Genomic DNA, 144,179 nt, shown 5'->3' on the forward strand with positions numbered 1-144,179 from the left:
GAACATTAACCCTTGAAAAGGGTAAAGTAATGAACATTTGCATTTAAGAAAATCTTTTAAATTTAAATCTAAAACCAAAATCTAACCACATTCACAGCTTCTTTTTCTCTCCTCTCCTCTCTCTCTCCCTCTGCACCCCTTCCCTTTTCTTCCCTCAGTCAGTGTGAATTTGAGGTAAAAAATCAGCAGTGTGAATTTGAGGTAAAAAATCAGAGTCTTCAATAACTTAATAGTGTACCATGACCCTATAGAGTGCTGTAGCATTGGGATTGGTGGCCATGTTGGACTTTAAGCAAAGAGAAGAAATGGAGCTACTTCCGTTTCTTAAGGATTCCATTTTTTCATTTTTCAATTTATTCTAATTTTATAACAACCTTCAATATTTTCTTAATTTTACTTTCCGGTAGACTCCCTTAACTTTATTTTCCAACTCTTGTTAACTTTATTTCTGCCATCATATTTTCACTTTCCAGTATCTATTTGTATTCTCCAAAAGTTCCACTTTAAGATAGCCTTCTGTTCCTGTTTCATGTAATCAGTATTTTCTCTTCTTTGTTTGAAGAAATTAATATAGAAGATATTTTAAATTATTATTATTCTGTTCCCAATACATTGACTATTTTCTGCAAGTTTTTATCCACTTGTTTCTTTTCATCTCTTTCACATTAGATACTCTTTATATCTTAGAATGAGGCATAAAAATGCTGATTTGCAACTATGTGTGCCTAGGTCAGACTTAATTTATTTATATTAGGGTGATATTTACTGGTAGGCTTAACGTTAGAGTACAGTTTCTCATCTTTGGCACTACTGACATTTTGGGTCAGATAATTATGTGGGGAGGAAGTGAGAGAGGTGAAGGATGTGTTGTCCTGTGCATTGTAAGATGTTTAGTAGCAGCCCTGCCCCCTATCCAGTAGGTACCAGCAGCACACCTCTCCACTACATCTCCCAGATGTTTACAATCAAAAATTTCTCCAGACATTGCCAGTGACCCCTGGGGGCAAAATTATCCCTAGTTAATAACCACTGCATTAAGGTGATGAGAGTTTTGAGAGTTTCTTGGAGAGAAATTCTCCAGTTTTCTGCTTTCACAACGAGTTTTACAAACCTGGTTACCAGCATTCAGAAGCCAAACAGTGTAATGGTACTGGGCATGTCACGATTCAGTAGAGAACTCTTATCTATACTGAATGGTATATTCTGTGGTAGGCAGAATAATGGTCTCTGAAAAATGTCCACATCCTAATCCTAGGAATCTGTGCATATGTTCTGCTACATGGTAGAGGCGGAACTAAGAATGCAGGTATAATTAAGGTTGGTAATCAGCTGACCTTCAAACAAGGAGATTATCCTGGACCATAGAGCTGGATATAAATACAAAAGGGTAAGGCAGTAGAGTCAATGTCAGAATAATGTAATGTAAGAAAGACTTGACTGGCCATTGCCGGCTTTGAAGATGGAAAGGAGCCATGAGTCAAAAACACAGGCAGCCTCTAGAAGCTGGAAAAGATGAGAAAACAGATTCTCCCCTAGAGTGTCCAGAAAGGAATTCAACGTGTCTCTTTGTATCTTAGAATGTTAATCCTGCTGACTTCAACCCAGTGATTCCCATTTTGGACTTCCGACCTCCACAACTATAAGATAATAAGTTTGTGTCCTTTTAAGCCACTAAGCTTCCAGCAATTTGTTATAGCAGCCATAGGAAAATAATACAACCTCATTACTTTACTATTCAACCTCAGCTTTGCTCAGCATGTTAAATAACGCAATCAACACTCATCCTCATATCTTCTTCCAAATTTATGGACACCTCTTTTCTGCTACCTCTCTCATTCTCTTCATGCTGTTTTCTTTACTATCATTTTGGTAGACTTTTAGAATGAATAGAAATAATCACCCATGTTCACCTACCATGTTTAACTGGTTTTATTTTTAGCTGACATTTTATTGGCGCCCTCACTGTGTACTAGATTTTTGGATAAAGCCTCATGTGAATTTTATTATTTGAATTTTATAATTACCCTAGGGGTTATGTACTACTACTTTCATTCACATTTTGTAAATAAAACAGATGCCTGATTCAGGTGACAAAGCTAATATGGAACAGAATTGGGATGGAACCCAAGTCTTTCTGACTTCCAAGCCTATATTCCTAAGCAATTATGCAATCTTGCTAATTTCCACAAATTACACTCTAGAGCATGGGTCAAATCCAGCTTGTCACTTGTTAATAAAATTTTATTGGAACACAGCTATGTCCATTTATCGAATATTGTTTACATCTGCTTTTGTGCTACAATGTTAGAGAGGAATAGCTAAAACAGAGACAATTTGGCCCATCAACACTAAAATACTTACTCTCTGATCCTTTACGAAAAATTCTGCTGATCCCTGCTATAGAAAATAACCTTCTTACTAAGTTTTGAGGTCATGGTGTCCTTGGGTACCTAAAACTTTTGTCACTACATCAAAGGCATTCTTTTTCTTGTTTCCTCAACATTTTGTTATCCTGCAGATAGCAATCTTTGGTCATAGTTAAAGAGGAAAGTTTCTAAACCAATCTCCTTTGTGAGGTCTTTCCCATACTCAGTCATACTTTCTCTCTTTTCTGTGCTCCTACCTCAGTTATTCTCTCTCTCTCTCTCTCTCTCTCAGGACTGCACCGGCAGCATATGGAAGTTCCCAGGCTAGGGGATCACATGGGAGCTGCAGCTGCCAGCCTATGACACAGCCACAGCAACAACGGATCCAAGCCTCATCTGTGACCACACAGCAGCTTGTGGCAACACTGGATCCTTAACCTACTGAGCGAGGTCAGGAATCAAACCTGCATCCTCACGGATACTGTGTTGGGTTCCTAACCCACTGAGCCACAATGGGAACTCCAGTTATTCTAATTATAGTACTCATGCAGTTCAATTCATATAACAGTTATCAGTTGTGATTACCCTGGGATCTAGCAAGTGTTGCCCCTGAGTAGATACTTACTCAGTGAGCATTTATTAAATACTTTCTAAGTTTCTGTGCTAGACACTGAAGACACAAAGATAAATATGTCATCTTGAAATTAATATATAGTTTACTTAATTAGGTACCAAAATAGAAAAGAAGCTAAACATGGAGGCTGAGCCTAGGTCCCTGTAACAACTATAGCAGGATCACCTGAAGTATTGGGGTAACATCCCAGACCTACTGAATCAGAATCTCAGGAGGTGAGGTCCAATAATCTGTGTTCTTAATCAACACTTCAGATTATATTTAACAGGAAAGCTGGAGAATCTCCATCAGTAGATAGGAAAGACTGTTTTTAAATGCATAAATATCATGAGGGTAAGAAAAAAATCTCACATGATCTCCCTTAATACAAATAAATTTCTGTCAAAATGTGATCTTGTGTTGCTCACTTCCTCCATCCAAAAGATTAGAAGACACACTTAGGTGGCAACTTGGACACTGATCCCATCTCTTACTAAATTTTCCTTTTTTCACCATTATAATCCTGTACCTAGCACAGTTTGTGGCACACAGTCGTTTTCAAGAATTTGTGTTCAACTGATGAATATCCAAAGTAAAACCTCTCCAGGTTGTCCTAGTATGTAGAAATAGGCGTTTTTCCAATTTTAGACTGGAATGGTATGAAGATCATTTGAGTACAAGGAAGATAACACACCCAGGCAAAAGTCTGGTCAACCCACATCTTGTTTTCCTCCCTCTAGAAAGGGTTCCTTCAAACTCTCAGGGCTACTGCCCTTGTGGGGAATATCGACATCCTCCCTGCCACTTCAAAGCTGAGCTAGACCAAGTGGACTAGTGGAAAGGTAAGGTATTATGGATTCTTCTTCATTGTAATCTCCTTCTAGAGGCTTTAGTCTGCAAAGCCCTGGAGTACATTTAAAAATGGATTACCTGCCCCCTGAGGATGGTAGACACTCAAGTTATCTACAATGAGAGGTTTATAACAATGGACTCTTGCTGTACCTGACACAGATCTACCCCTCCCACTGGAACTCTGAATTATTTTGCTGGAGGCTACAACATTCTGAGCAGTTTGTTGGGAGTTGACGGGAGGTGGGGATAACTTACCTGGTACAAGCTTAGCAGAGCTGAGCCGCTGCAGCTTGTTGGGCTAGCCTTTGATGCAGACTGGTTGGACGGGTTCTGGATCTACAGAAGAACCGGTCTGACTGGCCTGCTGTGCCAACATATTCTGGTTTGATTCCATGTTCCACAGACGGTAGAAACCTGCCCAGCCAGTTAAATGAAAGGCATATTAGGTTATCCATTGCAAACCTTATATAGCTTAGATGCAGCAGAATTCTTCCACACAGCAGTGGTGTCTAGCAATCTAGCGTGGTCCAGAGAGGTGTCTCCCACTGATTTACTGCGTACGTTCATAGCTGTAGGGAAAGTCAACAGTGAAACACCTGCTGCTTTTGACCAAGAGCAGAAGTTTTCTAAGTAAATTGAAGGGTAAGTTAATGTATTTTTTTACCTTTCTCAATTTTCTAAGCACTTTCAGAAGGTTAATTAAGAAATGATGTTTAAGATATCTATTTTTAACACGGTAGTACCTGCATTCTATCTTTTATATAAAGCTGGTTAGATATTGTCTTATAATATTTGTACATATGTTCATTGATTTTAGATAAAGGTTATTTGGTATATAATACACTTCTGCTATAATTCTTTGTAAAATGGGCATGGCTGTAGTCATTAAGAAAAGTGGGTTGAATAATTTTGCTAAATATATTTTACCTATTAATATAATGATTCATCTTAAGCCATCTACTTCTTTGATAACATACTATTATATTTTACAGGCTGTTGCTATACGGTAACGTTTTATATGACAAATCTAATTGTGGATAAAATAATAATGGCCTTTTTAAGGCATAAAAAATAGTGCTGGCCTGCCTGGTGATCGTTAAGTACTTTAGAAGAACAATTCACAGCAAGAAATGAGGAGTGTGAAAAACAAAGATTGTGGAATCTGGTAACTGATTAACTATTGGAGCTCAAAAGCACTTGCTGAGCTGAATAGAAAGGAATGAAGACAGGTTTTGTCATGCCTATTAGGTCTGAAAACCTTTTTAGGTTAAAGAATATTTGGGTCTTCCTTTAATTTATATTTTAAAATAATTCTTTTCTCTCTCTCTTTCATTGATCCAAATAATTTATTTTAGTAATCTGTCTCATTTAAAATGAAAATTATCAAGCCCTTTAGATTTGTTTTGGCATACCAAATTACCCCCTTAGTTATTAATATTAGATTGAATTGAGTGCACACATCCTCCGGGCATTCAACTTAACGTATCAGCTGACATATGAAATTTATCTGGAAATTAACTTTTTAAAACAGATTTATACTAAATATTTTCAAGGACTATCTCCAGGCCATCACATGACTTTCCTTGAACTGAGCAATACTAATGCATCCTTTTCATAGTCCTTATAGAGCCCTCACTTTGTCATTATGTTCAAACTTAAAGGCTATATGAGTTTCCTTAGAATGCTAATAAAGAATTTTTTTAAAGTGAGGATGAATGTTCAGATGTGATTTCATTTTTTGCAGGGAAACCTTTTGCATGCTGTTAAGTCCTACCCCAAGGCAATTCTGCATAAAACTTCTGATAATCAGCTAAATTTCTAAAAAGCTATGTAATATTGAATCTGCAAAAATAATGTGCTGATTCAGCATAAACTGTATTCTGACAATTTTTGGAGAATATAGATAAAAAATTTTAGTTGGTTGAGTTTTTCTCTTTTCAATTAATTTTCAGGCCAAATGTAGATATATGTCAACAGAGTACACTTTTACTGTTTATAGTAAATATATATAGTAATTTAAGATTTTTAAACCTTGCTTAAAATACTGTTTAAATATAAACTTAATTTGGGATTCCAATTTATTCATTAAGGATTTTTTTATGCTTATGGTTTTAAGGAAAGCTATTTAGGAACTAGATATATATATCCATATAAAATTTGTGGGTAAAATTTCAAGTCTAACTACATTTTGGAGAGGGATTCTACAGCTTTCACTTAATAGGATTTTCAGTTTCAAATATATGAATGTCCTATTAAATACTTTCATGTATTTTCCATAAATTAATTCCTTTAAAATACTGATACATTGTGATGTTTTGATTGAAATTAAGAATATATGGATTAATCAATCAAATTAGAAGTCTATGATTGCCTGTGTGTGTATTTTACATAGCCCTGTATTATCTGAGGGCCCAGGTCAAAAAATGATCTAGTCATTTAAAAATCTTTTTATTCCCTAAGTCTAGTTTAGGATGCATTCCTTTGTCTTTATTCCTGGCCACAAAGTTTCATACAATGACTCTTTTTGTCATCCATGCTAGTTTTCTTAACAACTACATAACCTCTTCCCTTCCTGAATATATTCATGTATTTCCTACCAAAAGCACTTAGAATCATGACATTTTGGGCTACAAGGACTCTTTACGAATAATTAATGAATTCAACTTATTCTTTAGTTGAATAAAAAGCCCCCAAATGTCGCTAACTCACTACTATTCAAGCTAAGGGTAGAGATGAGACCAGAACATCCCGGGTTCCTAATACCAGCCCGGACTAATATTTTTTTCACTACTCCATGCAGACTCTTCTGAATACTACTTGCAATTTATTCTGTTTACTAAAGGACTTGTAAAAAGGTAAAATTATGCTATATAAGGTATGTTAAGGAGTATTTGCTTAACCAAGAAATTACTTGCTTTTATATTTTAATCTATATAATTACTGCCCCCAAACCTTTTTTGGAATCAAGTGGCTGAATTTATGGGGATGCCATTGGTAATGGATATGACCGCCTCTTTGCTACCTTCTTCTCTTAATGCTCTCACAAAATTTTGTATCAAATTGCTAAGAGTACCACACATTCCTTCAAATTTGCTCAGATTATTTGTAGGCAAATAAGTTATCTTCTGATTTATTATTGCTTTAAACTGTCTCAACAGTTTATTTTCTTAGTATGTATATAAGCATGTATATACTTTTGTATTGTTTTAATCACTCTTATGTGGCTATAGTTTAGGATTTGACCTAAGAAATTAGTACTTCTAAACTTTGGTTAGAACTGACAGGAAAATTTCAGTAAGTTTATGAAGTCCAGAATTGCAGGATTCAAAATCCATCTTAGGGGAGATATACCTGTTATTTAAAAGGTGAGATCTTAATACAGTGCTTTGCACACAAGTGCTCAAAAGTGCTTTAAATGTTTTTAACTTGAGGAATTTCAAGGAAATAGGACCACAGAAAGCTTGAAAACCAAAGGCTCAAAATTTTCAGTTCTGATTCTTAAGCTAAAAGTTAATTTTCCTAAACCCCTTATCTTTTCACAGATAAACTCTTACCTGAGGGATGCTTCTAAATTTGGTAAATTTAGTTCATTCCAAGTGAACTCTAGAAAATAATTACCTCCATTTGTTTCTCATCTTTACAATCAAGAGAAAAGGTAGTATATTGAAAAATGTATGGATTTTTGAGACAAACTGAGATAGGTTTGAATACTGATTTTGCTGCAAACTAGTTTACCCTTGGGAATTATTTAACCCTGAGTTCTCTTTTCTCCATCTGTAAATTAAGAAAACTATTACCATTCTCTAAGAGTTCTTGGAAGGATCAAACAAGATATTGTATACAAAATACCTAGCAGTCTCTAGAACATAGTAGGTATAGCACATCAATATTCTTTACACCTCTTTAATATAATATATAACAAATTTTTTGTGTTTGTTTTTTGCTTTTTAGGGCCCCACTTGCAGCATATGGAAGTTCCCAGGCTAGGGGTCAAATTGGAGCGTTAGCTGCTGGCCTATACCTCAGCCACAGCAACGTAGGATCCAAGCTGCATCTGTGACCTACACCACAGCTCATAGCAATGCTGGATCTATAACCCACTGAATGGGGCCAGGGATCAAACCCACATCTTCATGGATACTAGACGGATTTGTTTCCACTGGGGCACGACAGGAACTCCCTAAAATATATTTTTTAAATGGTTCTATAGAAATAGCTAATTTGGATAACATAAGACTAAAAACCAAACTTGCTATGCATCAAAAACTAACTAGGAAATAGAGAACAGTATAGCTCATTGTGTTAAAGACATAGCCTTAAAAGTAATCAGAAAACATTATCTTAGAAATTATGTATTACTGACAAAGTGAAAATAAAATTTACATGGCAATTTTTATTTCAAAGTTCTATCTTAAGTCTACTCCCTTGAAGGTTCTGTGCCTATCTTTTCCACAATGATTAGAGCGAGGAACATTTCCTTCCAACATGAAAATATTTTAGATCTAATAAATTTCTGAATGAATCTTGAAATATTAAGAAATACAAGATCAATAACTTTCTGTAGCTCATAGTACAATATTTATGGACATGGAGCAATATTATAGACTTCTGCAATGAGGCCTTCTATAAAAAATTTACATTTAACATAAACAGATCTTCTCAACTTATGATGTCTCTATAAACCCACTGTAAATTGAAAATATCTTAAGTTGAAAATGCATTTAATAACCTAACCTACTGCACATGATAGCTTAGTCCAGGCTACCTTAAATATGCTCAGAACACTTATATTAGGCTACATTTGTGCAAAATCATCTAACACAAAGCCTAGTTTATAATAAAGTGCTGAATATCTTATATAACTTATTGAATACGGAAGGGTGGTATGGGTACAGAATGGTTTAAGTGTACCAGTGTTTACCCTCGTGATCATGACTGGGAGCTGTAGCTGCCCAGCATCATGAGAGAGCATCATACTGCATATTGCTAGCCCAAGAAAAGATCAAAATTCAGAACCTGAGTCATAGTTCCCACTGAATGCATATAGCTTCCACACCATCATAAAGTCAAAAAATCCTTGATATCAAACCATCTTAAGTTGAAGGCCATCTGCACAGGTCTATATTTGGAGGTCTCAATGGAAAGTAAATGAAATACAGTCTGAGATGGACGGACCAATCACATTTCTCAAAATATTAACACTGCAATCAATTTCAATCATACAATACCATCTATGTAACATTTTAGTGAGCTGCTGCATTCTGCTATAGTCACTGTCCAAGTGGTTGTTTAACAAAATTTAAAACAAATATATGCTGCTCAGGAACAAGGATACTATTTTTTAACTAAAATATAGAACTAACTACTACAGCCTGACAATAGGCCAGGAATCTGTACCCTGGACCTGGAACCTGGCTACAACGGAAGCCGGTTACAGGCCATCCAGCAAGAAAAGTTGTTCAATCCATTCCAGCACAACAATACCACAGTTTTACTTGTTAAGAGGAATGACATGTTATTCTAGTTCCACCAGTAAATGTAAACACTTATACTGTAAATTAAAATCTCAGTGGTCCTTTGGTACCTCAACAAATCATATGTTAATACTAATGTTAAGGTTAAGTAAGTAATATTAAACCAAATTTGCTCAAAGGAAGAGCACAGTGACTCTGAAATAAAATTGGGGTATATTTTTAATCTGACTTCTCAGACTATGGTTTGTTACCTGAGTTTATTAGAACAAGTGATTAATGGTGCCATGATATAATTCAGTCCCTCTTGAGTCAGTCAGTTTGAATTTATTTCATAGTCACATATTATATCCAGCAGTATTATTTCTGTAATTACATAGCAGTTTTCTCAAAGTGTAGGCAGTGAACCATCTGACTCACCTGGGGGATGCCTATTAAAAATGCAGATTGCTTAACTCTGTTCTAAATACAACACTTACAATCTCTGTTGGGTATATTCTATAAATATACATATTTTAATATTTTCTATATTATTTTAATGTTGAATAATGATGGAGAAGCAGCAAGAAAAGATTATCTTGTGTATAAGAGACTGGGTAAGGAAGGGTGTATGAGTTTCTTCAAAACCAACCATTATCACTATCAGAAAAATATCCTTAAATGCACTTTTCAACCAATCTTGGGTCAGAATTAACATCCTTACAAATTAATCTGACTGTCCCATCCATGTATGCAAACTTTCAAAAGTTAAATTTTCCATTCATAACTTAAAAATAGTGAAATGGAAATCTTACATTTAACCTTTTTCTCTGAGTTTGGGTTCTCCATGGAAAGTAGAACCTGAGTCCTCCAGTTTATGCACAAATTTCTTTACCAGGGAACAGGAATGGGGGATTAGGAAGAGGAAATGGGAAGGGAGGGAAAGCCAATACAAGAGTGCATCCAGTTTATGACCTAGCACAGGCAAAGGGGCTTTGGGTTCAATCCCAATATCTTCCTTTTTTTTTTCTTCTAAGGGCTACACCTGCAGTATATGGAAGTTCCAAGGCTAGGGGTCAAAACAGAGCTGTAGCTGCTGGCCTAAGCCATAGCCACAGCCATATGGGATCCGAGCCGTGTCTGTGACCTACATCATAGCTCATGGTAATGCCGGATCCTTAACCCACTGAGTGAGGCCAGGGATTGAACCTGCATCCTCATGGATACTAGTCAGGTTCGTTACCACTGAACCATGAAGGAAACTCCCCAGTACCTTCTTAGGAGTCATGAAGCTACCTCAGAATTGCCGGCCAGAAAACATGAGATAGGAAAATTTATGCACCAGTTCTGACTTCCATCAATTAAGGGTTGCCTCATGCATTGTTAATTTCCTCCCACTTTCAGGTTATACTTCCATTTCCAAAGACTTCAGAGAAGTCCCCAAGGCCAAAAGTCAGGTAAGGGCTGTCAGGTTTCACCTGACAAGAATTAAGTTGCTCCTATAATGATCAGAACAAGCAGGACCCAAGAGATGACTAGTACGTCACCATTACAGAACAAATATAAACTGCTTTTTCCTTAATTTAACATTATACTTTTAACTAATACACTATACAACAAAAATGGATTATTTGAGCAATTTCAAATGGAAAGTGAGGAACTTTAGCCTATTTTTGTCTGATATATTTGATCCATTCCCACAAAACCTGAGATGCATGGAAACTTAATCTTCTGTGAGAAAGGTATTTTCTAATAAACTTCATTTCATTTCCTGAATTTGGTTGCCAATTTTTAAAGAGCCAAACAGCAGCAAAATGAAAAATTAGTATGTACCCTGTAAATATTATGTCCAGCACTTACCCAAAGACTTTATTGTTTAAGTTTTCATTGGTAAAACCAGAAAAAAACAGATTTGACTACAATGGACCCTCAAATAACACTTCTCATTATAGTGAAACACAGATTTTTGAATACTACAAGTTTGTCTTGGACTATATCCAATAGGGTCTGGTTACAAGAGCTAATTCATTATAACCTATAATGTGATCCTGGAACATGGCTACGAAGATGTTAGATGGAGGCTCTAGTCAAATGGATTAAAAATAGAAAACTGAATAGCCAGTTATGTGTTTTAATTAAATATATACTATATTTGTTTGCATATGATAGAAACTTAGCTTGGAGAAAATGGCAAAGTACAAAGAAAAGAAATCTGATATAAAAAATCATATCCTCTTTTCATTTATCTTGAACTATGTTAGAATAGAATAATTATCTGAGTTTTAAAAAATTCTTCCTTAGAAGGTGGTTAAATTAGCTTTTGAACTGAAAAGGGAAAACTGGACTGAAGAGGACATACAAATAAGAAAAAGTGGGGACACACACTGCTGACAGTACTGTTTTCAAAAGGAGTTATCAAACACACTCAGGGGTTCACTAAATTAGCTCAGATCATAATCAACTTGATACCAATATTCCCTTTCTTGGATTGAAGCTGAATAGATCATAAATCTCTATTAAATAAATGATTTCTTACAACCATCAATTTCTGAAATAAATATATAAATTAGTTTCTCTCTTCTACACAATTTTGTAGTTGGGCTAGGTAATTATTAAAATCCCTTAGAATATAATGGAAATAACAATATAATACTACCTGACTATTTAACTGCCTGACTTATTTGAACTTAACTGAATCAAATAAGATATGTAAAAGAACTTCACAAATTATAATTTAATCCCTTCTATAATTATAAATCTCTCACAATTTGCATAGCAATTCAAGAATTTCACTACAATATACATCAGCAATTCAAAAGATCCCCCTGATTAGCTATACAGCTCTTAAATCTATTAACAATAGCTTCTTATACTACTTAAAAACATATAATAATTCAATCCTTAACATTCCTGTGATATACCCACAGGTATATATTATTATCTTCATATCACTGGTAAACAACTGAGGCACAGAGAAGGTCAATTATTTGATTAATAGGATTATAGTTATTCAAAAAATTAGGCTGAGCTGCTGCTGATTTCCAATTATCAACCTATACAAATACTTTACTATATACTTATAATTTCTAGAACTCACAATGATTCCCCACAGCAGAACCTCTTCACATGTCTTCTGCCTAGAAAGTCTTTGACCACTCTGTCCCAATAGGCAAGCTGCTTCCAACTTACATGAAATCTTCTTTAAAAAATTTCACATATATTATCTCATTTTTAAAACAAACCCTTTGGACACAGTAAGTATGAGTATTCTCATTTTCCATTTGGGGAAATAAGACTTGTCTAGGAAACATGCAGAAAATCAGAGATAGGCCCAGAGGATAGACCCTGTTCATCTCTTAGCTCAGGACTTCCACAGAAACATAGGCTGGGAATATGGCAATATGCCATCACTGGCTTTAGAAAGAGACCACAATTTTTTGGAGCACTTCTTGCTCAGGTCCCTTCTGAGAGTACAACATAATTCAATGTTCTTTAATCTATTTAGTTTTAAACTTACTTTATGAAAGAATCTGTATCTCAGGGCTGGGAAAGCTAGTATAAACACTTTCACTAATTCCATAACAAGTCAATTTATATTCATCTCTCAAATGTCCACATCTATTATAAGCTAAGTAAAAGAACATGTGTGCCATAAAGAAATAAATTATTGCAAAAAAGTAAAAAATAAAAAACCCCTGAGATTAATCCATATAGCAGTACTTCACTCCAACTCTGACCAAGAGAGCCCAGTTTATTTTCCTCTTCTCAATGAGACAAATTAAATTGCTATCAAATTCAAAAGTCCTTTTAGTAACCTCAAATAAGGTAAAGCTTTCTGAAGTAAACAGAAAAATGTAATGAGACTGGAGCTCCCGTTGTACCCAGTGGGTTAAGAGTCCAACTGCAAGGGGCCCAGTGGGTTAAAGGATGCAATGTTGCTGCAGGTGCGGCTCAGATTCAGTCTCTGGCCCAGGATTCCATAATCTATGAGTGCAGCCATAAAAAGAAAATATAATGGGACTGCAAATTAGCCTTTAATAATTTTTTAATAATTTTTCACAAACTTTATTTGGTTATTTTTTCAAAAACATTTTCTAAATTTAAAAAATAGAAAAGCACAGAATATACTACATATAGATTTTATTATTCAAAAATTGCATGGTATACTGAAAAGATCATAGATAAAGAAATTATGTCCAGAAGACTGGGTTTGGAGTCTTGGGTCAGATTACTTACTAGTTTGTACATATAGTGCTAGTCATACCACCTAATTTCTCAACCTCTGTGAAAAGATAAAAACTGCACCTATTCTACTTTTGTGACAGTTATTTTTAAGTTCAAAAGAGGAGATATGTAGGAAAAGTAATTTGTATTTATCATTAATTTTTCTTGAATCCATTTTCTATGAGTAATAAACAAACCACTTCTCAACTAAGGAAATTTCAAAGTACTATCAATAAATCAAAAAGTGAAATTATTTTATGACTTACATAATCTGTATCATAATATTCTTTAAAAAGAGTTTAGATGGGTCTGTACATTGTTGAAAAGGAAATACTCTTGACCACAAAAGGTCATTTAAATATTCCCTTTTTTTATTAGTTTATATTTCTAATTCCCCAAAGCTTCTGACCATTTGATTTATTATTCAAACCAGGACATTTCTTCGAGTAAATGGGAGCCCTGTTAATAGTTAAGCCAAAAGAATAGACATTAACTAGAATTGCTGCTGGTAAGCCAGGGCATATGGTCACTTTACACAAGAGGTATACTAGATTTGGGATCAGGAATTCTATTTGTACAAAACAGTTCTCAAAATCAAATTGTCCCAAAGGGTGAGAAGTGAATTGAAAATAATTTAATTTCACTATTCATTTCTAATACTTCTAATTATAAAAAGTAAACCTGAGAAGTATAGGCTAAAACTGAAAGTCTCTAAGAAGTGAATTTTGAACATGAAACATTTTTGAAAAGGTAACTATCAAAGTTTCCTTAAATTTAGACTAACATATCAATTAGGCAAAAAGCCAATATTTTAAGCAAAGTCTATTTTTCTCAAAAATAGTTAGAATGGGGAAGAAGTCAGCCAGTGTGTTTGAGGACATATCTGTAATTTGCAAGGCATGAGTACATTAAAGATCATAACTATTTGGCAGCAGTGAATAAATTCATCAATTCATAGATGGAAAAACTACCATTTAAGATGTGAATCATTATTTTTTTAAGGTGGACAAAGCAAAGAATATTAAACATGTTTGCTCTTGTGAACCAATCAAGGAATGCTTTAATTGGTAGACTCCAAGTATCAGTGACTTGTTCCTACAGTTAACTCTTCATAATATTTTCTATTTACATTACTGTAAATAACTATTGATCCCACAGGTTACATCATGGTAGCATCATACAATGTACACAGAATAATGCTGTATGGAACTATATTTCCTGGGATAAAAAGATAAAGATGAGTTTTTCAAGATTCCCAAAATAAAATTCACTTTTCTACTCTACAGTCTTAGTGATCACTTTTTTTTTTGTCTTTTTGTCTTTTTAGGGACACACCAATATGGAGGTTCCCAGGCTAGGGGTCTGATGGGAGCTGTTGCTGGCAGCCTATACCACAGCCACAGCAATGCCAGATCCGAGCCTTGTCTGTGACCTACACCACAGCTCAGGGCAACACCAGATGCTTAACCCACTGAGTGAGGCCAGGATCGAACCTGCAACCTCATGGTTCCTAGTCGGATTCGTTTCCGCTGCTCCACAAGGGGAACTCCAGTGATCACTCTTAAATTCTTTTATCATCTCTGTAGCAGTTAAGCTCTTAGAAACTTTGCCCAATGCTGGTGTGAAATGAAGTAACTAAGTATTTAAAAACACAAACTAGTAGTTTACAAAGGGAAATAAAGAAGGTATATGTAGCCACAATAACAATCAAAATAAGTGAAGCTTCTTTATCTAGGTTGGAAGTTGAGGCTAATTTTTCTAATTGGAAAGCAAAGTATATAATCTTTTATGACAATTATAAGCACTTTAATGATGATCTAAGACTGTCAAAATAAAAACTGTGATACTGACTCCTCCATGAATGTTAAATATATCTTTTAAAGCAATTAGAAAACTGCTCAACCTAACTGGAATCTTGGCACCATCGACTCAAATCATAAAACATTTTGGCACTTGGGGCAAGATCCCTAATTGATGTATACCCTTACCCCCAAACAACAGTTGGTAATTACTGTAAACAACTTTTTAAAATTTAAATCAAGTGTTCATTTAGGTTGACACAAATTTTGACAGTTAACATAATTTTTTATGTTAATGCTTCTCTTCCTTCTTATCCCTCTTATTTATCTTATTTCTTATCTTACTATTTTTATCTCATTATCTCTTTTGTTCTGCTCTTAAAATAGTTATGTCTGTAGGTATACAGCTCAACCTAGTTTATTAGTATTGTGTGTTCATATTAGAAGCACTGGACATTATTATGTAAATAATCATAATGAGTTCAACCACTAAATTTTTTGCCTAGGGATATAGGCCTGAATGTTGGGAAAGGAGGGGAATAGCAATGGCATTGTCTGCAGAGTGGGAAAGAGATGGGAAATACCCAGCACAAATAGCAGAAATAGCTTTAGACTAAGAATCAAGTATCTATGTCCTAGTCCCAGCTCCATCCTGGTTCTTCAGGTAAATCACGTAATCTCATTATTTATGCTAGACCTATCCTATCTAATATTTTAGCTACTAGCCACATGTGGCTTAGAACACTTGAAATGCAGCTAATTCAAATTGAGTTGTCCTGTTAAGGTAAAACATACATCAGATTCTGAAGACTCAGAACAAAGAAAAAATAATGTCAAAGTTCTCATTAATTAATTTGAATATGGATTACACACTGAAATTTCAATATTTTAGATAAACTAGGTGAAATAAAATAAGTTAATTACATTTTCTCTTCACCTTTTTTAATGTAGCTATTAGAAAATTTTAAATTATACATGTGTCTCTATTGGGCAATGCTGTGCTAAGACTCTGGTAAGAACTAGGAATACTGAGAAGAACAAAGAAAGAACAGTCTGTTATTACAGCCTAGTTGGATAATATAAAAGATATAAAAGTAATTACAATATAGTAATATTAAATGCAGTGACAAAGATACATATAGAGTAGTATGGGAGAAAGAGGTGGGCTATTTATGGAAGGGGGTAGGAAGGAGAGGGACGAAAAGAAACACTAGGGTAGTGTCCCAGAAGCTGCACTATCTAAGTCTTAACAGATAAACAGAAAGGTGAACTATAAATGATATGTGTGGTAATTTCAAAAGAAGATTGTATACGCCAAGACAAAGAAATAGGAAAGAGAAGGAAGGAGGAATATAAGCAGTCTCCTGTTTTAGAGGGAAAGGGTGAAGTGGGGGTAGAGGTGTAAAGTTAAGAAGGTCTTCTGTGACATTTTAAAGGATGGAATTTTAATCTTTAGACAATGGAGAGCCACTGAAGGGTTTTAAGCAAGAGAGTGTAAAAATGAGAAATAATGCTTGGTAGCTGTGTGGAAACTGCATTATGATGTACAACTGGAAGGAAGGAGGCTCTAGCATAGGTAAGAAATACCAGGGTCCAAACCAGGGCAAAAAGAGTGAGGATGGAAAGGAAAATACTAATTCAGAACTCTATTTAAGAGATAACATCAATGAATACAGTGATTGACCTGTCTCAGCTCCATGGAAAGAGGTTTACTATCATTCTAAAGCAAGGGGAAGACCCTGGAATGTCTTGAGCAGGGGAGTGTCATGTTGAGTTAGGTTTAAAGAATCATTCTGACTGCTACTGGGAAATACACTGTAAAGGGAAAACAGTGTTAGCAGACTGTTGATTTAAAAGTGGGGGGAGGCTATTGCTGAAGAAGAGGTTTGAGATGATAGTGGCTTGGCCCACAGTGGATGAGAAGCAATTGCATTCAGGTTGCATTTTTCTCTGCAAAATGTTATTGCCTAATTCAGAGTTGAGAAAGGAAAAGGGAAGTTCAGGGAGATCACACCTGTTGAGTTCAACTGTCCTGTTTAACCAGGACATGAGGATGTCTGCTGAGAATGAGAATACTGTATAGAAGCTTGATGAAAACAGTGAAGGTTTGGAAGACAGCAAAGTAAACCATGTTTCCTGGGGATTAATTGATGCCCTATAGGATGTCTGAAACCTAACTAAGTAATGTTAGTGATATACATCTAAGCTGTTATGATTTTTCCCTTCACAACCCTAGCAACCCACCTGCAGGAGTTAAACAGACTGTAGACTCAATAGAGTTTCAGTTGCAAAATAGTTTGTGTTAGAAGACTTTAAAACCTACATAGAATTCTACAATTCTAAGAATCATAGAGTTCTTACTGCAAGTGCACAATTGTTCTTACTGCAGCTAAATGTACATATGTAAAAGTTACCATTTTAACCATTCCACCACACGATTTTTATTTTGCAATTATTACTTTTTTTTTTTTTTTTTTTTTTAGTGGCTGCACCCACAGCATGTGGAAGTTAAGACAGGCAGGGGCTGAAGCCAAGCCAAGCACTGCACTGGGCCAGGGATCGAACCTACACCTCCACAGCAACCAGAGCCACTGCAGTCAGATTCTTAACCCCTGCACCACAGCAGGAATCTCACCAATTTTTTAATCAAGCATCCTAGCCAGGGCCCTCCAATGGGTTATACCTAGCTAGGACATTAAAATCCCAGCCCTCAAGGGGGCAGTGCTGGGTCCTGAGGTGGCTGGAAGCCTCTGTATAGAACCAGTCTCATCTTTTTATCACAATATGTAATACAGGTACTCATTTTCCAAGTTTTGAAAAAGTTTTGGAAGTATTATTCTAAGCCACAGAATTTGAGAAACGCAGTATTACAAAAAGTTCAAAATATCTGCTTCTCTGTTAAAGGCATTTTCTCATAGATAGTTGGGATTTCATAATTTATCCCACCATGTGGGTCTTAAGGCTCCTTACTGAGAATATGCCCACTATTAAAGGGACTATCATAAAAATCCCATCAAGAGAATCGAAGAATTTTGGAAGTTCCCATCATGGTTCAGTGGTAACGAACCCGACTAGGATCCACAAGAATGCAGGTTTAATCCCCCAACTCTCTCAGTGGGTTAAGGATCTCGTGTTGCCTTGAGCTGTGGTGTAGGTCACAGACTCCGCTCAGATCCTACATTGCTGTCGCTGTGGTTCCACCCCTAGCCTGGGAACTTCCATATGCCACAAGTGCTGCCCTAAAAAGTCCAAAAAAAAAAAAAAAAGAGAATCTAAGAATTTTGAATGGATTCAAAGATATTCTCTACTTAAGGGCTATCCAATTCATCTATTTATACACAGAGACTGTTTTCTGGCAAGCACTGGGTTGGTCTCTAAGACAAAAAAGTGAGTAAGACATGGCTTTGACCTCAAAAAACTTGAGTCTAGTGGGGAGACAATTAAATAATAAAAACTGTAGTAAGTGTCAAATGGGCAAGTATATAGTGCCATAAGTAGATCTAATCAAACGAAAGACTATTAAAAACAAAATTCGCAAGTGAATGACAGTTAAAGATACCGAAGTTCCTATAACATTACTAGGATGGTACAGTAACATCCTGTTAGATCTACTGGCAATGAGTATGTTGCAATAGTCATCCTTTAGGACCAGGATGAATGGGGAAACTACCTTTACACTTTACATCCTCTTAGGTCTTATTACAGAAAAGTATTGTACTGGCTTAAAAGACATTGTGATTCTAGTCTATTCTGTTTATTTTCTCCAACTTCATTTACACAATTTCTAACGCTAAAAACGCTTCTTCTAGAAACCAGGATAAATAGGAAGATACACCAACAACTTGAATGTTGATAAACAGCCACAGAAAACGTTGATTTAGAAAAATTACCTAATGGCCTGTTGGTCCAAAAAATAATGCGTCACTTCCGATTCCGTCTCATTTCAGGTTCGTCAGAAACCTTTTTAACCTGAGCAAAATATACATCGTTTTGCTATATGGCCTCACCACCTAGTCCCGTCGGGTCACATCACTAAACGATAGGAAACAGCGACAATGCAGAAAGCTACGTCAGACTAATCCGTGTCCATTCCTTTCCTCAGATAATTTTTACTTTCCCTCTGGTACAGGCCACTCATACGTGCTTTCCCAGAAATGGGCTTAAGTCAGACACACATTGAAGACTTCTAAGAACTTGAAGCTCCGCTGACAGAACAGCGTGAGCTTTCCCCGTGATGTCTCAAAAACGCTGCGGCAGCCGCCAGCTCTGGTAGCCTCTTCCCACCGCTCAGGAGAGACACTCGGCTCTCCAGTCACCGCCCACCCCGGTGACTCTCCACCGACCCCGCTCCTCTGCAGGCAGCGTGAGGGGCACCGCCTCTTTCTGCGGCGGGAGGAAGGGGCGTGACGTCGCGGGAACTCCGCGTGACGTCGCGCGGGCTCCGGGCGGGGCAAGCCGGGCGGGCGCCCCTCGGGCCCTCCCCCAGCCCTGGAAAGCGCGGGCTGCCCCGAGGGGGCGGCTTTGCCGCCGGGGGACTGGCAGAGTAGAGGGAAAGAGGAGAAAAGCGAACGGCCGTTTCTTCACAGCCCCAGAGGGTGCCTGCTTCCCTGCTGAAACGTTCCAGGATCTCGAGGCAATCTTGCAACCCGTGAGTAGAAGGAATCCCTCTCCCCTGACCCAGAATGCTAGGTCCTAGCGGCTACTTCCGGCCCGGAGCTGCAGGCAGACCGAAGGCGTTCTGCCCCGAGGTGGCAGTGGCTGTACGGCTCTGGGACTGAATGAGGAGTCGGCCGGGGCTGCCTAAACTCGGAGGAAGTTGCACTGAAGCGAGAACAAGTTAGTGCTCCTCGTAGTCCTTGGTTCTCCGCGCGAACTGAGAGCGCGTCTCCTGGAGCTGAGCCCGCCCCGCGCATGCGCCGATCTGCGTCGGGGGGTCGCGGCGCGCGCTTCCGGCGTCAATCCTGCGGTTTGCCTGTGTAGTGTTGCGGTGAGGGCGGCCCGCCAATCCTGCCGCGAGGAAAGAGAGGCTGATGGCTGAGGGTGCTGGGATGCGGGCCTCTGGACCTCTGCTCTCCTCGTAAGACGACGATTCAAAGTCCCTATTCAGTTTGTTCAGGGCCTTTGTGTGACCTGGGGCGCGGCGCTTGCCTTACTTGTGTAAGAGTACGTGTGGTGTCACAGGAAAGCAATCTTCCATTGAGCACCTTCAGTGTGGTGGTTTATAGTTTGCAGTGCCACGGGATGTATAGAAATGGATTAAATTATTTCAGACCTTTTAGCACAGATGCGACTTGAAAGGCAAGGTGCGCACTTCTGAGAAATTAAAGCGCAACGTCGTGCAGCAAATAACGGTTCAGTTTCAAAAGAGATGCCATCAAAAAGTGCTAGGCATGCAGGCTAGGGTTGGAGAGGGTTTTGTCAGCCAGAATTTACAAGTTTAGTATTGGTAAATTGTTAGGTGGGGTGGGCGGAAAGAACCTTTTTACTACCTCTGAAGATAAACACATTTCTTAAAGGACACTTATTTTACACTATTGGTTTTACACTATTTAATATTATACAATTTTACATCGTTCATTGAAGTAACTAAAACTTTTTGAACTTTTTGCTTAATAGAAATAATTGGCTGGGTTTTTTTTGTTTTTTTTTTTTTGGCTCCTTAGAGGTATTTTGGAGTTAATTGGAATTTGAGTTCCAGCTGTGATGGAGCACGTCCTAGCAGTGTGACCTTGGATGAGTTACTTCATCTCTTACAAAAAAATGTATCGGAAAATGTAGCTTAACTTAAGGCAAATAACTGAAATTGGGGTTTTTCTTACCATAATCATCTTTTATCCTCACTTGCACGCCCCAATCCCACCTCCAGCATTCTAAAGTAATTGATCCTAGGTGAATAAGGAAAACCTGAGAACAACTCACTGGGCTTGAAGTCATCCTGACTTCAAATTATGCAAAGATAAATTCACGTTTCAATCTGTCATTTCAGGTATTTAAACTGGCTGAAGACAACTTCAGATGTATATAATGTATCAGAAAAGATCTGAAAAACACTAGGCAATAGAAGTGTGGAGCATATTAAGCAAGATGAACATCTCAGGAAACAGTTGTGGAAGCCCTGGTTCTGCAGATGTATCTAATGACTTTAAGGATCTTTGGACAAAACTAAAGGAGTATCATGATAAAGAAGTACAAGGTACATTTTTTTCTGAAATAGCAGTATTCTGCTGAGACTGTAATAGTAATAACTAATTTGTATGATGTTTTAAAGATCTCATTTTTAAAGGACCTTTACAGTTGCAATTTTTGTGATTCATTTTTTATTTTTAAATTACTGCTTTTTAACTATAGATAACCATCATAGGATGTAGCTCCTGCACAACTTGTAATTACTAGTGGTAGTATGTGTGGTGTAGTGGAAGGGGCATAGGAATTGACTGAAGCTCTTGAATTATGATTTCATTTATCTATTTGCTTTGTGATCTCAGCTAAGTTACATCACTTATAAACTTAATTTCCTTCTTCTGCAAAATTATTTGCGGGAATGTTTATAGTATCTAAATCATTCGACAAACCTTCGGAATTTGTATCTCAGTGCTTGAGTTGGCCACCAAGCCCTGAGATCCTAAAGTAAATGGCAGTTTGCCTTCAGAGAGTGTTCAGTCTAATAGACATAGAGTCATATGAACAGATAATTACAGTGTAATGAAACAAGAGCTAAAAGGTTTATATGAAATGCAATGAGCATACAGGGGATTGAGCTGTTGCAGTTTGGATGGTATATTGATATTTTATGTGGTTGTGTTAAAATGTACTATTAAAAGCTAAACCATTAAAACTAAACTCAGGGTTTTATATTAAGCCTTAATATATCTATTGAATTTTGTGACTTTAGTGTAATTCATTTTTTTCCATGTGTGGGAAATGTTACATTAGTTTCTTCTTTACCTATTGCAACCATGTGTGGGAAATGTTACATTAGTTTCTTCTTCACCTATTGCAACTATAGATTTAATTCTATGTGCTTAATAGTTTTAATTTATACCGGAGAGCTATTAAAACATGATCCACCTGAATCTAAAGTATGGATGTGGGCCTGTGTTGAAACTGCCCCATGGTAAATTTAGTTTCTGGAAGAACTTCGTAATGGACTCATCCTTAATTAATGGGTTCTGAAATATGAACCCAGAAGTATTCCTTGCAAGCCTCAGTGTACTTAGAGACACTTGTTCAGGAAATGTTTTTGGGGGGACACTTACTATGTGCCAGAACTTTTGAATAATATGTGAATCATATATAGTCCTACTTTTAAGGGGTTTTGTAGTGTACCATGTAATCTGGAAGTAAAGAAGAACCAGGATGTGTGTTTAGGGGCAGGGGAGAGTTGCCGTTTAATTGTCAGATCAAGCTTTACAATTGGATTAAGTCTAATTATCTAGGTACAGAAGATGGTGGGAGAAGAGAAGGGGATGTTCTGAGTAGAAAATAGCATATGCAGATTTGTAGGTAATAGTTTGATTTTATTCAAGGCACTATAGGAAGTTTGTTTTAGCTATCAGAAGGAATACGTTGAGGAGTTCCTGTCGTGGCGCAGTGGAAATGAATCTGACTAGGAACCATGAGATTTCAGGTTCAGTCCCTGGCCTCGCTCAGTGGGTTAAGGATCCGGCATTGCCTTGACCTGTAGTGTAGGTCACAGACGTGGCTCAGATCTGGTGTTGCTGTGGCTGTGGTGTAGGCCGGCAGCTGTCGCTCCAATTAGACCCCTAGCCTGGGAATCTCCCTATGCCATGGGTGCAGCCCTAAAAAGACAAAAAAAAAAAAAAAGGGGGAATGCATTGAAAGATGGGAGTTTATTGGGGAAGTAGACAAGAGGCGATGCTAGAGAAGTATGTAAAACAGTATGTACTATGCTAAATCTAAAACTTTCATCTCTGTGCCTTTTTGATTGCTAGTGCATGGGGGAGTAGTGCTGTGTTGAGAAAGAGACTATGGAATGAAATGGTTAAGTCCCTGAATTCTAGATCTGGACTACCAGTATTCAAAAGCCATATCTTCTACTTGAATAGAGGTGGTGGCCTTATCCAAGTTTTTTACCCTTATAATGCCTCAGATTCCTTACCTATAAATAAGGATACTATATGGAACCGTAAAAGACCCAGAGTTGCCAAAACAATCCTGAGGAAAGAGAACAAAGCAGGAGGCATAACCTTCCCAGAATTCAGACAATACTACAAAGCTACATTAATCAAAACAGTTTGGGGAGTTCCCATTGTGGCTCAGCAGTAGCAAACCAAACTGGCATCCATGAGGATGAGGGTTTGATCCTTGCCCTCACTCAGTTGGTTGAGGATTGGGCATTGCCATGGGCTGTGGTGTGGGTGGCAGACTCAGCCTGGATCTGGCATTGCTGTGGCTGTGGTGTAGGCCGGCAGCAACAGCTCCAATTTGACCTGGGATATGGCCTGGGAACTTCCATATGACACATGTGCAGCCCTAAAAAGGAAAAAAAAACCAAAAAAACAAGATGGAATTGGCAGAAAAACAGACAACATGGATCAATGGGATAGGCTAGAGAGCCCAGAAATAAACCTGCACAGCTGTGGTCAGTTAATCTTCAGCCAAGAAGACAACAAAATGCAATGGAAAAGACAATCTCCTCAGCAAGTGGTATTGGGCAAGTGGGACAGCTACGTGCAAATCAATGAAGTTAGAATACACCTTCACATCATGCATAAAAATAAACTCAGAATGGCTAAAATACTTAAATACAAGACATGACACCAAAGACTCCTACAAAAGAACATAGGCAAAACATTCACTGATATAAATTGTACTAGTGTTTTCTTAAAATAAGGATACCGATAATAGCTACCTCATATGATATTAAATAACTTAATGTAAATAAAGCATTTGGAAAAGTGTTAAGTACATAGTAAGCAATATATGTGTTAGCTGTTGCAGTCATTATGAAGCAGCAACCATTATGTATTATCAATGCCTGCTGTGAACCATCCCAGCTAGAGACTGTGAGATACTACAAAAAAGTTGTATTAGGTTTCACATACTGATTACTTTTAATTGGCTCCTTTATGTTTTTTTAAAATGCTTATTTCTAGGTGGAAACAGAAAAGAATGACCAAAATAATAAGCATGAGAAAATTGAAATGGTTGGGAAATGTAGAAAATCCTCACTTTCCATTTCTTTGGTGAGGGGGGAGGAGTGGGGATACTTGTTTAAAAAATTGTCGAGATGTGCATTACATAAAATTTATCATCTTAAAAATTTTAAAATACATAGTTCAATGGTATTTAATAATATTGTGCAACCATCACCACCATCTCTATAACTCTTTTTATCTTGTAAAACTGAAACTCTATACCCATTAAACTCCCTATTCACTCTTTCCACTAGCCCCTGGCAACCACTGTTCTACTTTCTGTCTCTATGATTTTGACTATTCCCAGTGGAATCATACAGTATTTGTCTTTTTATGACTGGCTCATTTCACTTAGCAAAAATGTCCTCATGTTTCCTCCATGTTGTAGTATATTGCAGAATTTCCCTCCTTTTTAAAGGCTGAATAATACTGAGTTGTAAATATATATATGTAATGTAATATATATGTATATATATGTTGTGATCAACATGCATACTGTTTTGTATGTGACTTAATTTGCTGTTATTTCATTACTTAAACCAAACTGCTTGTTTTTGACATGACACATGATCGTCATTTTGGAATTTTTATGCGTACCCATTTAAAACTGGGCCAGTTTTATTTTTTAGGCTCTTAAATTAACAGAGTATATGGCAGATTTCCTCTTTGTGCTCGCTCATTGGCATTTCAGGGTCTTCAGGAGACCTCTATTTTATGATGAGGAAGCATCAAGAAAATAAATAACATATTGTTGATAAGAACTACTTGCCACTCATCAGATTATAGAACATGTAAGATTCTATAAAGTTAATTTTTTAAAATTATATACTCCTCATGGCCATATTCTAGTAGCCATCACACTCCTGGGAGCATTGGATTGTATATACTGAAAACCTTTAAGGGAGGAATACAGCAGTCCTTTATTCCTGATGTATTTGATTAATATCTTTGTGCTTTTTTTTCCCTTATTTTTTTAAGGCTGCACCTGCAGCATGTGGAAATTCCTAGGCTAGTGGTCAAATTGGAGCTACAGCTGTCGGCCTACACCACAGCCACAGCAACTCGGAATATGAGCCACATCAGCGACGTACACCACAGCTAACAGCAATGCCAGATCCTTAACCCACTGAGCGAGGTCAAGGATTGAACCACATCCTCGTGGATCCTAGTCGGGTTCATTAGCCGCTGAGCCACAGAGGGAACCTCCTCTTTGTGCTTTTTGAATGGTAGGTATTGGATATATGTTTGAGCTGAGGAGAGAAGATAACTTCTGGTACATTATAATACATTAATCAGTCTACTTTTACGAATTTTAAAGTCACTTATAGATTCTTAAAAGTATTAAATGAGCACTATTTTTAAAAATTAGTGTATTTAAAAACATTTTGATTGGGGTCAGACATATTTGCTGTAAGTTAAGACTTGACAGTCCCTTGTCAGTGTGTTCCACATAGTTCCATGTAAAATTAGATCCTCTGACTCCATGATAACATCAAAGACATGCCTGAAGGGTACTTAAGTTTTTTTTAAAGTAGGGTATCTACTTGGAGAAACCAGTATAAGAGGCTATTTGAAAAACATCAGACATGGACTTGTCTAGACTTTGCAGGTGTTGAAGTATGTATAGGAATTGAAATTGACTCATTACTTTTAAACCTTCGTGTCAGGTTAAAAAAAATACAAAAGAAATGTTATGAAGGTAGTACTTTAGTTACATAATTTTTACTTAGGTGTAAGAATTTAGATGCATCAGAATTCATTTGGATACAATTTTGTTGCTTTTTATTATGAAAAAGAGTAAGTAATAAGGAGTTTAGAACATTTTTCAGAATGCCACCACTTTAAAAAATGGTTCCTTGTCTATGCCACATTCTGCCATCAACATCTTGTTTAATAATATTTTTTGTATCTGATAAATATGGAAGTCAGTTTCATAGAGAACTAGACAGATTTTTCAGTGCAGAATTGGAGCACCATTGAAGAAATGGAAAGTATGGAGGCCTAGTATGACAGGATACATATTTCTTGATTCAGTTTTAGATTACTCCTTTTATTTTCTTAGTTGTTTCATCAAAAATTCCAAAAAGATAACATTCAGATTAAGGCTACATGAATTAGCAATAAAAGGAATTGCATGTAATTTTGGTCTATAATGTTTATGTCCTCATTATTAAGAATCTCTAGTCATTGGGGAAATGAAAATCAAAACCACAAGGAGGTATCACCTCACACTTGTCAGAACGACTATAATCAAAAAGAATACAAATAACAAATGTAGGTGAAGATGCGGAGAAAAGGGAACCATCGTAAACTGTTGGTGGGAATATAAATCAGTGCTCTGGAAAACAGTATGGAGTTTTCTCAAAAAACTAAAAATAGAACTACTCTGTGATTGGGCAATTCCACTCCTGGGTATGTATCCAAAAAAAAACCCCACTAATTTAAAAAGATACATGCACCTCAGTGTTCATAGCAGCATTATTTATAATTGCCAAGATATGGAAGCAACCTAAGTGTCCATCAACAGATAAATGGATAAAGAAGATATGTACACACACAATGGAATACTACTCAGCCATTAAAAAGAATGAAAATTTTGCCATTTGTATCAGCATGAATGGACTTGAAGGGTTTTATGCTAGGTGAGATATGTCAGACAAAGAACTACTGTGTATCATGTGGAATCTAGAAAATACAACAACAACAAAAAAAACTAGTGAATATAACAAAAAAGAAGCAGACTCACAGGTATAGAGAACAAAGTAGCGGTTACCAGTGGGGTGAGGGAAGTAGAGGACAATAGAGGGATAGGGGATAGAGGAACATTATGTATGAAATAAGCTATAAGGGTGTGTTATACAACACAGAATATAGCTAATATTTTATAGTAACTATAAATAGAGTATAACCTTTAAAAATTGACTCACTATATTGTACACCTGTAACATAACATCGTACATCAGCTATGCATCAGGTAAAAAAATACTGGAATTCCCTGGTAGTCTAGCAGTTAAGGATCTGGCATTGTCACTGCTGTGACTCAGGTCACTGCTATGGCATGATTCGATCCCTGGGCCAAGAACTTCCACATGCAACTGGTGTGGCCAAAAAAAAGAATACTATCATTAACTCTCAGGTATTATTTTCCATTTGCATGAATATAAATTCAATAAAATCCAGCAAAAATTAATTTACCCATTTTTTTAAAAATGGCTGCACTCATGGTGTATGAAAGTTCCTGTGCCAGGGATTGAATCCAAGCTGCAGCTTCAATCTATGGTGCAGCTGTGGCAAAAGCCAGATCTTCTAACCCACTTCTCCAGGCTGAGCATCGAACCCATCCACAGCAACCTGAGCCACCACAGTCAGATTCTTAACCCATTGCACTGCAGTGGGAACTCCAGTTTACCCATTTGGAGATAATTAAATCTTAAGAGTAAACTAAGCACACCTTAAGTATGGCTGGACCTTATAAAGACAAGTGGCTTTACTTTGGACTTGAAGTAATTGATTAGACAATTATAGAAATACTAGTAGTAGAGGTTTTGGTAGTTTAATTATTTGAGCTATATACAAAAAGTCACTATTTGTCAAGAAAAGTTTTATTAGGCTTACAGTTTGATTCAAAACCATAAATAACTTGGTTTAAAATACATACATATGTGGTTTGTTCTAGATAGTGAACTAAAATGAGTAAAAATTAAAGCAGAGATTTTATTTTGTTTATAACAAATTGAATTCTTGCCTTATTTCTGAATTCTTAAATTTGTTTCTTGTGTTATGTTACTACACATAGGGACCCTTACTTCATTCCATCCAAAATTCACCTACATGTGTATGTAGGGTTAATTGTAGTGCATTGCTTTTGGACTTTTGAGTGCTGTTTCCTCATTAGGTGTCTCAAGTTGCCAGTGTTACAATCCCAAATACTTTTTTGAACAGACTACCTGTTCATACAGGAGCTACATTGTTGTATAGCTTCATTCCTTCCGATGGGTGTGGAGCAGGATTAAAGCACACTTTATAGGGGTTCTAATTGTAGATGCCTAATTGACTTGATGAATAGCAAATGCTAAAATTTAAACACACACACGCATACCCATACACACATAAACCTGTTTGAGGACTGATCTGCATGACAGAACAAATGCCTCACAGGTGTTGAATGCTTATAAGATAAAAGAGTAGTCTTCCCATATTTCCCAAGAATTTTCTTTTGAAGTTTATAAGGATTTTCTATCTCATTGTTTCATTTCTTTTAAAATGGTTCATGATAATACTCCATTTCATCTTGGGTGCACTTTTCACTTCTTAAACAGGCCTGAGTTTTAGAAGTCGGCCAAAATTAAAAACAGGAAGATCTGTCAGCAGGTAAATTTTCACACACTTTGGAAAGGGTAGAAGAGGGTGAAAAACTGCTGACTCTAGGCTTTGGTCTAGCATGGTCACATGTTCTTTTCTTAATTTGACAAGAATGTTTTGATGCTTTACCAAGCAAGTGCTTTTAAGGTCTTGTGAGTTTGTCCTCATTACCTGAAAAAAAGAGGAAGCTTCTCCAGCTAGGAACTTGACAGATGGAAAAGATTTTTTAAAAAATCAAAAGATCACATCGGTTTTTATTTTTATGTTATTATTTATTTTTATGGCTGCACCTGCAGCATATGGAAGTTCCTGGGCTAGGGTCTATTCAGAGATGCAGCTGAGACCTACGCCATAACCATGGCAACACTGGATCTGAACCGTGCCACAGTTTGCAGCAACGCCTGATCCTTAACTCAATGAGCAGGCCAGGGAACATCCTCATGGAGACTACATCAGGTCCTTAAGCCACTGAGAACAATAGGAACTCCCAGATTTTATTTTTAACACTAAAATATTTTCCTTTATTATGTTTTATATTTTAACAGTTTTCTAACTCTTATATTTTTCCATAAATTTTTTTTAGCTTTTTATTTGAGCATATTGCAGATTTACAGTGTATTATACCAGTTTACCCCACTGGTAACTTCTTGTATAACTGTAGTACAATATTACATCCAAGAAATCGACATTGATACAATCTACCAATCTTATGTAGATTCTACTAATTTTACGTGCCCTCATTTGTGTGTGTATATTTGTATATTTAGTTCAGTCATATGAAAGACTACCAAGGATCCCTGATAAGTCCCTAGCAAGCTCCCTCCTACCTCAGTCCCTCCAATTTCTAGACACCCATATTTTGTTCTCTGTCACTATAATTTTGTCTTTTTAAGAATATTTTGTAAGTGGAATCACATCGGATGTGCTTTTTGGATTGGCTTTTTTTTTTTTTTTTTTTAACTCGGCATGATTCCCTTGCAGTCTATCCAGGTTGTTGCATGTTTCAAAACTTCATTCCTTTGTATTGCTGAGTAGTATGTGTGATACACAGATGTACCACAGTATTTTTTGTTTGTTTGTTTTTAATAGTGCATTCATTGAAGGACGTTTGAGTCATTTCTACTGTTTTTGGCTGTTATGAATAAAGCTACTGTGAACATTTGATGACAGGTTTATTCATAAACTTTTATATATTCAAATTGTAGGCCATAGAAGTGAAGGTAAAAAAATGTATCATTTTTGAAATGATAACCCTTTCAAATGTTGGAATTTGAAATGTCCAAATTTAGAAGTGTTGATTAGCAATGAGATCCTGCCCTGTAGCACTGGGAACTATGTCTGGTCAGTTATGATGGAGCAAGATAATGTGACAAAAAAGAATGTATACATGTATGTGTAACTGGGTCACCATGCTGTACAATTGACAGAACACTATAAACCAACTATAATAGAAAAAAATAAAAATCATTATATAAAAAAAAATTAGAAGTGTTGGACATTTTCTAGAAGTGAAATTCGAGGTATTGGGCAAAAGTATAATAAAAAAAACTCCCCAGGGCTTTTATTTTTCCATAATATCTGAATTTCCTGGCAATAAACCCTTACACTTAGGCAGTAAGAAAAGGTGACTTCCCCATCATTATCTATATGACTTTTAATCTCATCCCTAGTCAGCACCATGGAGGGGGAGATAAAGGGGGAATGTATAGGTGTGATTTCTAAAACTCTTATTTATCTAAATGTTATTGTTCAAAAGAGTATCCTAAATTAAGCAGATAATGAAAAATCCTGTCCTTATCATTTCTTTTTGGACACACCTACAGCATGGAGAAGTTCCTGGGCCAGGGATTGAACCAGTGCCAGAGACGTAACCTGAGCCACAGCAGTGACAATGCCAAGTCCTTTGCCTTCTGATCCACCAGGGAACTCCAAAAAATCCTGTTCTTAGAAATGACACATTTATTAATGTTTTTATACACATTATATTTCTATTTCATAATACACATCTATTTCTAAATGTATAACTTATTAGAATCCATAGACAAATGGTAAGTCTTCAATTCTTTTCTATTTCATAATACACATCTATTTCTAAATGTATAACTTAGTAGAATCCATAGACAAATGGTAAGTCTTCAATTTTTCAGAATGTAGTTAACTAATAACCATTTTTTGGAGATTATGCCCCAAGTAAAGTATATTCTTGAATAGATAATTTTTCCACTTTCTAGGCACTGTTTTAAAAAATGAATAAGAGTTCCCTGATGGCCCAGTGGCTTAAGGATCTGATGTTGTCACTTCTGTGGCTCTGGCCTGGGAACTTTTGCATGCCATGGGCATGGCCCAAAAAATGGAGGGATGGATAAAGTATCCACAATTGGAGAAATTATAGAATAGTAAAATGATTGGTTTAGGAATCAGAAAAAGTAAACACAGAAGTTTTTTCCCCCTTTTAATAATCTCATTGTAGGCAATAGCATAGAGAAAATAGAAAATGAAACAGTTTAGTGTTGCTAAATAGACTTAATTTTTTACTTAATGATTTTAATAGCTGTGTATTATTCTGCCAGGTGGTTGCATCATATTATCCCTATTTTAAGCATTTTATATTTCAATAAATTGTTCAGTATTCCCGGTGACTATGAGTTTCTCTATAGTTTGGGTTATATTCCTAGGTTAGAATCCAAGAAGTGTGATATTGATGAAAAAGATTCCCATTACGTATTGCTAAATTGCTTTCCAAAAGAATTGTACTAATTTATAATATATCCTGCAAAGCATGGCAGTGTACTTTTACAGTACTTTTATCAACATTGGGTATTATAATTTTATAATTTTGTTAAGTGATTTTGGGGGTTTGGATTTATATAGCTAGTGGTGTTGGATTTGTTTTCATGTTTGTGTAATGGCTGTTTTTCTCCTCTTAGTTATTGTTTTTGAGAACGAGGAATGTCGATCTATTTTGTCCATACCCTTGCTTATAGTGTCAGTGCCCATCAGCCTGCTTTCCTCACAATAATTATTCAGTTCCCATATGCAGTAGTTTTGTATTGTGTCAGACTCAAAATTAAAAATACATGTAACATATGTAAAACATACCTTGATCTAAAAAAAAATACCTAGTGCCTTTTACTAAGGACTTCTGTGTAGGCAGTTGTGTTCCTAGTCCAGGACTTCCTGACACAATCTATTTTAATCCTAAGAAATTTGAGACTACATAAGCACTGTTGTTGTTAGCGAATACATAGTCTATGCCAAAAAATAAACCTTCGTTTATAGTGAACTTCTAATTATATGCTTGCCCGTGCTATTAGAAAGGAAGTAACTCACTTTAGGTGGAGAAAATTTCATTCTGTTTGGCCATCATACAATAGACTAAGAGCAGTAATGCTGCAGGTATTCTTTTGTGACCTAAGGGTACAAGTAAGGAAAATATACTCTCTTCAAACTAATGGGACCTGGCTTGTTGTTCAGAGGCCAGACTTAAGTGACTTAATAGTGCAGCATTAAACTCCTAAAGAAACTTAGATTAACTGCTTTAGAAATGGTAAATTGTATAAATAAAATACTGGGTTTTGTTTTTTCTTTTTCAGGTTTACAAGTAAAAGTAACCAAACTGAAAAAGGAACGAATTTTGTAAGTATCGGTATATGTAACACTGATGTCTTTATAAAGTAATTGATATTGATGTCCTATTTGACCTCAGTGTTTTCTTTATAAGGGAATTAGCTTTATTTAATGTGGACCTTGTATAGTTGACAGCAAGTTATTCAAAATTCTAAAGGAAAAAGAATAATAATTTTGAATATAGCCTTAATTTTTGTATATATTTGTATTTTAATATAATTTCAATATATGTATAATCCAGTGTTGTCGCAGCCGTGGCTCAGATTTGATCCCTGGCCTGGAAACTTCCATATGCTTTGAGTGTGGCCAAAAAAATAATAATAATCTGAAAATGGAAATGGTGAAGTTTTCTCTTATAACTAGAAAGTCATGTTTGGAAGATGACTTAAAGAAATATGAAATCATAAATTTCTAAAACAGGAAGTTCCCATTGTGGTACAGTGGAAACAAATCCAACTAGTATTCATTAGGATGCAGGTTTGACCCCTGGCCTTACTCAGTGGGTTAAAGATCCAGCGTTGCCGCGAGCCGTGGTGTAGGTCACAGACGTGGCTTGGATTGCATCCTGTGTTGCTGTGGCTGTGGCATAGGCTGGTAACTGCAGCTCTAATTCAGCCCCTAGCCTGGGAACTTCCATATGCTGTGGTTGGCCCTAAAAAGAAGAAAAAAAAATTTTTTCAAAAAATGTTTTCTTGGAATAATTTTATGATTTTTTTTTTTTTTTTTGGCCACACCTGTGGCATGAGACATTCCCAGGCCAAGGATCAACCCCAAACCACAGCAGTGACAATGCCAAATCCTTAACTGCCAGGCCACCAGGGAACTCTTGATTCTAGTGTTCTGGCTCATCCTTTTGTTAGTCTTGAATCACTGCAATATGGCAAGCTGGCTGTCATCATTCCAGTTATCACTTGCATAACTTCTTTGTGTCCCTTTTTACTAATTACCAAAGTTTGCCAGAAGCAGCCCCCAGCAGGCTTTCTCTAATTCATTGATAGTGCTTGTTTCTAAACAATAACTGGCAAAGGGAATTGAATTAATGTGATTGGCTTAGACTAATAAAGATTCTGACGCTACTTTATATGTATTCTAGGATTGAGTGAATGAGTAAATATATTGTTGATATGAGAGCCAGATTTCTCACTGTCAGGAGAAAAGAGGTTTAAATAAGAAAAATGAGAAGGCTAGAATGAACCCTATGGTGCTAGGTAGAAATTATATATATTATATATAAAACTATATAGGTATATATTTACACAGAGTTGTCTATATGAATTCATGGTTTTTAATATATAGATGGGTAAATATAGAAAATAATATGTGTTAATGTGTGTGAGGGCATCCATGTATTTCTTTGACTTGGTCCATTGAGAGAGCCTAGAAATGATTTCCGGTAGTAATGAATATACCTGAAGCCTAGGTCTTGATTTCTTTCTTTCTTTTTTTTTTTGGTCTATTCTTCTTTTAGGGCCGCACTGGCAACATATGGACGTTCCCAGCTAGGGGTCAAATCAGAGCTGTAGCCGCCAGCCTACGCCAGAGCCACAGAGCCACAGCAACACAGGATCTGAGCCACATCTGCGACCTACACTACAGCACACAGCAACGCCAGATCCTTAACCGACTGAGCGAGGCCAGGGATCAAACCCGAGTCCTCATGGATATTAGTTGGGTTTGTTAACCACTAAGCCACAACGGGGACTCCTAGATCTTGATTTCTAAAGAAAATTCTCCAGTAAAAAGAATCAAGCAAGGTTTTTTGGAGAATTGGCTGATTCCAGGGCTTGGGAGTATGCAGAGTACATAATGAGCTAAAATGTCATGTGGTGCCATAAAATAGGGAAATGCGCAAAAAGTAATGGGGCATTTCAGAAAAATATAGAAGAGAACTTGGGAAAAAAACCCTAATGGCAAAATCTGGGACAATCCGAATGATGAAATTATGATAGTAATGTATTATTCTATCCATAGAATAAACAGACAGTTCTTTCTTAGTAGAATTTCAGTTACAAAATGTATAAAAAAAAGTTAGAGAATCACCATTTGGCAAACATCACAGCGGTAACTTTGAAGGCAAGAATCATCAATGAAGGCTAAAAGCAGTAAAAGTATGATGAAGAATAGTAGTTGTAAAATTTGCAAATTATACAACTGTCTTCCCATAAGATACTTATTAATTACAAGGGGAAAAATATAATAATATTACGGCAGAGAAACAGGCAGACTTCATCTCAAATGATCAAAGTTAACGTCACTAGTAATCAGATATGTCAACCTCATGTACCTTCTGATATCTTGCTCTAAGAAGAGTATAATGTCACATCTGTCAGCTTCTTACAAAAATGCACAGCCCAGATTTCATCATGGGGAAACATCAAAACCAAGCTGAAGAAGAGTCAACCAAAGAGCTGGCCATTTCTTTTCAAAGGTATCAAGGTTGTGAAAGACAAAGATGGAGAGATCATCCCAGATTCAAGGAGATAAGACATTAAATGCAATATAGGGTCCTAGATTGGATCCAGGACTGAAAAATGATATTAAGAGGGACAGTTAGCCAAATTTGAATAAGGTCTATAGATTAATTGATGGTATTACATCAATGTTTATTTCTTTTAAATGTTTTTAATATTTCTTTATTATTTTTTATGAATCTGAGCCACAGCTGTGGCAGTGCTGGATCTTTTAACCCACTGTACCAGGCCAGGGATCGAACTCAAGCTTTCTCAGCATTCTAAGCTGCTACGGTTAGGATTTTTTTTTTTTTTTTTGGTCTTCTTGCCTTTTCTAGGGCTGCTCCCACGGCATATGGAGGTTTCCAGGCTAGGGGTCCAATCAGAGCTGTAGCCTATGGCCTACATCAGAGCCACAGCAATGCAGGATCTGAGCCGTATCTGCACCACAGCTCACGGCAACACCGGATCCTTAACCCACTGAGCAAGGGCAGGGATCGAACCTACAACCTCATGGTTCCTAGTCAGATTCGTTAACCACTGTGCCACGATGGGAACTCCTCTTTTTTTTTTTTAAATAGCTGCATCTGCAGCATATGGAAGTTCTCAAGCCAAGGATTGAGTCCAAGCCCCAGCTGGTGCCCTATGCCACAGTTGGACCAATGCTGGATGCTTTTTAACTTGCTGCACTTGGCCAGAGATCAAACCTACACCTCCACAGCAACCTAAGCTGCTGCAGTCAGATTCTTAACCCATACACCACAGCAGGAGCTCAGTGTTAATTTCTTGATTTTAATAATTGTATTGTGGTTTTGCAAGATATTAACATTTTAAGAAGTTGGATGATAGCTATACAGTTACTCTTTGTTCTATATTCATAAATAATTTTAAGTCTAAGTTGAAACATTTTTTTAAAAGAATTAGGGAGTTCTCGCTGTGGTGCATTGGGATTGGTGGTGTCTTGGCAGTGCTGGGATGAAGGTATGATCCCCATCTTGTCACAGTGGGTTAAGGATCCAGCATTGCCACAGCTGAGGCTTAGTTCACAACTGCAGCTTGGATCTGATCCCTGGCCCAGAAAATCCATATGTCGCAGGTTGGCAAGAAAGAAAAATAAATAAATAAATAAATTAGGATTCATTTCCTGAATCTGGAAAGAAGATCAGTTTATCTCCAAGCAGCTGCTGGCTATTGAAGAAAATCAATATTCCTTTGTTTCTGTGGGCAATAGGGGCTTCAAACCCTTCCCTAGCCTTTTAATCTACTTTAGTTAATTTTGGTGGATTATTTTGTTTATTTATATGAAAAGTTACAGAAGAAAAGTTGATGTATAAATTTCACGTATGATAAAATATTCAAAAAATAAATATATTGAAATTGCATTGGTTGGATGAAAATGGATTAACCACATTCTTGGCTTAGTAAATAAAATTTCTTTTTCTATCCACTTGAAATCAAAAGAGAAAATATCTTTGTTTTACATAGCAATAAGGCTTTTCTGTAGTGGTGATTTACTTTATTTAATGGTCTGGGATTAAAAGTTATGAAATACACTCATTCTCTTGTTTCCACCTTTATTTTTGTTTATAGCCCAGCTAGTGGTGGTTGCTACAAGCATTATTAAGAGTGTATACTATCAGTGACTTTGGTGATTTAACACATAACACACTAAATAGCTAATTACTGTTTATTGGAGTTATTCTACAGGACTCTTCTTCTGTATATAATAGTACTGTATAGGAATTATTTTTCCATCTGATCTTTTCTAATACCGCAAGTGTAATATTTTGGAGTTGATCAGTAGTTAGACAGTGAGCTCTTTATATTGTACCTTGGTTCAGTGTTGGAAGTTAATGGCCTTGTAGATGCTAGATTAACAACCATTGATTAGAATGACATCCTTTAGGGTCAAAATGTTGGTCACTTTTGAGAAACATTGTGTTTGCTCTTTGATTATGCATTTTAAACTATGTTCTCTAAATGTATGTGAAGGAATTTTTATTAAAAATGGATTCTTCTTGTAGACCTACTAATTTTATTTTATAAAATATTACTATTTTAAGTGATAGGTTATAGCTATAAAATATTTTCCTTTAGCTAGAATCAGAATCATTTCCCTGCAGATTGAATGATTAGATACAATTAGAAATAATCTAGATTTGCTTATAATAAATGTACTTTTTATAACAGATTTTTTGTACAAAATATATTTCTCCACACCTCTGACCAAACAGCCTATTGAATATTGCTTTCTCAAAAATCACTTACAACATTTCTGAATCTTAAAGAATAGAAACACAGCTGGGTTATTCAGTAGGTGATAATAATGCTTTACTTCACTGTGTAGTTCACAGAGTCATTTGTTCCTCTTAGTAGCCTTTTAATATATATTATAATTACTCTGTACCTGCTTGCCTTAGGTAGCTTGGGGTTATACATTTTAGAAGCATAGGTAAGTAAATTCCCTGACTAAGCCCTGAGTAAAGAGATGCTTTATTTTATAGTAGGATAGGTCATTGCATTTTGGGACCAGAACTTGGAATTGCCTATATTACCATAAACCCCTTTTCCAGTATATTTTACAATAGATAGGGTATAGTAACAGAATGTCTAGTCTCCATATTGTTAGAATACATTTATTTGTAAGATGTTTCATTCCTTAGGGATTGAATCAATTACTATATTTGTCTATCTCTTTCAGACCTGTGTTTTGATGATCCTTGTCTCTGCATGTGGCTAATGCTTCTCTTGAAACAAATTTATGTACAAAATTATACATTTTGTAATGTTGTAAATGTTGACTGTTGAATACTCCTAAAATAGGATCAGTGAAAACCTGCTGCTGCTTTTGAATTAAATATTTACTTTGTTTTTGGCCATGCCTTGGGCATGTGGAAGTTCCCAATCCAGGGATCAAACCTTAGCCACAACAATGACAATGCTAGATCCTTAACCACCAGGCCACCAAGGAATTCCACCACCCCCCTTTTTATTTCAAAGAGGAAAGCAAAGTGTTTCTTAGAAAAGCAGGATACATGCAGATAGACATAGATAAGCTCAGAGAGACAAGCCTCCAAAATTTTGTATATCTATACATGCTACCAGACCAATATTTATTGTATCACAGGATGCTACTTTTATTTATTTATTTATTTATTTATTTTGGCTTTTGTCTTTTTTGTTGTTGTTGTTGCTATTTCTTGGGCCGCTCCCGCGGCATATGGAGGTTCCCAGGCTAGGGGTCGAATCGGAGCTGTAGCCACCGGCCTACGCCAGAGCCACAGCAACGCGGGATCCGAGCCGCGTCTGCAACCTACACCACAGCTCACGGCAACGCCGGATCGTTAACCCACTGAGCAAGGGTAGGGACCGAACCCGCAACCTCATGGTTCCTAGTTGGATTCGTTAACCACTGCGCCACGACGGGAACTCCGGATGCTACTTTTAGATGTATTCGTTTTTCATTCAGTATCAAATATTCAACCAGTGTTTAACAAGTATGCTCATATTGCGTATCTGACATTTTGAATTAGTTGTTTTGCATATCTGTTTGTTGCCAGTGATGTTACATTCTACGTTTTAGCAATTTTGACAATAATTTGAACATATCCTTTTTGTGGTAAGCTGATTTGTCACCTTTATTTGATTTGATATTCAAGACCCTTCAGTGGGTTTTGGGAAGGTGTTTGAACCATGGTGTTATCCTATATTTTTAGCTTCCAAATCACACAGAAAATCCCTATTCAATTTCTAACAGGTTTTCATAGAATTAAATTATACACATACCTTATATGTGATTTTTTTTTAAATATAATGATGGAGGGGTAAAATATGACACAACCTTGGGAAATAACCAGGTAATATACTAGAAGAAAAATTTAGATGTCTGTTTTTTTCCTGACTAAAATCATAATGGTAAATACTTATAAATAGAACTTAAAATGTGCCAGCACTGTTCTGCATGCTATATATTTGTTAGTACTTAGTCCTTATATATGCCTTATGAGGCAGATTCTAATATATTATCCACATTTTTTGAGGCACAGAGTTTAGGTTACTGTACCAACTCACACAGCCGGTACCTTACAGCTGAGATTCAAACCTAGGCATCAGGATATGCAGTTTGTGTATTTCTGCCTCACAGTAAGCCCTGACTTAAAAGTAATACCAAGTGAGCAACACAAAAAGTAGTAAAATAGAAAGTATAAATCCCTCATAGTTGGAGTAGAGATGATATGAGTAGTGTTATTTGTTATTTACATTAACAAATACAGACAAAATAATTTTAGAAACCATAAATGTACATTTTTTTTTCTTTTTTTTCTCTTTTTTTTTTTGTCTTTTTTGTTGTTGTTGCTATTTCTTGGGCCACTCCCGCGGCATATGGAGGTTCCCAGGCTAGGGGTCGAATCAGAGCTGTAGCCACCGGCCAACGTCAGAGCCACAGCAACGCGGGATCCGAGCCGTGTCTGCAACCTACACCACAGCTCACGGCAACGCCGGATCATTAACCCACTGAGCAAGGGCAGGGTCCGAACCCGCAACCTCATGGCTCCTAGTCGGATTCGTTAACCACTGCGCCACGACGGGAACTCCCTTTTTATTTTATTTTCTTTTTTTCTTGTCTTTTTTTTTGTTGTTGTTGTTAATGTACATTTTAGACCATGTTGGGCCAGTGGTGGCATCAGAATTCACTCCTTCATCTGTGTGCCAGTGTCGTATAATGAATGCCTGGTGCTTAGAATGGTATTTCCGTGGGGCATAAACATACTGCAGAGCAAATTCTAGTGTAATTTGAATTCTGATTAACAAGATATTCAGACCTCACCTTTTAAGTTGTTTTGATACAACACATTCATAATATGTAAGTGGTGAGATCATATTTTGAAGTTCTTCATGACAGAATAATTTTGTTAGAGTATTTCTCCCTAAAAAGAAAAACCTTGTTTCTTGACTTTTAGAGATGCACAGAGACTGGAAGAATTCTTCACCAAAAATCAACAGCTGAGAGAGCAACAAAAAGTCCTTCATGAAACCATTAAAGTTTTAGAAGATCGGTGAGTCTGGTTTTCAGGTCTTCTTGAGTAAGAGGTGATTTCCCTCTAAATAGAGTTTATATTGGTTTTCAGTTATAATTGGTTCTGAGACTTAAGGTGATCTTTTTTTTTAACCTTATGTCAACTTTGGATAAATACGAAATTAAGGATATACTCTTGCAAGTTTGTTTTTTCATTAATTATAGCAGTCACATCTATTTACCCTTTAAATGATGTTTCCTTATCTGATGTGTGATGTAGGACAAGCTTAAGAGTAGCAATGTTCTAATACATTTGATGTTTTAATTACATTTTTACTTCTAAGTAGATGGAAACTGCTTCAAATTCTATTCCTGTCTTTTTTTCTTTCTCCTGCCATCCTTCTTTCTTCCTTGCATATTTCTCCACTTTCAGGCATTTCCGGGATTCTTTTTACTGAGCATTCCCAAGGTAATTACTTCACCTCCACATACAGACTTTTTTCTTTCCCACTCCTGTGAGTTTGACGCTACATTAGAAAAGGCTTTGAGATTTTGCTGTATTCCCTTGTCTGAACTATAAGGCTATTCAAGATCATGAACTACTTATAAGAAACAATGCTTCTTGCTTTCTTTATAGTTAATATTTTTCCTTTATGACCATTTATATATATGTGCAGAAGGGCTAGTGGTTTGAATTTGCCACTGTGCCTTTAATATTCTGCATGTATGCAAACTGAAGTTGAAGACTCTTTTTCTTCCACAACCACTATCTCAGTGGATGTACATTTACGGGATTAGGCAGCCTATTGTTGGAATTATAGTTATGAATTTGAATTCTAGTTTCATACTGTATCCTTAAGTTCAGCAATAAATAGTTGAGCTCTTACTGTGTTTTCGGTGTTGCTCTAGAGGCTGGGAATAATACTATCCCTAGGATGCCATGGAGCTGATATTTAATTTTCAGAGGTTGGGAGTGGGCCTACAAATAAGATCTTTTCATATTGTAAGTGCTGAAAGTGAAATAACATTGAATGATGTAACTGAATGACCACAAGCATTGGGAAATGATGGGCTACTGGTGGATATCAGGGATGACCTTTCTGAGGAGGTACCATTCAAACCAAGAACTGAATGATGCAGCAAAAGCCAGTCACTTGAAGAACTAGAGGTGAGAACAAAGAAATGCAAAAGCCTAGGGTGGAAATAAATTTTGAAATATTTGAAGAATAAGACATCCACTGTGGTTCTAATTCAATGAGTAAGAGGATGAATGATAATATTAGAAAGGTGGGAACCTACTAGGTTTTGTAGGGACCTAAGTTTGGATTTTAATTGCAGTGGGAAGCCATTGGAGGGTTTAAGCAGGGGAATGCCAAAGTGATAGAAGGAAGCGCTAATAGCATGTATTAAATCCAAATGGAGATGCTGAGTAAGTAGTTGTATGTGTGAGTCTGAAACTAACTGGAGAGATTAGAGCTAGAGAAGCAAATTTGAAAATCATCAACTGCATATAAATGGCATTTAAAAAACATTCTCAAAAATATAGGGAAAGAATGGAAGAGGGCTCAGGGTTGAATCCTTGGGCATATTAAGGTTTAATGAGAATTAAGGACCCAGCCAACAAAGAAGATTGAGGAAGAAATTATCAGAGTAGGAGAAAAGCCAAAAACATATGGCATGATACTAACAGTACCTTCTTCACAGGGATATTTTGAAGATTAAATGAGATAATGGAAGTAAAAGTGCATAATGGGAGTTTAAAAAGACTTAAACTGTCCCTCCTAATTTGTGACTTCATAGTCATTTCCTGTCTTTAGCACTCCAGTCTGTACACACAGCCGGACTAGTCTCTCTCCAGCTGAGATATCTGGAAGCTAAAAAGCCATCTATCTATCCCTCTTATTCTTCCCCAGACCAGGATCAGTTACTCTCTCTTTAGTGTGGTGACGGATTTCCTTCTGTTTTCTCTGGATATGCAGTAGAGGATTGGGGGAAGAGGGTGGAGACCATATCCTTTCAACTCTCCAGGGTTTGAAGCACTTCCTTCTCTTACTTCATCATATTTTTCCTCTCATCTTCACTGCTTCAACACTTTGTACACACAATCAAGTTCTTCTTTCCTTGTAATAATGATAGTAATGGCAAGAAATGAGAAATTCTTTTTTTTCTGTTAAGTGATTCCTAAGTATAGAAAATGTTAAGGTTGGTATTAGTAACTAAATGTGTTAGTCTGAGTTCTCTGAGAAAGAAACATCAAGATGACATTAGACTCAAGAGCTTGAGGAGGGGAGGGGGAGGCAACACCTCTAAGGTAAATGAGGAAGGAGAGCTGGAGGAGGCGGGAGAGCTATGAGATCTCCAGGTATCTAACCCTTTTGAAAAAGGGGAAAATGGAAGGTCTTAGACTGCATTGCAGTTTTAAGAAAGCTTTGTCAAGGCTAATTGGGGGTTCTGGAGCCTTAGTATCCCTGTTCTATTCATTCATTGGCTGGCTTTTGACTGGTATGCCTGGTATATTCACCTGTGTGAATAGGTGGAGGATTTCAGAGCACAACAGCTGGAGCCAGTGATTTTACTGCCTCAATAGAAGATACTTTTTCAAGGTTGCCACACCCAAAGACTGATTGTATGATTGTACTTATTTCTAGCACTCTGAAAGTTTAGTTGATCATTAACAAGTTTAGGACTCAAAGTTAATACACTGAAAAAAATCGCAAGGTAAAGTTTACATTATGTTTTACATGAATTGATTAGCTTAATACGGTTGGCTGGCCATTTCATCCCCAAGAGACAGTGTTCTTCATCTTAGCTCTTGAAGACCCTCCTTTCTAGTATCTGCAGAACATTTCTTCACTTTATGATTTAAAGTTTTGGCTGTTCTGTTATTCTTTACATCCTATGCTTCTTAAGTGAGTTTTTCTTCTCCAGGCTCATCCTGAGAAGAAATGTCAGTGAATGAGTGCCCCTACCCTTCCCATGGAAGTATTTTCTAAATTGCTCTCTTTTATTCAGTTAATATATTTAATTGTTAAAATTATCCTTTTTTTATTCTGCAGTTTTTTAAAACTAGATTCTTTTCTATTTATCATCTGTGGTCACTTATTTCATGTCAGTGCCACACTTCCCTGCTGTTTCCCAGCCTAAGTGTTCTCTTGCCCTTTATTCAGTTTTTCATTGATTACAGAGAAAAACTGGAAGATTATGACTAGATACAGAAATATTTTTCGGAATTTTTTCTGTATTTCCTCTTCTTGAAAATAGATTTTTTACGAAATGGACCTTTGTGGATATTGGCTGAAAAATTATGAATTATTGTATTAACACATATGAATTGATAATTTCCATTAAGAGTATTTCAGATTAATTTTAAAAAATTTTTTAAATGTTCCCCATTGTAGGCTTACAGATTCCATTTAATTGCATCCATGAATATTAGATGTCCACCTTTACATTTTTAAGTATGTGGCCTATAATTCATTACATGGTTTTAATTTGGGGGGTAAGGTAAGGAGTGTAGCTCATTTCTTTTTTTTTTTTACTCGCACTTTTTACACACTTCATACACACCCTTTTTCTCTCCTTCATATCTGAAATTTCCTTCTGAGATTAAGATTTGTCCCTCATTGTATGAAGCTTCATTTAATAAAATGAAAAATGATCTAGATCAGAACATTATTTTTTTTAATGTAGGATCTGATAGGCTTGAGGACTCACACTTTATACCCAGGCATCTAGCACTTAATCTTCACTTTAACACTGTGAAGTAGATGGTAAATCCATTTTACAAATGAGGAAACTGCTGGCAAAGAGTTAAGAAACCTTCCCAAGATCACATAGTTAAATGGATAATTAAGTTAAATTTGACCCCTCAAACACCCCAGTTTCTACTCTTTGATGATGCCTCGTCTGTGTGTTGTCTTAATTTTATAAAATGTTGTGTGAATGAATTACAACTTAACTGATTATATCAAAGTATTTATGCTTGATCTAAAGTTACTAAAAAACGTTCTGAAGTGCTCTGAAATATTAAATCTTCAACATTGCCTATTATCTAGTCTTGTTTTCTTGGAAGTTTTTTTTTTTGGTTTAGTTATTTTTCCTTTAAATACTACCTTTAAATGTCAAAGTAGGTAGCAAATGGTAAAGTTCTGCCTTAAAATTTTAATTTTATGTCATATGTGAGAATAATAATTGAGAGCAAGGTTTAAAGATCTATAAAAAATAATGTTGTGCCGAGACCTTTTAAAAGCAACATATATTTTGTTAAAATTTCTAAGTGGTAATCCTGAAACTTGCTGTTTACTCTTCACAAGATGAAACATTCTTATTTCTTATGCTAATATTGTGAAAACATCAAGAGATGTTTAGAGGAAAGGAATTATCCTTTAAAGGTTAATTATATAATAAAAAATTATAATTTTATGTGGCTTGTTTATGTTTTACTACTACTGTTATTACATTTACACACTTTGCTCCAAAGAACCAAAATATTTTCACTTAATCTAAGAGACAGTCGTTGTCCTGAAGAAAGAGATAGAAGGCATTTTTTTAAAAGTCTGAATAAAGCAGTTAATCCATAGTTGTCTGATAGATTTTAGCTTCTTTAAAAGTATATTTGGCAGTGATAGGAAAGTTGTTTCAGCTGTTGTTAAAAGGGGTAATTAGTACTCCTAATCAGAGAATTTATGGTTCTCTGTTTTTCAGTACTGGACCAAATGTCTTTTGTCTAGCTAACTCTTTCTCAGAGATTTGAATTTAATGTATATCTTCAGGAGATGTTCCCTGACTTCCTAGATTAGGTTTCCTTCTGCTGTGTGCTTTCATAGTATCCTCTGTTTCCACTTTAATGATGTGAATCATACTTTATTGTAATTACTTTATTAGCTGTCTTTCTAGTAGACTGTAAACTCTCTAAAAGAAGTGACAGGGAGTTCCCATTGTGGCTCAGTGGAAACAAACCTGACTAGCATCCATGAGGACGTGCATTTGATCCTTGACCCCACTCAGTGGGTTAAGGAGCTGGCATTGCCACGAGCTGTGGTATAGGTTGAAGGTGAGGCTCGGATTTGGCGTTGCTGTGGCTGTGGCATAGGCTGGCAGTTGCAGCTCCGATTTGACCCCTAGCCTGGAAACTACCATAAGCTACACTTGGGGTCCTAAAAAATAAGCAAACAAATAAATAAAAGAAGCAACAGTGTCTTCTCCATTGTTGTATTTTAGTACCTGCAGTACTCCTTGTAGGTGTGTAATGAAAACCTTTTGAATGAAAATTAGTAAATGTGGGGCAATCTTTTTAGGGTATGGCAAGCAATTGAGCACACTTACCAGCATGTTAATATGGTAAGTTTTAATTGCAAAATGAAAGCTTTTATTTCTTCATCTCTGTGAAAAAGCTGGAATATAACTCAAAATGCATGATACTTTCTGCTCTTGCAAGTGGAATTACTCTTCTTTCCCTTTTACCTGTTTATAGCTACTGAAATTGCATTTTCCTATGAAACTGAGACTGTTTTTTCTTTCTTTGACAGCAGCAGTGGAAGATGGGCTGGAGGAAAGTAGTAGAACCCTGTTGATGGAAATAGGAGCTAGCATATTTTCTCATATCCATTTAAATTTAAGCTAGGATCAGTGAGCAATCAAGAGTTGACTTTTTTAAACAGATAGTGTTATCAAGAGTGCAGTTAACTGGAGAAAATTAGAGTAAATGAGCTAAGAATATCACTTCATTTTATAATTGTCTATACCAGTAGCATTTTTAAACTTAAGAAACTAAGGATTTCAAGAGGTTCTTTTCCATGATATCTTATGGTATTTTAATATATCAGAGTTGATTTCTCGAAAACAAGTTGTTCAGTTTTTAATAACAGACTGGTAGAGTGACATTTAAATAGTTCATTAGAATTGCTTAATGCCATTTAACTCCTTCAGTATTTTTCAGTGACCTTTCAATGTCTCTTTTGGTTTCATCTATAGCTTAAAAGTTCTGTGTATAAATTTTTTACTACAGTCAGGTCCACTATTTGAATGTTTATTGTGTGGTCCCCAAGCTGTTAATTTGAATAGATCTTAAAAGAGAAATGTAAATATGAAATGTCAAATATTTTATACAAATAGTTATACGTTATTTCTTGTTATAACAGTTTAACAGTGTCTTGTTTTGGAATAGTTTAGAAACAACTTTATTCTTACTTCCTTTGGGATTTTAAAGACATAAAAAGACTTTACTACTACCTTTAGAAATGTTTGAAAATCTGAAAATATGAAGTATTGTAGCAGAAAGATAAGATTTATGTCCTTAGCACCTTAATTTTCAAAAATTTTATGCAAAGTTTACTAGAATTTATTTCTTTTAAAATGCTGTGATGAAAAGGAATATAATGTACTATTTAGCAAGTAAATACATGTACATTATCAAGTTGTATAGTTATCATAAAATAATAGTTTCCTGTTCCACTCTTGCCTACCCCTGCCTGTCCCAGTTTTTAATTCTTCAAAGGTCTAAATGATGTTATTTTCGCTTTTACACTTGATTTATCAACTTGAGACAATATCTGTTTACCTCTTGCTATGAAGAAGAGGATACTATTTTTCCCTCCCTTATCTATTTTTGAAGTTATTTTAGTTCTTCTATTTTACTTTTGAACCTTAATACATATATTTATGCAGATATTCATGTTTACATAAGTAAATCTATTTTTGCCCACGCCCATGGCATGTGGAAGTTCCCAGTCCAAGGATCAAACCTGAGCCACAGCAGTGACAACAGCAGCTCCTTAACCCACTGAGCCACAGAGGAATTCCATTAGAGAGAGATGTCTAAGCAGCCTCCCTGAACTCACCTCTGTGTTACAGGAGGATATTGATGCTTTGACCTTTACCTTCATCACTCCTCCTCTCTTGCTACTTCTGCCTTGTGTCAGCTGAACTATTGACAAAGTTCGTAATAACTATATTATTTTCTATTACCAGACTTCAGTCTCCTGTAATTTGTTTATACGTTAGTCGATGTAGAAGTTGGAAAATAGTGAACAGTGTTTATTTATTGACTATTCACTCCTGAGCCAGGATTCATTTCCATCTCTGCAGATCCACTTGCATGACCTCTGCGCCACTCAAGGACAGTGTTCCTAATGTCCAGGTCAAATTGATTCTTTTCTCCTCTGTCCCAAAGTAGTTACTCAAATCACCCTATAATTATATTATGACAAAGACAAGTTTGCTTTGTTTTTCCTAGAATTTCTCATTACCTTTTTCTCTTATCAAGATAAGAAAAATGTTTTCATCATTGTGTCATTAATATTATTTAAGGCCTGTTATTCCTGTTCATTGATTATGATCTTTTTCTTTTTTTTTTTTCTTTTTACAGGCACACCTGAGTCATATGGAAGTTCTCAGGCTAGGGTACTTAACCCACTGAGCCACACTGGGAACTCCTGTTGTTCTTTTTCTTAAAGACATACTTCTTGGACTGAAAAAATTTTCAGTACTAATTTGGACCATTTACTTTCTAGGTTATCCTACAACTGCAGTTTTGGAATTTCTCTTCACTGGATCCCTACATTAATTCCATTATTTCTTTCAATTCATGTTAGTAAACAAATATTTATGGAGCTCATGTCTTCTGCCAGGCACTGTTTTAGACCTTGAAGATATACTGGTGTACATGGTTGGAAAAATTGGGGCCTGTTTTTCCATTTATTGATTGATTGATTGATTGATTGTCTTTTTGCTATTTCTTGGGCTGCTCCCGCGGCATATGGAGGTTCCCAGGCTAGGGGTCGAATCAGAGCTATAGCCACCGGCCTACGCCAGAGCCACAGCAACACGGGATCCGAGCCGCGTCTGCAACCTACACCACAGCTCACGGCAACACTGGATCGTTAACCCACTAAGCAAGGGCAGGGACCGAACCCGCAACCTCATGGTTCCTAGTCGGATTCGTTAACCACTGCGCCACGACAGGAACTCCTCCTTTTATTTTTAATGTTCATTTTTTTAATAGCTCACCCTCTAACTGCTTAAAAATGCACAGGAAGTAACTTTTCAGAGAGTCTTTGTATGTCTGAAAAATGTTATTTTACTCTTGCCTTTATATGATATTTTGACTAGATACAGAATTCTAGGTTCAGAATAATTTTCCTGTAAAACTTTGAAGACATTTTCTCATTGTCTGTGAGCATCTGAAGCTACTAACATTCTAGCGTTCATTCCTTTTAGGTAATGGATTTTTTTCCCCCTTTCTGTAATGTAAGATCTTTTTATCCTTGTTCTGAAATTTCATCATCAGGTGTGTGTATATGTACATGAGTCTTTCCTTCACTGTGCTAGGCCCTTAGCCTATTAACCCGAAGACTAGTATCTGTTAGGTCTGGCAGTTTTACCTATTATCGCCTCTCTCCACTTTTATAGGTTCTTTCTTTCTAGAGCACTTCTTGGTCACAAACTGATCCTTTATAATCTTTTGTCTTGTTTCTGTTACTGTTTTTTTCTTCACGTTCTGGGATGTTTCTTTTCCAACCCTGTTATTGAAGCTGTTTTGATAATCACATACTTAGTATCTGAGAACATTTTATTGTTTGTTGATATACATGTGTGTATGTGTACCCTTATTTTATGTCAGCATTACTGGTCATTTTTTCAGCGATAAGAGATCTTTTCATGTTATTATTACAGAATTCACTGTCTGTAGTAATACTTTTTAATCTTAATGTCTGTTTTGTCTGATGTTAATTAATATAGATGCTCCAGCCTCTTGTTTTTCATTTGCATGGTACTTTTCCCACCCTTTTGCTTTCAACCTGTTTTTATCTTCAAATTGAAAGTTATTACTATTGTAGGCAGAATATAGTTGGATCTTTTTTTTTGTCTTATCTGACAATTTCTGCCTTTTTCTCCATCACCCATCCCTACTCTGTTAATATCTGTATTTCCCTCTTCCCTTCACCACTCAACAAATAATTAGTAAAAACTATTTTGTAACCTTTTTTTACATAATAGTACACTGAATTTCTAGTAACATTGGAGTCTTTTTTTAATGCTGAAAAGAGCATTACTTTTTTTTAAACTTTGTGTTCTTTGACCTGTAGTATTCGTTCAACTAAAGAAGTTGTTGAACAATCATGTGTTATATGCTATGCTGAGAAAAACAGATACAAGCTTGCTTAGTATATAGTTCTGCCTGTTGGTACTGGACTGGATTTATATTTTGTCTATAATAGATTAAAATAAGATCAGTGTCTTCAGTAAGTAAGTTCCCTTGGATAGAGTTTAAAATTGGCAGACTTTTATAGAACTTCACTCAAAATTGCAGTCTGTAGACAATGATGTAGCATAATTTCAGCCTATTTGAGGATATGTCAAGGCATAATAACTAGTTAATTTTCTTTATATTTGCCAAGCCAATTCTTTAGGTATTAATAAAGTATAAAAATCTTAAAATTCAAAGATAAGGAGTATCTTTTAGTAGTTGAAAAATATTTTAATTTCAGATGGATGAGAAGATTTAAGTTCTACTCTGAAAATATTTTGCTTTTGTTTCATAGATTAAGAGCAGGATTATGTGATCGCTGTGCAGTAACTGAAGAACATATGCGGAAGAAACAGCAAGAGTTTGAAAATATCCGGCAGCAGAATCTTAAACTTATCACAGAGCTTAGTGAGTTTCCTTTCTTTCTTTATTAAAATTTAAAGCATAGTGTGCTATTATTAAAACCTACTGTTAAATTGGTTATAATCAGATAAATTGTTTACATACATTTTTCTTTATTTAGGCAAAAAGTCACATCCTTTTCTTCCTTTTTATAGATTTAATCTTATGCTTATTTTAATAAGAAATAGAGTACAGAAAGGTTGTACAAATACTGTCCAGGTGGGCCTTAAAGTCTCACCAACTATAAGACAAAAGAGAGAAAAGATAAAAGAAGCAGATTTCCTTTGGATATGTCCATATTTGCCTCTAGTTTTATGTTTATTTCATGTAATTTGACTATTTATATTTGGTATAAGTTAAATACAAAGCAGATGATTTAGTGTTCTACCAAAAAAAGTGTTTACTTTTTTAGATTGTTACTAATATTTTTGGACATATTATTACAAGTATGCCATTTTCAGTTCAGTCTTCTTCCCATTTGATGTAGAATTTTCTTACATTTATCCTCTTTTCAAAACTAATTCCATTTAATTGTATTTTTTTCTATTATATTGCTGTCCTCTGGTTACTCGTGCAAGAATATATGAACATATGCTCATTATTTTAAAAAGAGATAGAAAGAACATAGTCTTATTCTGCTCCCAGAGGTAACTACTATTAGCAATCTAATAAATACCTTTCCAGGTCCAGGTTTATCTGTCTGTCTGCCTATGGCCCTCATTTTACCCCCTCTCCTCTTTTCTCTTTTAAATTTTAATGAGATCATGTCATAATGACTTCTTATTCAGACATGTGTTATTTTATTTTAGACTATGTAAGTCTTTACATGTTTACATATTTAGATCTATAGTTTATATGTATGAATGAATGCATGTGTTTAGGAATATAAGAATATAATCAATGAATAGAAAACTGTTACCCTTCAGTAGACACAGTTGATATCCATAATTATATGCACTTGAAGTAATCTCTAATAATGTCTATACATCTAATTGTCATGTTTCTAGCAATTTTAACCAAGCCAAAAAATAGCCAAAAACTCAACAAACAAAAAACCCAGGTGTTAAGGAGTAAGACAGCATTTTTTTCAGGGCTGCGTTCTGTAGATGTCATTTATTTACCCATTTTCATTGATGAACAGCTCAATTTTTTGTTTGAGTGTTTGAGAATGTCCATCCCTATGTCCTCTTTAGTTTTGGACAAAAATATATTAATTGACAGTATCTAATTCAGAGGGTAAAGAATGCTACCTTTTTAAAATTAGCATTCTCTTCACTACTATTGAGGCCAAGTATCTTTTCACATAATCTTCAGTTTGCATTTCTTTCGGTGAATGGTTTGAATATCCTTTGTCTAATTTTCAGATAGATAAAACACTTCATGAGTTCATGTTGAAAGTTCAAATTCACGATTGTAGAGCTTTTTGTAACCTCTTCTCTAATAACATCAATATCTCCTTTCTTCTACACTAAGAATTGTTATTCTCAATAATTTGGGATGATAGAATTAAAATATCCCCTGACTACTTTCTTTGTCAATCTCATGTTACAAGCACAGTAGTCTCAAAATAATTCCTCTAACAATACCCCCAATGAAATTACTGAAAAGGTCAATAAAACTAATTTTACATTAAAATGAGCAACAGGAAAATCATCAAGGTCAAATCCTGAACAGAGTTATAATATGAATAAAAATACTAAAGTCTTCATGTTTATGAATTTTTGGTGTTTCTATATATTGTTGCTACTTTCTTCTTGTCCTACCTTTTCTTTCTTTTTTGTTTTTATTTTTCCCTGTTAATATGTTTTGAGGATATTGTTTCTCTTCTTATTTCATTTTTATTTTATCTTTTATGGCTTTTTTTTTAAACTCAATATTTTTTTTGGCCACATATGTGGCATGTGGAAGTTCCCCAGCCAGGTATCAAACCTGCACCACCCTAGTAACCTGAGCTGCATCAGTGTCAATGCTGGATACTTAACCTCTAGGCAACCAGGAAACTCCAACTCTATTTCTGTTCTTTCTGAACAACCTTGAAGTTTTAACATGCTTCCTAAAATATAAATTATTTCTGAATAATACAACTTTAAAACACTTTCACTTCGATCATCTCCATCTTTGCTTACATGCTGTTTATGCCCAGTATTTCATTTTTGGTTTGTTTTGGGTTTTTGTTGTTGTGTTTGGTAGCTCTGCAATTTAGAAACTTTTAAAAAATTTACCCTATTCAGAGTTCCCATTGTGGATCAGCGGATTAAGAACCTAACTAGTAGCCATGAGAATGTGGGTTCAATCCTGGCCCTGCTCAGTGGGCTAAGGATCCGGTGTTGCTGTGAGCTGCAGTGTAGGTCACATATGTGGCTTAGATCTGGTGTTGCAGTGGCATAGTCTGGCATCTGCATCTCCAATTGGACCCCTAGCCTGGGAACTTCCATTGGCTGTAAAAAATTACCTTGTTCAGTTTTTAAAAGATTTACCTACGTGTTTATCAGTGTCTTTGCTTCTTATTGCTTTCTGCATCTCACTTTGTATCTGGGATTATTATCTTTTCTGATATTCATTCTTTAGAATTTCCTTTAGAGGGTTATTTGTTGGTTCTAAACTGTCAGGTTTTTTGTTTGTTTTTGTCTTTTTAGGGCCGCACCCACGGCATATGGAGGCTCCCAGGCTAGGTGTCTAATCAGAGCTGCAGCCGCCGGCCTATGCCAGAGCCACAGCAACGCCAGATCCAAGCCGTGTCTGCGATCTACACCACAGCACACGGCAACATCAGATCCTTAGCCCACTGAGCAAGGCCAGGAATCAAACCCACAGCTTCATGGTTCCTAGTTGGATTCGTTTCCACTGCACCACAATAGGAACTCCTAAACTGTCGGTTTTTTATCCTCAATGTTTTTAACTCTTATTTTTGTAAGGCTATTTTACAGGGTAACAGTTATTTTTTTTCTGGCTACTATTAAGATTTTTTTCTTGATATTTTATAGTTTTAGTACAATTTCAGTAGGTTTTAAGGAAAAAAATCTGCTTAGTATGCATTATAGGATCTATTGAATCCCATCTTTAATCATATCTTTAAAACCATCAGCTACTAGGTCTTCAAATATTATGTCTTCTTCCTTCTCCCTAATTGAGAGTTATGATGAGACCTTGGAATTTGATCTTTTGTGTCTATTTTAACATCTCTTTTCTATTTTTCATGCCCTATTTCTTTCTGCTGCATTCTGGGTAATTTCTCTTATTATACATTTCAGTTATTATTCTTTAGTTCTGTTACACTAAGTTATTTTATTTCAGTAACCAAATTATTCATTCTAAAAAATTCTATTTGGTTCTTTTTCTTTCAGGGGACAGTGGTGGTGTACCTGTGGCTTATGGAAGTTCCCAGGCCAGGGAGTGAATCCAGGCCGCAACTGCAACCTACAAACCACAGCTGTGGCAATGCCAGATCCTTGACCCACTGTGCCACAGTGGGAACTCCCTATTTGGTTTTTTTTCAAATCCACATAGTCTTTTTTTTTTTCAGTGAAAATTTTCTTTTTTTGTCTTTTAGAGGTTCCCAGGCTAAGGGTCAAATCAGAGCTGAAGCTGCTGGCCTAAACCACAACCACACCAGCCCAGGATTGGAGCCACATCTGCCACCCACACCACAGCTCATGCAATGCTGGATCCTTAACCCACATCTGCCACCCACACCACAGCTCATGCAATGCAAGGCCAAGGATCGAACCTGCATCCTCATAGATGCTAGTCAGATTCATTTCTGCTGAGCCATGATGGGAACTCCCTGAAATTTTTTTAAAATATAGAAAACTAAGGAGAATAGTAAAAAATCCTCATAACAGTTGCTCATGTTTTGCTGTATTTTCTTCATTTCTTTTCAAACTGAAATATTTTAATGTGAATTACATGCATCAGGACATTTCTCCTCTAAATACTTAGATCATTTATACCTAACCACAGTAACCACCCCTTACCTACTAAAGATTACCAATAATTTTGTCTAATATTTCCTAATAGCCAATCCATATTCCTGTTTTTAATGTCCCTTTTAAGGTAGTTTGTAACAGTTTTGTTGAAGACTTGCCAAACCCAAACCATACATTGCATTTGTCTTCTTTCAATATGGAATAGCTCCGTTCCTATTTTTTTCTTTTATGACATTGACTTCTTGAAGAAGTAGAGTCATTTTCCTAAAATTATATCACTTTCTGGGTTTTTCTTATCATTTTCTTGTTTCTTCATTTACTGTAAAATAAAAATTGGATCTGAAGGCTTGATTATGTCCAGAACAAACATTTTTGACAGCAGTACTTCATAGGTAAAACTGTCTGCTTTATATTGCATCACATCAGGATATAGATATTGTAATATTATTCCATTCTTAGGGATTGATGGCCAAATTTCTCCATTATAGAATTGTATTTTCCCGTAGTACCACCAAGTATTCTGATTTGGGAGGATGGATGTATGATACTGTGAAATCTTGCAAAAATACAGTTCTACCTCAGTCTTTAGTGGTTTTAGTATCCATTGGGGATTTTGCCCAAATCAGTTGTTTAATTAGAGATTACAAAAAATAATAATCCATTTCTGTTATTCTTTCTACATTTATCAGTTGGCATTCTTCTATAAACAAGAATTCTCCCCCCATCAACTGGAGCTGTTGCTTACCTTGGAATATAGTTCCTACTAGAAAAGCATGATACATCTTAATTTTTCCCTTTAACTACCTATTTTCAGAGTAAGATCCTATATAATGTTTACCTATAGTGGTGACAGATGAGCTTTTGTGTGTTGAGTATGCTGTGTTTCATTTTGCTTTTAATAGGATTGAGGCTCTCTCTTTTTTGAGCATAATAGACACATGGAATTTTGTATATTCAGTATGTGTCAAATCAGTTATGTTCATTACTCTTACTGATGCTCAAATTATCTCAATCTTGCGTGCCTACTAATTTTTTGTAATCATTTCTATCATGTTAGTTTTGGGTCTTCAATCTTTTAAATCCTTAAACATTTTATTACTATATGAGATAATTCTGTTACCTGAACTACTTGGGACTCTGTGTTTGAGTTATTTTTTTGATGACTGTAGTGTTACGTGAATTGGGATCACTTTGGCTCCATTCCGGTAGCTCAAGCTTAAACTGGAAATTTCAAGTTCAGTCCCTCCACCAGTGCTGTTACCAACATCTGCTTGCTTATACTTCTTGGGTTTTAGCTCACAATTTTGTTTTGTTTTTTCTGTTGTGGTGGTGGTATGGGAGTCCCTTGGATTTCTCTTCCTGTATCCAGCTCATTCATCCTCTCAGTTCCTTTCCTGATTTTCTCAGTAGCCCAAAGTAACTTTTTTTCCTCCTTGGAATTTCACTTAGTATTTTATCTGTCCTGCTTTAATGCCCTTGTACTTTGAGTTGTAAAAAATATGTGTATATAATTTTTTTTCTCTCATTAGACTATACTTTCCTTTAGGTCACTGTCATATCTTAAAGTTTTTTTAAGATCCTCCATAGGAGGTAGTTTAGTAATCTCACATATTATAGATAGTCAGTAAATCTTTATTTACTCACTGTAAGAAAATATGTTTAGATTGTAAATCACTAAATTATTAATGAATTTTTGAATATGATTAACTTTCTTTCTGATAGGTTAATTTTGCTTACTCTAATTTGATCTCTTTGATATATTAGTCCTAATAAAATACATGCTTAACCAGTGACATAATATCACAATGTTGATAAAAAATTTTGTGCTGGCAGCAGTAGAAATTATAGCCCAAAATTGAGTTTCTGCTTTGTAAATAAGGATAAATAGGAAAATTTAATCAAGGTATATACAAATAAGCAAATACTGTGTCAATGGATATATTTAAATTACTGATACCATAATTATTTATGAAATGTAGAGTATGATTAAGGAAGAAAATTTCCTTGTGTGTTTGTTATAAAAATTATACTGATATTCAGTGTCATATTTTATGATCAGATTTATTTCAAGATAAATGACTCACTAAATGGTATTTGAAATTAGTAGGACTGAGTAACCGGATGGAATGCTTTCTTGTCATTAGTATGAATAATTAAACTATACTCCCCAGTACATGAGGTACTTTTTCTTTTTTGCCCAAAAGCATTACATAAAATTATCAGTTAATCATTTACCTGGGACTGGCACAATATGAGGTGTAGTAATCACTACCCAGTAACAAATTAGTTTTGAACAGTAGCATTAACCCTGACTAACATTATGACTTAGAATTTCAAATCCTAATTTCTCCATGATTTTGAAATAATTGAACGAGCCCGGCGTACATCTTAATATAGCTATAATTTGTGCTTTCTTTTCACATTATATTTAAGTGAATGAAAAGAATACTCTACAGGAAGAAAATAAAAAGCTTTCTGAACAGCTGCAGCAGAAAATTGAGTAAGTATTTTTTTTAATTGCAACGGAAAATTGAATGTTTTCTCCCAGTTTCTTTCTTCTTCATTTTACTTAGCTGTGCAAACTATAAAGATAGGTCAAAAGATTTCATTTTTTAAAATTATAAAGTGTTCTGCCATTGAAAATATAAAAACCACTGAGTTTATGTTTTGGGAGTATATCTGAAGAGTGCATATGCATCTCTTAGGTTAGTGCATGAATATATATATATCAATTTAAAGCATTCTAATTTTTATAACTTATAAATAACAAATTATTCAAATAAATTATTTGAAATACTTATATTTTAAATAAATAGTTAGGTTTTGTTATCACCCTTCAGCCCTGTCCCAGAAACATCATAATAAAAGCCATCTGATTATTTCCTCTTAGACACTTCTCAGGCCTAGAGAACTTCTTCCTTCTTTTCTTCTCCCTTCTCTTCCCATTTCTCTTAATAAAAATAATAACTTCTGGAGTTTATGTTGTGGTGCAGCGGAAATGAGTCTGACTAGTAACCATGAGGTTGCAGGTTCGACCCCTGGCCTCTCTTGTGAGTTAAGGACCCATTGTTGCTGTGAGCTGTGGTATAGGTCACAGACACAGCTCAGATCCTGTGTTGCTGTGGCCGTAGCATAGTCTGGCAGCTGCAGCTCCAGCCTCACCCTAGCCTAGGAACATCCATATGTTGCAAGTGCAACCCTGAAAAGACAAAATAATAATAGGAGTTCCCTTAGTGGCTCAGCAGAAATGAATCTAACTAGCATCCATGAGGAGGCAGGTTTGATTCCCTGGCCTCACTCAGTGGATTAAGGATCTGGCATTGCTGTGAGCTGTGGTATAGGCCAGCTAGTACAGCTCCATTTCGACCCCTAGCCTGGGAACCTCCATATGCTGAGGGTGTGGCCTTAAAAACAAAAAATGAAAATAATAGTAACTTTCAATTTGTGTACCAATTATTCTTCTTTGTGTCTTGTATCTTTTTTTTTTTTTGGCTTTTTAGGGCTACACCCTTGGCATATGGAGGTTCCTAGGCTAGGAGTCGAATCAGAGCTACAGCTGCTGGCCACAGCCACAGCAACACCAAATCCAAGCCACTTCTTCGACCTACACCACAGCTCACAGCAACGCTGGATCCTTAACCCACTGAGTGGGGCCAGAGGTCGAACCTGCAACCTCATGGTTCCTAGTCTGATTCATTTCCGCTGCCCCATGATGGGAACTCCACTTACATCATTTCTAATTCTCACTATGGTTCTTCAAGGTAGTTTTATTATCTCCTCTTTATAGACAAGGAAACCACATGTTAAAAAAGAAACATAACCATTTCTCACAGCTATTTGATAATACATCACTCAGAATCCCATCTTCTGAGTTAAAGGGCTCTGTTCTTTCCATTATTTGACAGTATCTCAAAAAAAAAAAAGTATCTGTTTTTCTGGGACTAATCTGACCTATGCAGAGCAGAAATATGGCCAGTTCTTAGTTCTCATTTATATAAAGCTTATGTAATATTTTTTAAGAGTTAGGATTCAGGATAGTCTTAATGGTTTACAGGATTTTTAAAGACTTGCATTTGAGGGGACATCTACAAAAACCTTTGGTAAACTATGTAGACGTGACATTATTTTGGCTTGGAGATGCATAAACACATCTCACAAGTGGAATTAACATGTTTATCATATCAGTATACTTTTAAGTAGTGGATGTCCAATAAGGATTTTGATATTTCTTCCATGTTATCAGTCCACTGAATATTGGTAGCCAAAGAGCATTTTCAGGAGATGAAAAGATAGGAATGAGACGGTGGGATCAGACTGAGGTTATCAAATATGTGTATATGAAAATGTCAGTGCTTTCTGATTTTATTCATGCTGCATATTAAAGTGAGACTAGAACATAAATCCACAATCTTTTATATATGATTCCAAAACCTGATTTTTTTTTTGAAATGTGATTGACAACTAGCCTCAGCTCAACTGACAAGATACTATTTATCATTGTCCTTATTTGTCCCACTTTCTCTGAGCATTCCTATGCATTCCTCTGCAAATATCAATATGCTTAACTGTAGGATGATCTTGGGTGTTTTGTAACAAGCTATATATGCTCTGTAGTACTCTTCATTTTTAAAAAATCTGGATTCTGAATCACATCCAGTTCCAAAGATTTGACATAGTAGTTGTTGACCTACATTAATTTACATTATGTGAAGCAGTTTAGCATATGTAGTGTATGTTATTTGGAATGTATCAGCCCTGATAGTTATGAATACCAAAGATACATGATAACTAGTCTGTAGAGGTAAATACAGAATTCATTAGGTGAATGCCTCCAAAACCAAGGTTATAAAATGAATTGAAACTAGATATATTTAGTACATGCCTTAACAGTGTAGGAGGTAATCTATTGTGTCTTTCTTTCAGTTCTCTCCTAAAATTTAATATAGTTATTCTCATAAGCCAACTTCTTTAACAGCTTGCTCTCTTCAAACAAATTTCCTTCTGTTTTCAGTTAGGAAAAAAATAGCAAGTGTTATCTTGTAAGGCAACTTCATTTCCTCTGACTACCTAAACCACTGTAAAATCTGTTTATTTAGTGCCTAAAATTTCCCTGAACTTTAGAAAAAGTACTTTTTAGTTTATACCTTTTCTTGTTAAATGCAGTAATTCTGATTCACCTAAGCTGGGTTTGATGTTATAGATAACCTTTTATAATAAGGCAGTTGGTTTTTGTGACACTATAGTAAAAAATTATTCAGAAAAAAAAATTTGCTGTTCTTAAGTTCAAAATATATATTCAACTCTACCAGTCACAGAAATCAAATAATTAAATGAGCTGAGTGTTGAGGTTATGACTCATTTTGTTTTGGGAAATGGATGAGCTGGGTCAGCGAAAGTCAAAGGAGTCTCTAAACCCTTAAGGGCTATAAAGTTCATTTCATTCAATGCTCTCTTCTTTTGTTGTTGTTGTTGTTGTTGTTCATTTCTTTGTTTTCAGTTTTTTTGTTTGGTTTGGTTTTTGTCTTTTTTTTTTTAGGGCCGCACCTGCAACATATGGAGGTTCCAAGGCTAGGGGTCCAATTGGAGCTACAACTGCTGGTCCAGATCTGAGCTGTGTCTGTGACCTACCCTGCAGCTCATGGCAATGCCGGATCCTTAACCCACTGAGCAAGTCCAAGGATCGAACCTGCCCCCTCATGGATACTAGTCGGATTTGTTTCTGCTGAGCCACAATGGGAACTCCCTCAGCACTCTTTTAAATTGAATTCCTTGTATAATTTCTTTAGCAAATAGCCATTGTTTGAACACCTCTTATACAAGTTCACTGTCTACCAAGCCTATTTAATTTTATTGAGATGATAACTCTTAGAAAGTGCTAAGTTCTGTTAGAAATCACTGTGGTTTTTTAAAAGTACTGTTTTTTCTGATTTTGCCTTCTGGGACCATTGGAATAAGTTTACCCCCCTTTTACTTAATGGCCCTTCGCATACATGAAGACAAGCTACCAGGGCCCTCCTGAATCTTAAACTGTCTTTAGAGTAAATATCCTCTCTGCATTAACTGTTCCCCCATGGCATTATTTCAAGATTCATCAAATTACCATTTCTCTTTAATGTTTTGGTTTGTCGGTATTTTAACTAACTCGGTCTTATAGGTATAGTCCAACCAGTAAAGCAATACGGCCCCCTCCATTTTTCTGTATCTTTTAACTTCTATTAATGTGGCCAAAACATACATCTGTTACTTACGATTCCTTATTGGGTATCCACTAACTAGAGCCTTTAAGTCAAAGTCTTCCCTATCTTCTACTTGTAGACTTTTTATGTTAGTATAAAAATACAAAAATACATGACTTCAGAGTCATGGCTTTATAGTATTTGTTGACAAAACATTATAGCAAAGAATCTTCATTTTAAGATAAGCACATTATTGATCAGATCTCTTTTTTGGGCATTGCATTACATTTTTTACATACATTATTTTCCACAACTTTCTTAACAAAAAATGAAGCAAGAAAATATAGTACTGTACTTTCTTTATAGATGAGGTAACTGAAGCTCAGAAGGTTGTCTAATTTACCCAGTGTGACTAGTAAATGTCAGATGCAGGATCTAAATCCATGTTTCTCTTGATTCCAGTAAGGCTTTTATCTTGGATTTGTCCTGTAATATTGCAACCTCTGGAGGGTCTTTCATATGTTGATTTTTTTTTCTACTATGCGTTAAGTTAGCTTTTATTCTCAGTTTTGTGTCTTCCACAAATTTGATGACTGTTCGATCAGTGCCCTGCATCAAAATCAGTAGTAAATGTTGAACAGAACCTGCCTGAGGATGGAGCCCTGGGGTGTACTAGGGCAGGTTTCCTCATTGATGATAATTCTCTGTATACTGTTTTCAGTCAATTTGGAGTTGTTCTCTATTAGTACCGAATTTGTGTTTCCTTTGTATTTGCATTTGTAGTTGAATTATTCATATAATAAACTGGTTCTAAGACAGCAGGGTATCAGACTCACTAGTGTATATTTTTGGAACCCTCATTCCTTTTTTGAAAATCAGAATGTTTAAACTTGATAGCTATAACTACTTCATTAAATTTAAATTACATTTTAACTGCAAGTGTAAGTTCTTTAGAGGAGGAGAAAAGCCTAAGTATTAAAAACCTTTTTATAGATTCATTATGAAGGGAGACCCTGGATCCTGAAGGTCTTTGGGGGAAAAAAAAAAAAAAACTGAAGTCATTTTGACAGGAATTCAAAGGGAGGCACTCAGCCTTTTAGAAAGAAAAGTGGAAGGAGAAAGAGGACCAGTGTGCATAATTAACCAAAACCTATGGCGAAAACTTTTAACTTTTCTCAGAAAATCAAAGTGAGTCCTAACACTTTAAAGATGAAACTTGGTTAACACATGAAAGTTGTTTTGTTTTGTTTCCTTTTTCTTTTGTGACAAAAAAAGGACAAAGGAGGACAAAGCCAGCACTTGTTTACGTAGTTCAGCCACCTCTAGTTAGAGCTGGTTTTTGGTGTGTTTTTTTTCCCCCTTTGACAAGCTCTGCTCCTTCTAGATTGACTCTTCCAGGAAATCAATTTCTTCTCGTGACTCATTCATGTTTCAGGTTGAATTTTTATGACTAATAGGCAGGTAGCCTCTGACGTGATTAGTTAAAGCAAGGTCAGATAGATTTCACACTCCATTAATTTGTAAGGAAGGGTTTCTCATATGACTTTAGCTTACTTTTTTCCAGAGTAAGATGGCAGAATTGTAGATAGAGATTAGATATTAGCTCTAAAGGTTTTACTCAGTATAGAAGGTAGGGTTATAGACCACAAATAATATTGATATTATCCAGGAAATTAAGATATAAATCTATTTTAGGAAAAAGTCTTTGTCTTCTACTTTTTAGTCTTTGTCTTCTACTTTTTAAAAATGTATTGCCAAAAAAAAAAAAAGAGGAGTTCCCGTCGTGGCACAGTGGTTAACGAATGCGACTGGGAACCATGAGGTTGCGGGTTCAGTCCCTGCCCTTGCTCAGTGGGTTAAGGATCCGGCGTTGCCGTGAGCTGTGGTATAGGTTGCAGACACGGCTCGGATCCTGCGTTGCTGTGGCTCTGACGTAGGCCGGTGGCTACAGCTCCGATTCGACCCCTAGCCTGGGAACCTCCATATGCCGCCGGAGCGGCCCAAGAAATAGCAAAAAGACATAAAATAAAATAAAATTAAAAAATAAAAATGTATTGGTCATAGTTGGTAAAAATTCATTATCCAGGAATAAGTAGTATTATAAATTGATATGAGTATATTAGAGTGGTTTTTCATGTAAAGCCTAAGTGCCTGACAGACTGATAAAAATTTGTGGCAAATAGGGTCCGTAATGGTTTGACGAGGAAAGTCAGTTGAGTTAAAGTGAATTTACTTTACTCAGTGACCATAATTTACTCCAGGCTCTAGGTGCCTTCAGTCTTGAATAAGATAAGAACATGTGCCTAGATAGCACAGATTTATTTTTTTAGTGAAATCTGGGAATCTTTCATAGTCATTGATCCATCATATATTAATGAGCATGTACCAGTTACCCACTATTGCAGACACTTGTGATGTATTAGTAACCCCCCCCCAAAAAAAGATCCTTATTCTCTTAGAGAATAAGGTAGGTGAGCAGTAGACAAATCAACTATGTACTATGTCAGAGAGCAGTAAATGCTATGGATAAAGTAATAGAGCAGAATAACAAGGAACAGCAATACTAGGGTGTGGGAAGGAGGTTGCAATTTTAAATAACGTGTTCAAGGCAGGTGTTGATGAGACGGTAAAACTCCAGCAAACACTTGAAGATGAGATAATTAGCCATGATATTTGGCAGTGATCATTCCAAGCAGGTGGAAGAGCTAGAGCAAAGACCCTACAGTGGGAGTGTGCCCGGTGTGTGTGCGGAGCCTTGAGGAAGTGAGGATGGCTGGCGTAGAATATAATATGAAAGGAGATCAGAGAGGTAGTGGAGGAGAGGGGACAATCAGATCACCTAGAAGAACCTTGCGAATCATTAAAAGGACTGTGGCTTGCATTTCCAGTGAAGTGGGAAGATGTGGCATGTTTTAATCAGAAGATTGACATGAGTCATAATATGACTTAAGTTTTAATAGGACTTTTCTGACTGATGTGTTGAGAGTCCTATAAGTGAGCCTGGATAGCAGCAGGGGTAGAAACTCAAAAGTGTGAGTCCTACTCATAGTCAGTCAGTATGGACCCATGGTCTCTACCAAGGATAACAGTTATGTCCTGGGAGTCTGGCTGTCAGCATTTAGATTCTGCTTCTGTTACTCACTATTTTAGTAAATGACTTTACTTCTGGTTCCTTATTTTCTCATTTGTGAAATGAGAGTAATAATGATAATACCTGACAGTGTAAACCTGAAACAAATGTTGGTAGTTATTAGTGTTGGTATTATTTATCACCCTGTATTTGTCATTTGCCAAGTCCTGTTGATTCGACTACCACAGTGTTCAACATTGGGCCCTTACTTTCCATACCTATCTTCAGCATTCCAGTTCAAACCCACGGTAGTTCTTGCCGGGACTGTTACAGCCATTGCCTCCTTTCTTTCTGTTCTAGTCAATCTTGCACAGTCTTGCTTGCTGTTAGATTTTCATATTACTTCCATGCTCTAAAACCTTAATCCCCTTCCTCTTGCTTTCTAAATTATGTGCACACTTAGTCATGGCTCTCCTATAAGTACTTCCAGCTTGTCTTTCTCTAACACGGGTACACAGCACTGCCTGCCTTTACTCAACTTGGAGGATCCTCTGCTCATTTTCTCTGCCATTTGAAATTCTTTCAGTTTCACCTCAAATGCCACCAACTACACTTTCTCTTTTAGTGTCTCACAGTAATATTCCCTAGCTGATACTCTCGTCATTTGGGTACTTCTCTAATCCTTGTATTTATATTTGGAACATTAGATCCAAGGAATTCTGTCTCCTTCATACCTGTGTTCTGCTGTAGCTCTATACTAAATGGTTGATGTTTTAATAAATATATTTGTCAAACTAATTTTTTTTTCAACTGTTATTTTCCTCCAGGAATGATCAGCAGCATCAAGCAACTGATCTTGAATCTGAGGAAGACATTATTCCAGATTCACCAATAACAGCTTTTTCATTTCCTGGTGCTAACCGGCTACGAAGAAAGGAGAACCTTCACATCCGATATGTGGAACAAACACAGACTAATGTGGAGCACTCTGGGTGTGCAAATGGTGAGGACTGGAGTTGTAGTTTAGTTATCTGGCTCTATAAAAGAAAAAAATATCCGTCTGTTGTTAGTTTTTGTGTTACTTTAATGGAAGGAAGATAGTTATTGCTCAGGTAACTTATGTTACAGCTGTTAGTTTCCGTTAGCAAAGCAACTGGGAAGGGATTTTTTTCAGCCTGTATTATATGTAGATGGGCATTGCTCATCTGGATATGTAAATGCTCAGCAATTTACAAATGTTAATAGTTTTTTTATTTAAAAAATATTTGGGACGTTCCCTTCATGGCCCAGGGGTTAATGAACCTGACTAGAATCCATGAGGATGTAGGTTCGATCCCTGGCCTCACTCAGTGGTTAGGGATCTGGCATTGCTGTGGGCTGTGGTGTAGGTCGCAGACGTAACTTGGATTCCATGTTGCTGTGGCTGTGGTGTAGGCCAGCAGCTATAGCTCCAGTTCTACCCCCAGCCTGGGAACTTCCATATGCCACAGGTGTGGCCCTAAAAAGCAAAAAAAAAAAAAGTAAAAAATAAATCAAAAATATTCATATATGTGTATATATGGGAAATAGAAGGAAAAAAAGGTTATTTAACATTCAAGTTCTAGCTACTGTGTGCCAGTTATTATGCTGAGTGATTTGAATATATTACTGCTGTATTTAATTTTCATGACAGGTTGTGAAGTAGCTGTTACCCCCTTTGTTTTATAAATGAGGAAAGATTTGCTTTTTGGAGGGGTTAAATAACTCACTTAGGGTCACCTGTCAAGTTAAAATTCAAATACAGATCTTCTTGGCTCTAAACTTCTATACTTATCAGGTCCTACCTACAGCTGCTCCCACTGGTAACTTTTACTGGCTATCTTTGTTATAATATGTAGCAGTTTGTTGGTCAGTCAAGAAATGGCTTTATAATATATCTTATTTGTGACTTATCAATGACTAATTTATAATTCCAGGCCAGTTTACCATTTCTGCTAAATGCTTTGAAACTGCCTTTTCATGTAGTCTTAAAATTTATCCTGCAACATGATAACATTGCTTATTCCTTTTAATATTGACCTAAAAGTAAATGGTAAAGACTTACCATATTTAACCTAAACTGTTTATAACAAGGACAGTATTAGGGGGAAAGGGTATGCATAGTCCTAGAGATATTTTTATAATACAAATAAATTGTTGACAGTAGCTATACTTTTTTAAAAAAATGGTACATCTTAATTGTTGCTACTGGAAAATTGACAGTTTTTCCCCCCATTTTATATTAAGCTTTCATCACCATCTAGTGGAAAACAAAAGAACTGTTAAAAATCTTACACATAATTAGGAGCTTTTAAAGTAAAACGTAAAACATGGGTCTAGAATGAACATTTCTGGGCCTTTTAGTCTATCAGACAGGACATAAATCAATACAGATAATCATCTGCATAATTTAGATCATGTTTAACTCCATCTGAAAGAATATCCAGGAAAGATCAAATCACAGCAATTTTCTTTATTAGGCAAGTCATCTTTTGTATCTCATACAAATGCTTTTGTTTTATTTCTTCATTATATGAGAATAACCTATTTCAGAACTTACTTTATCTATTTTAATCTTGTTCTGATTATTCTTACTTGGAATCTGAAATTTTGGTTTTAAAATATCAGATCACTTTTTAGCCATGCAACTTATTTTAAAACAAATTTAATGACCAGTTAATCCTTTTCTTTCTCTAACCACTCTTGCTTGTTTTGTTTTAAAATATATATATTGTTGTAATTATAATTAGTAAAAGTCTGTTTCCCTTTACTTTCTCCTTCTTTTGGTTTTCTTCCAGTTAAATCCTTAAACAGTGGAATGATTTCTGATAAAGCATGTTTCAGATTTCTTTCCAGAAAATAACTCTAAAACAAAGATACATGATGCAGTATTCATCTCAGATGAACCTACTGATGTGCAACAATACACAAAGGAAAAATGTGTTAAAATATTACAACTCTAGAAGGCTTAGGTCAGAAGAAGCTTATCTGTTCTAGTCCTCTCTCTTCTGCTGTCCTAACTTTGTTTAGTTTCCTAGTGAAACTAAAGGAATAAACTTTTTATTAGAATATTAAAATTATGTCAATAAAATGCGCTTGTAGTGCATTTAGAGATAGTTTTGTATTGGCTTATTTTTCATCGTGATTGTTTATATATATAATCTCTCCTCTTTTTTCCTTTAGAATTGAGAAAAGTTCCGGAGTCTTCCACTCATCTACAACATAAACCTAATGAAGGTGAAATTCTAGTGGCCGACACTTGTGATCAGAGCCAGGCTCCAATAGCTAGTAAGCAAGATGCTGAGATTACTGTATAAGTTTAAAATTTGAAGTTATTGGTGGGCAGGAGTGGCCAACCATCCGAATTAGACAATAGTTTAAAATATATTCCATATAATTTTGTTTGTATTATTTGTTCTTTAGCAGTCTTTTTTCTATTAGAAAGTAAAGTTATCCTGTTATTCATATAAATGTCCCTATCCATATAATACATATTGCTAATAATTTTTTTTTTAAGGGCCACACCTATGACACATGGAGGTTCCCAGGCTAGGGGTCGAATTGGAGCTATAGCTGCAGGCCACAGGCACAGCAACATCAGATCCGAGTCACGTCTCTGACCTACACCACAGCTCATGGCAATGCCAGATCGCCATTAAAAGCACTTGGGTGTATCTTCATTGCCTACAGGATAAATTTTAAATTCTTTAGCATAATCTGATCCCTCAACAACCTGTCTGGGCTCATGTTCTACTACTGTTGTATCTTTTGCACTTTGATTTCTAGCAATTGAATCACATGTAGTTCCCTAAATTTACAGTCTTGTTTCACATGGACCCTTACATATACCTAGAATCCTTCTCTCTGCCCCCAGCCAGTTTAATTCGTTTTTCTCAAGGGTCAATTTAGGCATCACTTGGCCTTCCTTGTTTTCTCAAGGTAGATATAGTCCTTCCTCTGTGTTTACACCACCCCTTTTATGTACCTTTAATGTTTATCATGTTTTATTACAGTTTTCTTTTTACCTTCCTATTTCAACTGTAATAGCCCATGAGTTCCTTGAGGAAAAAAACCTTTTCTTTTTGTATAGTGCCTAGCACAATGCCTGGACATGGTACATGCTTCATAAATACTTGTTGATTTATTGAAACTCTGTATACAAAAAGCTTTATAAAATATTTGAATACGTGATTGTGTTAATGTGTTAGCAGAAAACTTGAAAATCTCTCATAAAGTGTGTTTTCATGAAAGGTTCTATATAAACATGGTTTGATATTTATTCATGTTATGTCTTATGTCACAAGAAATCCATTTAATTATCTTTTTTTTTTTTGCTTTTTTTTAGGGCCACGCCTGCAGCATATGGAAGTTCCCAGGCTAGGGGTCAAATCGGAACTGCTGCTGCCGGCCTATGGCACAGCTCACTGCAACATCGGAACCTTAACCCACTGAGCAAGGCCAGGGGTAGAACCTGCGTCCTCATAGATACTAGTCAGGTTCATAACACGCTGAGCCACAATGGGAATTCCATCTATCTATTTTTTATGATTTTTTTTTCCTAGTGGCAATAAGAAAAATAATCTACCTGTTGTATTCAGTTCATTTAGGAAAAATAGAAAACCTAGCTGGAAAAGTTTGGCAAGTATAGATGCTAGATAGCTACAACTTATTCCTATATATAGTAGATATTTTGAACTTTTTACATAGAATTTTAAAAATTGTTCATCTCGTAAAGTGGGCCTTTGAACCTTTTTCTTTTGTTTTTGTTTTTCATAATCCTCGTTTCTACAGCTGTATAAATTGTTTGTTTGTTTGTTTTTAACTTAGAAACACATGGAACAAGCAGTTATCCTGGTGATAATTTAGCCACAGTTGTTGCTGAAACACTTGGACTTAGTGTTCAAGAAGAATCTGTAAGTAATTGTTTAGTTTGGTGATAATATGAATTTATTAGTGTCCTTTTAGGTCGGTTTTTAGAGAATTCAGCAAGAGAATTTATTTTATCAAAAGATTATGGGATAAAGGCCTAGAACTAGATTGATATGGCTAAAAAAAGGCCCATTTTTATTATCTACCCCAGGCAATCCCAGAAATCTAGAGTCTTTAGAATTCTTGAGATATGGAATGTGGGTTGAGTCAGAATTTAGAGAAGTAACGATGACTTAGAGGATTAGGCCAACCCTCTCCCCTCTCCCCCACCCCGCCCCATTTCCTCCTACCCTGTTCCAAGTAAGAGAAGACAAAGTTTTGGGTTGATTTCATAATCTATTGGATCTTTTCAACATCCTTTAAACTAGGGTTATATTTGAAAAATAGGCTGAATTCTTGGATCCACTGTAGATGCTTTGATTCTGTTCTTAAAAATGCCAATCCATTTAGGCCAGATTCTTAGGGATTGAGTCTGAAATTGACCCTATGATTTTCATTCCAATATTTAGTGCTTCCTTACATTGGGTACATTTACTTTTTTTCTTAATTGATCCCTAAAAAAATGAAAAAATTTGAACTTTAATAGTTTTCCTTTGCTTTAGTCGTCAGTAAATGTATATGTGTGCTTTGGAGCGGGGGGACACACCCAGGGCATGCAGAAGCTCCTGGGCTGGGGGTCATCCTGTGCCACAGCAGTGACAACGCTAGGTTCTTGACCCACTGAGCCACCAGGGAATTTCTCTATGCACTCTTATAAACTTGTCTTGCTTTGAATTCCTAAAAATTGGTTTTTCACTATATTTGGAAGGGGATGTTATGTTTTGTTTTGTTTTGCTTGTTTGTTTTTTGGTTTGGGGGGGGTTGGTCCTTTCTAGTTTTAAATCCATTTATAAGTGATAGTGCATAGTTTTTAACTTTAGAACTATAAATTTGTTTTAATGGTTTCTAATTCCCTCTAACCCATAAACCTGGCAAGTCGGTAGTTTAGACACCAGATATATTAAGTGAACTGACCTCTGAAGACCTGCTGCTCAAAGTGTGATTCACACTTCAACAGCATCTGCATCCCTTAGAGTTTGAGATAAAAAATCTCAAACCCAATCCCCAGACCTACTGAAAGATAACTTATAATTTAACAAGATTCCCTAGTTGATTTGTGTGCACATGTGGGAAACACTCCTCTAAAGATCCTTTAAAATTCATCTCCTGGGTGTTCAGGAGGCTCAGCAGGTTAAGAATTCAACCAGTATCCATGAGCACTCAGGTTCAGTTCCTGGAATCACTCAGTTGGTTAAGGATCCAGTGTTGCCACAAGCTGCTGTGTAGGTTGCAGACGCGACTCGAATCTGGTGTTCCTGCAGCGTAGACTGGCAGCTGTAGCTCTGTTTGACCCCTAGCTTGGGAATATACTGCATGTACAGCCCTAAAAAGATAGATAGATAGATAGATAGATAGATAGATAGATAGATAGATAGATAGATAGATAGATAGATAGAATTCATCTCCTGTAAGTAAAAATAATCTTCACTGTGCCCTTACTCTCATCTAAATAATGTTTTTTGAAATTGGCAACCACCAGTCTGCTTTCTGTCCTTAAAGATTGACCTATTCTGGATAATTCATATAAATGGAATCATATATATGGCTTTTGAGTCTGGCTTCTTTCATTTAGCTTATTTTTGAGGTTCATCCACATCATAGCATGTGTCAGTATTTTATTCCTTTTTTTAAAATAAATAATCTGGGAGTTCCCTTCATGGCTCAGTAGTTAACGAACCTGACTAAGCCCCATGAGGATGCGGGTTTGATCCCTGGTCTCCGCTCAGTGGGTTAAGGATCCAGTGTTTGCCATGAGCTGTGGTGTAGGTCACAGACACCATTTGGATCCCACATTGCTGTGAGCTGTGGTGTAGGCTAGTAGCTGTAGCTCTGATTCAACCTCTAGCCTGGAAACTTCCATATGCCTCATGTGCAATCCTAAAAAGCAAAAAATAAATAAATAATCATCCTCTGTATTTATGTACTTTATATTTTAATATCAAAGGAATCTCGAGGCCCCAGGAGCCCTCTTGGTGATGAGCTCTACCACTGTCTGGAAGGAGATCACAAGAAACAACCTTTTGAGGAATCAAGAAGAAATAGTGAAGATAGTTTAAGGTAATTTGGGGCACTTTGGTAAAAACTTATGAACTATTGGTAAGATTCCACTGCAGTGAGTTCCAAATATTTAAACTATCTCCCTCAACTTGTGATTTTGGTTATATTAATTTTTATTTAAAAGAATATTTCCCCTAGTTTATTACCAATTGAGGGCTTTTTGCATTATTGTAGCAAGATGGATATTATTTTTAGATTTTTTTCTTTATTTCTATCAAGCAGTACTTAAGAGGTCTCAGCCTTGTTACTCTACCTCTTTAAAGTCCAGGCATCCCTTCTGTTGTCTTTTCAAAAACTGGATGTTGTATGAAATCCATCATAAGCTTGGATGAGCTTCCAAGGTGGGGCTACACCTTGTTTTTACTAATTTCAGAACATCCATTAACTAACAGTGCCTCTATTTAGGTGGCATTTTGCTTTTTTTAAAAGAGTTTTCAATATTAGATACATGAATCACATTTAATTTGTCATCAGAGTAACTTATTAAAGTAGGTTTATTACCCCTCTTTTTTACAGTCAATAAAAATGCAGCTCCACAGAGGTTAAATATCTTTTTAAGGCCACAGAACTATTAAATACTAGAACCAGAGCTCTTTCTTACCCATTCCATGTTTTCAAACTTAACCCTAATGCTCTTCCTGCTGCCACAGCTGTCTCTGCTAGAGGCAGGCTGCGTCTTATGTTCACTTCTGTAGTATAGTAATTTTTTTTTCTTGGAGTTACTCATGATAAGATTTTATAACAACAAATGTATTTGAGTCCCCAATAGGATTTATTAAAATATGATTTTCGTATATAGTAAATTTATTTAAGTAACTTAGGAAGACTATTTATAAATAGGTATATCATGGTATTGAGATAGGTTTGCTAAATAATTTTCCTCTGCTTTTTGTCAGCCAAATAAAGAGAAGCCAGCAACTATACTGTATCTTAAATTTTGGTTAATGGTCTGCCTCTTAAATATGTGGTTAAAACCTTAATATTAATAATTCTGTGTTAGCAGAAGTTTTTTCATTATGCTTGTCTTTTAATTTTTACCCTATTTCTTTAGTAGGAAAAAAGATTTACCACTCTTTTATTTTTTTAGATTTTCAGATTCAATTTCAAAGACTCCTCCTCAAGAAGAACTGACTATTCGGGTGTCATCTCCTGTATTTGGAGCTACCTCTAATATGAAAAGTAGTTTAGGTTTGAATACAAGTTTGTCCCCTTCTCTTTTAGAGAGTGGGAAGAAAAACCATCTGAAAACAGTGCCTTGCAGTAACACTTCTAATTCTAGATTGGAGAAACCTAGATCAAAATCTGAAGATAGTACCCTTTTCACACATCATAGTCTTGGGGCTGAAGCGAACAAGATCACTAACCAGTCATCTAACAAGCCAATGCTTATAAATAAAAGTATAAGTGAACCCGTAGGTGAACAGAATGATATTGATCACATTAAAGATACTGTTACCGATAAAGATAAACATGTGGTACCCCTGAAATCATTAGGAGGCAGAACCAAAAGGAAGAAAATTGAGGAAGAAAATGAAGATGAAGTAAGCTGCCCCCAAGCCTCTTTTGATAAAGAAAATGCTTTCCCTTTTCCACTGGGTAATCAGTCTTACATGAATGGAGATTATGTGATGGATAAACCTCTGGATCTGTCTGATCGATTTTCGACTATTCACCGTCAAGAGAAAAGCCAAGGAAGTGAGACCTCTAAAATCAGATTTAGGCAAGTGACTCTTTTTGAGGCTCTGAAGCCCGTTCCAAAAGGCTCTTCCTCAAGCCGTAAGGCCTTGAGCGGGGGCTGTGGGTTAGCCAAAGATTTCTCAGAGGAGCCCTATTTACAGGAGTCTCTTCTCCAATCCCTGAATAAATCTCCAGATAAAACACTGGTGCAAATAAAAGAAGAAAATCCAGTCTTTAAAATCCCTCTACGTCCACGTGAAAGTTTGGAGAGAGAGGATCCTTTGGATGACGTGAAGGTTTGCATTATATGTTCAAAGATTTTGATTAAAATGGTGGTTTGTGAATTCTCCTAGATGCTAATAATTCTTTCTGTTTTAGGGTGCTGGTTCTCATGAGCCAATAAAAATAAAAACCAGGTCAGTCCATGGAGCATGTGAACTTGCATCAGTTCTTCAGTTAAATCCGTGTAGAATTTCTAAGACAAAGTCTCTACAGAACAACCAAGGTGTGTATTCTATAACAGTCTATTTTAATGATGTTGGGTACTGTAACATACTATGTATGTTCTTTGGATAGATTGAATTTTTTCTTTGTCTTTCTTTTTTTGCTTTTTAGGGCCACATTAGTGGCTTATGGAGGTTCCCAGTCTAGGGGTCAAATCAGAGCTACAGCTGACAGGCCTACACCATGGCCACAGCACTGCCAGATCTGAGCTGCATATGCGATCTACACCACAGCTCATGGCAACACTGGATCCTTAACCTATTGAGCAAGGCCAGGGATTGAACCCACAACCTCATGGTTCCTAGTTAGATTCGTTTCTGTTGTGCCACGATGGGCATGATGGGAACTCATTTTTTTTTCCCTGAATTTTTTTCAGAAAAAAAAATCCCTGCATGTTCCTGTGTTTATAGCACAATTTTTACTGATTTCATTTTACATGTGGTTTTCCTGCACTTCACTTTTTGAAAAAGTAAATTGATAACTTTAATATCTATTTTTATAGGTGATTTAATAAATTTACTCATGTAGTTATTTCTTATCTTTACAAAAGCTTTAAAAAATTTAAACAATACAGATTTTTATAATATAAAAAGTAGAAATTGCATATTCTTGTGGTACGTGGGTTAAAGATCCAACTACAGCTGCTCAGGTTGCTACAGAGGCATGTGTTCGATCTGGTGCAGTGGGTTAAGGATCAGACATTGCTGCAGCTGTGGTGTAGATTACACATGTGGCTCAGATTCAGTCCCTGGCCTGGAACTTCCATCTGCCACGAATGTGGCAAATAAATAAAAAGTGGAAATTTATCATCCAGACTTTGTTTCTCACCTCATAGATAGCCTGTCCTTTTCTTTGCATTTACAGGTATATATCTATAAACCTTATAGATTGATGTGGGTTTTTAAATTTCCTGTTTAAAAACGTTGTTTGATCTAATATATATATGATTCTTTTCATAATTTTGCTGTGTTTAAAAAATTCTTTTTGGTTTTTTAGTCACTAAATGTTTTTGTACTTTATATGCAATGTTTTTTCCTTTATTCGTCATTGGAAACTTACTCCTTCATTCTAGGTTTATTTTCCTTTTTCCCTGAAGCACATTCTTTTAGCTATTCTTCCAGTGAGTATAAAAACATTTTTTTCACTCTCATTCCTGACTTTTTATTTTTTTGGCTGTTCTTACAGCATGGAGAAGTTCCTAGGCTAGGGATTGAACCCACTTTCTCATGAACACTAGTCAGGTTCCTTACCACTGAGCCATGAAGGCAACTCCCTTATTTTTGAGTTCTAAGAGTTGTTTATACATCCTAGATACAAGTCCGTTAGCAGACATATTATTTGCAAAACTTTTCTACCATTCTGTGGGTCCCATAATGTTTTTAAAATGATGAGGTTTTGGGTTTTTTTTTTGGGGGGGGGGTCTTTTTAGGGCTGCAGCCTCGGCATATGGAGGTTCCCAGGCTAGGGATCCAATGGGAGCCTTAGCCAGTTGTCCTACGCCACACCAACAGCAACACAGGATCCAAGCTGCGTCTGCGACCTACACCACAGCTCATGGCAATGCCGGATCCTTAACCCACTGAGCAAGGACAGGGATCGAACCCGAATTTTCATGGTTGCTAGTCAGGTTCATTAACTGCTGAGCCACAACAGGAACTCCTAAAGTGATGAGAATTTTTAAAATCCATTTTTGATTGTGTGTTTTTTCTCCTTATCTAAGATGAATCCTTTGAAAATATCCAGTGGAGTATAGATCCAGGAGCAGACCTTTCTCAGTATAAAATGGATATTACCGTCATAGATACAAAGGTAAGTTAGAAAGTAGAAGCAATGCCCTCACGGTTATTCTAGTGCATTGTTAGTCCCACCTGCTCTCCTTACATACTCTGTGGCCTTGAGATAATCACACACCTCTTACAATCTTCTTTTATTTATTCCGAAAAATAAAAAATACTTATTCCTATTCCATCTTTATGGTATTTTTGAAAGAGTAATGATACTTTCTGACCTTAAAGATACTGGCTAAAAAAATACAGTTTTAGGGAGTTCCCGTTGTGGCGCAGTGGTTAACGAATCCGACTGGGAACCATGAGGTTGCGGGTTCGGTCCCTGCCCTTGCTCAGTGGGTTAACAATCCGGCATTGCCGTGAGCTGTGGTGTAGGTTGCAGACATGGCTCGGATCCCACGTTGCTGTGGCTCTGGCATAGGCCGGTGGCTACAGCTCCGATTCAACCCCTAGCCCGGGAACCTCCATATGCCGTGGGAGCAGCCCAAAGAAATAGCAAAAAAAAAAAAAAAAAAAAAGACAAAAAAATATAGTTTTAAAATGCTGCAAAATACTAGTTACATATTTTAAATGATTTTTAATCAAAATAATCTATCATATGCCTTGATTAACTTAAAATAATCTACCATTAAAAACAAATTTTCATTTTCCCAGTTGGCTATTTTTTTAAAATACTGTGTATTTTTTTAAAAATCAAAATGCATAGCAGAAATAACTTTTTTGGCTTTTATTTAGGTTCTTCATAGTTTGAGAAGTTCTCTTTCACTTGGTAGCATATTAACAGTTGCTGGAGTATTATATATCCATCAAGGAATCAAATTTCACTTATGACCTTTTGTTATTACTATACATTGATGTTCATTTCTGTGAGGCAGGTTGGAGAAGAAGGGAAGCTCCAGGGATTTGGGTAGCACATAACTCTCTGTCCTTTGACAGTAGGTCCTTTTCCTTGGCTTGAGAGAAGGTGCTCATATATTGAAGTTAAAATGTTTTATAGGCAATTAAACCTAAATGTATCTGTATTCCTAAAGGGTAGAAGTAAATATAACTTCATGCTGCTGAAGTGTAGGTATATACTTAAAAATGGTTAAAATGGTAACATTTATGTTGTATATTTTAACCCCTCCCCCCAAAAAGTAAATACAAGACCATAAAAGGATGTTTAAATTTTTTGAATTTTTAAATATTCATTCAGGATGGCAGTCAGTCAAGATTAGCAGGAGGAGAGACATTGGATATGGACTGTACGTTGGTTAGTGAAACTATGCTTTTAAAAATGAAGAAGCAAGAGCAGAAGGGAGAAAAAAGTCCAAGTAAGATTTGATTTTTTTTTAATCTTAATACAAATGTAAAGGGAAGTTTGTAGTGATACCATTGCCCTGATGAGCATAAATGACCTCTACCATAAACCTGTATTATTCCCCTGTTCTCATAATACTAGACTTTTCTTAGAAAAACTTAGTTTCAGTATTTCAGGAAAAAAGTTTGGTAAAAATAATTTTTATTTCCAAAAGAATTCAAATGGTTTCCAGGAATCAGCAAACTACAGCCAGCTGCCAGTTTTTTAAGTAAAGTCTTGCTGGAACCCAGCCTTACTCCCTTGTTTATTTATTGCCTTATGACTGCTCATGTGACACAGCAGCAGAGTTGAGTAGTTTCTGCAGAGACCTTATAGCCCCACAGGCCTGAAATATTTACCTTTTGACCCTTTAAGAAAGTTTCCTGATCCCTGGTTTAGAAAATTTTTTATAAATGGTGTAAAAGAGAATCCTTAGAGTCCTGCTTCAGAAATATGATTTTCCAAAGCAGTTGGATAAGGAAAAAGGGGTGGTGGATTCCACTGAAAGGTATTAGTATAGACTTGCAAATTAGCAGTAAACTAGAATGATAGTGTATATGAGTGACTCTGCCATATTGTATGTCTATAGAAAAGGGGATATGACTAAACTAGGCATAGTTTAGTAGTGAGAAACCATTAATTCTTCACCTAAAGCCTTGATTTTTCTGAAAGAGGTGGGAACAATGGATGGGTGTAGTTTGGCATCACCTTAGTTACGTTTCTAACTACAGAAGCATACGACATGAGATAAACTAGACTAGGAATAGTTGGCATTTATCACTTTTTTGTGTTGAAGGGTTAGGACTGGCCACATGAGGATGGGGTGCGAAAAGCAGAGGCATTTTTCCAATGATCATATGTTAGAAACTGAGGACATTCAGACTGTGTGCATTTCCTATCTTCTGCTGAATGTTCTCTAGTCTCTTGTCTACCTGCTTGGGACCCAGTACTCAAACAGCCAGTCTTGTCCTTGCTTCTTATGAAACACCTTATCTCTTGCTGCTGCAAATCTGCAGTAAGTGAGAGAAAATTTTAATAGCCTTTGCCTTAATTGTTTGTTCTTTAGTAATGAATAATTAGCCACACAATCAAGTAGCTGGTTGCCTACATTGAGAGAATAGTACCTATTAAAAGAAAAAGCTTACAGTGATTTATCATCTTTTTATAGTGAATGACACTTCTTAAGAAAGACTCTTAAGATTTTGCTCTTGGTACCAGCTCCTGATGTTTTGCTCAGCTTTGCAGAAAAGGGAAAAACTAAAGTATGACAATTTTGGCTTCAAATTTATCTAGTTGATCTAAGAAGATAGTTTTCCAAATATATTTGAAACAAGAATCAAATGGAGGTCAAATGAGAACTTAAACTAATGAGTGAAAATAATTTTGCCTAAATAAGTCATCATGGGTACTGCTGCTGCCTAGGAAGTCACTCCAGTAATTCAGAGGATTAGAACGACAACCATTCTCTTACCTTTTATAGTTTATGTGCCTCAGAAATTCAGGAAAAGCTGCTGGGTGGTTCTATCTCGCAGGCTCATGAGCTGTAGGCAGGTGGTAGCTACAGCTGGAACAGCAGAGGGCTAAACAGATGGGAGAGACGAGGCATCTCTCTCCTTATCCAGTTTAGGGCTTCTCCTTATGGCCTTTCTACAAGGGCTAGTTTGAGCTTCCATGTCACATGAAGACTAGGTTCCCAGGGTGAGCATCTCCAACGAGCAAAGTGGAAGTGCATGGCATGTTCATGATTTGGACTCAGAACTTGCATAGTCACAAAGACCTGACCAGGTTCAAACGAGGACATAGCCCAAACCGCTCAATGGTAGGAATGCCAAGACCACATTTTAAGAATAGTAAATGGGATAGGAGACATTTCAACAATGTTGGGAAAAAAAAAAATCTGCATATTTTAAGGTATCTTTTTCATACTTAGAATTGGTTGAAGATGAAACATACCAAAAAAACTCCCAGTTACTGTAATATTTCAGTTCAAAGAATTTTTTTTTTTTAATCTCTACCTCTGTGTTACACTTACTAGATCCTATGATAGAAAGATCAGTAAGAGAGTTCCCCTTGTGGTAATGAGCCCAGCTAGTGTCCATGAAGACACAGGTTCAATCCCTGGCCCCACTCTGTGGGTTGAGGATCCAGCGTTGCCATGAGCTGCAGTGTAGGTCACAGACATGGCTCAGATCTGGCTTTGCTGTGGCTGTGGTATAGGCCAATAGCTGCAGCTCCAATTCAGCCCCTAGCCTGGGAACTTCCTTATGCTGTTATACCATGTGTACAGCCCTAAAAAAAAGGAAAGATCACTAAGAATGTAGTCTCTATCTGCAAGCCTTTTACAGTCAGATGTCAGACCAACAAAACAATAAATCAGTAACTTATTGTAAGTTACAGAATGCTCTGGGAATGCCTAGCACGCTGCCTGGCACATAGAAGTTATTTTTACTTAAAATTTGACCCTTAGAATGAAAAATAAATGTTTGATCTTCAGAAATTATCGAGACACAATTCTGTATCAGGAACTGGAGATAATAGTAAACAGAACAGAAGTACTTACCTCATGGAACAAACAAATACAGTACACTAGGTGATGGTAAATTCTAGAGAAATATAAAATGGGGTGAAGTGCCAGATTCTGTATCTGGGGAGGTGGTAGTTATATAGATTAGTTTTATCAGGCTTCAGTTTTGTCATATTTGTTAGCTAAATCTATTTCTGTTTTTAGTGAACTGGTGTTTTTAAAAATGTGATTATATAATGGAAATATAGTTAGTACTCTGAAGATGAACTTAGCACTTTGCACGTCAAATATGAAATAGAATTCATTATTTTTCTAACACTAAAATACCGAGTGTTAATGATAATACAAGAAAATACTTTTTGCTACCATACTAGAAACATAAGCAAGTAAGCGAAACTCTAGAAATTTTGATGTCAGTTACTTACACACAGCTTATTTTTCACCATTTATTACACTGTATTTTCTGTTCTTCACAGTTCCTTTTGGTAGTATGAATTACATGTGAGCTGGTAGAGAGAAAAAGATTTTTTAATGCTTAAAATGACTAACAAAAACTAGCATTCTCTTCACATGATAAAGGACATTTGAAGGCATAACATAAAGCATTGGTAAATATGCAGTAACTACCTAGACTGGGCATTTATTCTTGCCTCATACACACCTGAGTTATTTTGTGATCGTCCTACAAATTTCATATTGGTCTACATTGAAAGCAAAAGTCCTGCCTGTTGGCCTAAGCCAGTGCTCTCTTACATAGATGACGAAAGAAAAATGAATGATAGCTTGGAAGATATGTTTGATCGGACTACACATGAAGAATATGAATCCTGTTTGGCAGATAGCTTCTCTCAAGTAGCAGAAGAAGAGAAGGAATTATCAGCTACTACAAAGAAACCAAACAGTAAGGCAATTTTCTTACTAATTATGTTTTTCTGTTACACTGAGTTGAGTAAATTAAGTCATCATGGTAATTAACAGAGGCATGATGAGGTATCTTAACAATTAAAGTTTCTTGAATAAGTTTTTTTAAAGATAATTTCAAATTAATGGAAGAGTTAAAACAATGGTTCAGAAGGTTCCCCTGTACCTTTCACTCAGTATATAAAAGTTTTGAGGAATTTCTGTCGTGGTGCAATGGAAACAAATCTGACTAGGAACCATGAGGTTGTGGGTTTGATCCCTGGGCTCGCTCAGGGGGTTAAGGATCTGGCATTGCCGTGAGCTGTGGTGTAGGTCGCAGATGTGGCTCGGATCTGATGTTGCTGTGGCTGTATTGTAGGCCAGCGGCTATAGTTCCAACTGGACCCCTAACCTGGGAACCTCCATGTGCCGCAAGTACAGCCCCAAAAAGCAAAAGAAAAGTTTTGGGAAAAAAGTCTGTTAAATAATAAATCGATCCTTGTAATTGAGTGAAGAAAGTTTTACAGAAAGTTCAGCCCCGTTTTCTGTTTGAATACTTTACTTTCCCAGACAAAGTACTCTTCTTCAGATCTGTTTCATTAGAAGCAGTAATTTATAATGTAGGGTTGCAATCAAAAGAAGAAAACTTTTGGAGTTCCCGTCGTGGCACAGTGGAAACGAATCTGACTCAGAACCATGAGGTTGCGGGTTCAATCCCTGGCCTCGCTCAGTGGGTCAAGGATCTGGCATTGCCGTGAGCTGTGGTGTAGGTTACAGACTCAGCTCAGATCTGGCATTGCTGTGGCTCTGGCATAGGCCAGTGGCTACAGCTCTGATTAGACCCCTAGCCCGGGAACCGCCATATGCCACAGGTGCAGCCCTAAAAGGATAAAAGATTCCCCCCCCCCCAAAAAAGAGTACTTTAAGTGAAACTCTTAGGTAGATAACCTGAATTGAAAATTAGTTAAAATTCTTACTAAATATCTCGTTTTCTTGCTGTGAATAAAATGGTCAAAATTCTTTTGTTTTGTTGTTGTTTTTCTTGTTTTGCTTTGTAGGGCTGCACCCAAGACATATGGAAGTTCCCAGACTAGGGGTCAAATCATAGCTGTAGCTGCCAGCCTACACCACAGCCATGGCAATGCCAGATCCGAGCCACATCTGTGACCTACACCACAGCTCACACCAATGCCGGATCCTTAACCCACTGAGCAAGGCCAGGGATCAAACCACATCCTTGTGGATACTGGTCAGGCTCCTTGCTGCTGACTCACAACAGGAACTCTCAGAATTCTTAATCTAGTGCAAAGATTGTCTTATAATGGCCTAAATGAGTACACCTTCTGCTATGGCAATATTCAAGTCATTGAATATAAATCTCTCTTGATTATATTTTCCATGTGCTTTTTAAAATGACAGCCCTTAGGATGAGACTTTAACCAAAGATATATAACAGCATACTTTTGCTTTCTCAGTCCATGGCAAAAAGTTGATCAAGCAAATTTCATAATAAAAATTGACAGCTGTTCATTTTTTTCCCCCAGAAGAGCCTTTTGCAAATTGATTTCACTTAATATATATTTTTTATAAGATATGATTCATTTCTATCTTTTTTTTAAGTTGCATTTCATACTGACCATCCCATAGTTGCTTCTTACTTAGCCTTTGTGGTGATGATGCACTGTTCTTTTGATCTCTGGCAACTTCTGTTTTCTAGAATATCTTTAAGATTCTGTTTTTCTCACATTTGTTTTCTCTCATGCTTTTATTACTTCTAAAGATAAAACTCCAGATCTACAGCTCTAGTTTGTATTCTTTGATGAATCCCAGTCCTGCATTCTTAGTATTCCTATGTTTATGTCTCTTCTACAGCTTAAACTTACCATATCTAAGCAAGTTCCATTTACTTCCTACCAAGTGACCTTTCAGGTTTTATTTTTCCCAGTCACGCAGGCATAGAATTTAGAACTTACTGTCCATTTATTTCATTTTTTTGACCCCCATATCACATACTTCTACCGAGTCTTCCCTCCTAGGAAGGGGCAGGTTTCAGGGAGGATATCAAAAGCTTAGTTCTGGACATGTTAGTACTTAACTAGATATTCAAGTGGAGGTGTTTGTAGGCTATTTACATGTGTCAAGTTTAGAGGGGAAATCCATAATTTAAAAAAAAAATGATTTTAGGGACAGGTGAACAGTTAGTAGACAGAGCTGAAAGCCATGACACTGAGTAAGAACACCCAAATACTAAAGGTAAATAGAAAAGAGAAGCATTTCAAGTTCTGGCTTCTGGGGAAACTGAGAAGGAGCTACAGCCTGTGAAATAGGAGGAACTTGAGAGTATGTGCCGCTCTGGAAGCCAAGTGAGGATATTTCTGTGTATTTATTACTCCCAGCCTGGTCCTCTCTTTTGAACCTCAGACCTAATTCCAGCTATGGATTGGACTAGGCACCTTAAAATCAATAATTTCAATTAGAAATCTTTATTTTTCTACCTAAATTTGATCTTCTTCTGCTTTTCTGGGTCTCATTAAGCCTCAGATACTGTCCTCCCACTTACTAAAGATAGAAATGTGGGAGTCATATTTGACTTTTTTTTATTTTTATTAGGGTCACACTGGTGGCATATGGAGGTTCCCAGGCTAGGAGGTCAAATCAGAGCTTTAGCTGCCAGTGTACACCACAGCCATAGCAACGTGGGATCCGAGCAGCATCTGTGACCTACACCACAGCTCATGGCAACATCAGATTCTTAACCCACTGAGCAAGGCCAGGGATCAAACCTGCATCCTAGTTGGGTTTGCTAATTGCTGAACCACAATGGGAACTCCCATATTTGACTTCTTTTTTAACCTCACCTTCACACCCAATCTAATACCTTGGTGGCTCTATCTCTAAAACATATTTTATAACACGTCTCTTAATTTCTGTAACCACTACCCTAGTCTAAACCACTTTTATCTCTACCTGTCTTAGAGCAGGACTCCTCTAACTGGTGTTATATCAGTTATCTCTCATCTGTAGACCAGTAGCTACAAAGAATTAAAAATGATTTTAATTTTTAAAAAATTTTTTACTGAAATATATTTGATTTATAATGTGTTAATTTCCAGTGTACAGCAGAGTGATTCTGTTTTTCGAATATAAATGTATCCATTGTTTTTCAGATTCTTTTCCATTGTAGGCTATTAAAAGATATTGAATATAGTTCCCTGTCTTACAATAGGTCCTTGTTTGTTATCTATTTTGTATTTGGCTAGTGTATATATTTTAATCCCAAATTCCCTCTCCCCCTTCCCTGTGGTAACTATAAGTTTGTTTTCTATGTCTGTGAATCTCTGTTTTGTAAATAAGTTCATTTGTATCATTTTTTAGATTCCACTATAAGCAACATCTATGATATTTGTCTTTGTCTGACTTAACTTCACTTGGTATATTTCTAGGTCCATCCATGTTGCTACAGATGGCATTATTTCATTCTTTTTATGGCTGAGTAATATTCCTGTGTGTGTGTGTGGCTCCATCCCACATCTTTTTTATCCATTCATCAGTTGATGGACATTTAGGCTGCTTCTATGTCTTTTTGTTTAAGGTTTCCTTTGCTGCACAGAAGCTTTTAAGTTTAATTAGGTCCCATTTGTTTATTTTTATTTCCATTACTCTAGGAGATGGATCTAAAAAAATGTTGCTGCAATTTATCAGAGTGTTCTGCCTATGTTTTCCTCTAGGAGTTTTATAGTATTCAGCCTTACATTTTAGGTCTTTAATCCATTTTGAGTTTATTACTGTATATGGTGTTAAAGAATGTTCTAATTTCATTCTTTATGCAAGCTGTCCAGTTTTTCCAGCACCAAAAGTGATTTAAGTTAAATTTAAATTGGACTATATTATCTTCTTGCTAAAAAACACTTCAAGGAAAAGAAGATATTTGAATGGCCAGTAAGCACATTAAAAGATGGCCAATATTATTGGACATGAAGGATAGATATAACACTTCACACCCACAGAAATGGTAAAAAGATTGATAATATCTAGCATTAGCAAGGGTGAATCAGAGCAGCTAGAACTCTCATACCTTGCTGGCAGAGTATGAAATTGATTATTCTTTAGAAAACAGTTCAGCAGGGTTTATTTTTGACAGCTTTATTGAGGTTGGTCAATAGAGGGGTTTTTTTGTGGGTTTTTTTGCTTTTTAGGGCTGCACCCGCGGCATATGGAGATTCCCAGGCTAGGGATCAAATCAGAGCTACAGCTGCCGTCCTACACAGCCACAGCAACACAGGACCCGAGCAGCATCTGTGACCTACACCACAGCTTACGACAACCCACTGAGCAAGGCCAGGGATCACACCCGCGACCTCATGGTTCCTAGTTGGATTTGCTTCCGCTGCACCACAACGGGAACTCCCAAGTTTTTTGTAAAGTTAAGCATACACCTATACTATGACCCAGCAGTTCCACTCCTAGGTATATACCCAAGAAAAATGGAAACATGTTCATGGGAAGATGTGTTTAAGAATGTTCATAGCAGTGCTATTTATAAGAACTCAAACTGAATAAACCCAAATGTCCATCAGCAGGTGAATAAATATAAGTTGTACTCATGATGGAACAAAAAGGAGGGAACTAGTGGGCTCAATAATGTGGATCAGTCTCCAAAAGTTGTTGAGCTAAACGAATGCAAAAGATAATAAAGAATACATACTATGTAATCCCATTAATATGACGTTTTAAAAGAGACATAACTAAGTATGGTGATAGAAATTAGATCACTGATTATGGGGGAAAAGATTTATGCCTCAATAAGGTAGATTCTTTTAAAAAATCTTCAGTGACTTCCTACTGCACTTACGGTAAAATTCACACTCCTTCTCTTGGCCTCCAGGGCCCATTATGACCTGGTACCTGCCCCCCCCCCATCTTCTCCAACACCTCCCTTTCTTCACTAAATCTCAGCCACACTGACCTCTTACTTAAAAACTTTTTGCCATCTAGGACCCTTACCCACAACATTCCCCACTCCTAAATCTTCTCACGTCTTACTTCTCCTTTTTCATCAGTTATTTCCCTCCATGTTCTTCTTCAGATGGTCTCAGCTGTCTGCTTACTTAATGTTTTTTTTTCTCACTGCATTGGAAACTCCATGAGGACTGGATACCTAGTCTCTCCTGTTTTACATTTTAAGTCCAGATCTTAGCACAGTGCTCAGTAAATTTTCATTTGAACAGATGATAGGATGTAGTTGTTTAGGGCTAGATGATGTGGGACTCAGGTCCATGGGCACTAGTTCTTATTTTGTCACCAATTTTCTGATGAAATTTTAAAAACTTTTTATTTCCTAGAAATTCCCATCGGGGCTCAGTGGAAACAAATCCAACTAGTATCCATGAAGATGCAGATTCAGTCCCTGGCCTTGCTCAGTGGGTTGGGGATCTGGCATTGCCTTGAGCTGTGATGTAGGTTGCAGACCCAGCTCAGATCCAGAATTGCTATGGCTGTGGCGTAGGCTGGCAGCTACAGCTCAGATTCAACCCCTAGCCTGGGAACCTCCGTATGACCCGAGTGTGGCCCTAAAATGACAAAAAGAAAAAGAAAAAAAACCTTTTTATTTCCTAGTTATCATCTTACCTTAAAGACACATTATAAAATTCAAGTAGGACTAATAAGTGATGCAGACTAAAACCTGTCTTGTTCCTGTTGTTTGGTTCCAAATGATAATGGGCATCTGAGTAGTTCTTTTAAAGTCTAAAATACTTTTATAGTTATGATTTTTATCTCTTCACTAGTTCCGAGGTAAGATAATCAGCATTCTCATTATGCTCATGAAAAAGAAAGAATTGATTATAGAAAATTTAGGGGTTCCCTCGTGGCTCAGCAGGTTGAGGATCCAGTGTTGACACTGCTATGGCTCATTACAGCTGTGGTGTGGATTCAATCCCTGGCCTCTCAATCCCACATGCCAAGAAAAGAGAGAATTTAAACAAATTGCCTAGGGACGTAGAGTACGGAAGCCAATAAAAATAAAAGTTTTGGTACATGTCCCTCCCCCCCCCAAAAAAAAGCTAGTTATTTCTAAGTTGGACACTGAATTTGTGGTATGCTTGCTTTGTTTACAGCTCTTGGTGATAAACAAGATAAAGTCAAACAGAAAGCATTTGTGGAGCCATACTTTAAAGGTGATGAAAGGTAAGTTGGCCTTGGTTAATACCAGCCATGTGATTAGAAGTACAACAGAGCTGTCTTTGTCAGAATATCTCTGAATTGTTAAAATTGCTACTTAGGTTAAAATAGAATGCATATCATTTAGTTTAATACCAAAACAAAAAATGAAACTTAAGTATAAAAATGCACATTTTTGGAGTTCCCACCATGGCACAGTGGGTTAAGCATCCAACTGCAGCAGCTCAGGTGCCTGAAGAGGTGTGGGTTCAGACCCACCGGCAGGTGTGGCCATAAAATTTTTTTTTAAAAAAAGGACAGATTTTTAAAATAAGGAAATTTTTTACCACCACTACCCTTTTTTGGACATTGGTGCCAGTTCTTTTCTTTTCTATGCTTTATTATAACATATTTTATTCTTATCCTATTTTGTGAACTTTATTTGAACTCTGGAAATTGATTAAATATTGTAACTTTATTTACTACAGACTTTAGGTGGTGAGCCCTAGGTTGTGCTTCAGAGTTACTTTATGAGAATTTTTACATCTTAAAAATATGTAAACATCTTGATATTAAACCATAATGTTACTGCTTTTTATGGAAATATTACAAATTCTATAATGTTCAGTCATGTACTATTCATTCTAGAAGTGAATTAAGGCATAGTAATTCATTCAGAAAACTTTTTATGGTTCTTTTTAACTTATTGTTATTGGCAAATTTAGTCATTCCAAAGGCAAAATTATCCCTTATACTTTTATTTGTTGGGAATTTAGAAATCTGACATGCCAAGATAAATTTTTATTGGAGTTCCCATTGTGGCTCAGTGATAATGAACCCGGCTAGTATCCCCAGCTGGGATTCAGGTTTGATCCCTGACCTTGCTCATTGGGTTAAGGATCGGTGTTCCCATAAGCTGTGGTGTAGGTCACAGACGTGGCTCAGATCCCTCGTTGCAGTGGCTATGGCATAGGGCAGCAGCTGCAGCTCCAATTCACCCCTAAGCTGGGAATTTCCATATGCTGTGGGTGAGGCCTTTAAAAAAATACAGGAAAAAAAAAAAGATAAATTTTTCATGCCTGTGATACTCTAATAGGTAAGAGCTGTCATTTTGTTGATAAGTGATTAATTCCTTTCCTCTATTTACTAATTTACCAAAGAAATAGTACCATTGCATCTCAAATGTGACTAGAGTGTCTTGTGTGTTTTCGTTGTTTTTTGGGGTTGCTGTTTTTGTTTTTGTTTTTTGGGGCATGGTGTACAGCAGCTTGATGTGGGATCAGAATTCCCAGACCAGGATTGAACACAGGCCACAGCAATGAAAGTGCCCTGTCCTAACCACTACACCACCAGGGAACTGTTTGTCTTGTTTAAATATCATCATGAATTCACAGATTCAAGTTATGTTTGATGTGTTTCCATCCATTGTAGTTATCGCCATTATCGATACTCAAATTGTCCCATCTTTGCCCAGTGGAAGCCTCTTTGAATGCACACTATTCTAGTCGGCTTCCACAGCTCGTTTCTGGTATAAGATGTTCCAGGCTGTCTGGTACACTTCCTGCCATAGGCTGGAATCTGCCATTTCTCCAAGGAGCCCTGGTGGTTTGAGGTGGTTTTTTTTAGTGAGAATGGTATTTAGGCCATAGTCTGCTAGGGTTGCTCACTGCTGCAGTCAGCCATGTTTCTAGACCTTTTTAGGTGGAGAGAATTGGAAATAAAGTTTTTGTTTCATTTTGGTTCTTTTAAAATAAACTTCATTTGTTCATACTGATAGCTCCAATTCAAGTTCAGGACTATAGGGTTTCTCTATAACCTCCTCTGTCACATCTGTATCTACTTTCCCACTTAATGAAAATCCCTCTTCTCAGTGCCACCATCATTCCTCATTCAACTTGATTCTATAGAACAGTCTCAGAATAATTCAAACTGTCACCAATAATATGATTTATGAAAATGGTTTAAGTTTTGTGTCTTTTCGTCCTTAAGATACATTCTATTAGAAATGTACAGTCAAGTCACTGTGCTTTCAAGTCACTTAGGATAATTATCTTCTGTGTAGTTATGCTACCAACCCAGTATCCACATTTGTTTTATTTTACTTTTTTTGGAAATTGTTTTTTCTTTTTTTACAATTAAGGAAATTATGTACCTGATAACAGAGGGTGAAAACAGGGTATATTCAGATAAGTCTACCTTCTATCCTGTCACCTTCATTTTATTAGCTATTCCTACAGGTAACCATTTGTTTAAAGTTTATGGGAGTTCCTGTCATGGCGCAGTGGTTAATGAATCCAACTAGGAACCATGAGGTTGCGGGTTTGGTCCCTGGCCTTGCTCAGTGGGTTGAGGATCTGGCGTTGCCGTGAGCTGTGGTGTAGGTTGCAGACGTGGCTCAGATCCCATGTTGCTGTGGCTCTGGTGTAGGCCGGTGGTTATAGCTCCGATTGGACCCCTAGCCTGGGAACCTCTATATGCCGCGGGAGCGGCCCAAGAATGTCAGAAAGACCAAAAAAAAAAAAAAAAAATTATGGTTTCCCATCCATTTTAAAAAATAAAAGCAGATTTCTATTTATACATCTTGATATTGATACAGATGTAGATATTTCTTCCCTTATACAAGTGGTAGAATGCTATACACACACACACACACACACACACCTTTCTCTATTTTGCCTTTTTTTTGTCTTTTGTCTTTTTAAGGCCACACTAGCGGCATACGGACGTTCCCAGGCTAGGGGTCTAATCGGAACTGTAGGTGCTGGCCTACATCACAGCCATAGCAACACCAGATCTGCAACCTACACCACAGCCCACGGCAATACTGCATCCTTAACCCACTGAGCAGCAAGGCCAGGGATCAAACCCACAACCTCATGGTTCCTGGTTGGATTCGTTTCCGCTGGTCCATGACAGGAACTCCTACTTTGATTTTTCATTTAACTATTCGTCCTGGAAATCATTCCTAGTAGTATGCAGTGATATTCTTCATTTTTTAAAAAAAAATTCATAGCATTTCATTGTGCCATAGCTTATTCTCTAGTGGTGGGCATTTGGGTTTTTTATAGTTATGCTACCATGTGTAGTGCTGCACTGAATAGCCCTGTGCATTCTCTCTCCAAATTTCTGCTTGTGCAGCTTTGGAATAGATTCTTAGAAGACTGCAGAGCAAGAACTGTCATGTCAAATGCTTCATATTAGAGGTTCACTAACTTTAACAAAAAAAAATAGTTTTATTTATTCTGAAACCATTAGATAGCTGGAGATGCAGGGGGTGGGTAAAGATGTAGAGATGGTACAGAGTTAACATGGTCCCTTTCCCCACCGAGAGTACTAGCAAACCCTGGGAAGATAGGTTGTGTGGTGTCAGGGCAAGACGCTTCGAGAACATTGAGGTGATGCTTGATGTCTACTGCAGCTGTTAGGCTATTAAGTGGATTCCCTGCTGCACCTGTACACTACAGAAAGCGAATAGGTAAGATTCAGAGGAAAGGGTATGGCTAAATTCTATTCTATATAAATTTCAGATTCATAAACTATTTGAAAGAATATACAGTCATGGCAATATTTTTTTATGTTGTTTCTTAGTCTTCCTTTTTTAATTTACCAGTTACTCCAGTATTGAGAGTTCTTAGTTTTAAGCACAAAAAGAACTTACAATGTATTTTGAAATAGAGCAGTTAAAACTTTCTTTTGAAAAGAAGTGCTTGCCAACTAGAGGTACATGTGATCAAAATACCTCAAAGGAGTAGATGTGTTACCCACAAGTCATTTTAAAAATTAGTTTTGGGGAGTTCCCAATGTGGCTCAGCAGTAACGAACCCAGCTAGTATCCATAAGGACATAGATTTGATCCCTGGCCTTGTTCAGTGGGTTAAGGATCCAGCATTGCCATGAGCTATGGGTGTAAGTCACAGATGTGGCTCAGATCTTGCGTTGCTGTGGATGTGGTGTAGGCCAGCAGCTGGCTCAGATTCAAACCCTAGGCTGGGAACTTCCATATGCCAAAGGTGCAGCCCTTAAAGATTAAAAAAAATAAATAAAGAATAGTTTGGGGATGTTTCTGTTATAAACAAATATATGTGATGTCATGTAAGTCTTCATTTACTATCTTGTAAGTTTAGAGTAATTGGGCTTTTTAAAGCAGGATGTATTAATAAAGAAATGTTCCATGCTTCCTGACTGCTTTTTCTTATCAAAGTCCTGCATACCTCACCATTCCGTACCACAGTAGTTTTGACCTTTCCTAGATTTCCAGTGATTCACAATAGGATCTGATCCATTTAAGGACAAGCACAAATGATAATAGTTCTTAATATTTTGAAGAATTTATGATGGACAGAAGCAGCAAAAGAAATTTTTGGAGAAAATAGCAAGTGACGTACAAACAAACGAATCTGTTCTTTGGGGAAGATAGGTTAGCCCTGATAGATAGGTTCTTAGTACTAGAAACTGAGTTAACAGAGACAGTATTCTCTCTCAGTTGTTATAGAAGACCAATTCCTGATGTTAATAATAACAGTGTTTCTTTTTAATTAGGTTATTTTATATTTTACCTCCCAACCTAATTATTTTCAACCATCCAGAGGTGAAAATAAGAATAGTCGTCTTTTTCAGTTAAAGAAAAATATCCATATAAATACCTGATTAATATTTTAGTGAAGAGGGAATGAAAAAATACTTGTTTTTCTCATGTACTGAGGAAGCAGTTCAAATAAAATGAATGACTGTTTTGGGATTATTTCTCTGGATGTTCACCTTTGCTAATTTAAAACCTAAACCAAAGGTCTTTATAGTAATAGATAATGTAATTCGTTTTTCCCCCAGAGAGACCAGCTTACAAAATTTTCCTCATATTGAGGTGGTTCGGAAAAAAGAAGAGAGAAGAAAATTGCTTGGACACACATGTAAGGAATGTGAAATTGTAAGTACCAATGTAAATACTATCCTTTTGGTTTTTTAAAGTATGGCTTTATAGATCATACATACATGATTTAAAAAACATAAATACAACAAAAAAACAAAAAATAAACACAAATCATAAAAATATTTGTATCTAGAAGCAAGTTTGAGCCAGGAATAACAGAACGAATACATAAAAGTGTACATATTAGCTGGGATGTAAGAGAGATAAATAGATGAAAATGAAAGCCCTCAATTTTTCCTAGATTCTCTTTAAATGAATCTGGAGCCTAAGCACTAGTTCTTATTTCTAGCTTACGACATTTGTGCCATTCGTCTTTTGTATTTTTATGCATATTTCTTTAAACTTTTTCCCCTTCCGTTGTTTCAGCAGAGGCTTTTATAACATACTATTGTGGGGAAATTTTTATATTTCAATCAGAAACTTTCCTATAATATTTTTTACTTATTTTTATCATATTTTGCTGTAATTGTTTTTTTACTTTACCAGCAGCATTCAGGAAATGAGATAATACTCATAATTGTTTTTTTCTAAACAACTGGTACAACCATAAGCTCTTTTTTCCCCCCAAATTTTCCTTTCTAAACAAAATGTGAAGAAGCTCTACTTCATCCTTAGAACGCAGGTATTAGTTTACACAGATATTAGTTTACATTGGGTGTTCTAGACTGTATAGTACTATCCACTTAAGGATATTCTGATTGTCCTAAATAGTCCAGGCAGGTTCTGTGTTTTCTTGAAACATGTTGTTTTTATTTCTTCCCTTGCTGTCCTTTAGCTGTTGGATGCCTGTTTCTATCAGTGTACTTCCCCCTTTTAATTTTTTCATTAACTATGGCCAGAAAATTTGATAACAAAGCACATTAAAGTTAGGTGAGAATAGATTACAGAGCAGGTAAGCATTTGGTGAGAAATAGGCTCTCATTCTCTCAAGAGTGGGAGTGTAACTTGAGATCAGTATTTTGAAAAGCAGTTTGGTATAACAAGCAAAATCTGAATCATGAGTTTTTGTAACACAAATCAAATGTATCATGATTTCTTAACTAAGGAATATGGTCTGTTCTAAGTAAACTTCCAGATTTTAATTATAACTGAAATTGGTAGAATTAGAAAAAAAAAAAGCTCTTTTGCTTTTTTTAGACTTAATTTGCTTTCCTTCTCTCAGGAATCATTTTTGCGCTGTTACCCAATCTCTAAAAACACTATTTCATACATTTTATTTTGTTTTTTTGTTGTTGTTGTTGTTGTTGTTTTTTGGTTTTTTAAGGTAGAGGGTAAATCTGTTCCCTGTAACTCCCTCATGACTAGGAGTGAAAGTGCCAGCCCCATGTATCTATATTTAAATATTGCCTATATGCTTACCCTACAATTTTTCCATTGCCTAGTCCACATGTAGAATATGCAGTACATGTGGATGTGTAATAGTCATCTCAAATTTCACATGTCTAAAAGCAAAGTTTCTACCTCCAGTTCTCGAACCTTTCCTCTGAGCCTTCTATATCCATTCTTCTAGTTGTTTAAACCAGAGATTTTGTAGTTGTCCTTTTTTTTTTTTATGTTAAAAACAGATCGGTCAGCAGGAGTTCCCGTCGTGGCGCAGTGGTTAACGAATCCGACTAGGAACCATGAGGTTGCGGGTTCGGTCCCTGCCCTTGCTTAGTGGGTTAACGATCCAGTGTTGCCGTGAGCTGCGGTGTAGGTTGCAGACGCGGCTCGGATCCTGCGTTGCTGTGGCTCTGGCGTAGGCCTGTGGCTATGGCTCCGATTCGACCCCTAGCCTGGGAACCTCCATATCCCGCCGGAGCGGCCCAAGAAATAGCAAAAAGACAAAAAATTAAAAAAAATAAAAACAGATCGGTCAGCAAATCCCATTGATTGTACTTACTTTTTTTTTTGTCTTTTTGCCACTTCTTGGACCGCTCCTGCGGCATATCGAGGTTCCCAGGCTAGGGGTTGAATCGGAGCTGTAGCTGACAGCCTACACCACAGCCACAGCAACGCGGGATCTGAGCTGCGTCTGCAACCTACACCACAGTTCACGGCAATGCCTGATCCTTAACCCACTGAGCAAGGCCAGGGATGGAACTCGCAACCTCTTGGTTCCTAGTCAGATTTGTTAACCACTGAGCCACAACAAGAACTCCATTGATTGTACTTTCAACACAATAATAGTCTCTTTTTCCAAATGATCTTTTTGGAAGAAAAGTTAAATCATGTCATTCTTCTGTCCAAAATCCTTAAATGGCTTCCTTTCTCAGTAAGAAATGGAGTCAAAGTCCTTATGAAGGACAATAAGCTCACACTCCACTTCCTCTCTGACTTTATCTTCAATACTCTCCCATTTGATTGCTGTGTTACAGCTACATTTAATGTTCTTTTCAAATATGTTGTAATTTGGTGGCACTGTTTCTCTAACATTGATTGGTAACCATGATTCACTAAAGGCATCCAATCCCAGTTCCCAGGCTAAGGTGACAAATGCTAATATTCATGGCAGTGGGAATGAAGAAAAAGATACCAGGAAAAACAAAGTTTTAGAGATATTACTCTAAAACCTTTAACCTACATAAAAGAAATTTTTTTTTTTTTGTCATTTCTTGGGTGGCTCCCTCGGCATATGGAGGTTCCCAGCCTAGGGGTCTAATGGGAGCTGTAGCCACCAGCCTACACCAGAGCCACAGCAACACGGGATCCAAGCCGCGTCTGCAACCTACTCCACAGCTCATGGCAATGCCGGATCCTTAACCCACTAAAAGAAATATTTTGAAAAACTTTACTTTAAAAAAATTCTAATCCTGAGTCTACCACTTTCAATAGGTGATAACTTTGGTAAATTTATCACTTTGATTTTCAGTTTCTCAAGTGTAAAATGGAATTAGCGGGATTATGCGATCCTGTCATCTGTTCTATTAAACTGTACTGCTTTGTTTTCTTTAGATCTAGAGCTTGCTTAAAGACCTGTGTAATTTTCACATAGAAGTTTTCTCTTTGCATGAAATTCAGCTATGATCACAGTTGCAAAAAATAATATGCCTTTGATCGTGGTTGAAAAATATAGTTTAAAGGGGAAGTCATGAAGCCGACAACATTCAAGGCTAAACTTTTGTTTTAAATGATTATAGTGATAGGAAAATTACTTCAAAACACATGTTATATCCAAATAACATTTGAGAAACATGCTATTCAGAGTGCAGGCCTCAGCATTTTTGTTGCTGGAATGAGAAAGATGAAGAGTTTGCATCAGTATATAAATCAGTTGTACCACTAAGCACACTGTAAAGTTCAACTGGCTTTTTTTTTTTTGGCCTTTTTTTGTTTGTTTGTCTTTGTTTGTCTTTTTGCCATTACTTGGGCCGCTCCCGCAGCATATGGAGGCTCCCAGGCTAGGGGTTGAATCGCCTTCGCCAGAGCCACAGCAATGCAGGATCCGAGCCTTGTCTGCAACCTACACCACAGCTCACAGCAATGCCGGATCCTTAACCCACTAAGCAAGGCCAGGGATCGAACCCACAACGTCATGGTTCCTAGTCAGATTCATTAACCACTGAGCCACAACAGGAACTCCCAGCTTTTTTTTTTTTCATTGTGAGATTTTATTGATGAAGGAAGCAGTATCCTGGCTTACATGGTGATACAAGCTCCTTTCTCATATGTGGAGCAAACATTTCACAGACCCACACCAATTATTGTCAGTAATTTACAAATAGTAATTACAGATAGTATTAATTACTACCATTATCAGTGAGAATTCAGTTTCCATATTAACATGCTGAATAATAGTTTTCTTAGTTTCTAGTTTATAATCAGTGACACTGCATTCATTATTACTGAGTGGCAATCTTACCAGTTTTATTATCAGTATTATGCAGATTTCCCAGCAGAAGAGAGAGAAAAGAAATTGGCTTCTTGCTCAAGACACCGATTTCGCTACATTCCACCCAGCACACCAGAGAATTTCTGGGAAGTTGGTTTTCCTTCCACTCAGACTTGTATGGAAAGAGGTAAGAGTAGAGATTATAACATTTTGAAAAAAAAAATTAATACTGTATATACCCAAGTCTAAACATTAAACTTTTTCTCCATGATTCTCTGTAGGTTGGGTGCCAGTTTTGTGACAAATACAATATCCTAAAGATAAAAGACTTAACCTCTTCAAATAATTTCATTGGAATCATATTGTTTATAAGCACTCCAGTGGGATTGTGTATGCATTATCTTGGTTTATTGTTCAAATTTCAGAAAGTAATTTTTTTATCCTATCAAAATGACTTTTAATAAATAACTTTACAAAAGTTGCCAAAGTTAATATTGTTGAAAAGCATTTTAATTTTTTATAAAGTGACTACTCTGAACTTTAGATGTCAAAACCTCACTTATCCAGAGTGCTGGTTATTTATAAATCATATTTGAGTAAAAAGGAAGACTTAACATGCAACTAGCTCCTTCGAATATAGTACTTACATTTCATGTAACCTGAGAACGTGTGCAGCTTTAAAGCTCCAGATATTTAGTGTTAATAGTTTTTCCAAAAGATACAAAGTCTCTTACAGCTATTACCATGCTTCCTGTTTTCTCTTCTTGGATGTGATGTCTATTCCTGGTCATCAGAAACAATTTGGCAATCTGGATACGTCCTGTGTTGGCACCCCCAGCATGGCCTAGGGGATATAAGAGAGCATAGTCTTCCCCTGAAAACTACATGATTTGAGACACCTCAGGAGAATCATACAGTCTGAAGAGTACAGGGACATGTCATCTCATCAAATAGCTACTGCAGAAAGTCTTTTTCATAAGCACCTGAATTTATCATAATGGTAAAAAGTTCATGATTAGCCATTTGTCCACATTTGCAACCAGAGAGAGGCAGAAGAGCAAAGTGCTTAAGAGGTCTGATTCTGGAGTTAGATCTTGCTTGGGCAGGGCCCCAGCTCTATTTCCTAGCTTTGGAAACTCATATAACCTCCCTCAGTCTCCATTAGCCCAGCTGTGAAATAGGCATAATAGAAGCTACTGCAGAGGAATAGGAGAGTTATACTAGATAATGTATATAAGCACATTTAATAAATGTTTGCTATTGATTTTTTAGTATAAATGAGGGAAATCATGCATTGGCACAACCAACTAATAATAGAATCATGTAAAGTTTAGAAGGCATTAAATGAGACCGATGTTTACTGGATATGTGCTGAAAAAAATCACGTCACAAATATACTTTTCTAAATTTGTGATTTATTTTTAAGGTTACATTAAGGAAGATCTTGATCCTTGTCCTCGTCCAAAAAGACGGCAGCCTTACAATGCGATATTTTCTCCGAAAGGCAAAGAGCAGAAGACATGAATACTGAAGCAAACAGAGGGAGGACAGTTTTCTTTTTAGTTATTTAAAGTTGGGATTAAACATTGATTTTTTTGATCTTTTGTAAACTGATTTATAAATCATTTTTCTATTGAAAATGTTTTTAAATGGCGTCCACCATACAGCCAACTATTTAAAATGTGGATAAACTTATGTTGTATTTCCTTGCTTTTGCACCTTTAAAATAAGGTGCTTTCATTTTTGCACTCTAACTTAAGAGTCATTTATTACTTTATTTGGTAATATGCAATTACAGTTTTGAAAATAAGAGAGTTGTAGTCTGATTTGTTGCCTTTTCAGGTCTTTTTTTAATGCTTCTTCCCTTGGCATTCATATTCAGCAGTGACTTTGTGTTAATCATTACAGATTTTTATTCTCTTGTTTTTGTGTAAGTCATTACAATATCTGGCATTTAAGTCTTTTTTTGATCAGCAATGTCTTTGCATCTCCAGGACACAGGTTCACTCCCCAGCCCAGCACAATGGGTTAAAGGATCTGGTGTTGCTGCAGCTGCTTCTTAGGTCACAGCTGTGTCTTGATCTGATCCCTGGCCTGGGAACATATGCTGGGCGGGAAGGGGGGGGTGAAGCTAAATTTTAATACACTTTTTCACTTTCTAGCTTCTCCCTTTCACAGACTTGAAATGAGGTACTATTCTGTAATGAATTCCTTTCTAAGTGGCTACAAATAACTTTCTTTCCTTTGTTATGTGCTATAAATTAACACCACCTGATTATATTCCAGCTTTTCACATTATTCCAGCTCTTCACATGTTTTCTTTTTCATATTTTTCCTGGTGCAAGATTTCAAGCTGAATTGGTTGAGTTCTTCTCTATCCATGTGTTCAAGTTCAGTTATTATATTGTTTCTCTGAATTGACTAATGTTATGAACTTCCAGTATGGCAGCAAAATAGAATTCCCTATTTAGCAACTTTCTGCTCCTCTGGGGCTTAGCATCTGAGTCATCAAGATGAGCGACCACATTTGTGTCACTTTTTTAGTGTCATTTTGTTTATCAGTGTCTTGTGTATTCCCTTCATCCATATCTTGACAGTATTATTATAAGGAGTACATTAATACACTGAGTGGAATACCTCACTAAAATCTAAATAACCTTATAGATATAATCTTTCCTTCTGAGTTTTTAAAAATCTTTTACTCTCGTCTTCCTCATTGAATAAGTTTCTCATGTGGATAAATGACATCAGGTTTATGTTTTCACAGAGGATTGGAAAAGAAATCACTTACATTTATACCTATTATATGTCAGGCCCTCTTTGTAAATTGGTTCTGAATGTGAGTCTCAAAAATTTTTTTTCTAACAGCCCTATCATAACTTCAATTCAGCACTTTTCTTTCCTCTCCAAATTGTTTATCCTTTATTTGATTCTTGTTTTCTGCTGGTGGTCAGTTAATCTCCCTCAAATGATAGCACCACTTCATTGGTCACTTACTGTATGCCAGGAACCATGTTACACTCTTCACATAGAGTTTTCTCTTTAATCTTCATATGATCTTGTCAATTTATGTATCAGCTTAACATTAAGCTGCAAAAGATAAATCCAAAAAAACAGATTAAACAACAAATGACTAGTTTTATCTTTCTCACTTTAAGCCTGGAGGTCAGCAGTCCAGGTCCCCATGGACGCAGATTTCTTTTAGCTCTTTCATACTTTGTATGTGATCATCATCCTTGTGGCTATTTAAAAGTTGTGCCACCTCTAGCATCATGTCCATGTTCTAGGCAGGAATAAGGAGGGGAAAAAAAAAAGCACGTATCATTTGTCCCTCTTTAAAAATTTTTTTCAGAAGGCCCTTCCCAGTATCTTTCCCTATTTCAATGGGCAGAATTGTCACTTGGCTGCCTCTACCTCTAATTACAGATGAAATTAGAGTTCTAGAGAGTTTCAGGTTGCCTGTCAGCTTTCTGAAGTTGAAGACCTGTGATTTAAACTTTGAAAGCATGCAGAACCTCTGTCAGCACTTAACATAGGATTAACACCTTTCTTGCCTTTAACAGGCATTCTCATTAAACCACTGAAAACCTAAGGTTGTCAGAGGCAGCAGTTTGAATGATTTAATCATGGATACCCAAATAAATATATAGAGGATATGATACCTTAAAAACAAATGAAGCAGAAAAATATTCCCTAACACCTTTCATATACTGGAAAATTTCTCAAAGGCCAACTGGAAAAGCAAATGTTAGTAGGCTTAATGTATTTAGTAACTCAGTTTAAATTACATCAAGCATGTATTTAAAAACTCAGGAGTTTCTGCTGTGGCACAAGGGGATCGGCAGCGTCTCTGCAGTGCCAGGACACAGGTTCAATCCCCAGCCCAGCACAGTGGGTAAAAGGGCCCAGCTGTGGGTCCTGTGACTCAGTTCTGATCTCTGGCCCTGGAACATCATATGCTTCCGGGTGGCCAAAAAGGCCGAGGGGCAGGGAGTGGGGCTGGGAAGTAAAAACTATAGGGAGCATTCCTAGGCCCTCTAAAACAACTCTGAAAGACTGCAGAGGAGTTCCCGTCGTGGCACAGTGGTTAACGAATCCGACTAGGAACCATGAGGTTGTGGGTTCAGTCCCTGCCCTTGCTCAGTGGGTTAACGATCCAGCGTTGCCGTGAGCTGTGGGTAGGTCGCAGACGCGGCTCGGACCCCGCGTTGCTGTGGCTCTGGCGTAGGCCGGTGGCTACAGCTCCGATTCGACCCCTAGCCTGGGAACCTCCATATGCTGCAGGAGCGACCCAAGAAATAGCAAAAAGACAAAAAAAAAAAAAAAAAAGACTGCAGAGATTCTTCCCCAGATTGTCTTTAATTCATAATTTCATTCCCAAAAAACAGTGCTATACAAACCAAGTAACACTAGTACATTTACTTAATATTTATCAAGCACTTTATCTTTACCAAGTGTAATACAAGTACAGCAAATCAGAATCAGGCAAAATTTGACAAATTTTTTCCAAAAGGGCAAAGTTTTTTTTTTCTTTTTAAAGAACACACCTGAGAATCTTAATCAGTTATTCCTGACATGTTAATAAGCATGAGTTTAATTTTGAAATGCGCCACTTCAGAAATAAGCATTTACAATACAATTTAGAATTTCACCATTCACCTGTCTAATCCTGGCAAGCCTAGCAGTTTGAGACATCCCCAAACCTTTCTCTTTGTTGAGTTGATGCTATTAGAATGGTTCCTTAGAAAAGTGCGGCATCCTTGAATTCATTAGCATGCACTTAAGGAATCAGTGAAGCAGTTGTCTGCTATCAACAGCAGAGGCCACAAGAGAGCTATTTTTGGAGAATAAGTGGAAACTAGAACCTGAATATGCCGTGGGAATGGCCCAAGAAATCGCAAAAAAAAAAAAAATCACCTGGAGGATTTATGAAATCAGATTGCTGGACTCCAAAGTGGGAAGGGGCCAAAATTTACATTCTTCACATGTTCCCAGGTGATGTCAATGCTGTGGTCCAAGAACCACAAGTACCTAATCATAAAAGTCACTCAAATGTATGATAAATAAAGATTCTTGGGCTCCTCTTGTAGGAATTTTGATTCAGTTGTAGCCTAAGCATTTCAAGTTCCCAGATTATTAGTATGAGACAAATCTAAGAAATACTGCTTAAGACAAAAGGGAAAACTAATAGCAACATGTTTATGCTTTCAAGCATCTCCTGACGAAAAATACTTGGTTGTGTAGTAATGCATTAATTTATAAATCATCAAGCAGCCATATACATAAAACGAATTTTCTGGGTTGGGGGGCAAGGGGCAGTCAACAGAATCAGGTGTGCATTAAAGTTTAGTAATATTCCAAGCATGTAAATATTGCAAGTTTAGTAATATTCCAAGACTTTCCAAGAATATCTGGGCCAAGGAGCTCCTGCTGTGTGTGGCACAGTGGATTAGAATCTGCTGCTGCTTGGGTCTCTGAGGAGGCATAGGTTTGATCACTGGCCAAGCGCAGTGAGTTAAGGATCTCGTATTGCTGCAGCTGTGACATATGTTGCAGCTGCAGCTTGGATTCAGTCCTTAGCCTGGGAACCTCAATATGCAAAATATCTGGGCCAAGACAGTGGCAGTAGTAATGCGAAAGAAGAAACTGAAGTGGCCACTTGATGACTATTACATACTAGAACTGTGGCAGCTGAGGAAAGACACGAAGAAGAATATGACAGTTTCTCCTCAGTGAGCAGATAACCAACGCAGGACTAACAAGGAACATAGCAAAGGAAGAATCAATTGGACGAGAGCTCCCACTGGAAATAGGAAGAGACTCTTGTTCCCATTCATCATTTGTAATTGTAAAACTCTTATGTAGGAATAAATTCATCTGTAATTCTAAAGTGAACTTTTACATACTAAAGAATGCAGCAACAATGACACAGTGGACATTTGCCCAAAAAAAGCAATTTATTAAATCACAAGCCAGACTAATGTCCAGGGCAGTAACAATTGGCCTAGAGTACCTTTCTAAGGCATGTCCTTCATGTACGTTATCCTCTACTCAAATTCAAGGGTGTCCATTTTCCAGTTGAAGATTTACCTGAAAGATTTTTCTTCTGTATTTACCCTTCTATTTATCTATTCATGCAGATAATCATTCATCTGTACCGACTCTGGACCCTTAAGTGTCCTTTAACATTTCCAAAGGTTGGCAGGAACTAATGAGATGAAACCCAGATCAATCTTAGACCGTGCTGGGCTGCAGGCCTTTCAAGCCTTGTAAGTTGCCCAGACTCTAGACTGAAGGAAGAACCCAGAGGCGGAGGCAGATACAGATCTATCAGAGAATCCTACACAAAATTCTAGTCCAAAACAAGGGGCCACCGGTACTGTGTAGGACAGATGACAGCCATGGCAGCAATCCTAGCTACTTAGGGGAGGAGGCTACCATTTATAGGGGGAATTGACCTCAGTTCGGCTCATCTGTTACCAGGGGAACTAGTAACTGGGGCAGGTCCCTCACAGCCCCTCAGGTTAACAACCATCAGGAGGGCAGATGTTTCCCTTTAACAAACTAGCAGGTGAAGCTGTTCTTGCCTCAAGATTAAAACAATCACTAGCAGAGTCAGAGGGCAAAGCACATTCGTGTGAGTAGGGTGTAAGGGAAGCAGGGAATGTACAAAGAGTAAGACAACAGCCATCTTGAGTGACCTGACCATACCGTTCATCCCACATACCCTGCACAACCCCTTTTTTGGTCCACACTCTTCCATGACATCCCCGGGGTTATATATGTAGTGGTGCCCCGCAACCAAATACCACAAATGCAATAGAGACAACAGCAGCTAAAGAGTATCAAAAGTCCAAGAGGTGGGCAAACTGGAGGTGCTCATTAGGTCAAACTTTCATGAACCCCAGAGGCACAGTGGCATCTCGCTGTAATCCCAGCAATCAAACTCCTATGGCCACCACTGTTATCCAGTCCACTCAGACTAGGGACGAAATATAAAATGTGGAACAAGCACAATACAGAGAAGATTGACCATTAAGCAAAATGCAAGAAGAGCACTCTGAGATAATACCACCCCTGTGGCCATGTCCTGGCCTGCGTACATACCCCTGGTTCACCATCAGTCCTTACAGCTGAGGCCGGATGCTGGAGAGATAGTATAACCGACCACAGGTTAATACAATGGCACCTTTCTCTGGTAGGGGGCCTGGATTACTTTAGAAGGTTTAGGGGGGACTGAGTATTACACAGGTAAAATCTATAAGTCCCTTAATACTCCTATTCCCTAAGGGCAGCAAATGCCCACCACCAGGGACTTACCTGCTGGTCCCAGGGCCATTTTATAATGTATCCCCTGGGGGTAGATCCTGTGGCAAAGGCAAAAGTTATTGTCCTGACCAATAGCTGGCAGTGGTCCTTCAGTGGTCAACAGGTGAACTCCAATTGTGTTGACTCCGTGCTTCTAGGTTGACATAGTGACAGTTGCTCCTGGGATATGTTACATGCTGAGAGAGAGAGCAGTTTTCTGTCTCAACTGTTATTTAAGCAGTCCATTCATAGCCCAGCAGCAGTGGGGCAGTAGGGATATACCAATGTATTTTTAATCAGCCCATTCCTGAACTTCAGGGCCAGTAAAGTAGGTTCCTCGGTCACTATCAATGTCCATGGGGAGAGTGGGAGGCTTATGTCATGCACAGCTGTTCTACACCCCAGATGCGGGGGTTGTGAGTTGCTCGACAACTCAGGTAGGCATTTTGTAATGTCTTCCACCTGTTGCAATGCCTTGTGGACAGCAAAGAGCTGTTGTTCCATCACACTATATTGTTACTCTGCCCCCTTCCATAGCTGGGACCAGAAGCCCAAGAGTACTCATTACTTTGCTGCTATCGCAGGCCCCAGTCAAACCCTTCTGGATAACTGGCCACATCCAATTCACAAGCCTGACGCTGAATTAATATCCCTAAAGCCTATCTCTTTAATTGTTCAGGAGTGGTGAGTCAGGAGCATGCTTTTCTTACCCAACCAGTAACACCCAACCATTTGATAGATAATCCAGGCCCATGCATTCTGTCTGTATTCACCAGCCATCACTCTGCAGTCAGAAGAGCCACAAGCACAGGGCTGCTACTTTTAAAGTGAAAAGATATTCTGAGGTTAACAGGATGTCATCAATAGAACATGAGAAAGGCATCTCTCATGGCAATCAGCTGCCACAGGGCCCTACATGCTGGTACACAGGCACCTCAGGATTTCTCCCGCAACATTCCATTCCCCATCCTTATTTCCCAACATCTCGGGGCTCCTGGGAGTTTCCTCTGCCTCCCTCCTGGCTGGGTCACCAACAGTTAGGTTGTACCCCATAGGCCTACAAGCCTTGTAGTTGCCCAGCCCCAAAACTAAACAAAGAGCCTGGAAACAACAACAAAGACATTACTGACTGATTGGACAGGAAAATCTTACATGTCCAAAACGAATCTAGAGAAACACACCCCCCCCCCACAGGGTGAGTGAGTGGGTGGGCGGGTAGGTGGGTGGGTGGATAGGCGACAGCAGCAGTCTTCACTACTTAGGGGAGGAGATTACCATTTATAGGTGAATTGACCTGGTGGCTCATCAGTTACCAGGGAAACTAGCAGTTGAGGCAGGTCCCTCACAGTCCCTCAGTAACAACCCTCAAGAGGGCAGATGTTTCTCTTTACAGAACTAGCAGGTAAAGCCGTTCTAGCCTAGGGCAGGGAGCAAGCACACTCATGTGAGAAAGACGTAAGTGAAGCAGGGGCTGTTCAAGCACTGGATGTACAAAGAGCAAGAGAACAGCTATCTTGAGTGGCTTGACCATACAGACCATTGATCTATTTTGATAAGCTATTTGAGAGAAAAAAGCAGACTTAAAATAAGGGTGATATGGATTTTCAGTGATCCAGGCAACAGCCTAACAAACCCAAGTCAGCAATCCCTGGAAAAAGAGTAAGGCAAGTTAGGGAAAGCCTCTAAATTAGAGAAGGGTATTCGGTTTTCAGGTGGGATGAATTAGAGAAAGAGCATCCCTGAATATCACAGAGAGCTGCTGAAGCAACAATGGCTGGAGAGACTAAGGTTAGAGAGAGAGAAGATAATCTATATGGGGAAAGAACCTGAAAAAGAATGGATGTGTGTATATGTATGACTGAATCACTTTGCTGTCCAGCAGAAATTATCACAGCATTGTAAATCAACTATATTTCAATAAAACTAAAAAAAAAAAAAAAAAAAGCAAAGACTCCAAAAGGAGAGCTGAATTCTGCCAATGTATTTCCCTGGGGAAAGAGGCTGAGCAATCCAGGCTTCACCAGCCCAAGGGTCACTACCAGGGAGGGGAGAGCCGTGCTGGGAGTGTCCCCAGGCTGCACTGACAGAGTGGGCGAACTGAAAAGTCTTATTCAGTTTCCCCTCAAGATGTTAGTCAAATGCTGATGTTATACAGGATGGAGACTAAAAAGCTATGCTAAAAACCTTAGGGTAAGTGGAGTTCCCGTCGTGGCGCAGTGGTTAACGAATCCGACTAGGAACCATGAGGTTGCAGGTTCGGTCCCTGCCCTTGCTCAGTGGGTTAACGATCCGGCATTGCCGTGAGCTGTGGTGTAGGTTGCAGACGCGGCTCGGATCCCGCGTTGCTGTGGCTCTGGCGTAGGCCGGCGGCTACAGCTCCGATTCGACCCCTAGCCTGGGAACCTCCATATGCCGCGGGAGCGGCCCAAGAAATAGCAACAACAACAACAAAAAGACAAAAAAAGAAAAAAAGAAAAAAAAAACCTTAGGGTAAGTGATTAATCATAAATTTCATGTGTATTTTATCACCATCAGAAAAAAAAACTTTTTTTTTTTTTTAACAGTTTTCAACAGCCCCACTGTGCTAAAAGGACCAACAATAACTTTCAGGACTTACCCTCTTAGGTGAAACTAACTTACCAGATTAACTACCAGACTCAACTGAAAGGCCTGGCAGGCTATGACACAGAAACAGGGGCTATTTTGTTAGGGGCTGTTAGGGCCTTGCTGAGATCAGAAGTGAGGAGTTGAGCTCAGAAATACCTGGGGAAGAGGTTTCCAAACAGAACAACAACAGAAAGGCCATGAGGCAGAAGCACATTAGCATGTTGAGTCCTCATCTGAAGGAGAGAGAAGCACGGGACCTGGTGGGTGAGGTGGACAGGAAGAAAGGCAAGGGCAAGGTGATGCAGCGCCTGGTGACCAGAAAGGATTGGGTTTAGTCTGCATGATACGGGGAACCGTGAGGGAAGGTGATGTGGTCTGACCTGGCCTGGTAAAAAAGAATTATTCAAGCTGATGTGAGAAAGGGCAGTGATGACAGGGTGGGGCAGAGGGAGTAAAAGTGGGAGCAGAGATACTTAGATTCTTGCAGCTGTCCTGTGAAAGATGGTATTTTAGTTTAAGAGGGTAGCAGTGGAGTTGGTTATCTGAAGGTCAAGCATCAGGATTCACTGGGTGATTTTAAGGTGTCTAAGGGAAAATGAAGAGTTAGGAATCACTCCAAAGTTTCTGGCTTGTGCAGCTAGTGAATGAGGAAGAAGCAGATCAGCAGTGGAGCAACAGGGATTTACTTTGAACACGTTAAGATTGAGATGCGGAGTTCCCTTTGTGGCTCAGTGGTAACAAAGTCAACTGGTATCCATGAGGATGCAGGTTCCATTCCTGGCCCCACTCAGTGGATTAAGGACCCGGCACTGCCGTGAGCTGTGGTGTAGGTCACAGATGCAGCTCATATCCCGCACTGCTGTGGGTGGCATAGGCCGGCATCTGAAGCTCCGGTTTGACCCCTAGCCTGGGAACTTCCATATGCCAAAGGCACAGCTTCCTAAAAAGATGTGCTCGTGTGCGCACTCTCCCTCTCTCCCTCTCTATATATATTTACCTTAATGAGATGTATGTGTATATATACATACATAGAGAGAGAGAGATGCTTTGCAGGATTTCAAGTAGAGACATTAGGTAGACAACAAAATATGTGACTCTGAAGTTCAGAGGAGAGGCCAAGTAGGTGATTTCAACTTGGAAGTCCAACCTCTAGATGCCATTTGAAGCAACTGGCTTGCATGAGACCACCAAGCTTATATTATAGATATAAAAGAGGTCTGGAAGCTTGAATTAGATTAGGGTTAAATGGGAGTTCCCATCGTAGCTCAGCGGTTATTGAACTGACTAGTATCCATGAGGACACGGGTTGATCCCTGGCCTCACTCAGTGAGTTAAGGGTCCAGTGTTGCCCTGAGCTGTGGTGTAGGTCACAGATGCAGCTCCAATCCAGCATTGCTGTGGCTGTGATGTAGGCTGGCAGCTACAGCTCCAATTTGACCCCTAGCCTGGGAACCTCCATATACCACAGGTGTGGCCCTAAAAAAAAATAAAGTTAAATGAAATTGTACGCATACAAATTCTGAGAAGAGCTGATTGCAATTTGGGCTTCTAGTAACAGAGATACTGGGTTTCAGGGCATGTTGACATCTTGATGGTCCTTTAGAGCAGGTGGCCAATCAGTGATAAGTACAGCCTCCTTGGACTTTCCTGTCAGGGAGTTTGTGTTAGTAAGGGGAGAAGATTAGCACTATGAAGGTGGTCTACCTGGGGCAGGCTGAGCTTTGGAGGTGCTTCCCAACCATGGAGCCTCACAGTTCAAGGGCCAGGCTCCGTACAGGTCTGGCCTCTCTACATTTGCTCTAGACTGCACCAGAATGTGATGGACAACAGGGTCCTGCAAAGCAGACTTCACTAAACACAATTTTTTGTTGTTGTTTTGTTTGCTTTTTAGGGCCACATTGAGGCATACGGAAGTCCCAGGCTAGGGGTCAAATCGGAAGTACAGCTGCTAGCCTACACCACAGCCACGGCAACACAGGATCCCAGACCCATTGAGCAAGGCCAGGGATTGAACCCTCATCTTCATGGATACTAGTCTGGTTGGTTTCCACTGAGCCACGATGGGAACTCATAGACACATTTTCAAAAGGCTGTTTGAGTGCGGTCTGGTCAGTCACCCTTGTTTGGGTGGAGATGACAAGATGAGTCACAGTCACACACTGCTGATCTGGTCACCATTCCTTCTCCATTATATCCACGTGTGTGTCTACCTTTACTCTAACCCTAGTGTGTATAGACATGACTGTTTAACTCTCAAGAAAAAACTGCATTTCCTTTCCTTCCAAGTTCTCAAACAGGATTTCACTGTGGCCTCCACATCCTGTTAGCTCACTTGACAGGGTTTGTTGAGCATCTCCAGGGATCCACAGAAAAACCTGCCCATGGAATAAAAGCAATCATAAGGCCAGACAGTGGTGCCAGGATGGAAGACATCTAAGAGGACAAGCTAGTGACACACATGACAGCAAAAGAGGGACAAAGTTTCTGGAATTGGATGAGATTTAGTTGGCAATACTAGGAGTCATGCTTCCTGTGTTTTTTTAATTTTTTTTTCTTTCATGCCCACACCTGCAGCATATGGAGGTTCCCAGGCTAGGGGTCAAATCAGAGCTATAGCTGCTGGCCTATGGCATAGCCACACCAGATCTGAGCCACATCTTTGATCTACACCACAGTCATGGCAATGCCATATCTGAGCTGCACCTGAAACCTATACTACAGCTCACAGCAACACCAGATCCTTAACCCACTGAGTGAGGCCAGGGATGGAATCTGCATCCTCATGGACACTATGTCAGGCTCTTAACCCACTGAGTTACAAGGTAAACCCCACTTCCTGTTTTCTAATGCTTGTTATTGAAACAGTTACTGGAGCAGCACTGAATCATCTCCATAAACAGGGCCTTTCTGCACTTGTACATTACCCTGTAATCAAATACCCTCCCCACCAGTCTCCAATACACCCTCTCCTATGCAGCTGCTCTCAGTGTGGGTCAGGCCAATGACAAGGTACAATGTTAAGGCCATCAGTGGTGCATGGCACTTCTGCACAGAGGCACACTAAGAGGAGGCAGGGGCTTACTCAATCCCTGTTTTAAGGCAGCTTTGGGTGTGAATTCATTAAGCTTGAAAAAGGAGCACCAAGAGAACGAGCAGCAGGAAGGATATTCAGAGCCCAATACAGTGTCTTAAATGTGGAAAGATTTAACAATGTTTGTTGAATGAATAAATGATAAGTGAGATTGAGAACCAGAAAATCTGGTACTTGCTAGGCTCTGCCAACACTTCACTGCGTGTAAGTCTCTGCATTTTGGGGTTTTGGCTTCCCCACCTATACAATGAGAAGACTGGCTTAACAATATGACCTCTGAAATTCCACCCAGTTTCATTAGCTTCTCTCAATTAGACGATTACCATCTTTCAGGAGGGCAGACTGGAGAGCAGTTAAAAGCATAGCCTTCAGGTGACCTCCTGGGGCTACAGGTCCACAGTGCAGCACCTGTTGCTCCAAGCTCCACACTCCTGCACCATCAGTCTGACTTTTTCTTCCCTGCCATTGTGCCTACCCCATTGCAGGCTGGGAGATCCTTGAATCCTTCTAAAGGTTGGCTTTTGGAGAAGTGAACACCTTGATTTGGGGTTGGGGAAGCTTGGCCTTCAGAGCCAGGCAAACCAGGGCAGGAGTTCCAACTCTGTCACTTAGAGTAGGACATGGCCAGCGCACTCAAATTATCCAAGCTTTCTGCACCTGCAAGTAACAAGGTTATTGTGGGATTGAATGAGATGCTACAAAACATGCTACAGAGCCTGGCAAATAGTAACTATTCAATTACAGACCATTGTCATCATTATTGTCATTACTGTATTCAGTGTTGATGATATCAAGAAGAAAGCCTCTTGGAGAAGAATATGAGCTGAGCCTTAATAACTAAGTAGGTTTTAGGGAGACCAGGGGAGGAAAGTGGGAGAGGGGGATTCATAAAGGGAAAGGGTCACATGCAGGCAGCAGAACAGGAGGAGTGTTAGAGGCAGTGGTGGGGATGACAAGAAGAAGGAAATTACCCGAGTAGGGACATCACAGCCCAGAGAGCACACATGGGCGCTTAAGTTAGGATCCCTAAGGAAAACTGCACAAAGGTGGCTCCGTGACCCCAACACTCCTTCTAACCCCCCTGGATCCTCTCCACATTTTAATGTTCAAACTCTGGAGGAGAGAGAGAGCAGGTGTTACTTCTAGGTCATTAAGTCATTTCAAATACTATCATTTTTGAAGAGTGAGTTTAATTTAATTCTATAAATTTTATTCCATAGATATTAATTGACCACTACTTATTTGCTCATATTGAAGGCAGCAGACTAGAGGCAGAAGTAGAAAAGCCTTTCCAGGCCCAGATGAAAGCCAAAAGACTGAATTAATACTTTTAGAAAAATACCTACAAAGGGATTTTTCCAAAACATGCACAACCTTGTTTCATAATTCAGGCCTTGAAAGAGAAGCCAGTTTGCCTGTCTGCAGATGCAGCACACAGAAGGCTGATAGCTCAGCTCATGGGTATGCATTTCAGGTACAAGGTGTCTGCTAGGCAGCACCACCTGTCCCCCAACTTACTCTCCCAGGCACCCCATTTGTTCGAGACAAGAGGAGTAGCCAGGTTAACCTGACACAGCTGCTGAATTTTCCAAAGATGCTCCCCAGCACACCTCACCCTCTCTCTGCATAGAGAACAGATGAAATCCTCCTTCACTGGGAACACTACAGTGGGAGGCGCACTGAGGAGATTCCCCCGACCCACCCCACCAAAAAAAAAAAAAAAAATACTACAACATGACCTACTTAATGTCCAAACACCTCCAAAGGAAAACGATGTGGAAATGCTAGAAACATGAGTATCTGTGAAATCAGCTGTGTAAATGAAGATGTACAGCATTGTTCTATTTGTTTTTTGACAATGTATTCACTGCCTGTTCTTCATTCATTAGAGACTGAAACAAAAACCTACGGCCTTGGTCTCACGGGGAGATAAACCACAGCTACGTGGCTTTAGTCTCCCTCCTAATTTACCTGCAGGGGATCTAGAATCATTCCCATTTACCTGGGATCCTAATGAAATGCTCCCCATCACAGAATTACTCTTCATGGTCAGGTTTCCTACAGAACTCCAGGAGGCTCCTGATCAAATAGAAACTGACACCCCCCCCCCTTTTCTTCTGCTTTTTAGGGCCACACCTGCAGCACATAGAAGTTCCCAGACTAGGGGTCAAATCAGAGCTGCAGCTGCCGGCCTACAACACAGCCACAGCAATGTGGGATCCAAGCCACGTTTGCAACCTACACCAAAGCTCATGTCAGCGCCGGATCCTTAACACACTGAGCAAGGCCAGGGATCGAACTTGCCTCCTCATGGATACTAGTCAGATTCTTAACCCACTGAGCCACAACAAGAACTCCCACAACTGAACACTTTCATGGTCATTCTCACCTGGGTAGCAATTCATTTCTCAGGTAACCAGCTACCATGTTGGAAAAGGAGAACAGGGTCTTGAGGAAGGGTTTTCTGGAAAGTGAAATGTTGAGGAGCAGAGGGAAGAGTCCAAGGTAAAATGTACTCCCCATAGAGCAGAGAGACCAGGCACTGCCCAGGAAAGGCAGCAAAGTAAAGTCCACTGGGCACCCCAGAGTTTGTCCTTTGAGTTCCTAGAGTTGTATGTACCTGCAGTGATCACAGCAATGATGGTGGCGGGCCTGCTCTCCCAGATCTGTTCTTTAAAGCTACACTGCACAGCAGGGACCCCTCTTGAGTGGCCTTGGCTATCAGCTGTAGCAACATTGAATCCTTAACCACTATGACACTCAGAACTTCCTATTTTCATAATTTTTCAGAGGAATTAATGAATATTTAAAATAGCTCACTTTTAACTTCTAATATAGGAAGTATCAATCTATATAATCCATTTAACCAAAGCATAATTTTTAAGTTGAAAGGGGTCCTGGAGTTCCTACTGTGGCTCAGTGGATTAAGGATCCAGCATGGCCACAGCTGTGGCTTACGTCGCAGCTGTGGCTTGAAATCGATCCTTGGTCTGGGAACTTTCATGTGCCTGGGGCACGACTGAAAAAGGGGTAAAAAGGGGGCTCCTGATACCCAAAATGTGAAGAACTGCAGGTATGGTGGGGAGAGGATGTACTTTGGGTTGAATGAACTGAGGCCCCAGTCATGACTCTGCTACTTACTAGCTGTGTGACCAGGTGAGGACCATGTGGCTGGTCCTCAGGTTTTTTGTGGGTTTTTTTTTTTTAAAAAACATATGTAAGATAGTAAAACCAATCCTCCCTCATAAACTTATTAAGAACATAAAGTAATATGCTTCCTATCTGGCACACAGTAGGAACTAAAAAATAAGAAAAAAATTAAGAAAACTATTTCCTATAAAAAGATTTTATTTCCAGGATATGAGACTTCTGTCTTAGCAGATCTAAAGTCATAATCTTTTTAATGCTTTGAGCATCATCTGTTAGACAATTTCAAGACCTCTAAGAAAGGAAATCTCTTTATATGAGATTTTAGGAGCTAGAGGGCCATTAAGGGCTGCACGGCTCAGGGTCAGAGCTGCAGATTAATTCATTGACATGCAAAGAACAAAATGTCTGCTCTATAAATTGGTGTGGGGAAGATGAAGGGCAGGAAGACGAGAAAGGGAAGAAAATCTGTTTTAGAGGGAAAAAATATTTGGGTGAGTACATCCAAGCAGATATACAGGAAAAGGGTGATGTGAAGTATCTGACGTTCTGAGAATAATTTTTAGCATCCCATATGAGAACTGAAAGTTTGGCCTGGAGTTTTCTTGGACTTAGGCTTTTTAAAGAAAACGTTATGCTTATGATCAACATTCTTTTAATGTAAATTTTAATAAGTGTGGATTCACATGCAGTTGTGAGAAATAATAGATCTCACAAACACTTCACCAGGTACCCACAATGGTAACATCTTGCAAAACTATAACCCAATATACCATCCACCCATCTTAGTCAGATCTCCCCAGTTTCACCTGTACACCTGTGTGTGTGTGTGTGTTTAATTAGTTCTATAGAGTCATGCACATGTTCAGGTACGCACCAGTCAACTGGTAACCAAAAATCTTTTTCCATTTCTAAAATTTTCACATTGCAAAAGTGTTGAGTAGATGGAATTATATAGGAACATTTGGGGATTGGCTTTTATTCAAGCAGCATAATATATCCAACTGGTTGCATGCATCAATGCTTCATTCCTTTTTATTGCTGACTGCTGTTCCACGGTGTGGATGTACCGCAGTTTGTTTATCCTGTTGAAAGATATCCAGGTTCTTTCCAGTTTGGGGCTATTATAAATAAAGCTGCTATGAACATTCACATACTGATTTTTGTGTGAATACACATTTTCATTTCCCTGAGAAAATGCCCACGGGTGTCATTACTGGATCATATTAGGTAATAGCATGATTTGTTTTATAAGAAACTGCCAAATTGTTCAGAATGGCTGTAGCTTTTACATTCTCAGCAGCAATGCATGAGTGATCAGTTTCTCTACATCCTTGCCAGCATTTCATGTTGTCACTATTTCTTTACTTTAGCCATTCTGATAGATATGTAATGATATCTCATTATGGTTTTAATTTGCATCTCCCTGAAGGCTAATGATGCTGAACATCTTTTGATGTGGTTATTTGCCATCTGTATATCATCTGTATTCAGAAATGTCTCTTTATATCTTTTGCCCATTTTTTCTGATTAGATTTTTTTAACTGTTGAAAATAGTTTATATTGAAGTGGAAACCTGCTTACTTGTGTCAACAGAAACCCATCTTGCAAAATTTATTTAAACAGAAGTTAGCTTTACCCCACAGCAATTTCAGAGGAGCTAAGGGTTGTTTATAGCCACCTGTTGAGTACCAGTTTATAAGATAGGGTCAGATGAAAATGAAGCATTGATGCAACCACTATGGAAAATAGTATGGATGTTCCTCAGAAAATTAAATATAGAACTACCAATAATCCTACTACTGGGCATATATCCAGACAACACTACAACTCAAAAAGAGACATGCACCCCTATGTTCACTGCAGCACTATACACAATATCCAAGACATGGAAACAACCTAAATGTCCATCAACAGATGAATGGATTAAGAAGATGTACATATTATATATATGATGAAATACTACTACTCAGCCATAAAAAAATAACAAAATAATGCCATTTGCAGCAACATGAGATTCTCATATCAACTGAAATCAGAAAGAAAAAGACAAATACCATATGACATCACTTACATGTAGAATCTAAAATATAGCACAAATGAACCTGTCTACAGAACAGAAACAGACTCACAGGCATGGTTGCCAAAGGGACGTGGGGGAGGAAGTGAGATGGTTGGGTTTGATAGATGCAAACTATTACATTTAGAATTGATAAGCAATGAGAAGAAGTTCCCATTGTAACTCAGCAATAATGAGCCCGACTAGTATCCATGAGGATGTGGGTTGGATCCCTGGCCTCACTCCATGGGTTAAGGATCTGGTGTTGCAGTGAGCTGTAGAGTAGATCGCAGACACGGCTCGGATCCCATGTTGCTGTTGGCTGTGGCTGTGGTGTAGGCCAGCAGCTGTAGTTCTGATTCGACTCTGAGCCTGCGAACTTCCATATGCCATGGGTACGGCCCTAAAAAGCAAGAAAAAAAAAAAAAAGATAAGCAATGAGGTCCTGTCGTATAGCACAGGGAACTGTATCCAATCTCTTGTGATAGAATATGATGCAAGATATGAGAAAAAGAATGTATATATGTGTGTATGTGTATGACTGGGTCACTTTGCTGTATAGAAGAAATTGGCACATTACAAATCAACTATACTTAAACTTCTTTAAAAAGGAAGTAAATAAAGCAACTCAATTCCCCAGATCCTTAGGATTCCCACCCCTCCTTGGGGATAAGATTCACACTCACACACACACACACACTCTCCTCCCACAGATCGGCTAATTCATACCCATTTCTTCTAGCCAAAGGGTGCCAAGTCCAGCAGGATCTGCCTCGGATGAAGAGGTGGACTGAAGTGGTTTGTTTCAGAGCAGAGCATCTGTACTTGCTGTCCCACAGTGGTGTCCTGAGGATCACCTGGGCACAAGTGAGGGTTGATAACTGGCTCAGTCTCTAGACCTGGGTGGAGAACAGACTCAGCTTTCGGAGAGTCCTATGGCCAGCGGGTGTGGGCAAGAGTTAAGGAGTGGACTGAAAAATGCTTCTAAGCTGGGAGTTTGGAGAAAAGGAACTGGAGAGCAGACAGTGTGGAGGAAGGTGGCTATTGTATGAGCACCATCTGACCTTAGTCAGCAATCCCAACATTTCAGTCCTCTGCCCCTACCTTCCTTATCAAGGCACTTAACATATCAGCACTGGCCAGCCCTCCACAACTTGGAAAGCTTTTTTAAGCCTGACAAAAGAGTTGAAAAGTTTATCTGGAAGTGCTCTTCATTTCAAGCTTTGACTCCACTGTCTGCATATCCTTTGATGTCACATAAAAAGATTCGTTACGCTAACCTTGCCCTGCTGAACACAGCTCCACCACTTGCTCAGAGAAACCAAAGATGTCTGTTTTCTCCTTCAGAAAAACAAAACAAAACAAAACTTTCCCATTTTCATTTTCTTTTCTGTTCCTTTTAGAAGACAAGTCGACAAGGAAACACACTGACTGGTCGGTCATGTTATTTTTAAATAAATTTTTAATAGCAAATAAATTTGTTCCATCTGGAAAAAAGCCGATAGCATTTTCTGCAACAAGGCTCAAATGAGGGTGAATTATTTCAAATTTTTTTAAGTTTATTCAGATCCACATCACACTGGTCACTCAGTGTCAGTGGCACTTCCTGACCCTGAGGAGGGACCAAGCCCTTGGCTGCTCTTCCCATCCCTTGAGGCCACTTGCCTCTCACAATATCAAAGACCTTTTGCTCACCACACCCCCACCCCTCTAAGGTTTCTGCCAAGAGTTTCTGGGGGGCTGTAAGGGGTAAGGGGGGACACTGTGGGTCATACTGTGGTGGTAGCTGACACTGAACCTAACCCAGCCACTGGCAAAGGCATCAGATGGCATCATGCCTCAGCCGCCATACTTTTGACTTCTCTGAGTGTTGTTCCCAAAGCACACAGCTTCTCATTTGAGAAGAGGGAGCAGAAACAGCCAGCAAGTATTTAGGGATAGCAGAGAAGAGATGGTCCTGGGGCCCCAGTTTGACCCATACAGCTCTCATCTGCTCTTCAGGGGCTCCAGAATTAAAGACATCCATAGAAAGGAAAGCACGGTTATTTGTACACCTATGGTTGTAGCAGCATAATTCATGGCAGACAAAAGGTGGAAACAACCAAGTGTTCCTAAATGTATGAATGGATAAACAAAATGTGGTGTATAACTCTAGGTGGGAATGAAAATTGGTACAGCCACCATGAAAACATTATGGCGATTCCTTAAAAAAAAAAAAATAGAGCTACCATCCAGCAATCCTACTCCTGGGCACATATCTGGAAAAGATGAGAACTCCAATTTGAAAAGATAACATGTATCCCAATGTTCACAACAGCACTATTTACAACAGCCAACACATGAAAACAACCCTGTGCCCATTCACACATGAATGGATAAAGAGATGTGGTACACACACACTGGAATATTACTCAGCCATAAAAAAGAATGAAATATTGCTACTTTCAGAAACATGGATGGATCTAGAGAATATTATATTAGTAAAGTAAGAGAGAAAGACAAATATATATCATTTATATGTAGAATCTAAAAAATAATACAAATGAATCTATATACAAAACAGAAACAGACAGACATAGAAAACAAATTTATGGTTACCAAAGCAGAAAGGGTGAGAGAGAGAGACTTAGGAGTAAGGGACTAACAGATACAAACTACTATACATAAAATATAAAAGCCGCAAGGATTTACTGCATAGCACAGGGAACTATATTCAACATCTTAAAATAACCTATAGTGGAAAATAACATGATATATATATATATATATAACTGAATCACCTTGCAGTACACTTGAAACACATTATAAGTCAACTATGCTTCAGTTAAAAAATGTGGGAAGTTCCCATCATGGCTCAGCGATAATGAACCCAACTAGTATCCATGAAGATGTGGGTTTGATCCTAGGCCTCACTCAGTGGGTTAAGGATCCAGCGTTGCAGTGAGCTGTGATGTAGGTCGCAGATGCAACTAGGATCCTGCATTGCTGTGGCTGAGGCATAGGCCAGCAGCTGTAGCTCTGATTAGACCCCTAGCCTGGGAACCTCCATATGCCTCGGGTGCATCCTAAAAAGCAAAAAAAAAAAAAAAAAAAAAGTGTGGGGTATATATACAATAGGATATTATTCAGCAAGAAAAGGGCAATTCTGACACATGCTACAACATAAATGAACCTTGAAGACATAGTGCTAAATGAAGTAAGACAGACACAAAATATCAAATATTGCATGAATCCACTCCTGTAAGGTAACTAGAAGAGTTAAACGTGCAGAAACTACAAGTAGAATAGAGATTACCAGAGACTGGGAAAGTGGGGACTAGGAAGTTGTTTAAGGTTAAGGGCATGATGAAAAGAAGTTCTAGAGGTGGATGGTGCTGGTTGTAACAACAATGCAAAACGTACCTAATGCCCCTGAACTGTACACTTAAAAATGGTTACAATGGGGGACCGTGAGGAGATTATGCTGACATACCAAAGACAAACACCGTATTTCACTTCTACGTGGAATCTAAAAAACAAAACACATGAACAAACAAAAGAAAATCAAACTCACAGAGAACAGACTGGTAGTTGCCAGAGAGAAAGGGAGTTGGGTGAAATGAATAAAGGGGGTCAAGAGGTATAAAATAAACTTCCAGGTATAAGTCATAAGTAATATATAGCATGGTGACAACAGTCAAAAATATTGTATTGCATATTTGAAAGTTGCTAAGTCTTTTTCTTAATTCTATGAAGTATAGTTGATTTATGATGTTCTGTTAATTTCTGCTCTACAAAAAAGTAATTCAGTTATACCTCTCTCTCTCTCTCTCTCTCTCTCTCTATATATATATATATATATATATATATATACACACACACACACAGACATTCTTCTTCATATTCTTTTCCATTTGGCTTATCACAGGATATTGAACATAGTTCCCTGTGCTATACAGTAGGACCTTATTGTTTACCCAGTCTATATATAATAGTTTGCATCTGCTAATCCCAAACTCCCAATCCTTCCCTTCCCCACCCCTCTTCCCCTTGGCAACCACAAGTCTGTTTCTCTAAGTCTGTGAGTCTGTTTGTTTCATAGCTAAGTTCATTTGTGTCATATTTTAAATTCCATATATAAATGACATCATATGGTATTTGTCCTAAGAAAGTAAGTCTTAAAATCATTTTTTCTTGTAAGCTTTTTCATATCAAGAAAGAAAAAATGTCACTTTGGTGACAGACGGTAACTAGACTTATTGTGGAGATCATTTTATAATGTATGCATATGTTGAATTATTATGTTGCACATCTGAAACTAATATAACATTGTATGTTAATTGTACTTAAATTTAAAAAATAAAAAAATTATCTTAAAAAACAAAAACATAAAAATTAAAATTAAAAACTGCAGTTCCCAGGAGTTCCCGTCATGGCCCAGCAGAAACAAATCCAACTAGGAACCATAAGGTTGCGGGTTTGATCCCTGGCCTTGCTCAGTGGGTTAAGGATCCGGCGTTGCCATAAGCTGTGGTGTAGGTCACAGACGCGGCTTGGATCCTGTGTTGCTGTGGCTCTGGCATAGGCCAGCAGCTACAGCTCTGATTATACCCCTAGCCTGGGAACCTCCATGTGCTCCAGGTGCAGCCCTCAAAAGACGAAAGACAGAACAAAAAAACAAAACAAAACAAAAAACCTGGAGTTCCCAGTGTGGCTCAGTGGTAACGAACTAGACTAGTATCCATGAGGTTTCAGGTTCGATCCCTGGCCTCACTCAGTAGGTTAAGGATCTGGCATTGCCATGAGCTGTGGTGTAGACAGCAGATGTAGCTTGAATCTGGCGTTGGGGCTGTGGAGTAAGCCGACAGGTACAGCTCTGATTCGACCTCTACCCTGGGAACTTACACGTAACGTGGTTGTGGCCCTAAAAAGACCAAAAAAAAAAAAATTAAAAACTAAAAATAGTAGTTCCCACTGTGACACAATGGGATCAGTAGCATCTCTGCAGCGCCAGGACACAAGTTCGATCACCGGTCCAGCACAGTGGTCTAAAGGACCTATCGTTGCTACAGCTGAAGCTTAGGTCACAAATGCGGTTCAGAACTGAACCCTGGTCTTGGAACCCCATATGCTGTGGGGTAGCCAAAAATGAAAAAAAAGAAAGAAAAATAGGAAATAACAGTATTCCTCAATACAAACAGATACCTACATATACCAATTCCCACAAGAGAAATATATCACAGAAAAAGAAAACATGGCTAAAATGGTAAATTGTTATGTATATTCTACCACAATTTTTTAAAAAGGAAAGAAGAGATGTTTGTGTTTTTCACTGCCTCTAGGTCCTTTTCTAAAGGAAGGCTTCTGAGTATCATAGTTGTTAGGTGAGGCAATAGTTAGTGACTAAACTACCCAGTAATGTGCTGGTAAATGTTTAACAACTGGCTCTCCAACAAGAACAAAAAATACCTGTGTGCAAATATTGGTACATAAGTTTATTACAAATTTTACTGATATAAAGGATGTGAGTCACCCAATTTACTATTACTTCTACTACTAATAATAAAACGTAAAACACTCTTTATTTTAAATTCCACACAGCAATTGATTATTACAGAACAATATCTCTGACTTTTGCTGAACTCTTGTGTTTGCAGCCAATGATGGTTGCAACTGATGAACAAGTACAGTTCTGCCAGGAATGCTGGTTGATATTTTCATGTATCTTAATGACTAAGACAAAAATGAAAAGACAAAGACATTTGTTAATGATTTAAGCAATTTGTTTTGATGAATCAGATGATAGTTTTTGAATACTGGAAGAATATTTCCTCAATTTTTTGTGTTCTTCATAATATAACAGCTACAGGCACAACACACTTTTAAGCTTAGTTTACATTTGGTGTAAATACTCCTACTGTGGCTGATTTTCACCTACCAATGTGAAGTCATTTGAAGGCAGTGACAACCATTGTAAATACATAGATTGTATCAGATACACAGATGGTATAGTAAAAAATTAAAATGTGATGAGTTTTAGTATGTTTTAAATATAATTTATTCAGCTGTAAATTTATATAACTTAATTTTTTTGTCCTTTTTTTTTTTTTTAAGGCCACACCTGCAGCGCACGGAGGCTGACAGGCTAGGAGTCAAATCAGAGCTGTAGCTGCAGGCCACAGCCACAGCAACACCAGATCCAAGCCTCGTCTGCGAACTACACCACAGCTCACAGCAATGCTGGATCCTTAACCCACTGACTGAGGCCAGGGACTGAATCTGTATGGTCATGGATACTAATCAGATCCATTTCCTCTGAGCCACGACAGGAACCTCCTAACTTAATTTTTAAAATAACTGTTTAGCAAAATTCCTGAAAATTTAGCAATTGCCTCTCACAGGCCTGTACACATATTTGGCAAGCCATGAAGGAACCTGTTTTTCTACAGCATTATGGAACCATGGAGTAGCTGCCCACCTCTAACTCAATCCCAGGAAGTAGAGAAATCAGGGGCTCCTGTCACACTGGAACTCACAACTCTTCTTTCTCTGTTAGTTTTGTGCATCCATAGATCTTTTTGCTTTGTGGTGCAGCATCCTCTGTACAATATTTCTCAGAGAATCCATTTTCTTCTCCATGTTTCCTCTGTGGCTCACTTTGGTGTTGTAACTTGTTTGTTTCTATTTCCCTGTTCCTTTCACTCTCATTGCAGTCTGGCTGTCCTGCAGGTGTCCCCCTTTCCCTTTTCCATCAGATTTTCAGCTGCCATTTTCTACGGTTTTCACCTATCTTCCTTCTCTTCTTTTTCTATCATAGGAGAGGCTTATATTTTTAAAAGGGGCCACAGGAATCTGTGTCTATCAAGCCATGAGGAAACCTACAGCAGACTCAACCTTCTGGGGGAATTTTATTCCTAATTTTCTGATATTCAATGCTGCATTTTATTTTTTTTATTATTTTTTCTTTTTATGGCTGCACCTGTGGCATATTAAGTGCCCAGGCTAGGGGTTGAATCGGAGCTGTAGCTGCCAGCCTACCCACAGCCACAGTAACGCCAGATATGAGCTGCATTTGCAACCTACACCACAGCTTAGCAATGCTGAATCCTTAACCAACTGAGCAAGTCCAGGGATCAAACCCACATCTCCACAGACACTATATCAGGTTATTAATCCACTGAGCCACAAGAACGCCAATGCTGCATTTTAATGAACTAAACATTGAGATGGGGGAACTCTACAGGATGTATCTTAAATGAGATCCTTAGGTGGCTGACCATTAAATGGGATTCCCTTAGTGAGAAAAACATAGCAAAGGAGGAACTGGTGGAAAAGGTGACCCCAAGGGAACATCAATGACCCCACTAGCCCCTGCACTCCAAGAATGTGAGCTGATCTCTGCTCAATTCAGGGTCCAACAGGAAGTCTCTATGGACTCTTTGGCCTTAAAAGAGTTGAGGGGGGACTGAGGGTTGCGGGGCAGGGAGACCAGCTCTCCCATGTGGTCCCTATACCTAGACCTGCCCTGCTATTATTCCTGCCCATTTTCACACACAGCACTCTGCAGCTGCAACCTTCTCACAGAGCTGCAGGTAGGAAATGAGATGCAGTAACCTGGCCTCTTATCTCCAGCCCTATGTGGAAACTTATCTGTCTACCTCCCCCCCCATGAGTTCAGCTCATGAAGGGTCTACACAGCAGTTCACCTGTGCTCTTTTCTCCTAGTTCCCCGCCTTCCAAAATGTTAACAACAGACTCTCTAGGAAAAAGGCCCTGGTTTGAGGATTTGCCAACTTCCATGGTGAACACATTTCTTTTTTTTTTTTTCCAGTGACACCCATGGCATATGGAAGTTCCCAGGCCAGGGATCCAATCTGAACCACAGCTGTGACCTATGACATAACTGCACCAACACCGGATCCTTAACCCACTGTGCCAGGCTGGGGATCAAACCAGCGCCTCCACAGAGGCAAGCTAGATCTTTAACCCACTGCACCTTAGTGGGAACTCCCTGAACACACACTTTTACCATGGTTGATTTTAAGTTACTGAACATGGAGTTGAGAAGACATGCCCATGGTGGGCTCTCAGGAACTGTATCCTGAGGTCACTAGTTATTGATGGCCCAAGCCCAACTTTCAGAATTTAAAATCCTTCTGTCTCAAAAACCCAACTCTTACAACAGAAACCTTGACTTTCAAGACTTTCCTTCTTGCTATGCATATATCTTTTCTATTTTAGAACTCAGAGCTAAGACTTTGTCTCTTTGTCAGCTCTCTCCTGAGGGCAGAGCATCTAGGATCCTACCCCTCTCTCCCCAGCAGTATGAGAAAACCAATAGGTACAAGAAAGCCTGGAGAATTATTATATCAAATCAATTATTCAATCAAAATATTATCCATTACCCACTTATAACTTTTTTTTAGTGTTTGAAATTAGCAACTGTACTGCTGATAGAGACTACACTAAGAAATTTGTATCAAACTTGGTATGAAATTAAAGGAAAGGCCAGCCACTAAGCCCTCTCTGTGAATGAAGGAAGGAGGGAGGGAGGGAGAGGAGAAGAGAGAAGGGAAACAGAGGGAGGGGAAGTAGGGGACAAGAGAAGAAGAAAATTCCTAGAGTTACCAAAAATGTGGTATTTTTGTTCACATTTGACACATCAATGGTTTCAGTAAATGTACTTGCTAAGAACAACCAAACCTCATTTGAAGCTATCATTAATATGAAGGAATCAGAGTTCTTGAAGGCAAGGCCCAGGTCCCCAGGGGCCCTCCCTAACCCCCACCAGGGGCTCTGCAGCTCTTAGCCACTGGGGGAATGGCAGTCAAAGCTCAGTTCTTGTCCCCACTGCCTCCCGCTTCCCTGCTCCTCCTGCTACTTGAGGGCAGAGTTTTGTACTCCGCAGTGGGAGAAGCTAGGGTGCAGATGCTCTGGTCCTTTGACGCCTGACCCTAAGTTCCCACCTGGAAAATGCAAGGTAGAGAATCTTAAATATCAGGACTATCTTTTGATAGCTTGCAACTTGTTTCCTTTCCCCTCCTTACTCTGACAGATGGTAGATTGTCTGAGGTACCTCAAAGTGTCTTTCACTTAAAACAGTGAGAAATCATTAAAAGTGAAAAGTGACAAAGACAGGTTCCAATTAACCTAACCACCTAATCCTTCTGGAGCCTGGGGAAAGTAGAGCCTCAAGCCCAGGGATTTCTCTACTAGTTGTGTTTGTAAGAGTGGCTTAGCATCTCTCAGCTGAGGTTCCCTCATCTGTAAGAGGAAATGATGCTTACACCATAAGGTCAATATAAGGAGTAAGTGACATTTTATGTAAAAGGGTGATTTGAAAATTAGAGGGGCTTGTGTTCTGTTTGTACCCTTTGATTGTTCCCTTCTCCAATGCCCCCTATTTTAGTCCTCTTTCTACAAATATTAGCAACATAATGTATATGCTTCCAGGCTTTTCTTCAAGGAGTTGCCCATAGAAAAGATATCTATGTGTGTATATGTTTTTATATGGCTTAAACAATTTTTATGTCAGTATATTTAGGTCCACCTCATTTTAGAAAACTGCAGCATATTTTCCACAAAAAGGGTGTACAAGATCCTGCTGTATAGCACAGGGAACTATATCTAGTCACTTGTAATGGAACATGATGGAGGATAATGTGAGAAAAAGAATATATATATATATATATATATATATATATATATATATATACACACACACACACACACACATATATATGTATGTATCACTGGGTACTTGGTGTACAGCAGAAATTGACAGAACAATGTAAATCACCTATAATAGAAAAAATAAAAAAATCCTTTTAAAAAAAGGTGTACAATTATCTATTTAGCTATTCCTGTTTTTAATGAATATTTCTATTGTCTTGAATTTCTCACTGGTTTTTTTTTTTTCTTGCTTTTTAGGGCCGTACCCACTACATATTAAAGTTCCCAAACTTGGGGTCAAATTGGAGCTATAGCCACCGGCTTACACCACAGCTCACAGCAACGTGATATCTTTAACCCACTGAGCTAGGCCAGGGATCGAACCCACATCCTAATGGATACTAGTCATTTCCACTGAGCCATAACAGGAACTCCCTTAATTTCTCACTGTTAAAAATAACATTATAATGAAGAAGATCCTTGTAGGTGCTTCCTTTGGTACATGGTTTAAGTCTCTCTCTGGGGCAGCTATTAACAATAGAACTTCAGGGTGATGGGTTATACAAAGTGACTCTTAAGTGGCTGTACTCACACCCAGCTGTGCATGACTATAATTTGAATTTCCTCCATTAAAATGAGGTTAAGCATCAATTTATATAAATCTTGACCACTTTTATTATTTCTTCTGTGAATTCCCGGTTTAGACCTTGGTCCATTTTCAATAGTATATTTTTTTTCTTTCTTTAAATGTGTTAATTCTAATCATTTGCGTTTTGTTGTTGTTGCTTGTCAAAACCAGAGTTCTATAGAGACCACTGTTATCATTACTCAACAATGATTTTTTTCAAAGACAGAGATGCATTTTGTTTACCTTTGTAACTTCAGCATAAAGCTAGAACTGCCCTCCATGAGTGTCAATGGACTGAATTATTGAAAGAGCCATTTCTGGAGTTTCCGCTGTGCCACAGCAGGATCAGCAGCAGTGCCAGGATGCAGGTTCGATCCCTAGCCCAGCACAGTGGGCTAAAAGACACAGCGTTGCCAGAGCTGAAGTAGGCAACAGATCTGAGGAGATCACTGCCCTGGAAACTCCACATGCCATGGGGCAGCCAAAAAAGGAAAAAAAGAAACAGCCATTTCTGTCTTTCAGAAATCATACAAGTTTTGACAGAGATCATCTAAAACAGGACTTGGTTAAGCAGGTTTTGAAGTGCAAAAAGGTCAGACAAGAACCCAAGGTCACACAAAGACATACTCACTGCAGGAAGCAGCTATCACCCGGGGACTGGGGTTAGTGGAACTTGGAGCCAAAGAGGGGCTAGGCTGGTGCTGGTGTCTCTAAAGTGGTTGCCAGGGAAGGAAACCTGGTAACTGGAACTTCAGGCTTCTGGAATCAACCATGGCTGCCAAGGTGAAGACTCTGCTGTGGAGACCATAAGCACTATAAGAAAGAGCAAGTGCCTTCTCCCCCTCCTGCCCTCCAGCACCTCCTATGGCAGGACTGAGTATAGCGGAGGTTGAGCTAATGGTTTAACTGAAACATTTCTAATAAATCAGGGTATTTTGCCTATGGGTGAAGATGCCAAAGGCTACTCTTTGATGACTTCCTTCCTCTTTTTACATTGCCTGAAAATTATCAGAGGAAATGGGAGTGTGGCACGTGAGTATCAGGGGTCTGAGATGCTTGGAGCCCTGCCTGTTGGAGGTCACCCCCATCCATCCCAGACTGGCCTTTCTGAGGGGCCCTGGCAGAGCACTCCTGCCACTGGCAGCAGGGAATCACATGCACATCCACACCGAGAAATATGCTATCACACTACTGGCCAGGGGCAGGAGAAATTGGAGAGCACATGGTCTGTGGCTCACACCTCACACCTGGGATGCTAGAGAGGAGATGCAGAGAGGTCCTCTACGGCTCTAGGAGGCAGGAGTGCCTGGCACATCCTGCTGTGATTTGGGACAAACACCCCACATTTGCCTCAGTGGATTTAATGACAAGGAGAAACAGAGTACTTCCTTATTCAAAGAAACACTGATTGGGAGTTCCTGTCGTGACGCAGCAGTCACAAATCTGACTAGAACCATGAGTTTGTGGCCTTGGTCCGTGGGTTAAGGATCCAGCACTGCCGTGAGCTGTGTTGTAGGTTGAAAACTAGGCTCAGATCTGGTGTGACTGTGGTATAGGCCAGCAGCTGCAGCTCCAGTCAGACCCCTATCCTGGGAACCTTCACATGATGCAGGTGCAGCCCTAAAAAGCAAAAAAAAAAAAAAAAAATATTCATTATGCTGAGGTATGAAGACTTTCCTGTTAGTAAGACTGATTAACTCCCTGACCCAAATTGATATGATTTGTTTGTGTTTTTCTTTTTAAGTCGGAATCTAAATGAAGCTTATTTTTTGCATGCCTCTTGAGCTGATGTTGAAGAGTTATCACCTATCTATCGCATTGCTCCAGACAGGTAGATGGCATTGCCACATGGCTCAGGAGAGGATAAACTTCTACTACTTCACCAGGAGTAACCATCTGCAGACACTCAGCTCTGATTCCCCCAGGAGGAAGGCAAGAGTAGATGGAGTAGAGGTTATACTAATGTCTTATCTTAGCTGCCATGCCTTTCCAAATGCTTTGTCTCTCTTGCTCATGCCAAGGCAAGAGGCACCCTTCAGCACTGACATCAAGAGAATCCACCTGGGGGCTACAGTGAAGGACAGTGCTGACTCCTGTTCCCACTCCAGTTCTCTCTCTTTTCAACATGCCGTTTCCCCTCAGACCACCTGGGAATAGAATATGCTTTCCTGCTGGCCCCTGGCTACCTAGCACCCCTACCTCCAACCCCAGCCCCACCTTAAGATAAGGTCTTCTTCCTGGGCAGAGTTTTGTGCTCCAGACCATTCCCTCACTCCCAGTGAACTGTAACCAGTTTCCTATCTCAGTCTACTAGGGCTCTGCTCTCTGTTTCCCAAAGGCTTGACTCGAAAGGCAGGGGAGACAGGAGGCACTGCAACTCCATGCACAACAGAAATCAGAGGTGGAGCCCTTCTTTAGATCATGGTGAACGCCACCAAATTCTCTGGACCTACATAACAAGCCAGCACTGTGACTACTCCCTAAGTGCAGACAGTGAGTGGATCACTGATGGGCATTGTGCTATAGCAGCTGGGAGAGACAGCACCAGGAATACCTGCAGGCACTATCAATCACAATGGATGCAAACAAGAATCAGAGTGCAATGGGTAGGATCAGCCTTCTGTATGCAGAAGCCAGCACTTCAGAGTTGTAAACGTGGGCCAGCAACTCTGCCAAATATAATCAGGAGACAAGAGCACCTCTCCTGTGGATTAAGAAACATAAGTGTCTCTAGAGTTTAGGACCAGTGCACCCTGAAGACTGGAACTTTTTAAAAAATCACCTATTTTAGCACTTTGTGACTAATGGCCTGTTAGAAGGATGGTGCTCTGCATGAATTTCAGAATCGCAAGAGGAAGCCAAAGAGTACCACTTGGTATTTATCCTGTGCTGCAAACACAGGTCACTGGATAAAATAAAAGCCAATGTTTACAGTACACTTACTGTATTGGCCAGGCCAGAGGTAAGTAAGCTTTATATCCATGTTCTCATTTAATCTTCACAAGCACATGATGAGATAGGCTTATCTATCAGCCTTCTGTGAGTTTGATTACTAGGAATCAGTCTCCCAAAGCCTTATTTGCTCTGGGGGATCTGATGCTACTAAGCGTCTGATCTTACAAAGCGAAGAGTTGGGGACTTGGTGAATCCACCAACATAGAGCCACCCTGAGGGTGCCAAGCTGAAACAGATGGCTGGACTCTCTTAAATTTCTTGATTACCAAAGAGATCATCTGTTCCAGCCCTTGGTTGACCTGGACAGCTAATCAAAGTCATGCTGTCCTTGCAAGATGAGAGGCTCCAAATGTGCAAAACCCAGATTGGAACAGAGGCATGATACGGAGTTCAAACAGGCCAGTCTCTGCAGAAACCCAAACTGTTTCCATCATATGCTTTACTTTCAAGGACTGAAAATTAGAAACCAGGATGCATTCCACTAGAGACAAGTGATCTGTCTCAAATAGTCCTTGTAAGGGACAAAGCGGATGTGGGGTAGGAAATGCCTTGGCAAGGATTCTTTTTTGTTTTTTTGCTTGTTAGGGCTGTGCCTGCAGCATGTGGAGGTTCCCAGGCTAGGAATCCAATTGGACCTGTAGCTGCCAGCCTACACCACAGCCACAGCAACGCCAGAACCAAGCTGTGTCTGCAACCTACACCACAGCTCATGGCAACGCCAGATCCTTAACCCACTGAGCAAGGCCAGGGATTGAACCCAAAACCTCACAGTTCCTAGTCCTAGTCAAATTCATTTCCGCTGCACCACAAAAGGAACTCCTTGGTAAGGATTCTAACTGCCCAGGAAAGGAGAGGAATCTCCATTCAAAAAAAAAAAAAAAAAGGCAGCTTCTTGATGGAAGATTCGAAAACTGACCTGTTGATATTATAATCTTATTGCAAAGTGTAAATACCTAAAAGGAGAGAATTGGGAGTTCCCATCATGGCTCAGTGGAAACAAACCTGACTAGTATCCATGAGGATGCAGGTTCTATCCCTGGGCTTGCTGCAAGCTGTGGTATAGGTTGCAGACGCAGCTCAAATCCCACGTTGCTGTGGCTGTGGTGGAGGCCAGCAGCTACAGCTCTGATTCGGCCCCTAGCCTGGGAACTTCCACATGCCACAGGCATGACCCTAAAATGACCAAAAAAATTAAAAAATTAAAAATAAATAAAAGGAGAGAATCATCATTCTGACATTATACAGCTTTCAACCTAATTTCAGTCAGAGCTGATGACTCCTGAGCTGATTACCTGTGACATGTGGAACACCTGTCTGCTGCCCTCACATAATCGAAAGCAGCAGGAGCAGGAGGGGCTAGCGTGCTGTTACTGAACTAAGATGAAAGTGGTTGTTGAAGTGTGTCTGGTTTGGCAATTAGACGCTTTATTGCAGCTTTCGAATGTAAAGCCAGACCCAGCAACTTTCTTTGATAATAAAATATTCCTACTTTCTTCCAGACCTTGATATTGATCTAAGAGGTAACAAAAGTATAAAATATGGAAACCGAAGATCAGAGAAAGCTTGTAAATAGTACATACCTACGACCTGAAAGGTAGTGAGACCGCATCCAAATATATACATATGGACCCCAGGATACAGTATCCACATAGACATTATTTTTAAAATATTAAATGTATATACATTTATATTTATACATATTTAGTGTGTGTGTGTGTGTATATACACATTTTTTTAAATACTTGTCTCCTTGAAGTTCATAATGATGTAGTATGCTGGGGTCCCCACTCATTCATCCCCCCTTCTCCACAATCAGATAAGATTATAAACAATGAGCATAGGATTTGTGATATTTTAGTTTAAGGATGTAGGGAATGGTACAAAAGGGCATCCACTTCTAAGACTGTGTCTTAGCACACAGAAACAGAACAGTTCCAACAACGACTCCAACTGTCTCTTTCAATCAAGCCAAGCATGGTGATCTGTCCGCACCCCAGAGTGATCAGAACATCTAACCCTTCCAGCTCCCCATGGCTATATGGTCAGAAAACATCGATCAATCTGACCAAAAGCTACAGCCAAAGTAATTCTTAAGAATTTTCCTATCTCAATTATTTTAAGAAGCATTTTCAGAAGGATATAACAAATTGAAAGTTTGGATGAGTCTGTGAACCAGTGAAAATAATTTATAGTCAGGAAATGGTTTTTCTAATTTTACATTTTTAAGTTCTTTTTTTTCCTGATTATTAAAGTAATACAGCTCACTGCAGAAAATACAATAAAACATAAAGGAGAAAAAAAAAAGAATCACCAATAACCCTCCTTCCACCTTGCCTGTGAACACCTTTTTCAATCTAAAGCTAAAAGAATCTGGAGCTACATGGATCTCCCAGGATCAAGAAATGTCCTTAAGGAGTTCCCATCGTGGCGTAGTGGTTAACGAATCCGACTAGGAACCATAAGGTTGCAGGTTCGATCCCTGGCCTTGCTCAGTGGGTTAAGGATCCGGCTTTGCTGTGAGCTGTGGTGTAGGTTGCAGACACAGCTCGGATCCTGAGTTGCTGTGGCTCTGGCATAGGCTGGTGGCTACAGCTCCGATTAGACCCCTAGCCTGGGAACCTCCGTATGCCGCGGGAAGCGGCCATAGAAAAGACCAAAAAAAAAAAAAAAAGAAAAGAAACGTCCTTAAGTGTTCTGGTGTCTGCCCTTCATTCCAAGAGTTTCTCATCCACAGTCCCAACACCCATGTTGACCCTTCCTGGGCCAGCTGCAGTCTTGGGCAGAACTGGGAGCCCCTATAAACGAATGTCCAGGGTCCCCAAGGGGCCTTCTGTCTATACAGTTTCAATCTGCTCCCAGGAATCAGAACTCAGGAAACAGCACTTGTTTCACACAATTGGGCTAAGTATAAACACCCATTGTCTTAAACTCATTCACACTAAGATGTAAATAAGGTCTGTTTGATGTTTCCACAGGGAGAGAGAGGGCTGTCTCAGAACTCCATTTGAATTAGGAAGCAGGGTGGCATGAAAGAGTCCTCATTCTGGAATGAGCCATTCTAATAACAGGCAACCCTTCTTTTTAGTGACTCTTTTAAAGCCTAAATGGATCCTGTCATAACCTGAAACACACAACACAGCTATCTTTGCTTTTATTTATTTATTTACTTATTTATTTTTAGGGCCACATCTGCAGCATATGGAAGTTCCCAGGCTAGGGGTCAAATCAGAGCTGTAGCTGCTGGCCTACACCACAGTCACAGCAATGAGGGATCCAAGCCAAGCCTGCCACCTACACCACAGCTCCTGGCAATGCCGGATCCTTAACCCACTGAGCAAGGCCAGATATCAAACCCAAGTCCTCGTGGATACTTATCAGATTCATTAACCGCTGAGCCAAGACAGGAACTCCCACGGCTATTCTTTGAACAAAAGCCTCCTAAACGGGCTTATCCTCCAGTGAAATGGGGCTACGGTAAGTACCTCTATCACCTGGGAGAGCTGGCCTGACACACAAAAATCAAATCACAGACATCATTTCTTTTCTACCCTCTTCTCCTTTGAAAACAGCCTTCCCAAAATTCCCGTGGTGGCTCGGTGGTAATAAACCTGACTAGCATCCACGAGGATGCGGGTTTGATCCCTGGCCCTACTCAGTGGGTTAAGGATCCTGCATTGCCATGAGCTGTGGTGCAGATCACAGACACGGATTGGATCCTGTGTTGCTGTGGTATAGGCTGGCAGCTGCAACTCGGATTCAACCCCTAGCGAGGGAACTTTTTTAAGGTAAAAAGTAAAAAGCAGAGGGAAAGGAGGGAGGGAGGAAGGGAAGAAGGGAAGAAAGAAGGGAAACAGCCTCTGTCTCACATTTCCCAACAGTTCAAATGAATTTAAAGTAGGAGGGAGCCCTGTCAGGCCAAGCTCTCCAGTTTCACATGAGAATTTCTCATCTTTCCATAGCTCACGTTTTGTTTTCATGTTTGAATTAGACATGGCTTTGGGGTCATTGAACCCCAAATTGACTAAATCCCTTAAATTATCTTTGAGAAAGAGTTATCCTGTATATTTACTAAATAAAATTATCTAGTGTGTTCTTTCAGATTCTTTTACACTGAACAAATTCCCTTGTTTCTTGGGAATTCTTTGATGTCCCAAAAGCTTCTGGCACATTTTACACGAGACTTTTCTAGGTTCTTCTTCCTTAGAAACAGGAAGTTGACAAAAAGCCCCAAACATTTATTTTAGTTCCCAAAATTGGGATGGGAGATGTCCAATAGGTTCTAAAAATAGTAAAAAGCCCTTCAACATGAATTTGATCTTTATCAAAAGATTCAATGGATTTAAATTTTGTCTGAAATTTGTCCAATAGCCACCGAGTTAGGTTTGGAGACATCTTTGTACTCAATTTTCTAGGCCCTGAAAATATTACACCTGGAAAATTGTTTTGTTTCTCTTCCTTGATGGGATAAGTGATTGTAATAACACAAACATCCTTGACAGTAAAAACTCACTGTCATTGAACCATCCTATCTTTCTTTTATAACAGGAATTGGCATATTATCATCCATGCACCTTGTTGCCTGTTTCTTGCTTGTTTGTTTTTTGTCTTTTTGCCTTTTCTAGGGCCGCTTCATCGGCATATGGAGATTCCCAGGCTAGGGGTCTAATCGGAGAGTAGCCACCGGCCTAGGCCAGAGCCACAGCAACTCAGGATCCAAGCCAAAGTCTATAACCTACACCACAGCTCACAGCAACGCCAGATCCTTAACCCACTGAGCAAGGCCATGGATCGAACCTGCAACCTCATGGTTCCTAGTCGGATTCGTTAACCACTGCGCCACAACAGGAACTCCTTGTTTTTTGTTTGTTTGTTTGTTTTTGTTTTTTTAATAATTTGTTGAGGCAAAATTCACATAATAGAAAATTATTTAGTACATTCACAGTGTTGTGCAACCACCATCTCCATATAGTTCCAAAACATTTCCATCATTTCAAAGTAAAATCCTGTACCCATTAAGCAATGTCTCCCCTTTTCCTCCTCCTCCCAGGCCCTCGAAACCACCTCACCTATTTGTGTTCTGTCTCTTTGGACTTATTTACTCTGGAGGTTTCACATAAATGAAATCACACAACATACAGCCTTTTGCATCTGGCTTCTTTCATTTAGCATAATGGTTTTCAGGTTTGTCCACATTACAGCATGTGTCAGTTCTTTATTTCTTTCCATGACTGAAAGTCATTCTTTTTTATGTATATGTAAAGATTTGTTTATCCACTCTTGGACATTTGAGCTATTTCCACTATTTAGTTATTGTGAATAGTGCTCCTACGAAACTACGTGTATATTTACTTGTTTGGATCCCTGTTTTCGATTATTTGGGGCATATACCTAGGAGAAGAACTGCTGTGTTGTATGGTAATTTTATAATTTGGAGGAACTGTCAAATTGTTTTCCACAGTGGCTACACCATTTTACCAGTTTTTATTTACACACACCATATTATTCCCACCAGCAAAGTATGAGGGTTGCAATTTCTCCACATCCTCATCAGCATTTGTTTTCCTTTTCTTAAAACAAAACAAAACAAAACAAAACTGCTATAGCCATCGTGGCGTCATCACCTGTTTTTGTGAATAAAGTTTTATTAGGACATAGCTATGCCTATTCCTTTACATGTGGCTCCTTTTGCTACAATGGCAGAAACTGCATGGCTCCCATACCTAAAATATTCACTCTCTGGCTCTTAGAGAAAAAGTTTGCTGAACTCTTTTTTTAGAAGATTAGCCCTTCTTTGTTCTGTCATTTTATTTCACAGCTCTCAAAATAAGACCAAATAATATCACTATGACCTTGGGTGAGTTAGCTTATTTTTAGTCTTAAATTTCCTCATCTATAAAAAAATAGGGTAGGACTAGTTGATTTCCAAGTTCTCTTTTGGAACGTTATAATAATCTGAAAAACTATGATATTTCCGAAATAGGTAATTAATTTGCTGTTAATACTTCCTTATGTAGTCTGTAACTTGCTCAGCTATCTTCTGGCTTAAATCGATGCTTTCCCCTACTATCTCTTTGATCTATTCCTTATACCAACAGAGAACAGCAGCCAAGCCCAGCTCAGGTTGTTCTTTCTTCATACCGGTTGCAATGATTTGGTAGGGCTGTTTAGGAATATAAGAACAAACTACCCCATGGAAATGCCCGGCTCCTCTAGTGAGGAGAAAAGGAATCATGTCAGAACAGAAAGGAGGCATTGACAGGTTCTTAATTTAAAACCAAGTCCTCTTTCTCCAGCTCCTCAACCTGGTGAGGAGGTGGCAGGAAGAAAATGAAGAGAAAGAAAGGGAGTGAGAACAGGTTATTTAACAACACTTGACTGAAGGAACTGAAGTTGAGCATCTCATGCCAATAATACATTCCCCAGAATACAAGCCCAGAGGAGGACCAGGGAACTTAGGCAGACACCTCAGTCTGAACTTCTCCAGCAAAGATGGGTGTGGACAAGCTCATCTTCAAAATGGAGAAATGGAAATTAAGGGCCTGGCCTGTGCTCACCGCAGGAAGTCGTTGCAGAACAAGGATGAGACCCAGATGTCCAGACTCCAATCCCGGCAAAGGAGGACCCAGGGCAGCGTCTGCTAAAGAGAGAAAAGCAGAGGTTTCGACCCACTTGAGCAGCTGAAATGTTACAGCAGCTGCTCAGCAGCCCTGATGCACTCAGTGTATCAGCTCTAGAGACAGCCCTGGGGCTGTAGTGTACCAGCTCCAACAGCTCTGTGGCTGCAGTGGATCAGCTCTTTCACCTGGAAAGAAACCAAGCGAGCACTCGGAGCATTGGGGAACTCAGGTTTATTACGCCGGCGGGCTCAGAGGAGAATGCTCTCCAGAGTCTGACCCCGGAAGAAGGATTTCACAAGGCTTTTATGGGCTACCTCTTCCCGGTCCATGCTTGGCTGGTCGGACCAGAGTGAGGTCAGGCAAGGTAGTAGATGCGGAAACAAGTTTACAGAAGCAGATGCGTGGGGGAGGGTGGTTGGGGCAGTTGGCTGGGCTTTGCTTAGTCATCATGGCTGGGGGTCTCTCCTTCCTACAGGGAGATTTTCTCCCACAGCAACGCAGCAGAGTGGAATGTGGGGTGCAGGGAGGAGTGTTCTGCGGGTTTGACCAGAATCGACATCGCCTGCCTTGGTCAGGAAGGACCCACCTGTCCTTAGGTAACGGTAAAACACACCAGGGCACTTCCTTCGTGCTTCGCCGTTTCACTTGCACACAGGGTGTCACGTGGAGAGGCCTCACACGCAGCATGAAATGGCCAGGCCACCGCCTCATCTCCACAGAAGCGCCGCGCATGCACCTCAATCCAAGATGGCAGCGTGCAGAAGCGCTGCTCATGGCCCTGCTCTGTGGAGCCTGAGCAGCGCTCGCGAGAACGCACCCCCCCACCCCCCCACCCCCCGTGCCCACTGACAAGAGCCTCATCACAGCCTTGTGTGGGCTGTGCTCTAGCTCACAATCCTTCTCCATTCCTTGATCAAAGAATACACTCATCCTTTGCCTCTGAACCCAGCTCAGTCTGAGTTTATAGGTGTGAAAGACACTGGGCAGAAAGACCCCTCTTGGGATCTGAATTGGAAGGGTGGGTAACAGAAGTCTTTGTGTTCTCCAGCTTTTTGTTTTTTGTTTTTTTCTTTTTATGGACGTTCCCAGGCTAGGGGTCAAATCTTGGAGCTACAGCTGCTGGCCTATGCTTAGCCACAGCAACATGGGATCCAAGCCGCATCTGCAACCTACACCACAGTTCACAGCAACACCAGATCCCTAACCCGCTGAGCGAGGTCAGGGATCGAACCTGCATCCTCATGGATCCTAGTTGGGTTTGTTAACCACTGAGCCACAAAGGGAACTCCTCTGCAGCTTTACTAAGCTTTATTATTTATGATTTTCAAATAAAAATAGCATAGGAGTTCCCCTTGTGGTGCAGTGGAAACTCATCCTACTAGTATCCACGAGGGTATGGGTTTGATCTTTGGTCTCTCTCAGTAGGTCAAGTATTTGGTGAGTTGTCGTGAGCTGCAGTGTAGGTTGCAGACACAGCTTGGAGCCCACACTACTGTGGCTGTGGTGTAGACCAGCAGCGGTAGCTCTGGTTCAACCTCTTGCCAGGAAACTTCCATATGCCGTGGGTGTCCTCCTAAAGAGGAAAAAAAAAAGCATATATAACATACATAATATATTTTTTTTCTTTTTAGGTGTAAGATGTGATTTAATACATGTATCCGTCATGAAATGATTACCACGACCAAGTTCATTAACACATCCATCATCTCACAATAACATTTTTTTTCCAAAGTTCATTTTTAGAATCCAAGGTCACCTGCTACCTATGATATGCACCCTGAATCTCTGGCTGGTTCCACCCTGCTTCCTCCCCACACTTTGCACAGGCTGTTTCCTCTGTTGGAAAGTGTAGGTCCTAGTCTTTGGCCAATTTCTACAGACCTCTCAAGACCCATGTTAAATGCCACCTCTTCCAGAAAGTCTTCCCCCAACTCCATACTTTCTCTCTTTTACCATAGCATGGATTGTACTGAACATGCTTCCCCTAGTTACTTCTTCCTTCACAGCTAGTCTGTGAGACTCTGGGGGACAGGCACTGGCTCTTCTATCTCTGCCTCCCTCCCTTTAGCTCCAGGCCAGCCCGCAGCAGGCACTCAATGAATGACGGGATGAAGAAATGAATGAATGAAGTGCCTTCCTTCATTCCATAGCTGAGCCCTGCCTGCTGCAGTTCCTCTGTACCTCAGAAATCCCTTCCTTTGTAGTGGGGATGCCTCTCCCTCTGAGAGCTGTCTCCCGAGGCCCCCACCTTACCTAATGCACAGGGGTTCAGCACCCCTCCCTGCTGGGTACTCTCACCATGGGTGCTTTTTGCAAGAGAGTAGAGTTTTGTCCCCATTACACTGCTGAGCTGGGAGCCAACACTGTCCTCATCTGGCTTTTCCTACCTCCGTTAAATGGTCACCACCTGCTCTGTCTATCAACTAGAAACATAGGCAGAATTCTTTCCCTGAGTTTTCACACCCACCAGTCACTAAATCCATATGGTGATTTCAATAATTTCCCTTCAATTCTCAATAATTTCCCTTCAATTCTCCCTCAATCACCTGACATAGAAGAGGCCACAGATGAAAGGGGGAGACAATCTCCTGACTGCTCCTCCTGCATACATCTATCCCCTCATCCGGCATCTGCACTTGTCTCTATTTTGCCCTTCCCTGCACACCTCCCTGGCTCAAAACACCTTCCCAATTCTCTAGTGAGAGTGCCACTAGAGAATTGCAGAGTGCCAGCATAGCCACGTGCCTCTCTGCATGCACCTGTAGTATGGCTTCATCCCTAGTTACATGTAAACTCCCAGAGGGCAGCTTTCTGTGTGCTTCATTCACCTCTGTATCCCTAACAGCTCATACAGCGATTGGCAAGAGAAATGCTTTTAACATGAACATCTTTATGAACTGGATCATTGGCCTTAGGTAGGCATTATCGCTGTGAAAGTTCAGGGGGCAAAAGAAGTAAAACATACACACTGAATTCCTACCTTGGGCCAGCTGAGGTCAGCCACGTATCTGCTAATTTCACATGTGAAACAACCTCATAACAAGCCCACCCAGACCTGGTATTGGTCATGGAAGCTGAGGGGGCTGAAGGGGGTGCTGGATGATGGTAGCAGCTGGAAGTGAGGGGAGGGCAGTAGCCAGTGATAAAGGGGCACCCAGGCAACACTTGGTAGAAATCCTGTACTGCTAGTCCTGTCTGCTGTGCGGTGATCACCAAGCAGGAGCCCCTTCTCACTCTGGCAGTGCACATCCATGTCTCCCTCCTGGCTGACCCCTTGTGAGAAGCATCATGGTACAATGGAAGAGCCATAAGGAACTGGACTCAAATCTCAGCTCAGCTGTTGCTAGCTCTGTGATCCCAAGCAAGTTACTTAACCTCTCTGGTCTTTAGATTCCTTTCCCCCAAAACAGAAATTTTTAAAAATTTAGCACAGGATTATTCATTCCTAGAACAAATATTGTGTTCAGTCCTCATTTATATCATCTCTGATCTAGCAATGGGAATACAATATCTTCCAAAATAATACATACTTAAATATTAGTTTCTTCACCTTTGCTATTTATTCCCTAGTCAAAAGTACAGAATCCTTAGAGAAACCCCCTCCATTCCTTCTTTCCTCCAGTGCACAGTATTTTGTCCTCCAAGTAAAGATCCTCTACTAGTAATAGTAACACCTAACATTGACTAGGTACTTACTATGAGCTAAGCATTATTGGAAGTACTTATATACATATTTACTAACTTAGTGCTCACAACGCAGATTGGTTTTACAAATAAGAAAAAAAGGCACAGAGAAGCTAGGGAATTTGTCAAGGTCACACAGTTAGTGAATGATGGAGCTGGGATTTGAACCCAGGCACCCCAGTTCAAGTCCATGGCCTGAGCCAATACATTAGAGGTTATACATTTTAGCCTCTCTGGGTACCATGTCTTCTGAGCTGTCTCTCTCTTCCCCATCCCTTCTTTTCTTTTCTCTCTTCCTCTCAGCTGAAGAACTGGAGGTCACTTAGGTGACATGCTCAAAGTCACACAACTCCTTATGGCATTTATCCTGACTCCCATTCCTGTGCCCTTCCTATGACACTGAGCAACACAAGATGATCAGTATGAAGTCAAATGTCTAAATTTTTAAATTTTTTTATAAGGATTTTTTTTTCCATTATAGCTGGTTTACAGTGCTCTGTCAATTTTCTACTGTACATCAAGGTGACCCAGTCACACATACATGTATACACTCTTTTTCTCACATTATCATGCTCCATCATAAGTGACAGACATAGTTCCCAGTGCTACACAGCAGGATCTCATTGCTTACCAAATGTCTAAAACTAATTACTATTTTGAGTAAATAATTTATATGGCTTTCTCTCCTAGTTATACAAATCATTTGAAGGTATCAGATCTGAAGATTAAAAAAAAATTTCCATTAGATCCCACTATGTATCTTTTACTTTAATTAATACTGATCTGAAATGCCTGCTTTGTTTTTACTAATGTTGTTTGAATTTCCACCCCTATAAATATTTGCACTGTTGTCTTAGTTTTAATTAGTTTCTGATGTTTTCCTTGGACTGGTTTTGTGATGGGATAGGAGTGGAGTATTTATAGTCTGATTTGCCATCTGTGAAGCTCTGCATCCCCAAACTACTGTAGCCCCAGCTCAGAGACGACACTGATGTACAGTCAAAACAAGCCCAGGGTGTTCATGAACAAGGCAGTGCTCTGTCTCAGCTGCCAAATGACCCTGATGCACCCAGAGACAGCCATCATATGGGTGACATTACAAACAAGGCTCCACCGAATCTTTCAGAACTTTGCCCTTGAACTGACACAAGGTCACCATAATCCAGAACCTAATTCCAGGAAGAATTTGTTCTTGGATCAAGGGGGTACTGAACCCAGGGAAGATAAGAGAGTGAATAGATGCTACTGAGAAACTGGGGCATAAGTCTACAGAGCCTGGTGAGGTGATAAACGAGACCTTGTAGGAAAAACACTATTTGCAGAAAGAAGAATTTCCCAGCTCACCTGTGTGAATCAATGAACTCTTCTGAGTTGTGATTTTCTTGGTTGTAAAATGAGGGTGATCATCTTGCTGATCACCCAGTGAACATATGAGGACATTAGGTAAATGAGATCAATTTAAAAACTATAAAATACTCTAGAAATATTATGAATTGTATTATTGCTATTCTGTGCCGTGTATATAAAGGACATGGAAGTTCCACTGGAAGAACATATACAACAGTGATTCCCATTAAAGTGCACTGGAAAGAATAATGCAATTCATTATGAGACTTCTACTGCATTTTAAATTCAGGGGAAGAGGAGTTCCCGTCGTGGCACAGTGGTTAATGAATCTGACTAGGAACAATGTGGTTGTGGGTTCGATCCCTGGCCTTGCTCAGTGGGTTCAGGGTCTGGCATTGCTGTGAGCTGTGGTGTGGGTCACAGATGCGGCTCAGATCCCACGTTGCTGTGGCTCTGGCGTAGGCCGGCAGCTACAGCTCTGTTTGGATTCCTAGCTTGGGAACCTCCATATGGTACAGGAGTGGTCCTAGAAAAGGCAAAAAGACCAAAAAAATAAAAAATAAATAAACTCAGGGGAAGAGAAACAGCTTTGCAAGCATAAGGTAACAAAAACACAGAAAGGCAGTGTTAGATGGGAACTTGACATCCACAAGGGCCCAGAGTCCAGGCACAAGGAGGGTGAGGCAGGTGAAATATGCAGCCTGGGAAGAGCTGACTTCTCCATGTGCACAGGGGGGACCAGAAGCAGTCACTGGGCTGCTCCCCCAGGTAAGGGGAGCTTGATGCCAAGGCAAATGTCAGTAGCTGCTACATCATGAACTGTGTCCCCCAAGTGCATGGGCTGAAGCCCTAACCCCATATATGACAACATTTAGAAATAGGGTCTTTAGGAGGAAATTAAGGTTAAATGAGGTCATAAAGGTGGGGCCCTAACCTAATAGGATTGGTCACTTTATACAAAGAAGAGAGCCCTCTCTCTCTCTTCCCCGCCCCATTTCTCTTTGTCTCTCTCCCCTTCCTCTCTCCATCTCTCCCTCAGAGGAAAGGCCGCATGAGGACAAAGTAGCCAGCTATCTGCAAGCCAGGAAGAGAGGTCTCACCGGAAACCAAGCCCTGCTGGAATCCTGATCTTGGACTTTGCAGTCTCCAGCGGTTTCTCTTGTTTAAGCTACCCGATCTGTGATGTTTTGTTATGGCAGGCATAAGAGACTAAGACAGTGAGAATAGCTTTATTTGCATTTTACAATTAAAAAGAAAATCAAGTTTTCTTTGAGATCTATTAATCTCTGCAACTTCCACCCACATACTCAATGAAAATGAAAAAAAAGTTCCAATGGAAAAGTCTTATTGGGTACCCTTTTTTTCATTTTTTAAATTACAGTTGATTTACGATGTTGTGCCAATTTCTGCTGTACAGCAAAGTGACCCAGGCATTCATACATATACATTCCCTTTCTTTTTTTCTTTTTTTGTCTTTTTGTCTTTTTAGTGCTGCACCCGCAGCATATGGAGGTTCCCACGCTAGGGGTTGAATCGGCGCTGTAGCTGCTGGCCTACACCACAGCCACAGCAGCGCTGGTTCTGAGCCGCATCTGCAACCTACCCCACAGCTCACAGCAACGCTGGATCCTTAACCCACTGAGCAAGGCCAGGATTGAACCGGCGTCCTCATGGATACTAGTCAAGTTCGTTAACCACTGAACCATGACGGGAACTCCCCCTTTCTTATATTATCTTTCATCATGGTCTATCTTATTTGGTACCCTTTTGTCTCAAGATGATAGCCTGGAGAAAAAGTGTAATTTCACAGCAAATTCTGCCCATCAATTCTTACCAGATTCCATCTGCTCTTTTAAGAATTCAGAAAATCATTGGGCGCCAGGGTTGCAAAGATCTTAAGTGTTACTCTCCAGTCGTCCACCTAAGTTTCGATTTTATTCCCATAGTTGGAGAGGCTAAACACTCACATGTTGGATTTTGACCACCTGAGATCATATCCTGGCTGCTATATTTCTTGGCTGTGGAAACTGAAGAAACTTAAAAAATCTCCAAGTCCCAGTTTCCTCATCTGTAAAATGCACATATTATTAATAATAACAAATCTACCTCGGGCTTCTTGTAAAGAAGAAATAACATACCCCAGTGTAATATCTGGCACCTAGTAAGTGCCCAATTAAGATTAACTATTAAGATCAATCTTAGAAAAGTCAGATATACAATACAAAATACTGGAGTTCCTGTTGTGGCCCAGTAGATTAAAAACCTGACATACTGCCCTTGAGGATGCGGTTTGATCCCAGGCCTGGCTCAGTGGGTTAGGGATCCAGCATTACCGCAAGCTGCAGCATTGATAACAGATGCAGCTTGGATCCGATGCTGCTGGCAGCTGCAGCTCTGATTCAACCCCTAGCTTGGGAACTTCCATATGCTCCAGGTGCCATGGCCTTAAAAAAGGGAAAATAAATAAATTAAATGAAATAGAAAACATTCTGCAAGCAAGTTAAAGCTAGACCTCCCACTGGGTGTCACCCCTGGCACTCTATACCCACCAAGTAGTCAGCTATTGCTCTGTAAAGCCAATTAATCAAGTATTTATCAGAGTGAGGGGAGGGAAAGGTATTAAAGGAGAATGACGATAAAATCCATTTAAAGAAATCCAATTCGGTAAATCCTTTCACTCATAAATCCTTTCACTCAGGATGATGTACTTACTGCCGTTCAAAAACCTTGCTCCTATGGTTTTGAAGGGAATGTCAACAGAGAGACTTGCATGGAGCAGGCCCCTCCCCAGACTGGAGTATGGGTGACTCTGGGGGCTGCGGGGGTGGGGGGGGGGGACACCCATGGCCACAGGAAACAAATATGGTCCACCTTCCTCAGACCTTGATTTAATGAATGCAAACGTCTGCATGCCTTCTTAAAAGTCAAAATATGGTACTTCAAAGAACTTTCTGGCATGCCTTATTCCATTTCCAGCTGTGCCTCCATTTGGGCAGGGGCTGTAAACTCTGCTCTGGGGTGGGGGTGGGGGGTGTTTGCGGTTCGGGCTAGAGGAAGAGCCTATACCAGGAGGCACTTCTCGCCTGGATTATCCCAGCTGCTTCCTCCTTTCCAGCACGCCAATCGGGCACAGCCCATCCTCCCAGAGGAAATACCTTCAACCCGTCTCTTTGGCCTAGGGGGTGAAGTCCACGTTTCTTTAACTTGACACGAGACAGCCTCGTAAGCCTTTGAGATCCGCGGGCTCCCCACATACCGCCCTCCCTCCCCCGCTTCGACCCCTCGACCCCGGGATCTCTGGCCTCCATCGCGCCAGCCCTGTGCGGTCACTCTCGCCTCTGGCGCCTCTGCCAGGCTGCCTCGCCCTTCTAAATCCCTTCCAGTGCTCTGCTTCCCCCACCCCCACCATGCCACGGAGGTCGGAACACAGAACAAGTTTTACACGCTAAATACTGTCTATTTAGCCACCAGTGGCAATGGCTCAAATTAGTATTGAACTGGCTGTCAGGACGGCGACTACAATTTTGTTCTCATTCCCTTTTCTAATTTGCGGAGAAATTTTCTTCACGATGATGAACTGCTCTTTTGAAACGAAATCTCAGCAGATTTTATTTCCAAGCGGAATTAAAACAGGAAGTGAGACTCCAAAGTGTGCTCCACTGTGACAAAAGTTACATTTAGAAACCAAAGTGTCCTCATCTCCTGGCTCCCCAGGGGCAGAATGACTCCCCAGGGCTCCCAGCTGGGACTCCCTTGAAATTCATTTCAAGAGGTTCTGGCTGGCGTTTATTTCACTCCAAGACCCGAGCAAAACGTCGCAGGGTTTTAAATGCCAAAGAAAGCCCCTCTAGACTCTCAATGAGATCGTGGGAAGCCAGGGGCTGCAAGAGAGCCAGGCTGGGGGCCAACTGAAGCTTAGAAAACCCGAAAGTGTTTCTTTCATTGAAAAAAAAAAAATCCTTTTGTGGAGGAAGTCCTGTGTGCCCAAGCAAGTTCTGACTTCACTAAAACAGCTGAGCTAAGCTCTGCCAGCCTCTTCCAGAAAGAGGGAGAAGCCTGTCTTCTCTCCGCACAATGAACTCTGTTCCTCTTGTAAATAACAAACCCAACTCTATTCACGTTTACCCCAATTTCTTAGTAGAGACCAAAACTTCTGTCATGACATCACCGGTTCCCAAATGCTGCTGCTTCTGGTTTTGTCCAATTTTGTTCATTTATTTAGTTGTTTTGTTTTTCCCACAGCTGGCGGTGAACAAGGATCAATAAATTAGTGAGCAGGGAAAAAGAAATCGACAAACCGTCCTGAGAACACAGGAGTCTGCCAAAGCCAACAGAGAAGGCTGTGAGACAGAGCAGTTTTCTCCCATTCTTATAAATATGCAATCACTTTATCCGGTCCCTGGACTCTATAGCAGCTCATTCATTTTTGTTGTTGTTTTTGTTTTGTCATTCATTCATTCATCCATTCATCTAACAGTTTTTGAGCTGTTACTGCATTGGAAGTCATCCATTATCACAACTTTAATGGTCCTTAAACTTTAGTGTCTCACAGTCACCCTGTGACTTGCTAAAATACAAATTGCTAGACCAGAACCCCTGAGTTTCAAATTGCAATTGCGTAGCAATGAAGTGGGGCCCTGGAACTTGCACTTCTTAAAAATTCCCAGTTGGTACAGATGTTACTGGCCCCAGGAGTTCACTCTGAAAAGCACTTCGTGTATATATGGGCCACCAAATCCTTTGGATGCCCAGAATGTAGAAGATGCTCAATAAATATTCATTAAGGTGAATTGAAGCTGCTTTGAGAAAATCCTGGGCTCTGAGATAACAGATTGGTTTGTACAAACATTGACACATTTTCCCAGCTGAGACAAAGACACAGTGGGCAAGAACAAATTTCCAAAGCAGGGTGCTCTGGTTTATAGACCAAAGGTTAGGTTGAGGAGAGTGTATTCTGCAGCTGACTTATTGGTGAACTGACACAGATGTGGACACCTCAGTGATTATTAAGTAAAAACAGAAAAATCATTTTTATCATCTTGACCACGTGACCCTGCAGTCACCTCCTTCTTTTCCTCCTTCCCTCTTCCACCTTTTTCCCCCTATCTAGCCCTCCCCCCACTTCTCTTCCATTTCTACAAGGCTATCAGCTAATATTTGCATGCATACTTTGAGTTCTTGGAAGAGGAAACTGTATTGTTGCCAAATGATATAAATATTTTCTCTCTGTTCTTTAAGGAGGTAGACAGGGCAATATTATCATCCCCCCAAAATTGTCCTCTTTATAACATCTTGTTTTATCATACTTTAAACAAAAAGCCCAATTTTTTTATGACCTCGAAGTCCATAATCTAAGGTGATTTGTGGTGTGGGTTCGCCCGTTGGCCATTTTATTTTTTGTTTTTTAAAAAATTTGTGCATATAAAACGTGTGCATATAAAATAAGTAGGAAAAGAGCAATTTAGACATAAAATATGTCAATGATAACTGCAGAGAAGGCATGTAGAACAATGGCAAGAATACAAGTGAGGATTCGTCCAATGTTTCAAAGCCCCTGGGTTCTCCTAGGACATAATGTATGCCAAAAAAGAAACAAAAGTTGCCTAACTTAATAATTCGGGATTGATGACTGATAGGTGGCAAATTGGTTATGGATCATATGGAAAAGCCATTTATTTTCTTAGGAATGAGCTTTTGATTCAATGGAGCTTCAAATAATACTTATTCTCTTAAACAGAAGACTGGGAAGATTTTAATAATGACTGGGAAGATTTTAATAAAACTTGAACTGTGGTGCTATGGGTTAAGAACAAGATTACAGTGGCTTGAGTAGCTGCAGAGGCATGGGTTCAATCCTGGCCTGGAGCAGTTGGTTAAGGATCCCATTGCTGCAGCTGTGGCATAGGTCACAGCTGCGGCTGGGATTCGATCCCTGGCCTGGGAACTTCCACATGCCCAGGTTTGGCTATTAAAAAGACAAAAAAAAAAAAAAGAGAGAGAGAGAACAGGAGACACGAACGTGTCTCAATATAGAAGAGCTTCCAACACATATTTCTTCCAACATATATTTATGTTATATATGATTTATCCATCCCCTACCTTCCAATTTTATATAGGTTAAAATCTAGTTAAAATAAGTATTAAGAGCAGTATAAGAGAAGGGAAGGAGCACTGGAATATCACAAACTGATATCCAGGGGGAGGTGAGGAGAGGGCACTGTTGCTAGGCAACTGACTTCAATCCCAGCAGCTGCCAACTCAGCTCTGCAAGGGTCTCCTTTCCCTCCCTCCCCTCTTTCATCCCCTCCTTTCCTCACCTGATAGAGTCAAGGAGAAGATCACCTGGGAGGGTGGGAGTGAGTAGTGAGAGGTTTACTGAGCAAATCTCACATCTGGGACAAAGCTATGATCTGGTTTCTAAAACGCATTACAGCTTGAAATTTATTTTCCTCTTTTGGAGAAAACATGCTGGCATTAAGTTGAAGTTGTGACATGCTCATTTTGCTATCAAAGACTTGAGATCTGAAAGGTCCTCCAGAGAAGAGTAGCCATGTTTTTGAAACAAATTATCCCCTGATGAGACGCTCATAACAGAATCTGGAATCAGATGGGGGCTTCAGGGTAGGAATGGTACGTTCTGCTTTGGTTTTTGAGATGATCGTGGGATATCCACATATTTATGTCTGAGAAGGGTGGGACTGGAGGCAACTGAACTGTCTGAAGTGAAGACCTACGGGTCGTCAGCTGGTTATAAGTGGAGGTTGAAGCCCAGACGGCAGACCAATTGCAGCTGAGGGATGGTAGTTTGAGAAGAGAAGTAGCCGCAGGAAGACATGCCGGGCAAAGATGCTGACAGTAAGCAGCTGAAGAGATAGGAGGTGAAGGAGGGAAGTCAGGACAGGAACCATGCAGTGTTTTGAGGAGGAAGTGAGGACAGGGCAAATGCCAAGGAGAGGTTGAGGAAGATGTGCCAAGAGGACCTAGCACAAGTTAGCCATAGGTGATTGTGGTGGGTCAGTGAGTTCTGTCCCCCTTGTGCCTGGAGTGATGAGGCCCCCGTCCGGCCAGTTTGGTCAAGTCACTTAACTTCTGTGGGTCTCTGGTGGCTCATCTATAAACTGGGCATGATAACAAGCTCCTTCAGGACTATTCTGAAGATCACTAAAAAAGGTTCTCAGTGTCTTGATATCTTCATGCTTTCTGTCTTCATCGTCCCTCACCCAGTTCTCATCCTCAGAGCTCATCTGACAATCTCCTGCCTCCCGTGTCATTTGAGCCTCTCTCTGCAAGTTCCTCTATATTTAAATTTATTGTGAATACTTTATTCTGAGGCAAGCATTTGTGACAGCAGAGTGCTGCTCTGCTTCCCCCATCCTGTACTTCCCAACTCTCCTGTCAAAGCACAATCCCTGCCCACCCCAGATCTCAGTTCTTCCTTCCAACTTGATGTGTCTTCTGTGGATGTTGATGGAGCAAATGAAGTAAAAGTCTTCCTTGAGACAAACTGTCCTTTGAGTGATGTTAAGTGACCCTTCAGTTTTCTCCACCAAAAGGATGCATGGTTGCTAGGAAACCAACAGCAGGTGTTAACCAAACCTCACATGAAAAAGCTCC

The 144,179-nt window shown here is 38.7% G+C and overlaps 1 protein-coding gene and 1 long non-coding RNA gene across 6 annotated transcripts; one reads left to right on the forward strand and one right to left on the reverse strand.

The window, feature by feature from the left end:
* The first annotated feature begins 4,312 nt into the window (after positions 1–4,312).
* On the forward strand, positions 4,313–95,281 carry RBBP8 (RB binding protein 8, endonuclease). 5 transcript variants are annotated; one of them, XM_047793912.1, is made up of 19 exons: positions 4,313–4,473; positions 21,291–21,497; positions 32,418–32,460; positions 39,863–39,958; positions 49,461–49,573; positions 55,927–55,993; positions 63,567–63,742; positions 65,941–66,045; positions 67,585–67,670; positions 69,731–69,843; positions 70,931–71,816; positions 71,899–72,025; positions 73,745–73,833; positions 75,007–75,124; positions 78,432–78,575; positions 84,691–84,760; positions 89,561–89,657; positions 93,505–93,658; positions 94,898–95,281. In XM_047793912.1, the coding sequence occupies exons 2-19, from the start codon at positions 21,389–21,391 to the stop codon at positions 94,993–94,995; spliced, it is 2,691 nt and encodes an 896-aa protein (XP_047649868.1). In that variant the 5' UTR covers positions 4,313–4,473; positions 21,291–21,388; the 3' UTR covers positions 94,996–95,281. The 5 variants fall into 5 exon arrangements, with proteins under 5 accessions (XP_047649868.1, XP_047649865.1, XP_047649870.1 ...); XM_047793909.1 differs by lacking the exon at positions 4,313–4,473 and adding an exon at positions 19,779–19,952; XM_047793914.1 differs by lacking the exon at positions 4,313–4,473 and adding an exon at positions 19,781–19,952 and having other exon boundaries at positions 93,517–93,658.
* LOC125134518 (uncharacterized) lies at positions 94,031–101,865 on the reverse strand. The gene is made up of 3 exons (XR_007136669.1): positions 100,792–101,865; positions 96,469–96,561; positions 94,031–94,315 (listed from the first exon to the last, which is right to left on the reverse strand). It is a non-coding gene; the product is annotated as an uncharacterized LOC125134518 (long non-coding RNA).
* Positions 101,866–144,179: the final 42,314 nt, after the last annotated feature.

This window comes from Phacochoerus africanus, chromosome 8, assembly GCF_016906955.1.
Source record: "Phacochoerus africanus isolate WHEZ1 chromosome 8, ROS_Pafr_v1, whole genome shotgun sequence".
NCBI lineage: Eukaryota > Metazoa > Chordata > Mammalia > Artiodactyla > Suidae > Phacochoerus > Phacochoerus africanus.

What these genes read in the sequence shown, in the direction of transcription:
- RBBP8 (XM_047793912.1), top strand. Translation starts at nt 21,389, where the DNA reads ATGAACATCTCAGGAAACAGTTGTGGAAGCCCTGGTTCTGCAGATGTA. An exon ending in GAGCCAGGCTCCAATAGCTA is followed by an intron (nt 66,046 to 67,584) that starts GTAAGCAAGATG and finishes TTTTTAACTTAG; the next exon opens with AAACACATGGAACAAGCAGT. An exon ending in ATCCTTTGGATGACGTGAAG is followed by an intron (nt 71,817 to 71,898) that starts GTTTGCATTATA and finishes TTTCTGTTTTAG; the next exon opens with GGTGCTGGTTCTCATGAGCC.